Source organism: Carassius auratus, chromosome 14 (assembly GCF_003368295.1).
Source record: "Carassius auratus strain Wakin chromosome 14, ASM336829v1, whole genome shotgun sequence".
Lineage (NCBI taxonomy): Eukaryota > Metazoa > Chordata > Actinopteri > Cypriniformes > Cyprinidae > Carassius > Carassius auratus.
This window is the reverse complement of record NC_039256.1, coordinates 19,539,563-19,654,952: the sequence shown is the minus strand read 5'-3', so window position 1 is coordinate 19,654,952 and position 115,390 is coordinate 19,539,563. Positions and strand designations below refer to the sequence as shown.

At 36.5% G+C, this 115,390-nt stretch overlaps 10 protein-coding genes across 19 annotated transcripts; 5 read left to right on the top strand and 5 right to left on the bottom strand.

Annotated features, from left to right (window-relative positions):
- Positions 1-1,174: 1,174 nt before the first annotated feature.
- On the top strand, positions 1,175-4,969 carry zbtb33 (zinc finger and BTB domain containing 33). The gene is made up of 2 exons (XM_026280492.1): positions 1,175-1,329; positions 1,986-4,969. Exon 2 carries the CDS (start codon positions 1,988-1,990, stop codon positions 3,881-3,883), a length of 1,896 nt encoding a protein of 631 aa, XP_026136277.1. The 5' UTR covers positions 1,175-1,329; positions 1,986-1,987; the 3' UTR covers positions 3,884-4,969.
- On the bottom strand, positions 4,489-12,498 carry LOC113113931 (transmembrane protein 255A-like). 3 transcript variants are annotated; one of them, XM_026280495.1, is made up of 10 exons: positions 12,152-12,493; positions 11,456-11,598; positions 10,892-10,954; positions 9,129-9,218; positions 8,965-9,030; positions 8,765-8,853; positions 8,471-8,542; positions 7,915-8,077; positions 7,686-7,829; positions 4,489-6,773 (listed from the first exon to the last, which is right to left on the bottom strand). In XM_026280495.1, the coding sequence occupies exons 1-10, from the start codon at positions 12,204-12,206 to the stop codon at positions 6,630-6,632; spliced, it is 1,029 nt and encodes a 342-aa protein (XP_026136280.1). In that variant the 5' UTR covers positions 12,207-12,493; the 3' UTR covers positions 4,489-6,629. The 3 variants fall into 3 exon arrangements, with proteins under 3 accessions (XP_026136280.1, XP_026136281.1, XP_026136282.1); XM_026280496.1 differs by lacking the exon at positions 10,892-10,954 and having other exon boundaries at positions 12,152-12,498; XM_026280497.1 differs by lacking the exon at positions 8,471-8,542 and having other exon boundaries at positions 12,152-12,491.
- A 1,776-nt stretch (positions 12,499-14,274) lies between these two features.
- LOC113113928 (protein ATP1B4-like) lies at positions 14,275-20,395 on the top strand. Of its 4 annotated transcripts, none has more exons than XM_026280490.1 (9): positions 14,275-14,550; positions 14,687-14,763; positions 15,711-15,933; positions 17,411-17,539; positions 17,807-17,920; positions 18,260-18,459; positions 18,839-18,895; positions 18,999-19,091; positions 19,167-20,393. In XM_026280490.1, exons 2-9 carry the CDS (start codon positions 14,698-14,700, stop codon positions 19,326-19,328), a joined length of 1,044 nt encoding a protein of 347 aa, XP_026136275.1. In that variant the 5' UTR covers positions 14,275-14,550; positions 14,687-14,697; the 3' UTR covers positions 19,329-20,393. The 4 variants fall into 4 exon arrangements, with proteins under 4 accessions (XP_026136275.1, XP_026136274.1, XP_026136273.1 ...); XM_026280489.1 differs by having other exon boundaries at positions 14,275-14,553; positions 14,689-14,763; XM_026280488.1 differs by having other exon boundaries at positions 14,275-14,763; positions 19,167-20,395.
- Positions 20,396-20,716: 321 nt separating this feature from the next.
- Positions 20,717-29,129, bottom strand: LOC113113927 (lysosome-associated membrane glycoprotein 1-like). Of its 2 annotated transcripts, none has more exons than XM_026280486.1 (6): positions 28,922-29,129; positions 26,551-27,281; positions 26,287-26,424; positions 25,631-25,685; positions 25,063-25,233; positions 20,717-22,030 (listed from the first exon to the last, which is right to left on the bottom strand). In XM_026280486.1, exons 1-6 carry the CDS (start codon positions 29,112-29,114, stop codon positions 21,888-21,890), a joined length of 1,431 nt encoding a protein of 476 aa, XP_026136271.1. In that variant the 5' UTR covers positions 29,115-29,129; the 3' UTR covers positions 20,717-21,887. The 2 variants fall into 2 exon arrangements, with proteins under 2 accessions (XP_026136271.1, XP_026136272.1); XM_026280487.1 differs by lacking the exon at positions 20,717-22,030 and adding an exon at positions 22,593-24,285.
- Positions 29,130-31,372: 2,243 nt separating this feature from the next.
- On the top strand, positions 31,373-44,372 carry LOC113113926 (cullin-4B-like). Its single transcript, XM_026280484.1, has 20 exons — positions 31,373-32,442; positions 33,354-33,469; positions 33,555-33,658; positions 34,286-34,355; positions 34,489-34,562; positions 34,698-34,860; positions 35,602-35,691; positions 36,187-36,269; positions 36,362-36,429; positions 36,544-36,662; positions 39,509-39,701; positions 39,812-39,916; positions 40,011-40,121; positions 40,231-40,316; positions 40,412-40,519; positions 40,632-40,745; positions 40,851-40,956; positions 41,578-41,750; positions 41,839-41,991; positions 43,202-44,372. The coding sequence occupies exons 1-20, from the start codon at positions 31,989-31,991 to the stop codon at positions 43,295-43,297; spliced, it is 2,586 nt and encodes an 861-aa protein (XP_026136269.1). The 5' UTR covers positions 31,373-31,988; the 3' UTR covers positions 43,298-44,372.
- An 822-nt stretch (positions 44,373-45,194) lies between these two features.
- LOC113113925 (malignant T-cell-amplified sequence 1) lies at positions 45,195-47,803 on the top strand. The gene is made up of 6 exons (XM_026280483.1): positions 45,195-45,382; positions 45,971-46,123; positions 46,226-46,323; positions 46,455-46,588; positions 47,244-47,311; positions 47,570-47,803. Exons 1-6 carry the CDS (start codon positions 45,372-45,374, stop codon positions 47,649-47,651), a joined length of 546 nt encoding a protein of 181 aa, XP_026136268.1. The 5' UTR covers positions 45,195-45,371; the 3' UTR covers positions 47,652-47,803.
- An 878-nt stretch (positions 47,804-48,681) lies between these two features.
- On the bottom strand, positions 48,682-51,624 carry LOC113113924 (C1GALT1-specific chaperone 1-like). Of its 3 annotated transcripts, none has more exons than XM_026280482.1 (2): positions 51,497-51,624; positions 48,682-51,100 (listed from the first exon to the last, which is right to left on the bottom strand). In XM_026280482.1, exon 2 carries the CDS (start codon positions 51,084-51,086, stop codon positions 50,133-50,135), a length of 954 nt encoding a protein of 317 aa, XP_026136267.1. In that variant the 5' UTR covers positions 51,087-51,100; positions 51,497-51,624; the 3' UTR covers positions 48,682-50,132. The 3 variants fall into 3 exon arrangements, with proteins under 3 accessions (XP_026136267.1, XP_026136266.1, XP_026136265.1); XM_026280481.1 differs by having other exon boundaries at positions 51,408-51,606; XM_026280480.1 differs by having other exon boundaries at positions 48,684-51,100; positions 51,381-51,604.
- Positions 51,625-55,482: 3,858 nt separating this feature from the next.
- LOC113113922 (palmitoyltransferase ZDHHC9-like) lies at positions 55,483-79,972 on the top strand. The gene is made up of 9 exons (XM_026280477.1): positions 55,483-55,649; positions 63,411-63,571; positions 66,210-66,368; positions 68,294-68,431; positions 70,266-70,314; positions 70,575-70,677; positions 73,962-74,065; positions 74,283-74,391; positions 77,755-79,972. The coding sequence occupies exons 1-9, from the start codon at positions 55,483-55,485 to the stop codon at positions 77,920-77,922; spliced, it is 1,158 nt and encodes a 385-aa protein (XP_026136262.1). The 3' UTR covers positions 77,923-79,972.
- On the bottom strand, positions 79,748-87,339 carry LOC113113923 (SAM and SH3 domain-containing protein 3-like). Of its 2 annotated transcripts, none has more exons than XM_026280479.1 (8): positions 87,094-87,339; positions 85,286-85,378; positions 83,126-83,257; positions 82,357-82,504; positions 82,126-82,277; positions 81,279-81,491; positions 81,044-81,188; positions 79,748-80,933 (listed from the first exon to the last, which is right to left on the bottom strand). In XM_026280479.1, the coding sequence occupies exons 1-8, from the start codon at positions 87,154-87,156 to the stop codon at positions 80,728-80,730; spliced, it is 1,152 nt and encodes a 383-aa protein (XP_026136264.1). In that variant the 5' UTR covers positions 87,157-87,339; the 3' UTR covers positions 79,748-80,727. The 2 variants fall into 2 exon arrangements, with proteins under 2 accessions (XP_026136264.1, XP_026136263.1); XM_026280478.1 differs by having other exon boundaries at positions 83,126-83,260; positions 87,094-87,337.
- Positions 87,340-91,236: 3,897 nt separating this feature from the next.
- Positions 91,237-104,872, bottom strand: xpnpep2 (X-prolyl aminopeptidase (aminopeptidase P) 2, membrane-bound). The gene is made up of 21 exons (XM_026280475.1): positions 104,454-104,872; positions 103,837-103,904; positions 103,332-103,442; positions 102,782-102,845; positions 102,543-102,647; positions 102,305-102,391; positions 101,679-101,822; positions 100,818-100,919; positions 100,626-100,707; positions 100,345-100,546; positions 98,942-99,031; positions 98,350-98,459; positions 97,956-98,033; positions 97,769-97,840; positions 97,610-97,670; positions 97,441-97,510; positions 97,180-97,284; positions 96,664-96,723; positions 96,509-96,585; positions 96,279-96,368; positions 91,237-91,810 (listed from the first exon to the last, which is right to left on the bottom strand). The coding sequence occupies exons 1-21, from the start codon at positions 104,500-104,502 to the stop codon at positions 91,610-91,612; spliced, it is 2,028 nt and encodes a 675-aa protein (XP_026136260.1). The 5' UTR covers positions 104,503-104,872; the 3' UTR covers positions 91,237-91,609.
- Between the last annotated feature and the right edge of the window lie 10,518 nt (positions 104,873-115,390).

The window sequence follows — 115,390 nt, the reverse complement described above, 5'->3', positions numbered from 1 at the left end:
ACATTGCATCAACTACTGATGAACACATTTATTTTTATTTGCATTAACAATCAGTGGGTTATTTAAACGTATTTCTGTGTCTTTGGAAGGCTTATGTCTTTCAAACACATTCAAATGCACAAATTCATGTTAATTTCTTATTTACATAATGCAATATATATATATGTTTAATACATTTATTTTGATTGTTGTTATTTTAATTTGACATTTTAAGAATTTAATAATTAGCTTTTCATTAAACTCTCGAACCCTTTGCAGTTCCTTCAAGAGCCTGAGCTTAGGAAACCTTGACATACGGTAATGTAGTACTTAGTTAATTTAAGTGCACTTTATTATGTTACTAACACAAAATGTAATATATTTTCTTTTTCTTCAGTTTTTTTTAAAATCAATACGATACAATATTATCCTAGTTAAATCAATATGATAAACAAGTTAGGTCAAAAGTAATCTAAAACTATTCAAAAAGTAGTATTTTTTATATAAAGTATATTACCTAAAATGTATAATGTAATGGATTACATTGCAAACCACATTTTTGTCATGTAATTTGGAATCAGTAACAGATTACAGTTTTCAAGTAATCTACCCAGCTCTGTGTATATTTAATGTATAATTGTGATTGAATACAGGATTCACAAAAATGTTTGAAACTCTGGTAGAGAGAATACACATTTTGGTAATTTGGACTTGTGAAAACATATTATAGTTACTGAGATGTATATATGAGACTAATAACACTGTAATAAAAATGTTATACAGTCATGTATATGACAAGTCTTGTCATTCCAATAAATCACTTTGTAATTTTCAGTCTTCCTTTTCTACATATTAATAATATTAATTTAACTGAAACTATATATATCTTTAGTTATTTTATTAGTAAAATTAGACTACCATTAAAAGCTACTTATATTTTAGCCTACTGATTAACAAAAAAAACCTTTATGAGGAAAAAATACACCTGAATCAACAATGTAAAACTTCTAATGCTTTTCAAATGTATGTAATTTGACCCAATTTGTTGGCTACTTAAAATAATTATCTGTATTATTGCATTATGGATTTGTTAACTACTATACACCTATTCATATGTGTACAAATACAAGTAAAATTCTTCCAGTCTCATTGACATTCATCACACGTCTGTAGAGGCAGACTGTTGTGCGTGACTCCGGTCGGCTGGCGGAGGCGCGAGCGCCAGACTCGTTCATCTCAGACAAGGAACTCGAGCTCCGTTGTGTTGTCCACGGCAACCGACCCACGTTATCGCTGTCATTATTGTTCCTCAGCAAAGGGAAGCGTGGATTTTAACGGGTCGCTCTGCAGGTATATCATTTTGGCAATTCATTTCCGAGAATGTGGGAGATTAAAACTTAAATTCATCTTCTTTGACCCCATACACGTTGCTGTGCATCATAGAGTCAGATAGGCCGCGCGCTGCCGCCAAACCAGGAAGGAGAGTTGAATTTAGCCGTTTGTTTTTGTTTTCACTCTGACCGCAGCGGGGTCCTACCGGTCATGAGTGCTAACATTAAAAAGCTGTGGGCTCACCGGAATAGCACGTCAAACTAGTCAAAGGCATTCGTTTTTCTGTGTCACTTTTAAAGACGCATATGTCTAACGTTATATGGTTGGCTTTTGTTGCTGTACAATTAGCTAGCTAACGTTAGCGTTCCTGCGATGTCCACATTTGGTTGCTTTGAATTTATAAATTACTTTGTGTTCAACTTTTAAGTAATGTTTAGACCGACTTGAGAGAAAAATATGACGTAAAAATGTGATTTGTTATTCATAGAAATCTTAAATGTGTATGTGAGAGTACATTTCATTCATAACTGAAAGTAAAATGTACAAAGCATTCTATATGATTTTTTGTTTTGTTTTAAATAACATTTTAACCCGTTTTCTAATAGATTTCTTATTAATTCTTATGTTCAAACTGTTAAAGAACATTAAACCATATTTTACCCTTTTATCCACAGGCATGTCGAAACTAAAGCTAATATCTGCAGCAGACACTCAGTACCCAGCATCACTGTTGAAGTCCATCAATGATGAGCGACACAGCGGTTTATTCTGTGATGTCACCATAATCGTGCAAGACCGCAAGTTTAAGGCGCACAAATGTGTGCTGTCTGCCTCGAGTACCTATTTCCGTCAACTTTTCGCAGTTGCTGGACAAGTTATAGAGCTGAACTTCATCAAGGCAGACATATTCGATGTGATCTTGAATTACATATACACATCTAAAATCTACAGAGTTCGCTCAGACAGACTCGAGGACCTCATCAGCGCCGGTCAGGCTTTGGGAGTGACATTCATAGCCAGTTTAGGAACGCCGCTTGCCCAAGTCAAAGGATTACCGGGCCTTTCCAAAGAAAGTGAGAACAACAGCATCCATTCCTCTGAGAAGAATGACACCGGAGGTGAGAATATGCCGATCATTACTGAGACATTCTCACTGTCTGCTGAAGAGTTCAACATGGCGTACCCTAACACGGAAAAGGAAGTGGACTCAGACAGCGATGATGTTCTTTTCGTCTCAAAAACAGAGGCCCCTCAAGCTCAAAAGACCAAGATATCAAACATTATTGATAAAGAAGGAGGGCCAGAAGCTAAAAAACAAAAAATGACAAACGAGGAAGAAATCGCCTCTAATGATTCAACAGCCCAAAAGAGAAAAGAGCTATCTTCTGATAGAAATACATCACTCCAAAATAACTTTGAGCCCCTGCCCGATGTTGTGATCCTCTCAAATCCAGAATCCAGTAGCAGTGATCTCACTTCACCTGTAAGAACGAGCTCAAACAGCGAGCCCACCACCCCAGCTGGTGTGAACAGCCTTCCTTCTGATGCTCACAGCACCTCGCTGCCTCTAGACAACAACGAAGTGCTCGGAGTCCAAAAGAAAAAGGTTCTTCTAGAGCACTCCCCTGATCATCCTGGAAAAATTAGACTGTCGGATGTAAGGCTGACATATAGCACCAATAATGGACCAGTACCAGCAATGAACATAGTCCCGGTGGTGTTGGAGAAAAAGACGATAACTTTAGACAAAGCTTCGGAAATAGATTCGCTGTCGCCGGGTTGTAAAGTGTACGCTAACATCGGCGAAAACACCTACGACATTGTTCCAGAAAAAGAGGATCCTGTAGAGGGATCGGCTCCTGGTAGGAAATCTCAAACCCCACACGGTGTTCCCAGTGTGAGTGATCACTCGCCTCGAGGAAAGAAAAAATCAAAGCTGGATCAGGAGGATCACTACGAACTTATCATGGATGGAAAGACCTTTTACGTGTGCATCGTGTGCAAGCGTCCCTATGTGTGCCTGACGAGCCTCAGGCGGCACTTTAACACTCACTCATGGGAACGGAAGTATCCGTGCCATTACTGCAGCAAGGTTTTTGCCCTGGCCGAGTACAGAACCAAACATGAAATCACTCACACGGGCGAAAGACGCTACCAGTGTTTACTCTGCAATGAAACCTTTCTCAATTATCAGATTTTGTCCACCCACTGCAAGCAAATGCACAACCAAGACCCGTCGGGAAGGAAAGAGAAAGACGACTCGTGCAACAACTTGTATCGGCTGCTGCCTTGTAAAACGTTGCAGTTCAAACCATATTCTTTCGTGTCTGAAGAGCCGGGAGGGATTCCGGTGATCGGTGAAGATGGGACTATCCAACATGTAAACCCCGACAAAGAGCACTTTACCAACCAGCCACTTCCAGCTAGCCAAAACAAAGCACTGACCTGGGACGACATCTTTGTAGAATCCGAAGCACAAAACAGGCCGGTGGCTCCACCTCCACGGTCTATCGACCAAATAAATGCAGAAACCAGGAATGAATTTGAGTTTGTTATACCAGAGACGTACTGAGCATGCTTTTGCACAGCTCTGGCTCAGGTGCCTTGTTCCTCTGTATGTGCTTTTAATTTGAGAGGCGAGTGGTCGTGGTTCTTTGGACCATTTGAATGAAAACTCAACTTCAGTATCCATCAACTCATGAAAGTTGTTTTAAGGTGCTTTAATGTATATTTAGACAATGTATTACTTAGTGTTGGTCTACAGTTCAGTTTCACAATCCATTATTGAATCGTAATCATGCTGCGTCAGATAATATGACTAAGTAGACAAAACATATTTTATGTACAGCTACATTAGATCTGTGTCGAGTTGACTTTTAATATTTTCTTTTCCCATTTGTATTCCCGGACATTCCATGTCGTATGTAATTAGTAGGGATCAAGAACAGTTTGTTACATTTATTTTTACAATTATGTAATTTTGATGTGTAATTGCTTTTCCAAAAGTCCAAAATCATGCCTTTCGTTTTCAAAGTTTCATTTGTCAGTCAGCTTCTTATGGTAGTTATTAATGATCGTTTGGCACTAGATAGTTCAGTGTTAAGGGCAGGTTTCGGTCCTGCAGTAAGAAACAGTTTGAATGTTTGTATTTATCGTTTTTGATTGTCAGCAGTTTTCAAGAAGGATGGAGTAAATATGTGAAATTTGTAATGTCCTCTGTCCAGTAATTATTGTTTTGTTTATTTATATGCTGGCCATATATCCTGATATATTTCCCCAGACAGTACTCAAGACCTGAAGAGAGATATTCATGCCTCCTCCACTCATGTCTAGAGAAACAAGATACTGAATTGTTCAGGGTAATCAAAGGGTCATGTTGGTAATACAGAGGACCTCTACTTTACGGTTGAATATTTTGTACATGTCGTTTTTAAAAATTATTTTTTCAGCATAGTTTTAGCAGTTATTTTAGCTTTGTGGACTGAGAGAAGAATCTGTGAATACAACGAGATTCCTTCAGTCAGAACTAGTGCTTTAACACCATAACAATGTACATGATAGTACTGAAGACCTTCATTTTAACACTTTCTTCCCTTTTGGAACCTATTTATTATCAGGTCTTAGTGTGATATAGAATTAAATAAAACTTTGAAGAAAGTGCACATGTATTTCTTTTATTTCCAGCAGCATGATGAAAGTGATTAGTATTTTTCAGTTTGATAACCACGAGTCAATATAAACATTCCTGCCTCTGTTATAGAGTGGATCTTGTCGATGTACATATTATAATGCACTGATTCATAAATATAAGTGGATGAGGGTTAAAATGGATTCAATGGTCAAGTGCCAATGGACATGTTTGGAAATGCAGTGTGATAAATGAAGCAAAATGTTTATTCCTGCTATACAACTTATATTCAATACTAAGCTGAACTATCAGTCTTTTTATTTTAATTTTTTAACATCAAATGTAAACATGCTACATGAATGTGGTCAAAAATGAACAAACAAGACAAAGATCCACTTTACGAGTTTTCTTTATAGAATGTGACTGCCTCCAAATGTCAAATAGGAAGTAATAAAATAATTGAATTTGAAGTAATATCTCTACTCACAGCAGTAAAGGACAGTGTTCTTTATATAAATCAAGCACATGAAGTACAGTGTATAGACATGACATTCACAGTGAACACACAAACGGACAAAAAGGAGAACACTTAGTCTTAAGACTCGATTCTGTTGTGTTACTAGAAGGCAGTTTGATTGTTCGGTATATGTACAACATATACAACATTGCACACACTGATATATTTGCACTGTGGAGGGAAATTCTAATTATTACATAGTGAACAATGTAGGTTAATATGATGGTTATTTATAAAGCTAAGCCTCCTTTTTTTTTAGATAGGTAAGTCCTGTCGGCAACACAGAACAGCGGACAAATGTGAAAAAATATACAAGTTTTGAAAGCCCTCTCATTCTTCATATCACTATGTAAGAGCTTATTACTTTGCATGAATCAAGCAAAGGATATTTTTTCCACAAAAGGTTAATCGAATTTGTGACATGACTGTGTGCTTGATGTAAAGCAGAAGAAACACCACATATTACAGGTTGGATCTTAGATACTAATGAAGCACTGAGGACAAAAATAAGATTCAGCCTAAATATATGTACAATTCTTTGCAATCTAGCTGCCTGAAACAGTTAAAAATAACTTGAGTAATTATCTAGAACTGTGTGAATACAGTCAATACTGAAGACAGTAAAGTGCAAATTAATTACTAGATAAGATAAGAGACTCATCCTCATGCCGAGAGAGCAGAGGCGATGCGAAACACTTTGTGCCACTCTGGAAGGGAAATGTTCATATTATGGAGTTATGCAAAGGAAACTCAAGTAGGCGACCCATAGACGTTACCTATAACGGGAAGAAGAGGCGAGCCAGGTGGAGCCTACTGGAAGCGGACACACATTTTAAGGCTTATCTGTGAACAGTCTTGATCTCATATTCAGGCTAGTTGTTATCAGGTATAGTCCTCTTGGTTCGAGGCTACATCATCTGAATATTTGACACACTGGGTTTGACTTGAGCGAATCCTTTCAAGGTTTAATGTGGCATATTTCATATGCTGAATGGTGATGAAAGAGCGTGGTTAATGCTGTAGTCTATCTTTACTTAACCCACTGCACAGGTGAACCTCCTCCTCTGAAAGTCGTTCATCCAGAACAATTATTGTTCAATGATGATCCAATATCCAAAGATGCCCAATTCCAGTTCTCTCTTGCCAGGAAAATGTCTTCCTTAGACTGGTCCCTTAGGGGCTATATGGTGGGGGCTTCTCATCAGGTTGATGATGAGGAGGAGAATAACGAGGCGGGATCATATTTGGCCACATATGACTGGCTCCAGACTGCGAGTCATCAGACAGGACTGAAGAGTGAGGAAACATGCTGGCACCCTGTAAAATCACATTAGCACACATATCATACACCTTCAAAACATATTATACAAAGTATAAGCTCTAAAGCTCTAAATCAGGATTACTATTTTTAACTTTTAACTTATTAAACTTACAAGGCAACATTAGTCATTTTCCTTTAGTTTTAGCTACTAAAGTAAACAAAACAAAATAAACTAAAACTACAAAATAAATATTATATACATATTTTAAAAAACACAATATCAGTGCTTTAAAAATATAAAAAATAAAATATTATAATTATAAAAGGATATCAATGTTAGTGAAGTAACACCGTTCTTGATCAATTAAATATCTATGGGATGACCAGGGATGATCTTATTGTGCTTATTGTTTGAATAAATTTTTTTAAATAATGGTTTGCACAAACTTTACATAAATTGACAGGCATAATAATGATCTTTATGTGCTTATTGCTTATTATATTCTATTTTTATTATAAATAGACAAATTCAAAATATTAACAAAAACTATAAAATGATATCAGTGATGGTACCATTGCTCTCAATAAATTAAATATCGCATGTTTTATACCAGGGGATGATCTTTTTATGCTTATTGTATATTTGAATACATTTTTAAAAACAACTTGATTGCATTAAGTTCATGTTAACTGACAGGCATAATTTAAAAATAATATACAATATAAACATTAGATTACTATATTATAGTGTAGTAATAATAACAATTCTGTATGTACATTTCATATATTATTAAATAACACGTTTATGTATTATATTGTATTTTATTATATATATATATATATAGCATTTTCATCTCATCCAACAAGCATTCTAGAAAAAGTCTATAGGATTTGCTAGAGTGTCTTATAAATGCCCACTGAAGCATGCAACACAAAGTGGGCTGACAGCTCAAAGTGAATGCGATTACCTGAAGGTCATAGGCAGTGTATGGAGGTAAGCAAGGGTCAGTGTTGTAAAAAGAGTTGTTGGATGCTGTGGGTCCAGGAGTTTCTGGGGCCGGAGGAATAGGGAGAGGTTCTGGCTCACAGGAATCTGGTGCTGCTGTAGGCATCTTTATAAAGAGACAGATGAATGTTACAGGATCTCAGAAATCATAAAAAAATTCACCTATAGGCTGCACTGCATTTTAATCTCACCATGTCCTTGAATCCCCCCAGCACTGCGGCAGTGATGATGCCCAGAAACAGAGCAACAGTGTTGAGGATAGTAGCAGACCACAGCAGGTGGTAAAGATGCACAACGTCCTGGCAGCTCCGCACCTCTGTGTACTCGTGGTACCCTCCTCGCAGTTCCACTCGACTGAGATGGCGAGGACAGAAATGTATTATCGTGAGAGGCTCATTAAAAAAAATACAACACATATAGGTGACAGGCTGAGCAACAAAAGAGGTGAAGCATGACAGAACAGCAATTCATGCAAAAGAAAAGAACAAAACAATCTGCATACCAGTGCACATCACTCTTAAGAAGAGCATGAAATGGATAAATATATCCAGTATTTAAGCTCACTGTCATTAAAGACCCTTTACTTTTAATCTAAATTAACGCTGTCTTTCCTCACCTATGAAACAGGAACCAGAGAACACACTGTACATTAAGTACAGCGACTGTATGTGGCCACACTCAAGATTTTAACAACAACAAATAATGGGCTGTCAATGTCATTGAGGGGCTAAAAGTGGAAAGACCTACTTCCAAATCATGGATGATTTCCTAAATTTTTTCAAAACCTCTTTATTCTGAAGTCCCATAAGAGGATGCTCTCTGAAACATAAATAAACACAAACGTTCTCTCGAACAGAGCTGAATTTAAGGGATAGAAGCAGACACCATACAAGCAAATATAAACCAGAACCAAGGTAAAACGAAGATAGCATTGTTGTAATTGGTTTTTAATTTATTTTTATTTTTATTTTCATTGATTTTTTTCAGATTGCCGGTTAGCATTGGGATCTATCCAAATGAGACTCGCTCACACACACATACTTGCCACAGTTGTAAAGTTCACAGCAGTAGCAGGTGTTGCTCTTCACACGCAGGTTACAGGAGATGCGAGATGCGGTTTGACAGTGAACCTGAAAGACAGATGTGCTTTCTTAATGGCAATTGAATATACTAATAACAAACCCCTTAAATTCAGAGGCTTGTAATTTGGCAAGAGCGCTTCTCTCAGGCTGACGACTCACATCTATATCAAACGCGTTCCCGCTGGAGTAATATTCACATCGGCCAGCATATAGAGGTCTGAGGTCCTTTGAAACAACAACAGCAGTATGCAGTTACAGAGATTTAACTGTGACGACTTTCTGAAGTACAGCATTTTATAGAAACATGGTGTGGAAGCACTTACTATATGTCTTGCAGCAAAAACGCCATCCACTATAGCACAACAGAAGGCCGCCACCACACCAAAGCTGATGAAGACAATGGAGGCCACCAGCTGTAAGAGAACTGCAGTGTCAGCCTATTCATCTGAGGCACCTGCATTCACACCTGGGCTCTGTTACTATGTACGATTACTTACAGAATCAGATTGAAGTGGTTTGTCTAAGATCTTGTAGATGTGTCTATTATGGGATATGGAGATAATTTGGACTGAATGGATTCTGCCTTATTGCCACTTAACTTTGCCGATTTCCATGCCTTTTCACAACCAGTCATTTAGATACCAGTCACTCCATTCGGTCTTGTGGCATTGTAAAATCAAGAATATGTAAAACATTTACCTGCCCAAATCTGATTTATTAATAATACCGTTTCGTGTTATTTTTGATATGGTGTATCTAATCTAAATTAATGCATGTCTTAAAACAGTTCATTCTTTTCTAGAAAAAAGTTTAAGATCAGTGAAAATGCGTCTATTTGCCATTTTTCTAATTAAAAAAATTATAATTATATCTTATGTACGGTATATTAATATTTTTATTATAAATAATAAAATTTATTAATATCCTACTGCTCCAAAGTTTGGGGCTAAAGATATTTTTTGAAAGAAATTAATATACTGTTATTCAGCAAAGATGCAATAAATTGCAAAAAAAAAAAAAAAAGTAAAGACATTTATAATGTTACAAAAGGATTGTAATAATAGTTCACAATATTACTGTATTTTTGGTCAAAAAACACATGCTTGGTGAGCATAAAATACGTATTTCAAATACATCTTACTGACCCCAAACTTTTGAATAGTGGTGTATATAATATTTAAATACATAATAATGCTTTAAATATATTTTACATGATTTAGTATATTCAAATATATGTATATTATGAATAAAATTATCATGTATAATACTTATATTTAATGTATACAACTTATGTTATCAGTGAAAGGAGAGATTGAAAAGATTTTAAAAATTATCATACATATCAGAATGCCTCAATATTTGTTTTGTCTTCATTTAGTTTTAATGACAGCAGCGCTGAAGCTGCATGAACTGAGTGAAACCCTATGATCATGTTCTCCAGCATAATTTGAAAAGTTTCCAAAGAGCATCGTGTGCTTCATGGAAACAAGAACATCTGACCATCTGTACAAAAGGATTTGACATGCTCAATTCTACAAATCTGCTTATTTGATTAGGGACCCAGAAATAGTGCAAAAGCATCATAACACTTCGCTCCTTGTTTTACATTGTTCAAAAACTAAACATTACTTATTTCCAGAATCTCAGACTTACAGACACCAGTCTACATGCTCTAACCACTTCGACTACAAGGATGGAGTGTGTATCCTGCACTCTCCCAATAGTAAGTGTGTCCCTGTGTGTCTATGATTTGGCCAGCCATGCCGTCCTAGTGTACTCTTTATTTGGATTGTGGCACCTCCTATTCCCTCTGCACTGCAATGGCTTCTGAACATTCCTGCCTAGACATCCAACCCGCTCCCCTTACACTGAGCTATTTCTGGGTACATCTCACCACAGGGCTTGCAACACGCCCTGCTATTCAAGTTCAAACCTGTTAGCCATTTCTGCCATCATGACATGACTAAAAACAAGCAGCTGAATCTTAATTTTTTTTTTTGTTTGTGCAAGTATTTGGTTAGAAATTGGATGATGGACTGCACAAGCACAGAATTCGATATGAGCAATGTAATGAAAGACTCCTTACCATCTGCCTCTTATTCTCTATCAAATGAGCACCAATGATTCCCAGAAAGGACCCGAAGCCGAGCTGAAAATATCACAGGGTGAAACTCAGTCATGAGAGTTGCAACTCTATCTAAAATATCAACCTATTTCAAAGTAGATGACCTCACTTCATTAAGATCCCACATACAATCTCCCACAAATACTTTTGTCTTTCTACAAGCAGCATAGCTTAATTTATGGTGTTGTCAACATCCTAGTTGAGAGCTATATATGAAATCTGGCCATGTCCCCACCATATAGTATTTCAAAACAGTCAGTCCCTGCAGAATACTAGAAAAACACCTGTTACTTGTACAAACCGTTCTGGACTGTTAATAATAAAGCTTGTATGTTTTCTCCTAGAGTGGCTGTTGAATAATAAATGGATGAGTTCACTCAATTCAACCTTACAGTAATGAGGTAATGGCCACTGGTCACCATTATGGCGGAAAATAATTAAACATAAGGAATTTCCTTTCCTGCATATCTTTACATCACAAACCCATTAATAGAGCAAGACTATGAACATTAGTAGCATACTTACAATGACTCCTGGATAGTAGCCACCGACAGTGATGTTTTGTGTCCTGGTAGTAGCGGCCAGACCAAAGACCAGGATGAGTATGGAGACAATTAGGAGCATCACTGTTACTATGATGGACTTTCTTTTCCTCCTCTTAAATGATCCTGGAAAAGACAATGGAGTAGGAAGAAGCCATGGCACAACACCCCTTACCTTGCGGAGCATTTGGCTACTCCTTCCTACATTTTAGGCAGATTCGTTTTGGGGTGAAGCAAAGCAAAGCTAAATAACCAGTGTATTTGACCTTTTGTGTGTCTATATCTACAACTGCAAAGGCACAGCCACAACCCAAAAAGATGTAGGTGATGTAATATGATGGGTTTTCTATCATCAAACAAAACATATTTAAACTATTTTAACCGCATGAAAACAAAATTTCACTTACGGTTATGCATTTTTTATTAACAAAATCAAACAGTGCTACATCGACATTCATTGGGGACATCCGAAACATGGAGGAATGCAGGTTACGGGACGCTTATTTATTTATTATATTTATACGCGTCACTTATTTCTCTCTCGTGCTAATATATATTCTAATAATTAGGATGAATAAACATTGCTAATCGAGTTTAAATGTAAAAACAAGCGCAATATGTCCTTAGTTTGACCGTAATGGTCTGCGGACGCAGTGAATGCCGTTGACCTTGTACTTACCCGTCGCATCTGAGATTGGTATACCGCTGCCTTGCGCATTTAGCCCCGCTGGCATTGTAACGTCAGGATATGCAGCATTAACTGCAGTTATGACTTCAAGTCAAAAACAAAGAACCTAGTCAATGAGACAAAGATGCGTTTCCTCAGAGCCAATGGGTGGAAACTCTTTTCCTGCGGTGGCATTCTCTGACACCGTGCGTCCCCCGTGTAGCCGCGCTTCTCTCATCAGCATCTGGGTCTGTTGTTCATGAATCCACTGCCCTCATCCCTTCAGCGGAACGCCGCACGGAGCACAGCACTGCGCATGCGCAAGGCAGAACCGCTCGCTGTTCGAGTTGGTCAGGATTGGAAGAGTGAATCATTGCGATTCGGTTCTTTCGAGCAGTTCGTTTCAGAAGAAACCTGTTCAAAAACAGATTCAGAGGTTGTCCCTGAATGCATGTTAAACGCTTTAAATGTTCAAGTGAAGTTATGTGTAGGGACAAATCGCTGTTTATTACTTAAGGGTGTTTGTAATTTCATGCCTCCTTTCAATCAGTCAATCAACCTCCTTTTGCAGCCGTGATTCAGTTCACAAAAACTAAAGTCATTTAGAGCTTAGAATAGAATTCCAAAGAACGACTAAAACCATACAGGTTCTTGTATGCAGTTGCTGGACTGCACAGCTAATTTGCAAACAATTCTACATATATTCGCTACGTTTTATAAGAGAAACGTCACCTGCTACAATTCACATAGAAATTAGTCTGGGAATATCTAAACAAAGCAAACTAACAATTTGGTTGGTTAACAAGAAAAAATGAAAATTTTATGTAGGCTAATCTATAAAATAATACTTTTGTGTAATTTTTCTACAAAAATCGCTATTTAAAGAGCCTCGAACTTTAAAGTATAGCCTACAATATTAAAGTAATGAAAGTGCGCCATCATCAGGTTAGTTGGTAAATATACACAAAAGGTTTTAAAATAAAAATGAAAGTTTCTGACTTTAAAAAAGTTCCCTTTTTTTACTTGCATTTTTTATTTATTTTATTTTTCGCTCGTGCAGCTCGAGATGTAATTGACATACACCATGCTCCTCATTTTTATAGGACACCCTATAGCATTGTTTATATTGAAGTATTTCTTTCTTAGTCTCTCTCTCTCTCTCTCTCTCTCTCTCTCTCTCTCTCTCACACACACACACACACAAACACGCACGCACGCGCGCGCACACACACACATAAATAAATAAATGTATAGTGATTGAATAAATGATAAGTAATTGAATGTTGCAGAGTTCAAATGTGTGTGCAGTTAAAGGAATAGTTTGAGTTATACTTAGTTTTTTGGTAACACAAATGCTGCTCCCACAGCAACATATGCCTATTTCACACAGGCTGGTTGTGTTTAGCCTAACTGAATAGAATTTAATTGACTTTTAGATCGCCTTTCATTTTTACCAAAACGAGCATAATTAAGTTTTGCTTGTTTGTGTAAAAATTTAAAGAAATAAAACGCTACATTAAATATTGATCTCTATTCCTCCAGCCTGTTTTGTCACAAATTAAATGATTGCATCTGCTCGTTTCAGTCCTTGATTGTCTTTCTTTGAATGACCTGCTCTTCACCAAAGAAAGAAGAAAGAACCAAACAAGACCGAATTTTCCATGACGCGATTTCCTTTCAGGTTTAAAAAACTCAGCGGCTTCACGGAGCTCAACGTGATGTGTGTACAGATATATAGCTTGATGTCAACTTTGTGAATTTATTACACTTTTGACGCCAGCCCAGACCAAGGCTGGCACATATTTCACAATTCTGCGTTTGTCTCTTTAATGCGTTATGTAATGCGCGTGAATACTCTCCCCAGTTGAACAGCCCAGCGAGTCAATGGGGATTGTTTAGTGAAGGGTCCTGCATACTAAACCTCACTGTCCTAATGTATTTGCTGATGCCGTACCAAGTGATTGACAACGGCAAATGTAGATCAGAACAGAAACGGATAAAGCTGTGGGTCTTTGCATAGAGCTTGTTTCAGCAGACAATGAGACTATGTGGTGTGCGTGTGCAGAATTCCACTAAACGAAGCTGCTGCCAAGAAAAAAAAGTCCACTTTGTATCCCACCCCCACTTTCCCTCTCTAGCTCAACTTCATTCACTATGATGCTCGACTCCTAGCGAGAAGCTCCTCCGCACCCAACATCCGCTGGAAGAAGAAAACTCAATGAAATCCAAGAACAATTCTTGAACAGAATTAAAGTTTGTTGAGCCTGAAGACATCGCCTCAGTGCATTCATCAAGACTTTATTTCTGAGGGGAACTTTAAATATAAAAGTTTTTCCTAAGGCTCTCCCCTCCCCATTTTTCTTTACAGAAGACATCGAAATATTCTCTCATCCTCTCTTCACTATAAAAAAAAGGCATAAAAATTTATTTCACACAGTATTTGACTTTCCTGGACTGCTGCAGACTTTATTTGTGGACTGAAATCTCTCATTAAATCGCCTGGACCGTTCGTATATGTGATTGGTTTAACAAGTACCTTTATTCTTCAGTGAGAGATCATGGAGCGCGACTCTACCGAGGGAGGGGCGGAGGACCTGCTCCTGGAAGACAAAGTTTCAAAACTGGCAAGTGACCATAACCATAATAAACCAGAGTTATGTGGTTACTTTTGATTAGGGCACTGTAATGACCATTCCTTGCTGGATTTAGAGCTAGGTACAATATATAATAGTAAACTAATAATAGGATAGGCTATTACCCAGTTGTTTGTCTAGTATAGCCTATAAACTTTTTACTCATTACTGGTACAGTAAATCTGTGTCACCCAAGTTTTTCACCTACTCATCATAATTTACTACTTGAGCTTTTTCTACTTGAGCTGGTTGTTAAAAATTACTTTTATTGATGTAAGCAGGTTGAATCAGTCATTAAATAACAAATATGACAGTTAATATTAAGTCAATTTCCTGTCAAAAAAGTAGTTTTAAGGCAACATATTGCAATTAAGCTTGAATTAACATTATTTAATGGATTAGGCATCACGAACAATTTACATTTCATGTTCATTCACAATACAGTAGTAAATGTTTATAAAACGTGAAATGTTTCTATATAGAAATTAATTTTAATCTGGATTGAATATTCTTTTTCAGCTAATGTTAACATACCAAACCCTTATTGTTTCGAACTTTACAGTTTTTAAAAGCACAATTTTGTGTGTGTCTTGATATTGAGAATGAGTGTGTAACATCTGGCTGAAGAGTGACCCTGCAGATCTTGTGCAGCTGTGAGGGGTTAGATCTCCCAACATGGGTCAGCGAGTGTGTGGGTCCTCTTCTGCCTCTCATAGATCAATGGGACTGTGAGACGTCTTTCATTCACACCGCTTTCATGCACTTGCTTTTCACGTTTTTGAAGCTAAATATTTTTCTAACCCTTCTCCTAGCATTCCATTAATCTTTAAGAGACAATATCATCTACATTAAAGTGAGTTTTTAGGTGGTCTTTTTTTTTTTTTTTACTAATGTGATTCATAACGTACTTCTTTATTAACTTTCCATATTGTTTTTAGCGTGCAGGATCACTTCACAAACACGAACTAGCTGAGGCCATGGAAGTGGAACAAGAAGGACTGGTAGAACATCAGCCTCTGGAGCAGGACGACCTTAACTTTGAGAAATGGAAGCCCAAGCCAAAGCCCAAGAGGACGCTGCATGAGAAAATCGATGACTTAAAGACTTACTTATGGAACGCAGAGACTAAGGAGTTTATGGGCCGCTCAGGGAAGAGCTGGAGTGAGTAACAAGACAAAATTGTTTTAAATGTACACAACAAGATACCTATTTCAATGGCAAAACAAAGGGCATTTGTCTGTGGGTGAGGGAGCGCATCCAAATTATACTTGGACTGTAAACTAAGTCTTTAATTAGTGATGTTTAATCTTGCCATATAAGAAAAGGCAAGTGAGACTACTGCTTGTTGTTTTTGCTGATTATTTTCCATTTTTATTGGAGTTATGGGAATGAGTTGCAGGGATGAGGGGTGATGAACTGTGCTTCTGCTCGCTCAAGTGTGTGTGGATGTACACTCTGTCACTGTGGGTGCATGTGTGTGTGTGTGCATGTTCAAACTAAGTGTTTACATAGGTGCACAGATAGCTTAGAGACATCTTGACAAAAACAGACTGCCTGGGGAATGGTCCTCAGTGGGAGAGCGAATGTCACAGTCCCTTCACTGGCCCGGGATCACATTCCATTTACCCCTACCGTGCTTTCCTCTCCCTCTTTCCCAAAACTCCCTTGACCTCCAGATCTCCTCCAACACGCTCTCAGATCTACGGCACAACTTAAAATGTAGCCTTTTTTGTCAGCGAGCATTTCCTGAAGACGTCTGATGCAGACAGAGCAGCCATTCGCCATCCGCCGCTAAACATCCCGATGCTAAGCAACACAGCAAATTACCATCAGGACGAGCGCTCTTAATAGCAATACGAAAGTCTCCTGGGGATACAGAGGGAAATCTCATTGCAACAATGTCCCATGTTGAGCGTTTGTCATAATGCAACATCTCTATGCATTACATTGGCATGATACGATGGGGAATGTGCTGGAGGTGGATTAAATAAACAGCCGTAGTCTTCCTTAGCGCAGGGGAGGGGCTGCTGGAGTGCTGTGATGCATGTCCCATGAAAGGAGAGTGCAGAGGCCCCACAATGCCAGAATGGGGTGATCGGGCTCCTTGGAGCTGGCTGTGGCTCTGTATGGCTGCAAAAGACCGTCACTGTGATGGCAACCGGAGGTTCACTGTGTTCCTGAGTGAAAGGACAGCTGGGAGAATTTTCACCAGGCTCAAACAGAAAGGGCTTTGTGGACAGGCTTGCAGCTAGTCACTGCAAAATTGTCTGCACAGCAAAAGCCGATTAGTTTGAGGACACGTCCCATTTGATCAGCTGTTAATGAACTCTCAATTGAAAGTTGCTGCAGGAAGGTTTTTTTGGGGGGGGGTCTCATATGATAAGATTCATTGACATTAGTGTTTTGAACACTTTCACAATGGAATTTTTTTTTTTTTGTGAATGAAGGATTAACATAAGGTTTAGTATTTGAATGGACAACTAAATCAATACATACATAAGAAAGAAATTCAAAATATCATCCTGATTGCATTTCAATTGTCTAACTTATGTAAATCAGATATTCTAACTGACTTAAAGAGGTTTCATCAATGCAATCCTGCTTTACTCATCACTATTTTCTGTTTCTTTTTTTTCAGGCCTTATTTTGCTCTTCTACTCAGCATTATACATTTTCCTTGCGGCTATGTTTGCTGGTTGTATGTGCTGCCTGATGTGGTCAATTAGTCCGTATGCTCCCACATACAATGACAGAGTGATGCCACCAGGTTGGAAAAAAATTACATTTTACTTTGTGAATATTCAAAGACTATATATAAAAAATGTTGAATAATTATTATTGTAAATCTTTTTTTTATTATTATTATTATTTTTAATATAAATTAATGTAAAATCTACAATTGTAAATTATTTAAAAATAATATTTTTTTAAATAATAATAAACAAAAAAATATATAAAAATAAAAATAATATAAAACAGTCTTATACCTGTTTTTTTTTCACTACACTTCAAAATCGTCTCTTTCTCCCGGCAGGTATGACTATGTTTCCTCATGTAGATGTAGCTCATGGGTTTGACATTGCTTTCAACGCCTCTAACCGAAGCTCGTGGAGGAAGTATGCGAAAGCACTGGAAGCCCATCTGAAACGTGAGTCCTGGATGAGTGAACATCTAAGCTTATTGAGTTTGGTCTTACACTCTTTAATAGAGAAGATACATTTTCTGTTCAGCGGGCACAGATTCAAATCGCTCCAGCACACTGTTTAACAAGTCCTGCAGTCTATAGAAATACTGACAAGGAGGGAAACCCTTTTGTGCGCTCAGTATAACTGCTCAGTGCTGCCAGGGCCCCACTTTTTGTGCTGGCCTGTAAGTTGTAGAGGCCAGGCAGGGCAACAGCCATTGTTTGGTTATTTTATGCTCCCTCTCTCTCTCTTTTTTCTCTTCCATCCCTTTTATTACGGTTTCCTGCTGTGGCTGTGCTCAGCCTATGATGACGGAGTGCAGGACAGGCGGAACATTAACTGTGAACGAAATTCGTATTTCATGCAAGATGACTTAGAGGAGAGTGCCGAGCGCAAGGCATGTCAGTTTAAGAGGTCCTGGCTGGGTGAATGCTCCGGCATGAAGGACAAAGATTTTGGCTATTCAAAGGGAAAACCCTGCATCCTCGTCAAAATGAATCGGGTGAGATTATAATGTAATATGCAAGCCACTAAGCTCTGTCTGAAAGTGTCTTCTAAAATAAGTATTTTTCTCAGGCTCCTGTATTTATGTTCATGTTTCACTTTAATGGCAAATAAATTACTGAACCTAGACAACTGAACCTAGAAAAATGATCATTTTGGAAGACGATTTCAAAAGGCACTTAGCTGCTTTGCATCTGAACTCTTCAAATATTTTTTGTTTGAAGAACAAAACCTCTCCAAAAAAGAATAAATAAATCTCTGAAGTTCTAGTGCCATCTTATGGTTAAAATAAGCAATGACTAAATGAACAAATTGAAGTATTAAGATTAAGTGATCAAGTGATATGTCAGACACTTGACTGTTTTCTGTTGTGACAGATTCTCGGGTATCTGCCTGGTCAAGGCACTCCAGTAAATGTTACATGTGGAGTTAAGGTAACAATTAATGACTAGTAACTAAATAAAATAACAACCCAGTTTCTTTGCAGTATTTGTCATTAAACTGTGACAATTTTGAATTTCTCCGATGTTTTTCCAGAAAGGGTCAACTGAAGGCCTAGGAGAAGTCCAGTTTTTTCCAGAAAATATCTTTAATTTGCGGTACTATCCCTATTATGGGAAACTGAGACATGTAAGTGATCCTACATAACATTTATCCCAGAATTCCTTATGACTTTATAGCATTTCTCATTATTTCTACCAACAGGTGAACTACTCTTCCCCTCTGGTGGCTGTGCGCTTTCCCAGTGTCAAGTATGACACCCAACTACACATTCAATGCAAACTAAACGGCAAGGGCATCATCAACGATTCAGCAACCGACCGTTTCCTGGGTAGTGTGTCTTTCACTTTAGAAGTGGGTGCGTAGGGTGGCAGTAGACCTAGAGAAATCGAAATTAAAATTCTCAAGAGTATGTTATAATAAATGAAATAGCACACTGGGTGTTGTCTTTACCCATTAGGTCTCTGATTATGCCTCCGGCAGCCACTGTGCTATTTTTGTCAGAGCTGTGTTACTACACTACTTTTTCAAACAAGGAATTTCCCAGTAAACAAAGACTGAGATTCATAGATCAGCCGCTAGAGACTGACACCTGCCTGGATTTCATTATAGGATGAAATGAAATATGAATACATGTCCAAATACTGTATGTAGGTTGCAATTATAGCTATTGAGGCATAATCACTCAAACGTATGGTCTAAAGTGAGATGCAGGCAAAAAATTCTCTAGATCTGTGTAGATTGTAGAATTAACATTTATTTAACCTTTATTGATCAGCTCTTTTGCTAAGTCAGATGTGTATATAACAAATTAAAACGGAACAATTTTATTTTTATGATTTTACTCTGTTAAGTCAGTCTCCTATAAATTACCCCTCTGGATGAAGAATAAGTCAGAGAACTGCTTAACATTATCATTTTGCTTGTTCATTTAATTGAATAACTATCACAATTAATAATTGATTGTACATGTTTAGACTAAATTTCATTTTCTTTTGGATGTGCAACTAAATTTTGAATTCAGAGGCAAATGTATTTTACTGAAATGTGGGACAGAAATCCCATTTCATCATTTTCACAAAGCTCCATAATGAAATAGTAGTTGATCTTTCTTTTGTCAATCATGCAACCGACACTTCTTTAAAAACAAAACAAACAAAAAAAAACTAAATAGTCACATAATTCATCTCTGAGTGAAAATATCTGCTCAATTGCCTGTAAGGAGGATTTCAACAGTATTATTTATTAATTGTATATGAATATATTGACATGGTACAAACAGTTACAAAGTGTAGTAGTGTTATGTTAATTGGTTAAGTGCACATCTTTGTTATTCAGTAAAGCATTGAAATATCCACTGGCTGACAAAGATTTGTCAGCTCATGTTTTTAAATGCACTCATGTTTTAGACAATAAAGATGGATGAGAATTAACGGAATCAAACCTTTCTGATCACTTTTCCATTCTCTTTAAAACCAAATCAGCTGTGACGTGCATGATATTGTCTGGAATTTAAAAACTGCTTGAGATGGCCACTTGGAATAAATTACAAAACGTTATTTTACAATCTTCTGAATTGAAACTTTAACTAAACTCAAACACGTTTGTGCATTCAGTAATAGGCAGATCTTACTGTAACATGCAGGCCCAAGTGAGATGCTTCTAGTATTAAGTCCATCAGTCCATCAACATGTTCTGCTGAAATTCTTAAACCAAGATCAGAGCAAGAAGACAAAAAGAGAGGAAGACTACTGTACAAAAACAAAAAAAGCCATTTTATTGAAATCTTTTCCACTTTGAAACTTGAACCAACATTCTTAACCTGACAGATTAAGGTCTTACAGAAAAGGAACTAAGAAATGTGACTAAAAGGCACACTATAGTACAACAATGAGATTCTTTCTTAGTGTTCGTTTTAATAGCTAAAACCTTTTTTGGGGGGGGGGGGGGCTATGAAAAACAAGACCGTATACAAATGAATTGTTTAGGACACATTAGTATTGTCACTATGCAGAGCAGACTGACAATACACAGGAACTTGTAGCTTTGGTCTTACAAATGGTGTATTTTGTACATTGTATGCATGTGTCCAGAGAAATGACAAACTAAAATCCACAAACCCCTGTACTAACAAGCCTGTTGTAACACTTTCAACACTCCCTGAGAGGGACCTAAAGAAAATCAACAAAAGCGTGATCAACAAAATCTTGATATTCAATGCTGGTAATGTCACAAAAAATAGTGTCCCTTTTTAATTCAATGTGCTAAGTGCAATAGTGTGACTTATCATTAGCTCTGCTGATTAAGATATTACACCAGGATACTTTTAACCCTTAATTTCAGCAATAACTTATCCACAAGAGTACAAATCACAGAACTAATTGAGCATTTACATTCAATGGTTAATAAACTCAAAAGACTCCCAATTCAAAAATTGCATCACTCATTCATAAGAGTTCACAGGAATAGAAGTTACAGCAACCAGAACTGATCATCCTTAGAGCAAGAAAAACCAAAACTCCCATAAAAGGAGGAATTATAATTATTTTCCCCATGCATTTAGTGTACAGTGCAATGCCAGACGACTTTAGACAGTCTGTGCTTACACTAAATAAGTGAATCATGCCAGTCGATCTTTGTCTCAAGTGTATTCAAGCAGAAATTTACCACATCATTCATTAAACGTTTAAATCGCACACAGGAAATGATTAGAGCTCAGAGATACAATTATGTAGTAATGATATAATTATGCAATTGAATGTGTTAGAAATAGGGGTGTCATCAGCAGTTAGCGCTGCCAGATGAGGAGAGTCGAGCAGATTGCAGGGCAAAAGAGGAAGCCAACAGGACCAGAAGAGAGAGGAGCAAATATAAATGGTGAAGGACAAGCCGGGGTTAGAGGTAAGACAGCAGCAGCTTGGGTTGTTATACAGACTGGTAGCCAGTGCGACTCTTCCGTCGGCCAATCAGGTAAGAGATAAGTACTAGGATGATTAGGAAGCTGAGAGCCACACCCACAGCAACGGGCACGAGAAAACTCAAATCAGAATCCAGAAAGCATTCCTCCGCTGGGAGAAAGGGAGAAAGAGAGGGAGGGAGGGTAAGTGAGTTAATGCAGAAATAACAGTTCTGTTAGGCACTCAAAAGATTGTTAACCACAACAGGACTCACAATTCAGTCAGATCGATGCAGAATAGGCACCTTATTAAAAAAAAAAAAAACCCACCACTTTAATGTATTCCTATTTGAAATATGAAACTGGTTTCAAAAGAAATTGTGTACATGAACCAAAATAACTTGAACTTGTGGATGCTTCTATATTCTCAGATTTATATTATTAATCAAACTGCTCATAGCCAGAGGTCTGACTTCTCTTTCTTCCAATCAGATAGGCCAGTAAGACAATAATAATGAGGACAGACAGAGCAATTCCCGCTGTTACAGGGACAATGAAGTTATCAGGCTAATCTGCGACTCAATCCTCCGCTGAAAATAAAATGAATGAGGGAAAACAAACAAAACCAAGAGAAACTGCAATAATGTGTCAAACTGCAGTTGAAACCGATCTGAAACAAATCTTTTGATATTTGCAAGGCAGTTAAGGAAGACTGAAAAGATGGCCCACACAGCTTTTAATGTTCTACACAATTGTCTTACTCCATTTATTGAAGCTAAAAGCCCATTAAAACAAAGCCATTCCATTGCAAAAACGAAACAACCAAATCTCATGAAACACATCAAATGTTTGGGGCAGTCAGAGAAGGAATCCCTTTTTTTTTTTTACAAGTCTGCAAGCAGAAAACTTCACACAAGTATGCTCAGAGGAATGAAAAAAAAAAAAAAATCCATCTTTATTTTACAAGTAATTCATGTAACTGATTGGATGGCTAGCACAAGTAACAGTATTAAGCAAGGCACAAAATATCCAGTTTTGTAGGTTTAGTTTGTCCTGGCTATGGTGAAACGCTTACAAAAGATTGTGTGGGTGCTGCATAGACTAAATTAGAATAGTGCATAAACAGTGAAAAAGTCACTGGAAATAAAGAGGAAAACAAAAACAGGTATAAATAAAATAAAACCTTAAACCTAGGAGAGACACGAGAAAGCAAATGACCAATTCTGAAAATGCTCAGCAACTGAAAACATGTCAAATGTAACAAAAAAAAATATCCCACTGCCGCTACTAAAGACAATTCAAACAGGTGCAAAAGTAACTTGCAGCAAATACAGTTCACAGTTAGCAAAAAGCAGAACGCATCTTTCAGGCTTGAATTCAAAATTGAGGCGTACCTGACTAGATGGTGGATTTATAATTGTCCCTTTTCAAACCCCAGTAAAGGGTAAGCAAACATTACCAAAACTATTTTGTAACAGCATTTAAATGCCAGTTAGCTTTTCTTTGTATTGTGCTTTACACGAAGTGTCACTCAAATACACCAGGCCTACATCTATTACAATGGTCTGCATTTTTAAAATGCTTGTCATGTATTTCAATCGTTCAAGCACTTGTTTTCCTGTTCTAGAAATTCAATTGTTTGAACGGGACGTCCAGCATGTTTAAATGGTTTTTACCCTCACAGCTGCTCTGAATACAGGACAACCAACATCATGCAAAAACACCGGATTTCAATAAATGTTAGAGTAACAGCCTGTTTCTGGAATTAATTTTAATATTCAACTCAAAAGCTGCAAGACAGGTGAATATAAAGCAGTTTCAGTTTATAGCTGTCGATACGGTTATGATAGATGGAAACGGGAAAAAAAAATTATGTCTAAAGCAGCAAGTGCAAGGTCCAAGATTGAGCATTGAAATTGGCCAGGACCAAGATCTATGAAACTTTTGTTCTTCGATTCAGAATATTTAAAAAAAAAAAAAAAATAGAAATGTACTGTGACTTTAGCAGTAATTTGCATTTTAAGAAATGAAATGATTGGTGCTTTAAGCCAAAACACAAACAGACCATGCACTTACTTCACAACACAATTGGGGGACTTAGTTCACAATAGGAAGCTCTGGTCCTGGAGTGCCACTGTATCTTTTCAATAAATTGCAGTTTAAGGACTGATGGATTGACTGATGGCCAATTGAGATTGCACAAAAACCCACAATATTTATAATGGTCCAGGAACAGGCTTGTGCGTCCCTTAAACCACCCAGGATTTGATGCTGTGATTTTGCTGCATTACAGTGTTTGATATCCAGCATAGGTCCTTCTTCGACCAATCACGTATGCAATCACAACAATGAAAATCAAACCGGCAAGAGCGGCACCAACAATGATTGGGATTAAGAGGCTGGTGTCATCCATTGAACATTCATGGGCTGCAGACAAAGAGAACATGAACGTAAGATGAAGCGGCGATCTTCTCATCAACACCACTGCAGATACTCTCAAAGACATAAGTCACAGACACTTGATCCGGTAAAACAGGGCCATTTCTGAGCCTTTACAGAATTATTCAGCTTTAACATTAAAGATAGATAACTAATCAGTTTATAGTAGCTCAGGTCCATTCAGTAATATTAGCATACTGCTTTGTTTAAATTAAAGTAATGCCATAAAAGTATTTTTCATTGTTGGTTTCATGTTAACATTAGATGACTATAGTTAAGTGTTGCAAAAAAAAAAAAAAAAAAAATTAAACCTTATGCTCTTGTCTCGCATTAAGACTACAATAGTAATTTGAACTCCAAAGTGTCAGGATCAGTTTGGGCAGGATTTTTTTAGACTCTTCATTCAACCGTGTTTGTCATGTAATTTGGTTTTGCATATAGGCCTACATCTTTGTACATCCTTTCATGAACTTGGTGCAGTAGGTCACATGTGATAATGAACACCAGAAACCATGGGCTTATCAGAATTAGTTATCAGATGCGAGAAGGGCCCCAAGTTTCTAAATTAATACTAAAGTGCTGGAAAGCAAAGTGGCTTTTCACACCACTCTGAATAGCAATGCTTCTTGAGCTGTGGTGAGTAGCAAAGTAGCTGGTAAATTACAGAACCAAGAAGGACAGAGTTCAGTTAGGAGCTATAAATATGCTGTAGAATTACCTTTGATGAGAATTACCTCAGCTTTATTTTTACAAACGAATACATACCGGCGTTAAACTTGTTGTTCTGGACAGCAAAGGGCTGCACTTGTAGCTCGAACGTGTTGAGGGTAAGCTTGTCAGTGATGTTGTAACTCTGCTCTTTTTTGCACATGTAGGAGCTTCCGACAGATGCCTCCCACAGAGACAGATTATTATTGGAGGCATGGAAAAAGTTTCCTGTTGAGGTTACACCAATCAGAGGACAGAATGTGATTACATGACAAGAAATGCAACACCATTAAGAATGCACAAAATATTGGTACCACACAGGTTAGGGCTGATGTCACGACTTGTTTATTTACATTTTTTAATTAGTTATTAGATCATACTTGGAATCTAACGCTCATTTTGTTAATCTAATAATTTAATACTGTTAAATGCAATTAAGCAAAACTCAATTAATCTCATTAATTGATTGCTAAATTCACCTGTGGAATTAAAAGAGGATTTTAGTTTTCAGAGATTTAGGTTTAGACAAATAGAGAAACTTATTGTGGGCTTCTTATTGTCTTTAGATGAGAACAACGAGAATAAAAAGATTATGCATTTAATTTTCACATTAAATATGCCTTACCAGTTCGAAGCTTAACAGAGAGCGTCAAAGCATGTAGACGGAACTTCAGTGAAACCTGAGGAGGAAAGGGAAACCCACAGTCAGATGCAACCCAAGATCATGAGAATGTGATTACTTTATGAACTGGCAGTTTTGCATGAATGTGTACAATTTTGTCACGACTGTCCAATTCGAACCCCATAAATTATAATCCGGTTAGATGCAATATTGAATTCAACACATTTGAAGACAAGGCTGTGAGGAATAGACTTACAGTCTTTAAAATGCCATGCACTCTACAGAAGTACAAATTATGATTTTGAACAAGTCACAACTTTTAAATTGGTTTTAATCTACTTGTTTTCAGCTGAACACTCGGTATGTTGTTCAGATACCATACAATCCACTGAACACATCATACTTCAATCTGTCACAGCCTTGTTTTCATTCCTGTCAAAGTTTAAATATGGCCCTACCCTGACTAAGGCCAACACCTAAACATAACCCTAACTTGGTCATAAGCAGATAAGCATAAAGACTCACATTATTTAAGAGTTGCCAACAGATGGCACTTAAAATAAATTAAAAAAAAAATTCCAACCAAGAACTTCTACTACCCCTTTGCCTCAGTGGACTTTAGTCACCAGTATATCAGACTCTCTTCTTTAAAGACTTACATTTGTAAAGACAAAATGAACGGTGATTTCTTCCGACTTCAGCAGAAGGGAAGAGTCACTGCCACCACTTCCACAGGTTCCACTCACTTCCGTTACGTTAGCACTTGGGTCAAAATTAAGAGTCTGAAAGCTGGAATTCTAAACAAGGAAAAAAAAATATATATATATATTTGTAGTGTAGTAATAGCTTTTCACAACAAATATCCATTAAAGGATCACAAATTTCAGTTCTTGCGTTCCTCTGCACAGACATTATGTACCTACCTCACTCACTCTGAAACTAAACTGAAGGCCCATCTTTGCCAAAAGACAGACTGTGACATTGTCTGACTTGACGCTGTAGTTTCCAACAGTTGGGTTGGGAACAGGAGGAGAGGTTGGAGGAGTTGGAGCGGTTGTAGCAGAGTGCGCTGTAGTTGGTGCTTCTGTAGTGGAATTCGTGGTTTTGTGATGAGGGGTAGTTGGAGGTTCAGTAGTAGATTTAATTGTGGTGGAATGAGGGGTAGTTGTAGGTTCTGTAGTATATTTAATTGTGGTGGAATGAGGGGTAGTTGTAGGTTCTGTAGTATATTTAATTGTGGTGGAATGAGGGGTAGTTGTAGGTTCTGTAGTATATTTAATTGTGGTGGAATGAGGGGTAGTTGTAGGTTCTGTAGTATATTTAATTGTGGTGGAATGAGGGGTAGTTGTAGGTTCTGTAGTATATTTAATTGTGGTGGAACGAGGGGTAGTTGTAGGTTCTGTAGTAGATTTAATTGTGGTGGAACGAGGGGTAGTTGGAGGTTCTGTAGTAGATTTAATTGTGGTGGAACGAGGGGTAGTTGGAGGTTCTGTAGCAGATGGAGTTGTGGTTGGACCAGTAGTCACAGCAGTAGAACCGGCAGTTGAAGAGGGTTTGGAGGTGGTTGGAGAAGTGCCAGAGAGGACTATGCTTGTACTGAACTCCTGTGTTGAGGGTAATGATGAGGTCACCAGATCTTCAGCATGCACAATACCTGCACAGGGTAGAAGCACAATGTTACTTCCTGTACTTCACATTATGGTGGGGTTTCCCCGTGTGACACTGAGAATAAACAAACCTGTTGTTTCAACCTTCCAAAATCAAGTTTAGCTAAACTGTTTTAATATGAACGCAAAGTCATTAAACGCTTAAAAACATAGAAACAGGTGCTTGGTTTAGCGTTGTCAACCACCTTTGTGTGTGTAAGGAAATAAAAACAGCAATCCAGCACATTCTGGTACCTTCCTTCCTGACGGGCGGTAAACTAACACTTCAAAATATTGCATTGTATTTGCTCTTGTCTAAGACCCAACTGATTTAAGGGCTGGATACAGCACACATTTTGTTCTAAAACAATTTAGGAGTTAATGCTAGTTGCCAGAGGTAAAAGCCAATCCACGAAATTTTGGGCATTCAGAGGAAATAGATTTTACAGAAAAAAGAAAGATTGTGTGATGGTCTTTAGTGTCATACTAGGATTCAATCCAGTTGGAGGATTTTAAACCCCTTTGATCTTTTGAACAAATTTTTAGAACCCATCTTTTTCCTTTATCATGCATCTCTTAGCAACAAGGTTCAAGTTTCTGCTTGAATTTGTGGCTTTAAGATGACAATCAGGTAGTGTGTGTGATCCTCAGCCATTTGGTGTGCAACACCCAGCTTTTCCCTCTGTAACCATTTGCAAAGTCATTGAGTGTATAATGACTAGGGTTTAGAAACCATTCAGACTCTAGGTGTGTTATGAATGCCAGGCTTTAGATAATCACACTGGGTGACTGTCCCCTGTCCTGTAGTTTGATGAAATTAACCTGGTACTTCACACACAAACCCATCACATGATTATGAAGGAGGGTAGCTGAGAAACACACACTCAACAAGCACTTCAGGATCACATACTTGAAGTTAAATCTGAAAAGTGAGAGAAATCCATGTCACAACTTCCTTTTTTTGTGCTGAAAATATCTTGAATTTAAAAAAATAAAGTTAAAGTGAGTGTTCCTAAACAATACAGCAGGTTACCCTGTCTCAACACTATATTAAATTACAATTGTGACAGACAAAATTTGGTAAACACTGGTTAATTCATCGGTAGATTATTTTAACAGCACTAAGCTAACCAGCATTTTTAGACATCAAATTTTGCACACATTGTTGTCCATGTAAGCAGCGCGCTAGGTTGAGAGCGATTTTTTACTTAACTTTAGTACTTACAATTTAAATTTTACTAAATTATAAAACATATGAAACATCTCCTAAACCTATTTTAGCCGTATGTTGTGGTTTTAAATTTTAATTCGCAAACAATCTAGCATCTAAACATCAGAAGCTGGACGGTTATACACCGATTTATTCATTAAAAACGAATTTATTAAATGCATTGAGAACTCTGAATTTTATTAAGGTGTTGCAAAAAAGGCAAGGATAGTAAATATTTATCCCTCCCTCAAATTGACAATCACTCTGATTTTCTAACGTGCTTCTACTGGCGCAGGTAAGAATTCGTGCTAGTGCTAATGCTAACAGGGTCTCGCGCTGCTGTGGGCCTGCGATAAACTCCCAAAAATAAACCCAATATCTGCTTTTGTAAAGTGACACAGTCTGAAATGAAAAACGCAACAACATTGTCGTACGTACCACTCAGTAGGATAAAGAGCAGGGTCAAACAACCGCGGACAGCCATTGCGACGGGTGGATGTTTCCTCTGAGCAGACAGACGGTAAGTGACGCCCGGACCGAGTGTGACCCGGTTCAGCAGCACTGTGAGCTCAGCCTCAAACCTGCGCTCATATAAATCATGACTGGCCCACACTCTCCTCCTCCTGCACATGGGCCTTACGTCGAGTTTACAACACTGTTCATTTGCCAAACCTGTGTGTAATTAAATCAGCTACTGAAATGTTGTATTACCGTTTAAGAGCAAGAGCGCAATAAATATAAATATATAAATAAATCATGAAACAACACATTATGCACATGTTTTCTAAAAAAGACATATTTATATAAATATTGCTATTTTATGGGTGAAAATATAGTATTAGTTAAGTCCTCTATCCAAAAGACATCCAGTTTCGGAGGCTATAATTAATCACACTTTCTTATTTCTTATTTCTTATTCATGTAATGAATTTTTATGCTTACATTTCTGATAATCAGTTGACCCTAATTGGTTTCAATACAATTCAGCTCTGATTTTGAGGAAAAATTAGAAAAATAATCTGTTAAAAAACAGCTTAATTTTAACATTGATACTTACAATGAAAATTATAAACTGTAAATATTATAAACAGTACTGCAACAATTGTTCAGTATCATAATCATTTTCAACAACAAAATATAATAACATTTGGGGAACTTGGGGAAAAAAGCTGTTCAACATTTTCACTATAGCCCATGAAAAAAATATAATGTTAACTGAACACTTGCTGATGTTTTGTGACCCAATAGAGGGAACATTTTGTCATTATGGTGCATCTCAATAAATTAGAATGTCTTGGAAAAGTTTATTTCAGTAAGTCAACTCAGATTGTGAATAATACTAAATTCAATGTACACAGACTGAAGTAGTTTAAGTCTTTGGTTCTTTTAATTGTGATTATTTTTGTTCACATTTAACAAAATCTCAACAAATTATAATAGGGTGACATGCCAATCAGCTTATCAACTCAAAATACCTGCAAAAGTTTCCTGAGCCTTCAAAATGGTCTCTTAGTTTGGTTCACTAGGCTACACAATCATGGGGAAGACTGCTGATATGACAGCTGTCCAGAAGACAATCATTGAAACCCTTCACAAGGAGAGCAAGCCACAAACATTCATTGACATAGAAACTGGCTGTTCACAGAGTGCTGTATCCGAGCATGTTAAAAATTGAGTGGAAAGAAAAAGTGTGTTAGAAAAAGATGCACAAACAACTGAGAGAACTGCAGCATTATGAGGATTGTCAAGCAAAATTGATTCAAGAATTTGAGTGAACTTCACAAGGAATGGACTGAGGCATCAAGAGCCACCACACACAGATGTGTCAAGGAATTTGCTGAACCACAGACAACATCAGAGGCATCTTACCTGGTGTTAGAAGAACTGGACTGTTACCCAGTGGTCCAAAGTCATCTTTTCAGATGAGAGCAAGTTTTGTATTTCATTTGGAAACCAAGGTCCTAGAGTCTGGAGGAAGGGTGGAGAAGCTCATTGACCAAGTTTATTTGAAGTTGCTTGTTAAGTTTCCACACTTTGTGATTTGGGGTGCAATGTCATGCTTCCTTCTGCTGACCAGCTTTTTGAATATGCTGATTTCATTTTCCAGCAGGATTTTGTACCTGCCCACACTGCCAAAAGCACCAAAAGTTGGTTAAATGTGTGCTTGACTGGCCAGTAAACTTCCCAGACCTGAACCCCAGAGTGAATCTATAGGTTATGTTCAAAAGGAAAATTAGAAATGAGATACCCCCCCCCCCCCCAAAAAAAAAATGCAAATGAGCTGAAGGCCACTGTCAAAGAAACCTGGGCTTCCATACCACCTCAGCAGTGCCACAAACTGATCACCTCCATGCCACGCCGAACTGAGGCAGTAATTAAAGCAAAAGGTGCCCCTACCAAGGATTGAGTACATGTACAGTAAATGAACACACTTTCCAGAAGGCCAACAATTCACTAAAAATGTTTTTGTTTTTTAAATGATCTTATGAAGTATTCTAATTTGTTGAGATTGTTAATTGGTGGGTTTTTTGTTAAATGTGAGGCAAAAATCATAATTAAAAGAACCAGAGACTTAAACTGCTTTATCTCTGTGTCCATTGAATTTATTTAAAAGTTTCACAATTTGAGTTGAATTACTGAAGTGAACTTTTCCACAACATTATATTGAGATGCACCTGTACAGCACATTATACATGTATTTTCTAGCTAAAATAAAACATTTTTGAATCACAAAAAGTCATAAGTCAGACAAATGCAGTTTACATACAAAACAAAAGCATACATTTTATTTGTAAATTCTATTTAATGACTTAAAACACATTGGACATCCTTCCCCATTAAAATGTGACCACTTGGCATCTATGAATAACATTTAAGATTATGTAAACATGATATAGTTGACCACAAAACTATTAAAATGTTATGATATTGACATTTAGCTTGGATGGTGTAATTCACAAACACAATTTCAGATTGTACAAGTGTTTTCAAGTTTTGAGACCGCTCTGCGAATTGTGTATTGTCGCCCCCAGATGGAGAATACCGGAAATGTCAGGCCTCGCGCTTAACCAAAGCAACGGTGGAAAGTACTTCCGGCGGGTCAGCGTCGCCTCTTAGAAAAGTTACTGTTTCCCCGATGACTTTTCCTCAAACCTAAAATATCAGTCCATCTCCTGAGCGGAAAGACGGTGTCCGGCAGAATGCTTTAACGCAAACAGCCTTCGGCGAAAAGCAGTTTGTAATCGAACGGACTGTGTGCAGCGCGCCGGAGTGCGCGCGAGCGAGAGGAAGCAGTATTCAACCATCTTTCCTCTGCTGGCAATAACAAGAACAGAGAAGGGGCCAAGTGGGGCTGCACTTCTCAATTTATCCTAATTTTTTCATTTTTCATACTCGGAGCAGCGAGGTTGCACGTCCCCCGACCGAGACCGAGGAATAGAAAACGTCCACTCACCGGGATCGTAGCATTAGTAGATTAGCTAATTGATTTGGTATTTCGTTTTTCATGTTTCCAACAGGTTTACCTTCCCCTAACCCCCCACCGCCAGCCCAAGAGCCCAGACCGGCAGCTTCTGATGTTCACAACGACAGTAGCTTAACGTCTTCTAAGAAGAGGAAAATTAACAATTCCGAGAAAGAAGACACTGATTCAATATCTTCGTCTCCTAAAGTCATTTGTAATTCCTCCTCCACAACGTCCAGCTCTTCCAGTTCACAACAGCCGCAGCACATCCAGAAGAAGTTGAGGTTCGAGGACCCGCTGGATTTGATCGGATTGGATGTGAAGATGGCCGAGGAGTCATGTAACTCTGCTGAATCGTGTTCAAAGGCGAGAAATGTGTTCCTATCTGGAGGAGTCGGGCATCATGCTAACGGACTGACCAAGTCTGCGGGCTCCGCCACCTTCTCCAACAGCAAACCCGGTGCTGCGAAGAAACTTGTTATCAAGAACTTTAAAGGTAACGTTAGGGGAAAAGACTGCGGTCCCCCTCGTCTTCTTTGAAACATGATAGGCTGTGTCTCAAAACTTAGCGAGCTGCCTGCCTAAACGGCATTTTGCATTTTTCTGCCTAAACACACACCTTCGACGTCCAGAAAAGATGCCTAGTACCTAAAGCAGTAGTAAACAACTTGAGTTACTGTCTTACAAAAGAAAATGTGCTGCTGAAAATGACTATTTGTAACTGTCTTTTGATTATGGAGGAACATCACTTGAGTCAACAAAATCAAAACAAAAACCTTGTTGATAGAGATGTGTGTGTGTGAGTGTGTGAGTATTTATATATGTGTGTGTGTGTATATATATATATATATATATATATATATATATATATATATATATATATATATATATATATATATATATATGTGTGTGTGTGTGTGTACATATGATATACAGCAAAACTGAGAATATTAAAAATGTTTTCATTTTTAAAGTAATAATAATATAAGTGTTGTTACATAAAACCAGCTTCATATTTCTGCGTTTAACCCTCAAAGTGCATTTTTAGCCTCATGGTAATGTCTTTACTGCAATTTATCTGTACTGTTTAACTTTTGTCTTAAACTCAAAAACAATTTAATTAGTGACCAGCATAATGCAACGTGTTGTCATTTGCATCTTTATGTTTAGTCTTAATAAAGAAATAAGTGCAGTAACTGTCTTATACAAGCAAATGCTGTGGTGCTGTAACAGATGAGAACAGCTTTTTATTTATAAGTGCTAATAGATTTTATGTAACTTGCAGTTGCTTATGATGGCACATCTCTTGTGTAAACAAAATTAAAACCTGACCTTTATTGAAACACTAACCAGTATTTATGTTTCTTGTTTATACACATCCTTCTTTTTGTTATAATGTTATATCAGAGAAGCCCAAATTACCGGAGAATTACACAAATGAGACCTGGCAGAAGCTGAAGGAGGCAGTAGAGGCCATACAAAACAGCACTTCAATAAAGTACAATCTAGAGGAGCTCTATCAGGTTAGTTTTATGTTTATATTTGTTTTATCATTTAGTAATATTGTACATGGAATCTAATGCTATTTTTTCCCCTTTGTCTTCTCAGGCTGTTGAAAATTTGTGCTCCCATAAGATATCGGCCAAGCTCTATAAACAGCTCAGAGTGGTCTGTGAAGACCATATCAAGGCACAGATCGATCAGTTCAGAGAATATCCTTTTCTATGCTACAAATTTCTCTTTTTTTTCTGTTTCTTTCTGTCTTAAGTTGAGAGTTAAAGTAAAGAGGATGAATCAGGGCTCAACATAAAGAATTTTTTTGTTTTCTTTTCATGGATCGAAAAAATGGCTCATCACACACGCGATACAATTATTAGAAACTTCTTTTTTCTTTTGCAGATATTTTGAGGATTTTTTGACGTATAAAGTTTAAAAGAACCATTTTGTAACATGATAAATGCCTTTACTGTCACTTGTGATCAATTTAATGTATCCTTGCTGATTAAAAGTATTAATGTCCTTTAAAAATTCGTACTGAATCTTAACATCTGCATGGTAGTTTCAGTAATATATATTCTTTTTGAATGAATCATGTATTTCTTAAAACTAAAGTAGCAAAATTACTTTTAATTTTATATAATAGCAGAACTTTTAACATAAAACTCATTAATGCTTTTGCTAGAAAACTATGGCAGACAGTGCATATGATGAGCTAAATAAACAAGGGAAACTTTTTTCAGAAATGATGAGAAGTTGAGTCTGTGGTAGTTAAATAGGACTGTCTGCTTACAGACTGCTAATCATAACTGTGATAAACAGTTTCTTAACTCTTGCCCTACGGATGCCCTAGACAGTGTTCTGTTCCTGAAGAAAATAGACAAATGTTGGCAAGATCACTGCAGGCAAATGGTCAGTCTACTCTAAATCTCTGTGTCTACATACGTTGAAAAGTTGAACTTTTTATCAAATGTTCCTATATCTAGTTATTTACCTGTTTGGAAAAAAAATGCTTTTAATACAAAAACATTGTCTTTTCTTCTAGATCATGATTAGGAGTATATTTTTGTTTTTGGATCGCACATATGTTTTACAAAATTCAATGCTGCCATCAATCTGGTATGTCTTCACACTTGACGAAAGATATTGAATTTGTAACACTGGCACTGTCAGCTCTGCTGTCTTTTATTTACTACCATTGCTTTGCTGCTCCTCCTACTGGTGATTAATGATACATTTGTGTTTTGTCTTCAGGGACATGGGCTTGGAGTTGTTTCGTTTCTATATCATCAGCGACCTGAAGGTGCAGAGTAAGACAATCGATGGGATTCTGCTTCTTATTGAGAGAGAGCGGAGTGGAGAGGCCGTAGACCGCAGTCTTCTGAGGAGTCTTCTGAGCATGCTCTCAGATCTGCAGGTTAGCTCACCTGATTTCTCATTTGTACTCAAATCAATGTATCTGGGTTTATGTTGCGTTTATGGCATAACTATTTAATAATGCTATTAATAATTTTTACTTTCTTTTTTTTCTTTTTTACTGCGATAAATAAATATACATACATGTATTTCTTATTGTTTGCTTAAGTGGCATGCCTGTATAAAGTCAGTAAACCCAGTAACTTTCACATGACACAGACAAGGATACAAAATAAGTATTTTTACCAAGTCTGGTTAGTTTGGCATGTATTTTTATATTTGCTATAAATTATTATATTTAAAAAAAAAAGTGCAAAAGCTCAACGGTTCTGCTGTAAAAAAAAGCAAAACACTGAGTAATTATGAATATTAATGCCCTTATCTTTTTTTAAGCGAGTCTTAATGTAGGTGTTCATAATTTATGTTTCTGCTTTTAAACCCTCAAAGTACATGGCCTGTTTATCTCCATGGTAAGGTCTTTACCGGAACAACTTGCTTTATTTAACTGAGGGATGAGTCAAATATTTTCATTACTCACCAACATTATGCCACATCCTGTCATTTGCATCTTTACACTTAGTCGGTGTAGTAAAAAATGTAATTCTACATTAATGCATTGAATGCACAGAAGTCTTCTACTGTGCTTGTCTAGCCTTTGATCCTTGATATTACTTTAAATTGTGTGGCCAAACCTGTTAGTTTTAGTGTTGTTGTAATCACACATTTGTTAATTTCATGACAGATTTATCAGGATTCATTTGAGGATCGCTTTCTGGAGGAGACAAATCGACTGTATGCTGCAGAGGGCCAGAGACTCATGCAGGAAAGAGAGGCGAGTTTCACATCAGGGGAACATAAAGTATTGATTTAAAAAAATATATTTATATTATTGCTTCATTACTGTGATTCTGTGAGCAATAAATTGACACGTCTCATTAAGCATACATTAGCATACAAACAGGTACTTAGAAACAGGGTAGATTTAATGATGTAATCACCCTTGGTTGTTGTTTCAAAATGATTTACACCCCTACAAAGATATGCAGCTGTTTTGTTTTTGTGGAACATTAAAATGAAAGAACCTTTTCTATACAATCACATTTCATAGTCTTTGAAGTATTCCAGGTGACTTGTGTTCTAGTGTTCTGTGGTCATATGTTTTATGATTACTATTATAAGTCATAAGGACCACTTTTATGGTGCTTTTCTGGCCTTTAGGAACTGTGATTGTTTGGAGGAAGAAAAAAAAAAGATCAAAGTGAAGACGTTTCAAAAAATAAACACATTTTTGTGAACTATGCTTTTAAATAGAATTTCTTTTTTTTAGGTGCCAGAGTATCTCCATCATGTCAACAAACGTCTGGAAGAGGAGGCAGATCGAGTCATTACATACTTAGACCAGAGCACACAGTAAGTATACAGAGAATATAAGCAACATTTACAGTTAGTAGTTATTTTGGTAAAAAAGATATGTGAACCATTGTCTTTTTTTTTATTTGTAGAAAACGCCTCATTGCCGCAGTGGAAAAGCAACTGCTTGGAGAACACCTCACTGCAATACTTCAGAAAGGTATCACCTTCATTGAATGGAGATGATTGACATTGTATTTGGTGTTCAAATGGTCAGCCATCCTCAAAAACAGAAGTGATTTACATAAGTGCTTGTTTTCTTTTGCCACTCTAGGTTTGAATAACCTGCTGGACGAGAACCGTATTCAGGATCTGTCTCTGTTGTACCAGCTCTTCAGTCGTGTGAAGGGAGGCGTGCTGGTGCTTCTGCAGCACTGGATCGAGTACATCAAGGTGTGCAGGGAACCCATCTAGGTGGCTGAGAAAACCATCATAACAATTCAATTCAATTCAATTCAAGTTTATTTGTATAGCGCTTTTTACAAAATAAATCGTTACAAAGCAACTTTACAGAAAATTATGTTTCTACAATATTTAGTAGTAGCTAGTAGTTTGTGCACATTTGACAGGATTTTAGAAAAAATAATAATAATAATACAAGACGTAGTCAGCTAGACGATGAACTATCAATATTATTAAGTTATTATATGATTCAGTCACACATTTAGCAATAATTGTTAGTTCTGTTTGTTGATTCAAGGTTAGCATCATCTGGGGTCCTCTGAGGGTCAGCATCATCTCTTCTCAGGTGTTCTGGATCCAGACTGGAGCTTGTTTAAATCCTAGTTACCACGGGATGTAAATCCCGTGGCGAAACATAGAAACAAAATACAGACATCATTAGCATAGCTGCTGATCCAACAAAGTAAAATTAGTTTAACCCAAGCTAATGAATAAAAATGCAACTTTGAACAGATGCAACTACACTCACAATTAAAAAGAAACATTATTCGAATGCTTGGCGAAAGAGATGTGTTTTTAATCTAGATTTAAACAGAGAGAGTGTGTCTGAACCCCGAACATTATCAGGAAGGCTATTCCAGAGTTTGGGAGCCAAATGTGAGAAAGCTCTACCTCCTTTAGTGGACTTTGCTATCCTAGGAACGACCAAAAGTCCAGCGTTTTGTGACCTTAGGGTGCGTGATGGATTGTAACGTGGTAGAAGGCTAGTTAGGTACGCTGGAGCTAAACCATTTAGGGCCTTATAGGTAAGTAATGATAATTTGTAACTGATACGGAACTTAATAGGTAGCCAGTGCAGAGACTGTAAAATTGGGGTAATATGATCATATTTTCTTGACCTCATAAGGACTCTAGCTGCTGCATTTTGGACGACCTGTAGCTTGTTTATTGAAGAAGCAAGACAACCACCTAGAAGTGCATTACAATAGTCCAGTCTAGAGGTCATGAATGCATGAACTAGCTTTTCTGCATCAGAAACAGATAACATGTTTCGTAGCTTGGCAATGTTTCTAAGATGGAAGAATGCAGTTTTTGTAACATTGGAAATATGATTTTCAAAAGACAAATTGCTGTCTAATATAACACCCAGATTTCTGACTGTAGAGGAAGTAACAGTACATCCGTCTAGTTGCAGATTGTAATCTACAAGATTCTGTGTAGTGTTTTTTGGTCCAATAATTAGTATCTCTGTCTTATCCGAATTTAATTGGAGAAAATTGTATGTCATCCAATCTTTTACATTTTTAACACACTCTGTTAGCTTAGATAATTGGGAAGTTTCATCTGGTCTCGTTGAGATATATAGCTGAGTATCATCAGCATAACAGTGGAAGCTAATTCCGTATTTTCTAATAATATTACCAAGGGGCAACATATATATTGAAAATAGAAGGGGACCTAGGACGGATCCTTGTGGCACTCCATATTTTACTGATGATAAATGAGATGACTCCCCATTTAAGTAAACAAAATTGTAGCGATCGGACAGGTAGGATCTAAACCATCTTAGAGCCTGCCCTTGAATACCTGTATAGTTTTGTAATCGATCTATGAGTATGTCATGATCTATGGTGTCGAACGCAGCACTAAGATCAAGTAAGACTAGAAATGAGATGCAGCCTTGGTCTGACGCAAGGAGCAGGTCATTTGTAATTTTAACAAGTGCAGTTTCTGTGCTATGGTGGGGCCTAAAACCTGACTGAAATTCTTCATACATATCATTTTTATGCAGGAAGGTGCTCAATTGAGCAGACACAACTTTCTCTAAAATTTTAGACATAAATGGAAGATTTGAAATAGGCCTATAATTTGCCAGTACACTAGGATCTAGTTTTGGTTTCTTAATAAGAGGCTTGATAACCGCCAGCTTGAATGGTTTTGGGACGTGTCCTAAAGTTAACGACGAGTTTATGATATTGAGAAGCGTTTCTTCGGCTACAGGTAACAGCTCTTTCAGTAATTTTGAGGGTACAGGATCTAATAAACATGTTGTTGGTTTAGATACAGTGATAAGTTTATTTAGCTCTTCCTGTCCTATGGTTGCAAAGCGCTGCAGTTTATCTTTGGGTGCGATGGATGAAACTGAAGTGTTAGACGCTGTAGAATCTACATTCGCTATTGTATTTCTAATGTTATCTATTTTATCAGTGAAGAAATTCATAAAGTCATTACTATTTAACGTTGGTGGAATATTTGAATCAGGTGGCATCTGGTAATTTGTTAACTTAGCCACTGTGCTAAATAAAAACCTAGGATTGTTTTGGTTATTTTCAATGAGTTTGTGTATATGCTCTGCCCTAGCAGTTTTTAGAGCCTGTCTATAGCTGGACATACTGTTTTTCCATGCAATTCTAAAAACTTCTAAGTTAGTTTTTCTCCATTTGCGTTCAAGACTACGAGTTAATTTCTTGAGAGAGTGAGTATTACTGTTATACCATGGTACAGTACGTTTTTCTCTAACTTTTTTCAATTTGATTGGGGCAACAGCTTCTAATGTATTAGAGAAAATAGTGCCCATGTTGTCAGTAATTTCGTCTAATTTGTGTGTATTTTTGGGTACAATTAGCAGTTGAGATAGATCAGGCAGGTTATTTGCGAATCTTTCTTTGGTGGCTGGAACAATAGTTCTGCCCAGACGGTAACGCTGAGACATATAGTTAATATCAGTTATACGCAGCATGCACGATACAAGGAAATGGTCTGTAATATCATCACTTTGAGGTACAATATCTATAGTGCTATAACAGTGCTGAATGTGTCTTGTTTTTGTGTCTCAGGCCTTTGGAAGCACAATTGTCATCAACCCAGAGAAAGACAAGACAATGGTTCAGGAGCTTTTGGATTTCAAGGATAAAGTAGATCAAATCATCGATGTGTGTTTCATGAGGAATGAGAAGTTTGTTAATGGCATGAAGGAGGCTTTTGAGACCTTTATCAATAAACGGCCAAACAAACCTGCAGAGCTCATAGGTCAGTTCACAATGTTTTCCCACCAATCATTGAGGGTTTTTGTTTGATTGAGAATTTAAAGCTGGTTGGATCGAGACAAACGTTCACTAAATTTGTTTTGTTTTCTATAGCAAAATATGTAGATTCAAAGCTCCGTGCTGGGAACAAAGAAGCAACTGATGAGGAACTTGAGAAAATGTTGGACAAGATAATGATCATATTCAGGTTCATTTATGGTAATACAATTTTTATCTTCATTCTCTGTTCCAAAGACCTAGAAAGTTTTCAATTGACTGTCTAAGCTTTATAGACTTTCTCATCTCTCTTAAGGCAAAGATGTTTTTGAGGCCTTCTACAAGAAAGACTTGGCGAAGAGGTTACTGGTGGGAAAGAGTGCCTCTGTAGATGCAGAGAAGTCTATGTTGTCAAAACTCAAGCACGGTAAATTACATTTCTCCTTTCATATTCCTAAAACTACCATTTTCAGTAACGCAGATGTTTTCGAAAGGCTGTGTGAAGTAACAAATGGTGAATTGTGTTTTTCTTGTAGAATGTGGAGCTGCATTTACCAGTAAGCTGGAAGGGATGTTTAAAGACATGGAGCTGTCAAAAGATATTATGGTGCAGTTCAAACAGGTATTTTTATTTTCATTATTCATTCATTCATGCCATTCACTTATTTCGTGTCTAGTTACATCTTACAAATCTCTCTTTTCGAATCTGCTCCTCAGCACATTCAATGCCAAAATATTCCTGGGAACATTGAGCTGACAGTGAACATCCTCACTATGGGCTACTGGCCAACATATGTACCCATGGAAGTACATCTGCCTCCAGAGGTCGGGTCCTTGTTCATTATTCCTTGTTTCTACATGGCAGTAATACCCAAAATTCAAATTGTTGGCATTATAATTCATTTATAATCTTTTATTAATACCTTCCACTCTTCAGATGGTGAGATTGCAGGAGATTTTCAAAACGTTTTACCTGGGCAAACACAGTGGACGGAAACTACAATGGCAGTCTACGTTAGGACATTGTGTTTTAAAGGCAGAACTCAAAGAGGTAATGCGCAACTTGGCGTGAATACCGGACTATTAGCTGATCGTAATATTTATTAACTTAATTTAAAACATTCTTTTCTGAAGGCTTCTCCACTTTTTTTCCCAGGGCAAAAAAGAGCTGCAGGTTTCCCTGTTTCAGACGTTAGTTCTGCTGATGTTTAATGAAGGCGAGGAGTTCTCTCTGGAGGATATTAAACTTGCTACAGGCATTGGTATGGACACTTGTGACAAGCAAGCACGTTGCAATTTATTCACATTGTTGAGAGATGCTATTTAATTTAATGTTAAACTTTACATTCAAAGTTAAACCAGGGTTTCTGTGGGTCTTAAAAAGGTCCTAAAAAGTGTTAAATCGGAGCAGAAAGTCTTAAATTCAAAGTCAAATATTGCATACATGGCAAAAAAAAAAAGTCTTCCCCGGTATTTTTGTTTTCCAGTATAAATATCTAAACGTCCTTAAATGAAGTTACATTTACTTGAAAATGAAAATTAAATCTTTAAGTACAGTAAAAGTGATTTCCATATTCTAGAGGTTGGAATCTTAGCTATTCAAGCCTTTTTTTTATTAATAAAAACGTTATGAGATTAGTTGAAAGTTGCATTTTCAGACTTTGAAGTGTTGCTAATACAACTAAGTGTGCTCCCTATACATTTACATTGAGAACATTGACGTATTGTCTGCTTATTTCTTTATTTCGTAAAGTTTCTTTATTTGAAAGAACTTAAAAAGTTCGTTAACACGTCCTGCAGACACCCTGTAAACCTCTGACTTTTACAAACTTCCAAAATGTTTAACAAATTTGACAATATTTAAAATACACATACACTTGCAGAGGACGGTGAGCTGAGGCGGACTCTGCAGTCACTGGCCTGTGGGAAGGCACGTGTCCTTACCAAAATCCCAAAGAGTAAAGATGTGGAGGATGGAGACAAGTTCTCTTGTAATGATGATTTCAAACACAAACTCTTCAGGATTAAAATCAACCAGATCCAGATGAAAGAAACGGTACTGTCCTAGCACATCTCTCATTTGATTGTTGTTGTCTGAAAGTTATGGGCCGCTTGGTCTCATGGTTCTTTGCTGTACCTCACAGGTGGAAGAGCAAGCCAGCACAACAGAGAGGGTATTCCAGGACCGTCAGTACCAAATCGATGCTGCCATTGTTCGAATCATGAAGATGAGGAAAACGCTCAGCCATAACCTTCTGGTGTCCGAAGTGTACAACCAACTTAAATTCCCAGTCAAGGTGAGGTCTTGGTTGCCAAATTGTTTTGTTTTCACAGTTAATGGAGTAGTTTTACTGGATTGGCTATAAATGGATGTCTTGCAGCTAGACTAAACTGTGAGGTGCAGTGAAACAAAACTAGAAAACTCCCAACAATCACAAAGTAATGTACAAAATATTAAAAAAAAAATAAAAAAAGATTGTGCAGTGACAGCTTTGTGCATTTAAAATTAAAGCATTTTCAGTTGCATGTTGCACAATCACATTATCTGTTAACAAGTTGCTCTTTTCTTTTTTTTAAAAAAGTAATATTTTTATTCAGCACGGATTCATTAAATTGCTCAAAAGTGACAGTAATGACATTTATGATGTTACAGAAAAATATTAAGCAACACAACTTTTCTCAATACTGATAAGGTTTATTGTGCACAAAGCATATTAGACTGATTTCTGAAGGATCATGAGGATCATATGACACTGAAGACTGTGGTAATGACTGTGGAAAATTCAGTTTTGCCATCACAGGAATAAATTATATTTTAAAATATATTAATTAAAATAAAAAAGTTATTTTAAATTGTAATAATATTTGCTGGTTACTATTTTACTTATTTACTATTTTACTGTACACACACACACACACAGATATATATATATATATATATATATATATATATATATATATATATATATATATATATATATATATATATATATATATATATATATATATATATATATATATATACACGTGTGTGTATATATATATATATATATATATATATATACACGTGTATATATATATATATATATACACGTATATATGTATGTGCATTTTAATAATGTACACGTTATGCTGTTATACTGTTTTTTCATCAAATTGGTGAGCAAAAATAGCCTTTTAAATATCTTAATAACTGCAAACTTTTGAAAAGTAGAGTTTAAACAGCACTTAAGTTCCTGTGTCCAGCTTGTTGTGGAATGGAGATGCCTACATAAAAAATAAAAATGACTGTTTAATGTGCATTACGTTCAGTAAAAATAATCACTTAGCTTTAACTTTAAATTCTTCACTGATAATCAATATTTTTTTCCTCTTGTCTCAAGATTGCATATAATATGAGCAATATGAATATTGTTCTCAGTGTCACCAAATTCGGAAATTAGTCAAAGACTCGCAGCGGAGAACATTTGGCACTGCCACTAAATTTGTCTTTTTTTCTATTTGCAGCCTGCTGATCTGAAGAAGAGGATAGAGTCACTTATTGACAGGGACTACATGGAAAGGGATAAGGAGAATCCCAATCAATACAACTATGTGGCTTAGAGAGAGAGAGCGAATAAGAGGGGTAGATGGGGGATGATAGAAATGACAGGAGGAGGCTGTTCTCAGTGACGTTGTTTACTTCCCTTAGCACATGGAAGCCCTTGTTCCAGGTTTTGTTCACTTTAACATCTTCACCCCAGTGACCAACAACCGAATCAGTTTTCTCTTCATGGCTTTGACAGGGTAGGGTATGTTTTATTACTATCAGAATGGCATGTCCAGTTAGAAGAAAAGACAATACAGAACTATTTTGTTAAAATGCTTCTGAGAATTGGACACTTCCAAGCTTAAAAAGAAAAGTTATTTATTTTCAGACTTGGCTCCATGGCTTTTGTTTGTCTCTGGCATGCTTTTTTTCTTTTTCATGGTTTATTCATGCAAATATCACAACATATTGACGTATTACCTGTGCAAAGAAAACCAACAGCAGATTGATTGAATTTGACTCACTTGTTCAGTCAGTGTTGTATTGGGTAGCAGTGTGTGAAAACAGGTTTTTTCTTTGCCAGTGTTTGTACAAAGAAAAGAGTATTCAGCTGGTCACAAACAATTTATGTTCTGTGAATGTGATTTATTGATAAATAGAACAATTGAGTCTGATTGGAAATTTCACAGTTTGTGCCAACAAGATTAGATAAAACCAAGCACTTGTTTTGTTTGTAGGAATGTTAACGCTGCTAAACACTAACTTTTACATCTTCCTTCTTTTTCCCTCCCTGCTTACACCTTCTCACATTTCCTCCTCTTGTTTATTTTGTATATACATTTTACACACAACTTTGATGTTTGACACTCTCGACTACATTGCAACTGCATTATTTCTCCCTGGAAACTCTGAACAAGCACAGTAGCACCATTTTATCATTCTAGTGTTTCCAAGTTTATATAACCCTTCAGTTCTGAATTCGGCCCGTTTACTGAGAAGCTCCTCTGTGTGGCGTCACTGGATCTGTCTGTGGAATTTTTGGCAATGGTGTTTTGAGAAATCGTACTAAAGTGGACTGTCGAGCAGTGTCTGGAAAAAGTATGCTTGTTTTTATTGCCTCAGAATAAACAACTGTATGTGTTTCCATGATCTTGTCCCTCTTATCAGTTTGCAGTATTTCATTGTTCTTGTGAAAAAAAAAAAAAAAAAAAAAAAACGTGTAAAATAGATATTCTAACAGTAACCATTTAAAACCTGACATTGTATTTTATTTATTCATTTATTTATAATTGTTTTTTTTTTTCTAAAGTTGTCTCAGATTCTAATTTAATTTAACCCCTTTCAGCATATTTACAGTTTCATGTAATTAATAAATGTAGAGTTTTGTGGACTACTAGTTTGATTTTAAAAACACACCTTTAGACTAGTTGGAAGAAAACATCCAAAATATATTAAGGTATTAATTTTATTATACCTTATAAGTGTCTATAAATTAAAGGCAGTTTTTGCAAAATGTTTTTTATCCCCTTATGCCCCAAACCAGAAATCTCCACATTAGTTTGTTTATACATCATACATAAAACATTTTATTTCTAAAAATATAATAATTTAATTTCCCCTTATGGCTCTTGACATTGTTTTCTGACGATGGAGTGATATAAAGAGAGAGAAAAAACACATGTTAGCAAAATTACTTTATCCGGTGTCAGGTTTCTGATCTGGAAGTGTATGCAAATTAGTGCATATGTAATTAGATAACGCATTATATGAATATTCAAACATTTCAGGGGAAAACTAATAAAAAAAAAACAATTGTCTGCTTGTGCTGCGATCAGTTACATTTTTAACTCACTTTGACCATACTGACTTTATCATTAGCGATATAAGTAAAGTTTTACAGATGTATTGCAAAGTACATAGCATTATTTTGTTTGGCATACTGTTATGTGTACTTCCACCTCTCGCCGTAAAATGTTTAGCACTGTCGTAAATGTCGTAAATAGGAATCAACTGCGGTTGATGTGAAGCGTGGAGTTAGATCGTTAAATCTTCTGAATGTTTAGTTTTTTGGTTAAAAAAAGTTAACAGTTACGAGCTGTAAGATCACACAGATAGGAGGACAAGATTGACCGATAACGACCTGCAAGGATGTTTAAAAAGTAAGCTTGAGCCGTTGTCAACCTTATAGATAGTAGCTAACACAATTTAGCATCGTCATAGTAATGCAGTGTTTCATTTAGCTAACGTTAGTAGTTTTGCCTTTTCAGTAGAGATAGAAGAAATGTTGCATGTAAGCGCTTACCAGTTATATATGGTATTGTAATTTAATATCTGCCCTTAATTTTGTAACCGATACATCAACCTGTTTAGCGAACACTGCTAACTTGCTCTGTCACAGCTGCCTTTTATGGTTCATTGAAATTTATTCATCTGTTTTCCTATGTTTTTAGAGTTTTTTTGCACTTATTTTTTGCTAAGATACTTCTAATATTTTTAACTTGAACAGATGATAAGCAAACTGCAAAAAAGACCTTGATCGCAAAAGATGTTAACATTAAAAATTGAAGGACAGACACTTGGTCAGTTATTTAATTATAAAACAATTGGTGATAATTGTTAGACCAGACCAGTTTCTTTATTTCGCCATACTTTTCCATAAAAAAGTATGGCAAGATCTGGTGTCATCTGCAGGTACTAGACATTAAATATTCTAAATACATTATTTCTCTTTCTCTTTGACTTCATAGATTTGATGAAAAAGAAAATGTTTCTAACTGTATTCAACTGAAGACGTCTGTTATTAAGGGTATAAAGAATCAGCTGTTAGATCAGTTTCCCCAAATCGATGACTGGCTCAACCAGATACTTCCCAAAAAGGACCCTGTCAAAATCGTGAGATGGTAAGAGTTATACAATATGGGAAGTTGGTAATTATTGATTGGTAGTACTAAAAGAGTATCTCATTTTACACCGGAGGTCTGATATCTTGTTTACGTTTCCAGTCATGAGCATATTGAAATTCTTACGTTAAATGGAGAGCTGCTCTTCTTCAGACAGAGAGAGGGACCCTTCTACCCCACCCTGAGACTTCTACACAAATGTAAGACTGCTTTTATTTTCATCAGTAAGATGCTTTCCTGGCAGAAGATATTGTCTCAGTTTCCAGAAGAAGTTACACTTGCTGTTTATTTGCTTAGTTTAATGCCTGGTACTCACATGTTTGTTCTCCAGATCCCTTCATTCTGCCACACCAACAGGTAGATAAAGGAGCCATCAAATTTGTTCTGAGTGGTGCCAATATCATGTGCCCAGGCCTCACATCACCGGGAGCCAAACTCTACCCTGCTGAAACAGACACAGTAGTTGTATCTTTCCAGCTGTTCGTAATATTTTCTTCTATGACAAATGAATCACAATGTTTTAATGTAAAGGATTAGTTCACATCTTTTGTCAATTCCAAAAAGGACACAAAAACCACCATATGACTATTGATATAGAAAAAAAATATATAATGATTATTATTGTTCTGTTCATCATACAAAGCAATGGTATGCCTTTTTAAAAGCTATTTCATGAAAAAAAATAACTTTCTTTAAAAGGAAAATTTGTATTCTGCATACACGTTTAAACTGCAAGTAAACAATGACCATAAATCAGTGTTTAGTAGTTTTTATTTCATTAATATTTTGAATTATTTAATTTTTAATAGTTCTGTTAAACGCTTTTTACATTTTTGTATTTTGTTTATAATTCTGTTTAGTTTTAATTTATTGTAATTTTAGTTTTAGCAATTTTAGTGCTTCAACCAAGGCACCATACTAATATTTAGATTTTCTTGTATTTCAGTTTTAATTCAGTTGCCGGAAACAACCTTTTAATAGTTTGAGTCAACAATCGCATAACTGCCATAAATATACATTTTTGAGCAAACAATTAGTTGTGTTATAGTTTTATATGTAATAGTTTTGATTGGTGTGCGTGGCATATCACAGGTTGTTGTCCTTAAGTATTTGTTTTCAGGCTATAATGGCAGAAGGGAAGCAGCATGCTCTTTGTGTGGGAGTCATGAAGATGTCTGCACATGACATGTAAGTGTTTCTATGCATCTCCAGCACTTTGAATCACCATTTGGCATTAAAATTATTTTTCAATTTTTAGTTCCTCTATCTTCTAGAATACAGAATGTTTAAAGCTTGTTTTAATAAAATAATAATTACATTAGATCCATGTAAATCAGTCACCATCTGTTTAATCTGTTATTTATATAGTTTATTGGGTTTGGAAAACTAAAATGATTCAATTGCATTTCATTTGAAAATATTTTCTTGTTTCGCTTCACTGAACAGAGAGAAAGTGAACAAGGGAATTGGAATCGAGAACGTTCACTATCTGAATGATGGACTGTGGCACATGAAGACGTATAAGTAATGACAGACGAGAGGATGTGGTGGAATCGTTTGGACCCGTTATCACCAGGCTGCCCGTTTACTGTTTACATGAATGGACTCAACTGTGTACCACGCCGAAAGCTTTGAAAGTGTCCCCATTTTAATGCACAAATAAAACCTGCATTCAAGTCATTCCAAACTGAAATGGTCTCTTGCTGCAGTGAGTGCTGAATAGTGTCATGGCAGCTTAAAGCATGTTTAAACAACAGTGTTTGTATGTGTATTTCTCAGTTTCCAAAAGACAGAATCATTTGGTATTTGTTTAGATGAAATTGCTTAATACTCCACATGCCACCATATATCCAAAATCTGGTTTATTTTAAGGTAACTGTAATATAGGGAGAACCAAAGTGAGGTACATTGCATTCAAATTTATGTGCATTTTCTAAAAAATCCAAACCAATAGTATAGGGTCTAATCTACACTTATTGGATCCTCTTGTCACTTTATTACGTTCATTCTGATGCCACAATTTTTAGGCTAGAAATTACCATGAATATATAAAGGATAAAAAGTTTCATAAACAGATTTTTCCCCCCCACTTTTAATTGTACACTGTAGTAATCAACAAGAATTTATTCATGTATTTATCAACAATGGAATATATTTAACATCTATTATAAATTTATAATATTATAAAACTAAAAATTCCTTTAATTTCCAATTATAGGAATCAGGCTTTGGAATCAAGAACAGCTGCAGTAGAATATGTGTTCTCGTACTCGAATTAATATAATTTTTTTTAGGTGAACTCATCCATGTGACACTGAGAAGTCTTGCAAACAGCAGAGACTCATGCTACATTATCATTCAACCACCAAGTTTGTAGAACTGATCGTGAACCATTTGCCTTCTGGAAATATTGCTGATCTTGGGCTGTTCGATAACAATAATAATCAATAATTAATGGGCAAATCAGTAACTGTTGTTGATAATCCAAGTCTTTTCCACACTACACTATCAAATGCAGAAATGCAGAAAGAAATGGGAAAATGCATTACACTGTTAGCTCCTGGAACCCATGCATTTATTATAGTATAGGGATTACAGTGGGAAGTTATACAGAGGAATACGTGATCAATTTATATCTGATACAGAAGATGTGTGGTCTAAAAGCTGGACAGTTCAGCATTATTCTGTTTATCAGAGGAAAGATTTTGTGAAGAGCCGTAACTGTGCAAACCTCAACTGGCTGAGCAAATTCTGAGAAAACGGATACCTGGTTTTTAACACCAGAGAAAAATGAGACCGAACTCAAGTTACTGAAATTGTAAAATGACGAACATCCAACAAAGAGCAATATTTTACAAACAGCACCAACCAAGACCTGGAAATGTCTATTAAAAAGTGGGTAGAGAAAATACTGCAAGAGAGGGAGAGGCTCAAATTAAGAATTTAAGAACCAAATATGAGACAGAATCAGCTCAAGAAAAGACTAAATAAATTAAAAGCAACAGAAATTTGACAGCGGAATCTGAGAATTGGAACATGAAAAGACATGACAGAATGAGTGAAACAGGATAGAAAACAAAAATGAAACATTGAAAAACAAGAAAATCAAGAACTGGAGAAAATACGCCATTTCTACAACAGGTCAGCTCTTTCAGAGTTGAATAAATGGCTACAAAACATCATTTTCATTATTATTTATTAAACAAACCTATCAGAATTATTGCAATCTGTTGAAGTATCCATAGAAATAAAGAGTATTTAATGCATAATGATTTGTTCACTGCACTGTATCATGTATATAGCATTCTTTTATTTGTAACCTTTATTATTACTCAAAGCAGGTGAGATCCAGCATCCTGATGTTTACTAAAAAAAAAGTAGTTAAGAACAATTAAAAAATAAAATAAAATCACAAACCAGTGTATAATGAAGTACATCTGAATTATAGAAACAATATTTCGATGCGTAAATAAATAGACAATTTTCTATCCAAAAGTAATTTTACAATCAAGTATATTAACCTTTCAAACCACATTAGTTTTATATTTTAAAGTGTGATATAGAAAGTTTACCATACAGATACCATGAAAATATTATTTCCCCTCTATACAACATACATCCAAAATGCACTTTAAAAAAATACTCAAAAGGTTCTTAATTTTCATTCCTAACCCCATATGTGTGGCATTCATAAATCTAGTGTAATTTTTATTCAAAATACGATCAAGTGCAAAAAATTATCCAATACTGGCCACTCACAAAACACTTATTCAATACTGGCCACTCACAAAACACTTAAATGAAAACAATTATCCATTTGCCAGAATGCACTTGTAGCAAAAAGCATAGCATAACCCCTATAACTTCCAAGCACCAACTTTCAGAACGGATAATCACAAATCTAGTAAATACTGCACATCACAGCGAGTCAGCCCTGCACCCAGTTAAGATCAATGTCTCAATTCTGTGAGTGACATTAACAGTTCCAATACAGAAGCCATGAGGTCAATCAGTCATTATCAGAGTTTTTAGGAGGCAGAAATGTCAAGGAATCATGAAAATCGTGTCCATATGGTCGGAGTCTGTAGACGCCGTACATCAAAACCTGCATCTGGCTTGGAGACATGCCAGCGAACGTGATGGCCATGTCAGGACAACAAGCCTCCACGACATCAGCTGGGTTTTGGCCCATGCTGTCAGAAATCAAGGAGCTGACGCTCTTCTTGTTAAAAAGCCCTTTGCCTTGTGCATCCTCTCCGTTTTCAGCAAACACCCCGCTGTATTGCAGACAGGTGGCAAGCTGCTTTTCTTCGGGTGTCTTCCACAAGGCATGTCCTCGCTCCGGGCATCTGTCCTCATCTTTGAACATCTCTATCAGTCTCCTCATAGATTCATAGCTCAGCACGATCCCGCTGTCATACTCCACGTAATCCAGCTCTCCAGATTTTTCTGTGTGGCCTATGTAAAATGGCTGGCTTGGATCTTTATCCAACACCAAATACTTGAGGTTCTCTATAATTGCGAATGTAGTAGGCCGGGCCACGAAGAACCAGCGTAGGTCTCCAGCATTCTCATAGGCGTGTTTGATGGCTTTGCGTAGCCTAGCCCACTCATCCTGCTCCTGTAGGTCAACCGCCTCTAGAGCTTTGGACGATTCGGACGTGTAGAAGACAGATTTGTCGCAGTGTTTGCTCCAAGTGTCATTGGCTGTCGCCCAGTGGACCAGTAGCTTTGGAGTGACCATGATGAGACAGTACACTCGGACCTGGAGGGGCAAGTCAGACATCTGAGACTCTGATAACTTCTGTAGTTCATCTTTGCTGAGAGGTTTCAGATGATGGTGGAGATGCTTGTGACCTTCTGAGTGGGTTCCTGAATTAAAGGTCTCAAAGAAAGAGATCACCAGGCAGAATATGCCCCCTAGGATCATGCCTTTCATAAATGAACTGCCCTCAGACATCATGATCGACTATGAGCCTGTAATAGAGAGAGAGAAAAAGAATAAAGCAATAACAACAACAACACAATACTTTACAGAATATCATGAGATACAACGTACGTTGCAATAAATCTACATTTTTGTTCCTAATGACAATACAGAAGCTATTTTAAAAAGCAGCTAGTCAGGTTTTCTGTATACTTAGAAAAAGAAACGCTAACTTTGAGAAAAAACGGCTAGATTACGTTTGACTACAAGAACCGATTAAACATTTGCCCAAAAGTACTCATTACAATAATAAGTTAATTAGAATTAGACCTTTCAATGACGCAGAATTTTGCTCACATTCAGACGCTACACACTCGCATTCAGTTCCGTACTCACAACCGGAAAAAAAAAAAAAAATGAAGTATCTGTTCTGGAGTCAGTTTTACCTGCCCTCCATCTAATTCGTTTGGACAGAGAAAGGTAAGAAAGCTGGTTGCAGTCCAGCGCTAGTACTGGCTTCTAGAACACGGATGTTTAAACGGACGTTGAATCCGCGCGAAAGGAATTGTGGGAAATGTTGTTCGTTTGTGTTGTCTCGCTGTGACGTACGCGGTGATAAAAACTAAAAAAAAAATTATCGAGTTTCCAGGAAAGGCGGAATTGATTTTTATGCTTTAAAAGTTTTACAGGGATACATACAGCTAAACCTGGAAGCTAACAATAAATGTACTTGCTGCCTATTCGATTGTGTTTTATTAACATCTACACCTGCTCTAAACTTAGCCCTTACAATAATACAAAAATAGTAACAATTGTTGTACAGTATAGAGCTGCACGATTTATCGTTAAAAGATCGCGATCTCGATTCAGACACCCTCTCGATCTCATTTCTAAAAGACAACGATTCCCCGAGTCTGTTAAACCTTTGACTAATTACCGGATCATTCAAATCCGTGCGCGCACTGCCGCTGACACAGAGAGAGCTCTTACCATGTTTGGTTAAGAAACATCTTCACAAACAGTCTTTTCAACTACACGGTATTATTTCTATCTTACAGTCATTTATATTATCACAGAAATACTGGGATAAAGTTTATAGTTCAAATATAAACATTGATGTCTCTATGGCAGCGATCAAAATATAATAAATCCCCTTTTGAAAGTACTGCGCTTTAAATAAAGTTTGTGTTGATTGCATTGTTTCACCAATAGGTGGCGACAAGTGTCTTAATTTATTTGTCAATGAATTAATTTTTCATTCAAGAGAATCGTTCAAAAACGCTGATTCATCCAGTAATGAAACAAGTGTAGTAGGTTTATGAGTGAGTCTTTGAATCCGTGATCTAAACAACTTTTTCATCATTCTAATATCTAAACTGCGGTTTTAAATATATTATATATACACTACCAGTCAAAAGTTTTTGAACCTTAAGATGTGTAATGTTTTTTTAAAGTCTCTTCTGCTCATCAAACTATATTTATTTGATGCAAATTACAGCAAAAAACAGTAAAGTTTTGAAATATTTTTACCATTTAAAATAACTGCTTTCACTTGAATGTATTTTAAAATGTAATTTATTTCTGTGATGTGCAGCTGTATTTTCAGCATCATTCCTCCAGTCTTCAGTGTCACATGATCTTCAGAAATCATTCTAATATGATGATTTGTCATAAAAAACATTATTATTATTATTATTATTATTATGTTGAAAACAGATGAGTAGATTCTTTTAAGGTTTCTTTGATAGAAAGTTCAGAAGAACAATAATTGTGTGTAATAGAAATATTTTGTTATAAATGTCTTTGTCACACTTGATCAATTTAAAGAATCCTTGCAAAATAAAATAATTAATTTATATACTTGTGATAATGATAATGATAATAGTAATAATAATAATAATCGTAGGAGAATCGTGATCTCTATATGAGATCAAAAAATCGTGATTCTCAATTTATCCAGAATCGTGCAGCCCTACAGTGTGACAACAATTACTCTGTATATGTAAACATGCCCAGTAGCCCCATATATATCCCTTCTAGCTTCAACCGTTTTACAGACGTATAACAACTTTTGTACACAAAATATATATTTATAAAAAAAACATATCTACAAAAAATGTATAAAAGAGAGACGAAGAAAAATTTTAAAAATATGGTATGAGCGAATCAAGTAGCTAAATAACTAAACGTTTCACGTGTTTTCCTGTTTTCAAGTAAATCACTGAGGAATAAATTAATTTATTAATTCAAAAAGAAAATCCGACAAATAAATAGACCTTTCATTTACTTTGTTTAGACTTTTAGTAAAATGTAAGAATAAAATAATACATTAATAAATACTTTTCAAACTGAAAAATAAACAGACTAATAAAAAAGTATTTTATGTTAAATAATATTTAAATATAACAATAAAACTGTCACTGCAGGGCCACTGTCCTGCAGAGTGTATAGCTCCAACCCCAATTAAAAACCTAAACCAGCTAATCAAGGTCTTACAAGGTATACTAGAAACTTCCAGGCAGGTGTGTTTGGGCAGGTTGGAGCTACAGGACAGTGGCCTTCCAGGATGGAGACAATTAGACACCCCTGGACTAAGTCTGTCGAGCCCCTGGAGAGTGAAGCATGAGAACACAGACATGCTTTATTAATTTAAACATTTATTTCTTCATTAATCATATTTAGCTCGTTTTAAAAGATCATCAAAGTAGAAAAAATATTTTTGGAACCAGATGGTGCAGTTACAGAATCTACCAGCAGAGGCCAGGCCAAATGGTTATGCCATATAGCAGATTAATATCTACACTATCTGGTTCAAAATAAACATCTGTCTCCACTGACAGTCTTTGAAAATGAGCCATGTGTTCTGACTAAGATTTTTCCTTGCCTTCTTTATTCAAGGTAGTGGGCTTGTGTAATTTGTGAAGGAAGCACAAGTCTGCCACTTGCTTGTAATACCTATGGCTCTGTTTTTGTATTTTCCTTGTATTGTTTCCAAACCTATCACCTCTTCTTGCTTTTTATAAAGACAGAGTCTTTCTCTTGCACATGCTAATTAAAAGCTTTCTTATTTAAATAATCTTTGCTATAGTTCATACTGTATTTCCTCCTCACTGTCTCTAATGGACTCCTACACATAAACTGGCTGAACTTCATCTCTCACGAGCTAAGCTTAAATGCTGAATATGCGCTTACAGCATTTTACATATTTACAAGATAAAACATGCAATACGAATGCTTTCTCTTTTGTGCAAGATCAGAATAGATAACATACTCATGCAGCGGGCAATGGTGCATGTACAACCAAATAAAGAAGCTTTTGTTTCTCACCTTCCATTTGATTTCCTGAATATCTTTAGTCAAAATAGGGTATTTTTTTCTTTGAAGGAAGAGAGAAAATGACATGCCGTTGCATAGAAAACCATTTAGAAGCACACTATTAAAAAACAACATTTTTAGCACAATTGTACACACAATAAACAAAACACAGAACAATAAATATACATTAGACAAAGTAACAAAACCATATATAACAACAATAGACAATGTTAAATTAAAATAGCTATGGCTGGAATAGGCCTAAAATCGAATAGACTTTAATGAAGTATCATTTAACGTGCTGAAAATATCACGCTCGCCAAAAAGGCTAAAAAATAACAATACTGGATATTATTTTTAGAAGACAAAATTCCTTTGTTCCCTGTACGGTGTGACACTGGCCCTTTAAGAAGAGACATTTCAATCTAGGCGTGTTTCCTGCTCCAGAAGAGAATCCAGCCCTGCTTGCATCCTACGACACGAAATTAGAGCAAAGATTGTCTTGCACATTACTCAAATAATTGCAGTATAATCGGCATAGATCACAAAAGGCGTTACTCAGATTTATTTAGTATCGTTTTAAGAGAAAGAGGACGGATAAAAATCTCGGGATAGGCGCTTTTAACCAACCTAACCAATGACATAAATGTCAGTCGGTCAAGGTCCACTCACACTCCAGATGTGCGTTTAGCGTTTATACACATTTATTTCAGGCAAGCCTCGCTTTCTCATTCGAATTACGTACACGGTTTATGAAGGGAAGCACTTTCAAATTGTGGCAGTATGGGGAATCTTCGTTTTTGGATGAGGACTTTGCTTTTTGGTATTTGATTGGGAATTTAACCATGGATTTAAGTACAGAAGAGCAGATATGTAGCGCGACAGACTGATGATTTTAAGAAACAGAAGATCCGCGAGGAGCCACGAGAAGAATCCTACAAACAAATCGTGCGCGTGAAGGAAGGATTGCATTTTTGCAAAAGAAGCTCCTGTATTTGTATTGCTGATAATAACACTTTAATCGGTCGTTAGTCTCAGGTTAATCACTTAGTGGACACGGCTGTGGTTTATTTGAGGTTAAGCTGACAAAAGACAATCTGCTTGTACCTTCGCTATCATGTCGGCTGTGATGATAACGCGGAAGGTCTCTCGAAAATGGGAGAAATTACCTGGGAAAAACACCTTCTGCTGCGATGGACGGGTTATGATGGCTAGGCAGAAAGGAGTATTTTACCTGACCCTGTTTCTCATCATTGGAACCTGCTCTCTGTTCTTCGCCTTTGAGTAAGTGCATATCATTGGTGATTATTAGACATAATCTGCTCTGCTATAGACGAGATAAACTATTAGTGTGCACTGTTACAGTGGGGGATTTGCATTGTAGATGGATTTTGTAAGGATGAAATAGTATCTTTAATAATCAGTCAAAACATATTACAGCCACATGGTAAATGCAACAATGTTACGATAAAAAGTGTGTGAAATATTGATGAACGAAGCGCTCTGATGTTTTGGAGTGAAAACACGCCATCTCTTGTGCAAGCTGAATTTGGTTTGGTTCCGCCATGGCTGTGTTTTCATATGACAACAAAAATGTTCGATTCGTGAATGAATCGGTGTTTGATTCAGATCTTATTAATTAATTGTTTGGAGCGGTTCACAAAACCGGTCTGAACAATTCTTTTTTTGTGTGAACTGAATCACTCCCAATAATTCTTGAGTGAACAGTCGTCGACTATTTAAACCGTGAAAACACTTACTTTAATATTCGTTTATGTGCCAAAATATTTATATTACATTTCACAAATAAAATTTATTGTGAGAGAATGCGCCTACAATTTGATTTTATGGCAGTTTTAGCACACATACAAACCACTGTTTAAATAACGTTTTTATTAACACGTGCCAAAATATGTAAATAAATTTTGTGGAAATGAGATCTAAATTAAGATTCTAAATTTATCATTAAAAACTGCACTGGGAAACATAAAAATAAAAATAAACATAATAAACAGAAGTGTATTTGTTAGGGTACATTCACTTATCTATAATATCAGTGGGTACATTACATTTTTTATTTATATCACGTATTATACCGCGCCGCAATTTCAGGAGACTATGTGAAGTAAAACTGTTTTTATTTGTTTTTTTGAACCGACTCTTTGAATCGAACTGTTCAAATGAACCAGTTTGTGAGAATGAGTCAGACTTTCTGTTACTATATGACAGTCATAATTAACTGGTGATGACATACGACAGTCTCCAGTAGAACAGGAACGATTTCCACAACAACCAAAACTATTATTATTATTTTTTATTTTGGGCTACAAAAATATGTAAGGTTATTTTTACCATCTGTATAAGACAATAGTGTTTTGTTAAGGAGAGCTATAAACTAAAGGGCTTTATAACCTGTAGATCAACCAACATGAACCTAAAACAATTTAGTAACCAGCTTAATCTATCCATCCATCCATCCATCCATCTAATCTATTTATATATATGCTAATGAAAAATGATTAAGATTTATGACAGATTTTTGAACTCTGTGAGATAATTTGCGTTGATGGATGGGAAAGAGCTGTGTCATCTTTGTTATTGAAACACGCTTTCACAATAGCAGATTACTGTCCATGATGGTAAAGCTGGATGTGCTGCAAATTGGATATGAGCTCTGCTATTTGGATATGAGCTCCCTTGTGTGGACTTTGACGTCTGTGGTTGGTGTTTCCTGAGACTTGAGTGTTGTGCCCTGCTCATATCAAGGATCTTCCATTAGGCCTGTTCATCAGCGAAAGGAAACGATTCTGTCCCTAGTCAGAAACACTGTCATGTATGGAGCTGCTGGCTCCTGTAGGGTTTCACTGCACGCCATGTTCATATCGCTGTTACTGATAATTAGTCCTCTTGAGGCAAAAATATTAGCATAGAGACTGGGCTAAGTGCAAAAGTGTGATTCCAAATTGTTTATTACATGACAAGCTAATAGATGAATTGGGATTTATTTATTTATTTGCATTTACATTGTTTGTATCCAGTCATCTTTATGGACTAAACTTGCCATTGGGTTTGAAACCATTTAAAGAGTGAATGAATATTTGGTTTATTTTACATACATATATACGATCACAATTATTAAATATCACCCAAGGTTATTCATAATATAGTCCCTGACTCCCTGCTGGATATTTAGTTTCAGTAGTGCACATATATTTTTGTGCGCACTTAATCTTTTATTTAATTCATAGCTTGACTTTCCAGAGGAGACTGACATTGTTTATGGAAACACATTGCTTCCTTTGAGTATTGCTGAATGCTCACACTGTTGTGTCCTCATATACCTCTCTGTCCATTGGGCCTGTGTCTGGGAAGTTTATTCCTCTGCAGGCACAAGATTGATCAGCAGGGCTGGTCTTTGGACAGTTCTTTCTAAAGATTTGGTGTCTTTGAAGAGCATGTATCCCACCTCCCTTCCATTCTTCTCATGTGTTTTTGTTTGCTGAAAATCTCTTAATCTTATATTTTAATTTCTGGCTGTTAGTGTGCACAAGATTATGCAAGTTGCATTGCATTCATGTTTTTACTTTCTTTGGATATCAGATTTAGAATAATGAGTTGGTTGTGTAGGCTAGAAATTAAGTAAAAAAAAAAAAAAAAAACTGCAGTGTGTGTGTGTCAAAGTAGACCATAAAAAATAGTGCTGATCCTGCACTCACTATAGCCGAGGGTTTGATCGATTGACTGGAAGGAAGAATCACTTGCTATTAGCCTGATATCTTCAACTTAAAGATGAAGTGTGGAATTCAGTGTAAATAAAATAAAGATTTATTATTATTATTTTTAAATTCTAGAATATAATATATTGAACAAGCTTTTATTGTTTATTTTTAGTATGTAATCTTATTTTGTTTCTATTTGTTGCCAATGCAAAATCTAAAATTTTTGTAGATTAAAAAAATAAATAATTTCTTTAACAATAACAGCACTGAAAAATGTCATATCCCACCATAATGTGCAGAAAATCTACACCTAAGCCATTTGTTGACTGAATTTCTGAAGAGTGTAATACTGTGACACTATCAAAACAAAGTGTTCAGGAAACCTGTTTGAAAACAGACAGTTTCTGCAGTTCTGTTTGGTATGTTAGTGATGCAGACCTACACCCTTCACCTTTATAATACTTTATGTTCTTATTAAATTGGTTCTACACCAGTGAAACTGTTACATAACTGTACTGTATGTGTTGACAGTCATCAGATTCTGGTGATTGTGTTCACCCACTCATTCATTCACTTTAGAAGTACATGGATTGGGTTTCACTCTGTCTTTGTCCTGTATGTTTGTTTAATGGAATTGTTGCTGAGCAGTTAAATGTCTATACATTTTATAGTGGATAGTTACTCATGTTGTTGCAGAGGAAGTGTGTTGTGTATGACTTAGTCAGTGTCACGATCTGTGTGAGAGGGCTCCCATCTGTTTCTGTCCCTCTGTAGGGTCATGATAAAACAGAGGAGACAGTTTATACTTACGGATTATTATTTTTTGTGTCTGTGCAATGTGAAGGCAAAACTGGAACTGTGGCAAATTTGTCTTCATAAGGGATTAGGATACCGTTTTTTTTGCCAGTGATGCATAATTCATAATTCATACATAATTGGCAAACTCTTTATGAAGAATTAACAGAGGTTGTGCAAGTAATTTTCAGGCATGACAACATCCCAGCATTACAACTTATATCAGTGTGACACAGCTGAAATATCCTTTTGTACGTAATCAGTACATATTTGTACTTTTTGTACTTTATACTTTACATAACCTACACTTGTTTGTACTTTAAGCTTTTATGAGAGTCCTTTATCAGAAGGAATGGCTGCTGATGTCACACCCGGATGCAAGATTGCAGTTTGTTTGTTCACTTATTAATCAGTCCCCGCTTTATTGTTAGTGCTATCGCATGCAAATTTAATATCATCATCATCATCATCAAGTTTTGCAATGTAAAGTCGAAATGAATGAGGTGATTATTTGCATGTTGAAAGATTTTCTTGGGAATTGCAGGACCTTTCATTCCTTAACAGTTTGACCTACTTTTTGGTTTCGATGCACATATCAACTTGTGTTTCCATCCTTAGAAGTAGAAAATCTTTCTCTCAGTATTTAGTGTATCTGTTATGGAGGTTTCTCAAAACTAAAATAGGTAATTAAGAGCCTTCAGTCTTCAGTGTCCCATGACCCTTCAGAAATCTTCAGAATACGTTGATTTAGTGCTCAAGAAAATAATTCTCATTATTATCAATGTTTGTGGAAACAGAGATAATTTTTTTTCAGGATTCTTTGAGTAGAAAGTTCAAAAGAAGAGCTGTTTTAAATAGAAATCTTTTATATCATAAATATTACTGTTGTTTTATCAATTTAATGCATCCTTGCTAAATACACTTTTAATGTCTTAAAGAAAAAATCGTATTGATTGCAAATGTTTGAATGGTAGTATTTGAATGTGAGAGCTTATTGCACATCAACACTGCATTCAGCATCACTGACTGTGTAATGTTATATAAAATTGTCTTCAGATTTGTTTCAGACTGAACCAGGTTTTCACAATAAATCTATTTGTTGTTTTTAAGCATTATCCATGGTTTTTCTCCCCTTATTGGCCTTTCCGGTGGCATACAGGATGCTTGCACCAAGCACTATCAGTAACGATAATTGGCAGGCCTCCCTGCCCCCACCAGTCTCCACCTAGAGACCAGCCAGACCAATGAAGCAGCTCTATTGATTAAACGAACAAACAGCTAAGCCTTTTCATAGCCAGCCATAAAACTCTGCTGTTGTGCTTCATGTTGTCTTAACTGTGGAAAACAGTCCTTTTCACCTTGTTCTCTGTGGAGCATTGTGCAGATAATTCACTAAGGTAAAGCTGTGAAGGCAAACACAAGGGTGGAGATGCTATAACAAAGTGACAGGAGTGGCTTTGTGTGTGTGTGTGTGTAATTTGAACTAATTATTTAATTATACTAATTCCAGAATTTGTTTTAGCAAACTCTTAAACTTGTGATCCAATATCCTGTTCCAGAGCTATGTCACAGTATGGAAGTCAAATAGAAATTGGTGTTGATTTTCAACAGTAAAGTTTTGAGTATGTATACTGAGTAGGGCTGTCCATATTGCTCAAAAATGACGTTCGAATATTCCCTCTAAAAAATGCACGAATATTCGAACTATTCAAACATCTGGTTGCGCATGTTGTGAATGAATTCAGTGATTGAAACAAATATTATTAATATTAATTGAAGTTTTACAGCATATAGAACTGACATTGAATGCTCAGAGCGAGCTGTGCTGTGCTAAACATGAAACTTTTCCTTGACATTAAACGATAAATAATCAAACCTCGCATCCATTGCTTGACAGAACACGTCGAAGCCTGCCCCATCCGCGATACTGATCGGTCTCATGTCCTTACAAATGAACTAAATTATTTTATCTGTTATGGCCTCTTGTCGTGTTGCAGACAAAGAGCTTGTGGCGGGCGATGCAAAGTAACGTTAAGTGTCAAGACGTGACTGTTTAGCTGGAGTTACACACATTATGCCATGCTCATTTGGGTGCACATTTTTGAGATGTGACCTCATGTTGCTAGTGGTCGAATGGTATGCTAACTGTATCTTAAATAGCTTGCATACAACTTTATCTCGCGGGTCAACAATTTTACCTCATTTTCTCTGCTGCGGTTGAGTTGGGCTCTGCACTTGCTGGCATCTTCCATTAAGACACGTCAACTTTCAGCAGTGATGTCAAGCGCGCCCACTCGCAAAGCAGACAACCACACCTCTACTACCGCGGGCATTTTTTTCCACATTTTTTTTTTATTCGAATATTAATTTTCACCTGCGAAATTAGTTTTTTTTTAAACTATTCGAATACATATTTGAATTCAGAATATTCTAATACTGAGGCACAATACTTTTTTGTGTGTTCTTGTTGTTCTGTTGAGGAAATTAATTGCTAATTATGGTGGTTCAATAACCTTGTGCATCAGTAGTGGCTAACAGAATTTGTACTTTTATATTGGAGCTGCTTATCTTATGTATTGATTAATATGAAAGAGGCCACATCCAGCATTGCATGATGGTAATGTCCGGGAAGCTTAGGGCTCTGATAGGAACTGATGATGGAGCAGGTCCAGAATGCTTAAGTCATTAGCAGATACATCACACAGACACACACACACACACACAAGCGGTTCTCCTCAGTTTTCCTCCGCTTTGCCCCAGCACAGCTGTCATGATAATAAATGGATTTCCCTGCAGTATTCTGTTCATGATCTGGGCAGTGGAAAGTTTTATCGACCGGCTCTGCTCTGGATTTTTTCCCCTTCTCTTTATGTCTTCCAGTCTCATAGTTTTAAATGGATCAAACTAATCTGACCCGTTCCACAGGTCGATTTCTAGTGTATTGATGTCTCTGGTTTGCTGACACACCAGTTCGTCAACCAGCTGAACTTGCACCATGTCTGTCTAGAAATGATCTTTCTGTTGCTAATACTTCTAAGAGCTGCAATCTGTTGTTCTGTGTGCTGGACCTGAAGGAGTGAATGTGACATGTGAGGAGATATACCCACAGTCTAGTATAGACTGATTCAATCAGTTTTTTTAGTATGTATTGTAGAAGGTTTGGTTTGAAACTTTATAGTTTGCATTTTGTGTGTTATTAGAAGCACTTAAGATTTAACTCCCCAAAAGAAGGCCTAGTCTAACTAGCTGCGCAAATCCACGTTCATTATCAGGGTTTATTTGCGCAGCTTGTCAGTTGACAACGGCTCTGTGTAGTAACAGCTGCTCTATGTGAAATCACGCACCTGATGGAATTTACCGCTGATTAGAGAACCGGCTTTACTGACGAGATGCGCATAAATGATCGGCCGATCTTCATCGGTGCACCCCTAGTTATTAGGACTTGTCATGTCTTCTCTCTCTCCCTCACTGTATTGTAGTTAGTGTTGTAAAGATGTCCTTTGCTTGTTCAGAACGCTAAACGTAGCAAATTCCCCTGAGAGTGGATGCACAGTGCCTGCGATGAGCTGAACCATTATCGTGATGTATTAGCCATACATTATCTTAGTATAGCAGGTCTACATTGCAGGAGAGAGTGGTGGAGGAGAGCCAGGGTGACCCTATTAATAGCTCAATGCAGTGGCCTGTGGAGCCGACCAATCTGCTGCAGGCTGAGCGAAGGGAGGCATTTTTACAGGTCCCAAGTCATCCGCAATTTATGAGAGCAACCAAATTCAGTGGTGTATGGCTGTCTGCCTGACTGGGTCTGAAAAGACAATGCCAGACAGAGAATACAAACCCACTTCATCAATGACCTCCCCTCTTTTATTTCAGGGAGACAGTAATGCTATATCAAAAAGATAACAAACAATGTTTTTGTGTTGGATTTAGTAAAATCATAGTTAAAAGCATTGGTGTGCCGACTGAAATTTTTGCGTTTGATGGGAAATGTATGTATCCATTGCCATTTTGCTTCAGCGAAATTTAATTTCACCTTTTTCGAAAGAAAAAAAAAACTCTTTAGGTTCAGAAGCATTTATGTGTAATGTGAATTGTGTACATTTTAGCTGCTTGCATCAGCAAACAATTATTTTAAAGAATATTTTTTTTTAATGAAGAATTATTTTACATTGCTTTCTACAAACCATTTCTGTTAATGCAGGGTTACAGTTCAAAACATCTGCTATCCAGCAGAAATGTTTTTTTGTTTTAATGCAAATTCTTTATCTATTCATTGTCATTTATTTTAGTTTCGCTTTTTATCCACAATAAATATGTATATGTGTGTTTTGTTTGTATTATAATTTTTGTCTATATCACATCACATTAAATTATATTATAGCTGTGTGGTTTCCTATTTTTATTGACTTGTTTTATTTTAATAATAGAGCGACTTAACTTTCAGGTTATAAACTCATGTTACCTCTGTGCTGTTAATTTCATGTTTTGCCTGCCTCATTTGTAATCCTGCTTGTTCACTTGTCCCGTACAGGTGCCCGTACCTGGCAGTGCACCTGTCTCCTGCCATCCCTGTGTTTGCAGTGTTGCTCTTCGTCTTTGTCGTGGCCATGCTGCTCCGAACCAGCTTCAGTGACCCAGGGGTGCTGCCACGGGCTCTGCCGGAGGAGGCCAACTTCATTGAGATGGAGATCGGTGAGTGTGAGGGTGACTGAGTTCAGGGAGGGGGATTTGAAGTCTAATGCCACCGTTCGCACCAGCAGTGCTACCTGCGGGTGTTTTGGCCCAGTGAGTGGGAGAACATGAATAGTCTAGTAAGCATGTGGCGTAAGTGGGATGCTGTTAGCCCAGACCTGCTGATTAATTTATTGTTTTGTTTTGTGATTTGAAATGGCTGAGTGCATTGGTCCATGAACCCTGAGGTTATCTGGCAAACATTGATGGGCTTAATGGTTATGTAATTTTTTTTTTTTTCTTTTGGAAAATCACAGCTGTATTTTGTCTTCAGATGCATTTGTAATTTTAGATATACATTTAAGCAAAAATCTCATCCGTAAAATTACAATGCAACTAGGCAAGAAACCTCAAGAAACCTTATAACTTACATCTGCTTACCATTCTTTTTTTCCCCCTTCAAATCCCTTTACATAATTTAATAAAGAAACAAATATACTTCCCAAAAATATCCCACGCCTATGTTGAATACACACAATTGAAATTTCAGAAGACATGAGCCAATCTCATTCCTGCCTCTGGCTTTTCTTCTTTACTTCACTCTATTAACCATTAAAGGTACAAATAAGTAAAATAAGAAATAGATCTTCTTCACATGACTGGTACACACCCACACAGTGCCATATGTCAACTGACTTGAACAGAAACCAGTGTCATGACTATTCAAAGTGAAAGTTGTATATTTTGCCAGGGTGTTTGGCAGAAACTGATGAGGCTCATTCAAATCCTAAGGCTCATTTGTCTCTTTTTTTTTTTCTTTGAGAAAGTATCTGCTCAGCTCAAGCATTGACCGTTAAATAGTAAAAGAAATGGCCTTAGTAGATTGCCTTAGACCTTTGTCTATCCTGATCTACAGTGAGTGAAGTGAACCAAAATGCCCGTTGCATTGGCTTCCTTTGCCAAAAAAGGAAAATTACCCTGCAGCAAAAATAACTATTTTCAGTGAACTGAAAATACCAAAGAAAACCTCAAAATAGGCTTAAAATAGGGAATTCATGCGTAGTTTTTTGCACGCTTGTCATACTTTGAATGTCAGAAAGGTTAACTTCACTTCATCTGACTAATTAAATGCAATTAAATTGGATTATCTTGCTGCTCTCATTTTGCTAATTTTGCTTCTAGTGATTCATTTGTGTGGTTTTGGCTCTGTGGGAAATATTGCCTTGTCTAGTTCAGTCACCTGTCTGTCACTGTTCCCTGCACTGATTACAAGATAAAGATGGACTCATCTCCCAACACTTCTCTCCATTCTTGTCCCTCATCTCTTCTTTTTCCCCTCCCTGGTTTCTCTTTTAAGCGAGAGCAGTGTTGTTACACATCAGCACCAGCGCTGAAGCTCAGACGTGCCTAGGGGCAGTGCAGCATTTGTTATTACTGAGGTTCACTAAACCAGGACATCATTTCTCTTGGCAATTCCCCTGATAAACCAGAGTATTCTCTGATGTCATTAAATATCCACTAACCCCTTTCACTGATGTTGATGTGGAATTTTTCTATGGTTCTCTCTAATAGGGTTGTGTTGATTGATTTATACAGATTTTCTCTGCTCTATTTCAGCATTCCATCTTTAATATGCTATTTTTAGATGAATTTCTGTGTGACTGATGCTGGATCAGATGCAAGTTTGGATTTACCGTTTTTTTTTGTGTGTGGATTAAGAGGCAGCTGTGTAGTTCTGCCTCCTGAGTGCATGCTAATGCAACCATTTCAATCGAGTATAAAAGTACAGAGCTGACAAATGCAAGGAAATTACCTTTTGAAAGAAGAGCTTTTGCCTTCAGTGTTGTCGCTATCCAGATAAAAGGGAGTCATTTTGAAAAAAATGCAAATAAAGAAAAAGGAATAGAAAAGATGCTTATTTTTTTTCTAGATCTCTGGCAATAACAGAAAAAAAGCAATAATATAAAATTATGTTCCTTAGAAAGCAGTTTATCATTTACATATGTGAACATTTTTAGTGAAAGTACATGCACACCCAATTATTATTATAATTTTTTTTGCATTGTTCAAATAAGTTATTCTCTGGTCAAATATTTTTTAAAATGATCACTACACTATTTATTTAACGGTTGTCACTGGCAGTTATCATTACTGTGCTAGCTCCATCTTCTCACATAATCATATCACGATAAGATTTAATATTTATTTATTTACTGATTTATTAAGGGGGATAATGTGCAGTCAGCATGTCATTTAATACAAAATAAACCCCTTTAGTGTGATACAAGATCTCTCCGCTTCATTTCATGGTCTTAATCGCCATCAAAGTTTATTTTGTGATAATGACTGGCTTATCCCTTTCATTTTTCTTTTGAAATCTTGTTTTATTCTCATTCCGCTGCAGCCTCAGAGCAAAAATCATTATACTTGTAACTATTTTGTAATTGAGGTTTTGAGCTCTTTTCACAGAGCTACACAATCTGCTGGGTCTGATTTATTGGTGTTTTTTCATTTCTTTTGTCACTGAGTCATGGCACACGCTGGAGTGGCCTTGAGTGAGTCCTTTATCAGAGGCTGTGTTATGTGTCATGCATATGGATCTTAATCGACCCGAGCGCTGCTGGTTGCCATGTTGACTGTCTCTACTCATCTCTTGCAGAAGCGGCCAATGGGAATGTCATGGCTGGACAGCGGCCTCCGCCCCGCATCAAGAACGTGCAAATTAACAACCAGATCGTCAAGCTGAAGTACTGCTACACCTGCAAGATCTTCAGACCCCCACGTGCTTCCCATTGCAGTATCTGCGACAACTGTGTGGGTGAGTGATTGTCCCTAACATTTTGCACAAAAAAATGTGAATGCTACCTCAGATTGTGTGGCTTGTTGAAGGAAGAAGTGCAGTAAAAAAAATGTATTAACTTTTATTCAGCAAGGATGCATTAAATTGATCTATAATGAAATAAAAAACATTAAAAAATATTTATTTTTCAAATAAATTCTGTTCTTTGGAACTTTATATTCACTAAAGACTAAAGTGCAGTTTCCACAAAACCGTTAAGCAACACAGCTGTTTTAAACATTGATAATAAGAAGAAATGCTTTTTTGAGAATCAAATCATCATAATAGAATGATTCTGAAGGATCATGTGACACTGAAGACTGGAGTAATGATGCTGAAAAAATTCCTCTTTGCATCACAGGATTAAATTACATTTTAAAATATGTTTAAATGGAAAACTATTATAAATGTATTGCAATATTACTGTTTTTACTATTTTAGGTTTGATCTAATAAAGATTATATTATAATATCATTTGAATATTATAATCCTTATTTATGACGAGACTTCTTTTAAAATCTTTAATATATTTTACTTAATATTAATACCGTATTTGTCGGACTATAAGTCGCACCTGAGTATAAGTCGCATCAGTCCAAAAATACGTCATGATGAGGAAAAAACATATACAAGTCGCACTGGACTATAAGTCGCATTTATTTAGAACCAAGAGAAAACATTACCGTCTCCAGCCGCGAGAGGGAGCTCTATGTCTTCAGTGTAGACTACAGGAGCACTGAGCAGCATAGAGCGCCCTCTCGCGGCTGGAGACGGTAATGTTTTTTCTTGGTTTATTTCTCTTGGTTCATTTCTCTTGGTTCATGTCAAATTAATTTTGATAAATAAGTCACACCTGACTATGAGTCGCAGGACCAGCCAAACTATGAAAAAAAGTTGCTGCTTGTAGTCAGGAAAATACGGTAATTAAACTATTATTAATTCAAGATTAATGAATAGTATTATTATCATTATAATAGATACTACTAATATAAGGTATCATTAATTAAAAATCATTAATTTTACTAGGTATTAGTAAGTCAACAAATGAATTGAACCTTACAAGGCCTAATTAACTTTCAAAGTTTCAATGCAACAAGGTATTTTGCAGAACTGTTAGTTTTTTTTAGTTTGCACTAGATTTATCATTTGTTTTGTATCACTAAAATAATGTGCTGCACTTATTGTGGTTTGTGGGGTTTTTACAGAGTTGTACTATGTCTACATACAAACATTCTTGCCTTTTGATATTCCAGTATAATAGTGAATTGTTAAGAGCTGAGTCAGACAGCATATGCACATATTCACACATATGCTGATATTAGACAGTTCACTGAGGGCTCAGTTTTGCTCTCTTTGCACAGTCATCCTGAACACAGGTGACAGGACCATTTGTTTGAGTGGCCTGCACCTGCCCCACACACACACACACACACACACATACACACACACACACACACACATGTTTGGTTTGTGAAAAGTGGGGACATCCCATAGGCGTAATGGTTTTTATAATGTAGAAACTGTATATTCTATGGCCCTTCACCAACCCTACACCTAACCCTAACCCTCACAGGAAACTTTGTGCATTTTTACTTTCTCAAAAAAAAACTCATTCTGTATGATTTCTAAGTGCTTTGAAGAATGGGGACATGGGTTATGTCCTCATAAGTCACCCTCTCCTTGTAATACCTGTGTCATACCCATGTCATTATACAGAGTTGTGTCCTGATATGTCACAAAAACATGCCCACACACACACACACACACTAGTTTGAATACCATCTCCCTCTAAGAAGTAAAAGAAATATATGCCGGTCTCTGACAGAATATCCACACTTACTGAGTGAGAATGTAGAAACTGACTTGACATGAGAGTCTTAAGATTCTGTGTGTCTTTCCCTCAGACCGGTTTGACCATCACTGTCCCTGGGTCGGAAACTGCGTAGGAAAGAGGAATTACAGATACTTCTACTTGTTCACACTCTCGCTGTCTCTACTTACCATCTACATCTTCGCCTTCGACATCGTCCATGTGGTTCTCCGTGAGTATCGCAGCAAGACAATGTGTGTGTGAGTGCCTGAACGTCTTCACTGTTGACATCCAAAATCGGATTGTTTAAAAGAGGAAATTACATTTTCATGTTATCAATAACAATTTAAAATCTACAGACAGTCACGCGGTTTAATGGTCATAGTTTCTAGGAAAACAAGTGTCTTGAAGTGACACTCAGTATGTATGCGAATATGGTTCTCTCAGGCGTAGTTCGGTCGGGGAGTGTTCAGGATATCAGAAGAGCCACTGTAATTAGCACAACGAGAACGAGAACAACGAGACATTTGGTCTTGTGCAATGCTCGCATTCTCCACATTAAACGCACCTTTAAGAAATGCATCTATATGGATTATGATTATAATTAAAGAGTTTTTGTTTTCGATATGTTTTTTAAGTACTAGTTTAAAGCTTTCTGTAGATATATTTATCATGTCTGTGAGGCATGTATTCACTCGGTTTCGGTTCATTTTTGTGAAGCGCTCCTATTCAGGATCAGACGGAAGAAAGCGCATTTTTGTTTTATTTATTTTATAAAAGCACGTTTAACATTTTGTTGATGATGTGAGTAAAAAAATAAAATAAAAATTAGACCCTTTACAGTTCCGAAGGATGAATTATTCTGATAAGCTGTCGGACATGGGCCGGGCTCGTGCCTGAGCGTCTCTGGCCAGGGCCGGGCTCGGGTCTAAATCTAAGGCCCGTGCAGGGCTCTACCCCACACCACATCGACACCGGATACATGTGGCACATCGCAACTTGATTATAACAAAGCTCTCTACACTGCTAGCATATTTAGCATGTTCCTGTCTTTTGACTTTCCAAAAAGTGAAGCTGATCCCTTTATTTTCCCCTTCCATTTGAAATTCACTTTTTTTTCCTCACAAATCTCATTTGTGCAAGACAAGTTTATGCGAGGATAAATCAGCTCTGACCTTTTCATCATAACCAGTTTTTGCGGTTTGAAATCTGGCCTATTAATTTAAATAATATAATCTAATTCTGACCATACATATCCACAGTCATTGGTCACCCTAAAATTAGTCCATGCAGCATATATAGCATTATACAAGTCTTCTGAAGCCTTACAATTGCTTTGACTTGATTGAGATCTAAGTTTTTATATTGAACCAAATGTCATCATTTCAAACCTTCATCACCATGTGTCATTTACTTTGAGAGCTAGGTGATATGACATCCGTTTTGTTCAGTTTCTCACACAGTTATTGTATGGGTTCAGACGTCATGTATATATATATATATATATATATATATATAGCATATACATGTAGTCACAAAGAGATAGACCGAGATGGAGACTCACTCATTCATATTTATTGAAAGGTCAAAAGAAACCAGTTTGTTAAAAGCTGAAAATTGAAAGATTCTGTATGATTTTGATCAGTACTGTTGTTTTGTTGTATGTTTCTGAATAGTGGTTGCTTCTTAAAGTTATTGTAAATGATGTAATGTAATGATACTGGCCATGAATAAAGCCATTGTTGGTGATATGGCGGTAAAACACAAGTAAATAAGTCACATAGACTACCCTAAGATCCTTTTTATTATTTTTCTTTTGCCATTTCTTGGATAAACTAGTCCTTCAACAGATTTGTATTAGTCTGAATGGAAACCTAGCTACTGTGGTTGAAAAGGTGCTTGTAAACGAACAGAGCAAACTTCTCAGCTCTGGCAGAGTGTGGGTGGATGTGTGAAAATCCTCTGAACATGGAATAATGGGAGACGCTGGGACATCTGATGCTGTGAGTTACTGCTTGCATGCATGGATACATGATGTAAATAAATATATCCTGTGTGTTTTATAGGTTCAGTGGACTCCGGGTTTCTGAGTACCATTAAAGAAACTCCCGGAACATATCCTTTCGTCTGGGCTATAGAAACACTTCCTGAAGATTTGAAAATAAACTGAGCTCCTGATAAACCTGTCACGCTGTAAATTATGTATCACGATAAAAACTGTGTTTGTGTACTAGATTTCTAACATTTATTTTATGTATTTTCTTTTCTAAAACCCGTTGTATTGCTGAGCAAAGACATATCAAAGGTTAAACACATTGTTTACTGTGTATTGTAGATCTTTTTGAGCATGTTGTTTCCTTGACTCCACATTGCACTGTGTTGGAGGTTCTGGTGTGTTTTTTCACGCTCTGGTCTGTGGTGGGATTGACTGGTTTCCACACCTACTTGATCTCCCTCAACCAGACCACCAATGAGGACGTGAGTCTGTTTCTTCCCTGTCTGTTCCAAAGTCTACTGTCGGTTCTTGATGTGGCTAGAAAGATAAACACATGCCCTAGAGCTTTTCAGCACACTAGATCCAGCAGTTACCTTGGCAACAGTGCCATCTCGGTGATAAGCAAGCACAGAGAACAGGAGTTTTATCTACAGTATATACAGTATTTATAGCACTGTTTATGAACAGGGTGCACATCGATGTCCCATTACGCTTTTAAAGTATTAGAGGCACAAATCCCATGTTTTATAGTAACTATTTGGCATGTTAGATAAGCTGTTATGTAACATAAGATTAACTTGCATGAAAAGAAGCTTTAAACGCATCAGATGTTTATAGACATTATAAAAATGAAGATTTTGACCTCCGGAGGTTTTGTATTTTGCCTGTGTCCAACAGATACACATAGTTTGACATTGGTATTAAAGTCATTGAAGTAAAAATATTTATTTAATAAAACCTCATTTATAATGTATTTAATAAAACCTCATTTTTTGTTTAAATATAAACTAAATTAATTTTAATTATAAAAAAGCAGTTGACATTTGTATCCCAATCTTTGCTATTGCCAAATATTTAAGATTTAACAGTTTAAATAAACTACATTTAGTTGCAAAAGTCACAGGAATTTAGAAAACAGGTTTTACCCTATAAAAATAATAATATAAAATGTAACTACATTTTATTTAAAAAATAAAATTAATAAACAGAAACCTTCAAACTTTTCTTTTAACAAGTTAGCAAAAATCCCAAACCCCACAGAAAAATTAATAATAAATAAACTCTGATGAAAATAATATTAAGGTTAAGCATTTATAAAAAATAAAAAAGTCTTAACACATGCATATATAGTAGTGTTTGGATTCCCTGCAGCGGTTTAAGTTAATTAATGCTTTGATTTAGTTTTGCAGAATCTTTAGTTTTGTGGCACTTTCACACATAGCCCTAATGATTAATTTAGGATGTTTTTTTTTTGTTGTTGTTTTGCCACATTTGCCCTCTGGCCTTTCTTTTCTTGTTAATGAGGAGTGAAAAATAGTGAGAGTGAGTAAGGGAGGAAGGGGAGAAGGAAGGATGCAGTTGCTGCAAAAAATATGGTGTGACATGATGGTCATTTACCTTTTGATTTAGTTTAAACTGGATTCTGTATCAATACCTGCAGACACTCTCATAGCTTCCAGTCAAATTCAGATACATCTTAACTTTTTACTGAAACCTAAAGCTGGTGTAACAATTTTGAGTGGAACACCACACATGGAACTTGGAAACTTTAGATGATTTTCCCCTCCAGATTTGCCTGTGATGCATACAGTATTGTTCAAAATAATAGCAGTACAATGTGACTAACCAGAATAATCAAGGTTTTTCGTATTTTTTTTATTGCTACGTGGCAAACAAGTTACCAGTAGGTTCAGTAGATTCTCAGAAAACAAATGAGACCCAGCATTCATGATATGCACGCTCTTAAGGCTGTGCAATTGGGCAATTAGTTGAATTAGTTGAAAGGGGTGTGTTCAAAAAAATAGCAGTGTGGCATTCAATCACTGAGGTCATCAATTTTGTGAAGAAACCGGTGTGAATCAGGTGGCCCCTATTTAAGGATGAAGCCAACACTTGTTGAACATGCATTTGAAAGCTGAGGAAAATGGGTCGTTCAAGACATTGTTCAGAAGAACAGCGTACTTTGATTAAAAAGTTGATTAGAGAGGGGAAAACCTATAAAGAGGTGCAAAAAATGATAGGCTGTTCAGCTAAAATGATCTCCAATGCCTTAAAATGGAGAGCAAAACCAGAGAGACGTGGAAGAAAACGGAAGACAACCATCAAAATGGATAGAAGAATAACCAGAATGGCAAAGGCTCAGCCAATGATCACCTCCAGGATGATCAAAGACAGTCTGGAGTTACCTGTAAGTACTGTGACAGTTAGAAGACGTCTGTGTGAAGCTAATCTATTTTCAAGAATCCCCCGCAAAGTCCCTCTGTTAAAAAAAAGGCATGTGCAGAAGAGGTTACAATTTGCCAAAGAACACATCAACTGGCCTAAAGAGAAATGGAGGAACATTTTGTGGACTGATGAGAGTAAAATTGTTCTTTTTGGGTCCAAGGGCCACAGGCAGTTTGTGAGACGACCCCCAAACTCTGAATTCAAGCCACAGTACACAGTGAAGACAGTGAAGCATGGAGGTGCAAGCATCATGATATGGGCATGTTTCTCCTACTATGGTGTTGGGCCTATTTATCGCATACCAGGGATCATGGATCAGTTTGCATATGTTAAAATACTTGAAGAGGTCATGTTGCCCTATGCTGAAGAGGACATGCCCTTGAAATGGTTGTTTCAACAAGACAATGACCCAAAACACACTAGTAAACGGGCAAAGTCTTGGTTCCAAACCAACAAAATTAATGTTATGGAGTGGCCAGCCCAATCTCCAGACCTTAATCCAATTGAGAACTTGTGGGGTGATATCAAAAATGCTGTTTCTGAAGCAAAACCAAGAAATGTGAATGAATTGTGGAATGTTGTTAAAGAATCATGGAGTGGAATAACAGCTGAGAGGTGCCACAAGTTGGTTGACTCCATGCCACACAGATGTCAAGCAGTTTTAAAAAACTGTGGTCATACAACTAAATATTAGTTTAGTGATTCACAGGATTGCTAAATCCCAGAAAAAAAAAATGTTTGTACAAAATAGTTTTGAGTTTGTACAGTCAAAGGTAGACACTGCTATTTTTTTGAACACACCCCTTTCAACTAATTGCCCAATTGCACAGCCTTAAGAGCGTGCATATCATGAATGCTGGGTCTTGTTTGTTTTCTGACAATCTACTGAACCTACTGGTAACTTGTTTGCCACGTAGCAATAAAAAATATACTAAAAACCTTGATTATTCTGGTTAGTCACATTGTACTGCTATTATTTTGAACAATACTGTACATACATTTCCATCTAGGAGCAGATGAAACCGTACAGACATGTCTTTTTAAGATGAGAAACCTTGAAGTGCTTAACTAGATCAAATGAAATCCGTAGGGATGGAATGGCTAGAATTGAAAAGGCACATTTAAATAAAAGATAAAAAATACAAGATTCTTTTTCATCAAGCTCCTATTTGCATGGATGCTTTATAACTTGAAACATCAGAGTGCAGTGAAGAGTCAGTAGAGAGTTGGAGGCTGAAGCGGATTGTAACAGTCAGTGGCTGTTCTGACATTATGCTGGTGTTATTTTCAAAGTTCTAAGACCTTCATCTCTACTGTACAGATCAAAGGCTCGTGGTCTGGAAAGAACCGTGTGCAGAACCCTTATAGCCATAAGAACATCATCAAGAACTGCTGTGAGGTTCTGTGTGGCCCTAATTACCCCAGGTAGGAACATTAATGTAGTTTTGCTTGTATACAGGGGTGCCACAAAGTGGTATAGCATTGAATAAGATGACAAACTATGAAAAGCTTCACTTTTATAAGTAATTGCTAGCATTGGTTTGCAGATGCCGTGTGGTTTGATTTTTTGATATATGTAAGTCAGGAAAATGTCACACCTGATCACAGGATTATATAACTCTGTCTTTCTCTTTTCTGCTAGTGTGTTGGACAGAAGAGGGCTGATGCTGGAAGACTCGACTAGCCCCGCCCCCCCTGCTGCGTCTGCTGCTTCCACCCATAAGAGCAGCAACCCTGTTTCACAAACCACAGTAAGACCACATTTTTTATGAGTGTTTGTGTGAACGAGTGAGTGTTCATTTGGCTGAAATGTAGCTGGCTGCCTTATTGTGCGTTGAGTAGTGAATCTGCAAGAAAGATCTTAAATCAATTACCCTAAGAGCTGAGAGGGTTAGAAGGCCTGGAAAAAGATCCACGTGGAGTAAATGAATGCATTAATCGGCAATACACAGGATCATGGATATTTATATGTAATTTGATTTTATATATATATATATATATATATATATATATATATATATATATATATATATATATATATATATATATATATATATATATATATATATATATTATATACACAGTGGGGCTCGAAAGTTTGGGCACCCCTTGCAGAATTTGTGAAAATATGAGTAATTTTCAAAAAATAAGAGAGATCATACTAAATGCATGTTATATTTTATTTAGTACTGTCCTGAGTAAGATATTGTACATAAAATATATTAACATTTATTCCACAAGACAAAAAAATGCTGAAATTATTAAAATAACCCCACTTAAAAGTTTGTGAACCCTTGGTTCTTAATACTGTGTTCTGTTACCTGATGATCCTCGACTGTCTTTCTGTTTTGTGATGGTTGTGCATGAGTCCTTTGTTTGTTCTGAACAGTTAAACTGAGCAGCGTTCTTTAGAGAAATCTTTAAAGTCCTGCAGATTCTTCAGTTTTCCAGCATCTTTGCATATTTGAACCCTTTCCAGCAGTGACTTTATGATTTTGAGATACATCTTATCACACTGAGGACATTTGAGGGACTCAAACACAACTATTTAAAAAGATTCAAACATTCACTGATGCTCCAGAAGGAAACAAGATGCATTAAGAGCTGGGGGGTGAAAACTTTTGGAATCTGAAGATCAAGGTAAATTGTACTTAATTTGTGTACTGAGAAACATACAAGTATCTTCTGTTGCTTACGAAGGGCAGAACTAAATGGAAAAAAATTATATTTTTAACTTATTAACAAAATAAGAAAAATTTGGCCATCTTCATCGTGTTCAAAAGTTTAATGCATCTTGTTTCCTTCTGGAGCATCAGTGAACGTTTGAACCTTTTTTAATAGTTGTGTTTGAGTCCCTCAAATGTCCTCAGTGTGATAAGGTGCATCTCAAAATCATAAAGTCACTGCTGGAAAGGGTTCAAATATGCAAAGATGCTGGAAAACTGAAGAATCTGCAGGACCTTAAAGATTTCTCTGAAGAATGCTGCTCAGTTTAACTGTTCAGAACAAACAAGGGACTCATGCACAACCATCACAAAACAGAAAGACAGTCGAGGATCATCAGGTAACAGAACACAGTATTAAGAAACTTTTGAGTGGGGTTATTTTAATAATTTCAGCATTTTTTTTTTTGTCTTGTGGACTAAATGTTAATATCTTTTATGCACAAGTCGGGAAGTCGTGGCCTAATGGTTAGAGGGTTGGACTCCCAATCGAAGGGTTGTGAGTTCTAGTCTCGGGCCGGACGGAATTGTGGGTGGGGGGTAGTGCATGTACAGTTCTCTCTCCACCTTCAATACCACGACTTAGGTGCCCTTGAGCAAGGCACTGAACCCCCAACTGCTCCCCGGGCGCCGCAGCATAAATGGCTGCCCACTGCTCCGGGTGTGTGTTCACAGTGTGTGTGTGTGTTCACTGCTCTGTGTGTGTGCACTTCGGATGGGTTAAATGCAGAGCACAAATTCTGAGTATGGGTCACCATACTTGGCTGAATGTCACTTCACTTTCACTTTCACTTTCAATATCTTACTCAGGACAGTACTAAATAAAAAATAACATGCATTTAGTATGATCTCTTATTTTTTTGAAAATTACTCATATTTTCACAGATTCTGCAAGGGGTGTCCAAAGTTTCGAGCCCCACTGTGTGTGTGCATATATATATATATATATATATATATTTATTTATTTATTTATTTATTATTATTATTTTTTACATTAACGTTTATGCATTTAGCAGACGCTTTATCCAAAGTGACTTAGTGCATTCAGTCTAAAATTTTTTTACCTAACGTGTTACATGGGAATCAAACCCACCACCTTGCTATATATATATATGTGTGTGTGTGTGTGTGTGTGTATGTATATTATATATATATATATATATATATATATTATATTTATCCCATGAGACACGAGATGTATAGGGAAAAATAGTATTTTATTCAACTGAAAAAAAAATGAACAAAATATATGTGCATTTTGAAATTAACTTGTACTTTATGATATTAAACTTCTATTTTAATGAATTAAATGCAGCAATAAACATGTAAACCAGAGCTGCAAAATTCTGGATAAATTGAGAATCATGTTTTTTTTATATATCGGACTATAAATTGGAGATTACGATTTTCTCATGATTCTAAAGAAGAATTTTTTTTTTTACTAGTTATGAAAAGTTAATTGCTTAAGTCTTTTTTTGTATATAAATTTGAATAAAATTAAATTGAGTCAGCTTCTCAATTCATAGAGACCTGTTTCTCAGTTGGAATCTTTTGAATGAATTACTCAATGACAAATACTTTTTTTAAACGGGCAGTTTGTCGCCACCTCGTGGCGGAAGAGGATATTGCCTTACAATACATACACTAGTTCAAATACTTTCGTTTTGATCGCTACTGTCGAGAGAATAAGTGTTATACCCACACTATAAACATTTATCCAAGTACTTCTGTTATTTAAATGTCTGTAACACAGAAATAATGATGTGTGGTTGAAAAGACAGTTTGTGTTGCTCTTTCTGGATCAGCTGCAGCATGAATGTTTAATTAACATGGGTGCAAACAAAACGTGCTTCTCAAGCTCCACTGACACTAGCGCAGTGAAAAAGTCATGATAGACATAGCTGAATCATTGTCATTCAGGAATAAGATTGCGTGGGTCATCTTTTTCGCCCAAAAGATTCATCTTGCAACTCTAATGTAAACAAAGCAAATAATTTTGCAGGATATTGTTGTTGTTGTTCGTTTATAAACTATAATTAGAGTATACTCTTTGTATATTGTAACATAATTGGTTACTTTTTATGGATTACATTGGTAATGGATTAAATTATTTCAAAATTTTTGGATTCTTATTTTGTCTCTCTTAATTTCTTTCTAAAAATCCTACTGTGTCATACAACCATTTAGCTTTGATTATATTCACAAAAGCTGTGTAAATAAATTTGCAAAGCATGCTTCTGAATTTGAGTGAAAAAAAGCACCTCAAGCAAATTAGACTGAAATTTGAACTGAAATATTTCCAAGTTCCCTCTGAACCCTGCTAAGCACCCACTGGGTACATGTACCTCGTTTAGGAATGACAGTACTGACACATTCCCATTCTTCCTGCAGAAATCCTCAGCTCCCCTGATTCTCAATGAACATACCCCCGATGAAGCCAAGCCCAGCATTGGTGCAGGCCCCCAGAAGAGCACCAGCTCCCCTAAAGAAGAGAAACCCCCCTCGCCAACATCCCCTAATGCTGTCGCCCCTGCAGTCATCAAAGAGTCGGCCCACTAGCTTTGAAAGCCTTCTTCTCCAGACTTCTCTCAACCCTCTGAACGTGCTCGCTCACAGGAACACACACAGAAAAACTCATGACTCGTTCAGAGCAGTGGTCTGTGCTTTCTGATACTCTTTCACAGAACGGGACCCCTTCTGCCTGGATCCTGCGCTAGCACACGAGACGAGATCTGGAGGTCTTGAGACTCTCCTCTCTGAATCACAGCATGATGAAACTCACAATGAGGGAAATGGGAAGCCACAGACTGAATGGAATGAGAATGGACTACCCTGAAGCGTAATGAGGACATTATTTCCCTCGTAAAATGTTTGGTTGTTTTTTCAGTGTCATTACCCGTTTCTGTATAGCCTGCCTCCATTATTCCTAACCATTTGTGTGCCCTGTAAAACCCATTACTAGCTTCTATTGTAGTTGTGCAAAATGCCCTTTGGATTAGACTTCTTTGTTTTCAAAGTGTTATCAGCAAAAGTGCTTTAGCCATAAACGTACATTTGAGGCCCAACAAATCTGCTTTATTTTGATGACGGGGCCATTTGGATCAGCTTAGTAAGTCAGTCAGTTATAAATGTGATTCAACTCCATGTCAAAACAGAAAGTTAAGCTCCGACTTGATTTTACAATCATCCTGGATGGTAGAAAGCAGAGGTGGTAAGATGTTTGTGTCAGTGGGTACAGGCCGATCTGCATCAGTAAGTGTGTGAGAGTGCCTTATCTATGCTCTACCATTACATCTACAGAGGACTCCATAATGCCCTAAATCTACTTATACCTGTAATCAATCAACTTCATTTTTAGACAAAGCTAACGATCCGTCAGAATGCAAAAAAAGCCATGGAGTAAATGTATATAATGTAAAAATGTCTAAGAAGCTGCAAATTCCTTCTAAGAACTGGAAAACATGCCTGATTTATGACTATTATTTTGAGCTCATCTTATTTAACAAGGTTTTTCCACATCCGCCCGACATATGAGCAACCTTTCCTTTTTTCCTTTTCACTAAGAGACAGATATTACTACTCCAGGCCAAAGTAAATGAAAGAAAGTTGAATTTAAATCTGAAAGTGAACTTTGCTGAGTCTAGGCATGGAAACGTCCAGTTGACCAAGTCTCCTTCAGTGTCATTTAAGCATGCTTTTGGATTGAATTAAGAAATTGTGCTCGTTTTTCTTTTTCCACTTTCTTTTCACAGTGTTTAAGGTAGCAGAGCTTGCCCCAGTGTATCAGCGAATGCGTATTGTAGTCACCTTTACTGATTTCACTGTAGTATGTTGAAGGTCAGTTGTAAGGGAACACTTTATGGACAGACCTACAGACATCAGGGACCTATGGACTGTATATTTTTACATGAATTCTCATAGCCAGCCACACATTTGTTTCAGGGGAGTATTATGTGGAAAGTTTAGAAGTGAACTAAGAAATCTGTTTGATTTATTTGGAACAGCCAGCTTTATAATGTTGCCAGTTCAGTGCCAACTCACAGCAGTATATAAGCTGGAACGGTTATGAGAGTGATTCGTTTGCTTCTTGTTTCCTTTACTGATGTTGAAGAATGTGTTGAGGGTAAAAGTCCTTTATTGCAGGAAACGTAGTTCTTCAGAAACCAACAGAATGTGCTTCTATCAGATTTTTAATTTATAGCAGATGGGGTTTTTTGTGAGTACTATGGTGGGAACGTGTGTGTGTGTGTATGCAAGATGTGAATATTCATTTGCTAGGACGAAGGTAAATGGTAATGTGCTTAAAACTGCGCTGAATGAATCCCACTTTTTTTAAGTCATGTAATGTGTCATAATATACTAATTTAGTAAATAAAGCCAAGTCTTTAATGCCAAGTCAGTGTAATGTATAAGTTTGGAATATTAGCAAAAGATGGTCCGCTCTAGATATTTGGATAGGATGCATAACATACACATTATACATCATCACGAATTGAGTTCTGTTCACTTTGCTTGGTAATAACACTGTGATCATGTATATCCTCATACTCTTCACTTTCTACTTATGAATTTGTGTGTATGTGTTCATTAAATTATATGGTATTATTACAATCTCTTTGTTTCAAAATTTTCTTTTTCTTAAAAAAACACAAACAAAACTGGCGAAATAAACGGTGAAAGTACAGACATCAGTATAAATGACAAACGGAAGGCTAAAACGGAATACAATCAAAACAACAATGGCTTTGAAAACATATCATGACAGAAATTACCATAAACAGGAACCAAAACAGAAGCAAAAGAACAAAACTGAACAATGTGCTTTTCCTCTTTCATGTCTGACAAAAAAAAAAAAAAACATTTTGGAGCGCACCAGTTGTTTTACCCTGTACATTCATTTCGGCAGAAACCGTCGAACAGAAGTAAATAAAATGCTACTTCATAGCTAAACGTATGATGATGTTGAAACTTCTCAGATATCAGAGAGTCACAGTTAGGTCACACACATCACATTTACCAGAAAAAGATGGCTTAAATATTGAACCTAAGCTGAGTAAAATCAATATTTGGGGTTTCAGCATTCTTCTTATTTTAAGCCATAGGTTTAATCCATGGAGTATCACTTCATGCACATGCTGTCTGTTTTGCAAAAAACCTTCACCTTTGTCTCAGCGAGAATAAATGATGGTACCTTCAAGTTCTCTATACCATCTTTTAAGAAGACCTACTGGCTTCCATATGGGCTGTGCATTTTAACGTTTTCTCTTTCATGAATTGAATCCAGCACGTGGATATAACATCCTTTCTGTCAGAGAGGATGAGAGAGTTTCAAAGAAGCAGGATCGAAAGAACATTCTGGTGGCTTCACTCGGTTTGGCTCTCAGGACTCTCCTCTACCTTCATCTCCTCCAGTTGTTCCTGAATTGCATTGAGCTTTGTTTCTGTGTCCGGATCAGTCTCCGGCTCCGGGGGCTCTTCGCGTCCGTTTGTCAGGTTCTCTGTGCTTTCGTAACAACCCGAGTCGCGTGGCATTTCAGTCTTTTGCTCCTCTGCATCAGATTCGTCCTCCGCTGGAGAGCAGAAAGGATGTCAGCACATCAAACAGACAGCAAGTTATAAATATGTAATGAAACAAATACGAAAAAAAAGGCTAGACTCAGTTGCTCTTTAGTGGACTTACAGTCATGAAGCAATTCTGCTGCTTTCAGTATCTTCGCACGTTGCTCAGGGTCTGTAATGTTCAGTTCGTTCAGGTGGGACTCCTTCAGACCTCTGAAATCCTCCAAACTCTGGAAGCCGTGCATGGACAGGAGAGATCCCAGCTCCTGAACAAACAATGAAATCAGTCAGAGCAGATCCTATTGTACTGTGATGTAATGGCCCAAGTGTTAAAGAGAACGTGACTTGGGACTTACAGTTAGGCCCATTCTCTCCAGAACTTCCTCCAAGGTTTGTGGTTTGGGCTTGTTCTTGCGTCCTTGACTCCGGCTTCGCTTCCTCTTTGGTGGTGTTTCCTCATCTGGTAGTATTGTGACGTAGATGAATTTAAAAGAGCCCACTTTGTTGTTGAGTTTACCAGTCCAGGTGCCCACTGGTGGCTTCTCAATGATCTGGATGATGTCTCCTTTCTGTGTGTTTTCAAAAACGTCAGTGCACTACATACAATACATATGCTGCACACACATTTATTTTAAAGGATTTGTTGCATCCAAAATTCTGGCATTCTTTACTTGCATTACTGTCTTTCGTGAAACATAGAAAAATAAATTCTGAATAATATACTGGCTGTTATTATTTCACGACTGGGGATTTAAAAATGTCCATATTTCTATATAGCACACAGATTTTATGGACCACTTTTTGATACTTTCACAGGGCCTTAGCTGCCTGAATGCTTCAGGTCAAAAGTCTTTGTAATTTGTATGGAAAAGAGCAGCAGTACAATTCCTCAAATTTTATTTCAATAGCACATTTTATACCAGGGTTATTATAGTTTACAAATGGCTACTTAATATGAAAATAAATGTTAACTGAAATAAAATACTGAAATTATTTCAGGGAGCTGCCAAGGAAAAAATTCTCATTTACATTTAGCTTAACCTTGAAGTACTGAAATAACTATATGAAAATATATAAAAATACCATAAATAACAATGAATAGAATATAAATTGGTTTAAAATTTATTTAACGAATTTAAACAAATAAAAGAGAAGAATACATAAATAGACCAATGGGAAAACAGCACTTTTTAAAAGGCGGACCTGTAGTTTGAGGGATTCCATGTCATACGGGCTGGGGGTGAAGTCAGTGTGGACGAGGGCTCTGCCGCAGAAGGGCCCTGTGTAGTTGCTGTCCTCCAGTCTCATGCTGTCTCTCTGGCTGAAGCCACTGTCCAGACTCTGCCTGTCAGCACCTGCACATCAGAAGAAAAAAATCTATCAGCCTCATGATCTGGCTTCAGCTTCATATCGTGCTGAGCTGAGCTGGCTTACATCCAGAGAGCTGGCGCGTGAGAGGGCTGTGCATTGTGTCCTCTGAGCTGTTGGAGCACACAGATATTCTGTTCCCGGTGAGATCTGGCGTCCAGTCACTTGGCATTGGAGACATTGGAGACATAGAGCCATCCTCCCCACTCTCATTCTGAAATCAACAAACGTAATATAAATAACAGTTCAGTTTAATTCAAATCCTAATGAATGTCTTTGTGACCTAACATTAAGCTACCGGAAAGAGTGCTGACTGTATAAAATGTTCTAATATCATCCACATGGGGGAGACAAATTCAATGTTATTTCTTAAACAGGCAGCTAGTATATTAGCTTACTTAGAAAAATAAAGAAAGAAATAAAATACAAATTAGAAATCAGAAAAATTAAATCTGTTACATTAAGTGATTTTTTTGATGGTACATTAGTTTATAATAAAATATACCAAACTTCTAAAATAAGATAATTAACATTTACAGAAATGTTTATGGGAGCGAGATATTTTAACAGGATTTTAAATGTAACATTTTACAATAGGGTTGAATTAATTTATATTAATCAGTGCATTAGGTATCAGTAACTCATACTTTTACAGCATTTATTAATATAGTTTAATGCTAATTTATAAATGCAATTAAATTACATATAATTTATAAAATTGGATGTGGAAATTCTCAAACATCTGAAATGATAAAAACAATATTTTATATAGCAATTAACATTAACAAAGGTTAATAAGTGTTTATTGTTATTATTATTGTACGTTTTAACTCACCCCCTCCTCCGCAAGGGCTTTCTGTACCATCTTGGAAGTTTTACGGGTCATTGTGCGAGTTATGACATTTCTCCATTTCTTTCCCAGTTTCCCGTTACTTTTCCCCGAATCCTCCGGTGGTGCACCCTCCAGCTGCTGAAAGAAATTTCACAAAAAATGATTCTGTTTTTACTGAGCACTTACTCAGTATCTACTAATTTTGTCTCCTCGACTCATCAAACTTCCTCTTGTCTAAAAAGGTTTACAGGCAATGAATAACTGTTTCTATACTGCTGGCCCTCATAGACATGTTGTTCTGTCCTGGCTCCATCATTAAAGAGACTGAGACAGACTTCTGTTAGAATGTATTGCCTTGATTTACCTCAAGTAACCTTTGTGTTTTTAATGACTGATTGCAGAACTCTTTGAAGTGTTTTTCATAACCCATCTGTTAAATGCCATGTTCTGTTCAGAGGTTTGCCCTGGCCGAGCTGAATCAGCGTGTATTTGTTTGTGACATAACCTCATTATGAGCAGTGTGTTTTAAAACTATGGGCCCCTGTTCTCGGGAGGATTTCCAGTTAAGTCTGTGACAGCGGTTTTTCTGTTTCTACCCACAGTGTGACTCCTCCTCTCTGAGCTCTGAGAGAAATGTAACAGCCTCTTCCTTTTAGGACAACATGTGCTGTTATCAAAGACACAGACAAAAGTACCTGTCTACGTCAAGGGGATTTTACATCTGACTGTTACATTACCTTTGTGTTTATACCTCAGCACTTCACTTAAACTTCTGCACAGAAATCTATCCCATACCATTAAACATTTTCGATACTGAACAGGAGACTGTTTTAACAGCCAAAAAAAATGTATTAATATTTATTAAATTATTAATTAATTAGAAATATATTTTAATCAATTTATTTGTTTGTTAAAACAATGTCTTATTTGAAAAATGTTACAAATGTTTTAAAAGAAGTCTCTTATCCTCATCAAGGCTGCAATTAGTTATTCAAAAACAGAGTAAAATTGTAGGATTGTACTATATTATTACAATTAAAATATATTAAATATAATTTTCAGGAGCCATTACTACAGTCTTCAGTCATCATTTTAATATGCTAGTTAAAAAAAAATATATGTAAAAATTATTATTAATATTGTTTTGTATTTTATTTGTATTATTATCAAAATATATTATCAATATGCTGTGCTGCATAATATTTTTGTGGGAAAAAATGTGATGCATTGTTTTCAGGATTCTATAAAGTTTCCAGAACAGCATTTATTTGACATTAATTTTGCAACATTATGTCTTTACTGTCACTTTAGATAATTTTTATGTCCTTGCTAAAAGTATTTATTAAAATATATAAAATGTATCTTGTTGATCCCAAAACTTTTGAATGCAATGCATATAAATGAAATTTAACAGATAACTCTGTTTTAAAAAAGTTCAAAAATCATATACATTTTTACTTTTTTTTTTTTTTATACTGCATTCCAATTAATATCAATCAAACTAGAGTTGGGTTGTTTTTATTAATTAATTAAACACAATAAAACACAATAAAACATAATAAAAAAAGCCTGATTTATGAAAATTAATAAAAATGAAGTTATCTGTTTTTGCAAATAAATACACACAGTTGCTCTGCATAATAAAGCACAATTGTCTGCTCTGAAAAGCAGACAGAAGGCTAAAGCAGGCTCTCTGCTTGGATGGCTCATGAAAGGATGACATCCTGTCTAGATATTTTTAAAACAGTGTGGCTTTCAAATGAAACAGTTATTAAGCATCATACTAGCAGTTTGGGTTAATGTTAACTGTGACTCTGCTGTTGTTTTTTTAACACAGCTTCCCATTATCCAGTATTTTGATAATCATGAGACAGTAGTATGTTGGCCCTTGAGGATGGAAAGCTCATCTCTATAGTCACAGGGATAGTTCACCAAAACTGAGCATTGTGTCATGACTCACCCTCAAGTTGTTCCAAACGTTCCAAAAGAAGATATCTGGAAGAATGGCCATGCACTGGCAGTCAACTGTCAACTATTTGGTAACCAACATTCTTCAAAATATCTTCTTTTGTGTTCAACAGCTAAAACAAATAACTCGTACATGTTTGGAACCTGTTGGGAGGTGCACAAATGACCATTTCTTTGACAAACTAGTGCACTTACTGTTTCATCCAGTGTAGGCTCAGAGCTCACTACGGGTGAGGACGGCTTCGGCTTCATGAAGTCTTTGAAGCTGCTGGACCTTTGCAGAGTCAGCTGTGAACACAGAACAGGTTCTCATCCCAGACTAATTAAAGTCCAGCATTCAGATGAACAGATTGATGATAACACTTGCTTTAATTCATGTGTGGTGGAAAAACCATTGAACTGTTCACAAAAAATAAGCTGTTTGGTGACCCTTTGTCAATGTAACTTCTCAATGTAACTTTGTAAACGATGTGTGAGTCAAATCTTTCTACTACAAAGGGACAAAGACTCAACTTAATTGAGGGCCATTGGACTAAACATAAATTATAATTACATTTAACAGATATATAAAAATTCACTTTTATTCTGTTATGGTATAGTGGGCCAAATCAAAGGTCATAATGAGCTAACTTTGGCCTGTTTGTGCACCGCTGATTTATTTAATAAAGCAAAATCATTTTACATGATGCTCATTTATATTATGAAAACAGATGCATTTAAATATTTTTTTATTTAATGTAATAAATTGAAATGTATTGCATTGTATTACGTGTGGCTTGTACCAGAGTAGTTTCATTCAAGGCTAAGAAACTTTTTTTTTAATTAATGATCGTCATTCAGTTTGGGTTTTGTGGGCTGCTGTACATATTTGCTCTAATTTGATGTTTTTCTTTTATCAAAACCTTTCACTGTGCCACTTTACTTCAGCACAGGAAGTGGGTAATGTCAGAGTCAACATGCAGCCAATCCCTGCAGAGCTATGCACTATCTAGACAGCACACGACAAACTGCAATCTGCTAAAACAACTAACTGCAGAGAGATTGTTCAGCCGGTAAATACTGGTAAAATGACCTCCTGTCAAACTATCAGTGCACAAACCTTCCCTATAAGTTTCCCCCAACACAGTGACAACACTCTGCATCATCATGAGATGTTGAAATATATTTTTGACAGATCTCGGCAGAAATGATTACTCATAATCTAAAGCATGGCCAAAGAGGAAGCTGCAACATTTGAGATGATGTGGAAGTATTTTCATTTACACCATGGTTAATCCATGTCAAAACTATGCTACATCCTCTGCTCTGGATATGGATATGAGAAAGGCATTGGTTAAGAAATTAATAAAAGACATCAAAATAACCCTACAAAAAAATAAAAGACACAAAAAGTAACCCTAACCCACATCAGCAAGATTTTCAGATCTCGCTTCGCTAAGGTTCCATGCATTTACAAACCACCTGCAGTTTCACAGAGGAGAAATATCGAAACTGTTGGCTGTTCCACGCAAGATGTGAATCAAATGGAAAATAAGAGTAATGCTGTAGAAGCAGTTAACCACTGATTGAGAAGTGAAGCGGGCTGTGAAGACCTACGTAAATGTCACTTTGAATTGAGGAGCTGCGTTTGGATGCTTTGCTCTGATGAAATATGAGCTGTTTCAGGATATGTGGTATGGTCTGCTGTCTCTACAGGAACTGCTTCACAGCCATGCATTTTACCCAGAGCAGTCATAGAGTTTCAGTTCTAACAGGTCTGAAGTCAAACAGGACAATTTACAATAGGACTAGATCAAAAAATCCTCTCCAAGTACTGTTGATCGAACAGTTAGCAAATAAACCACATGTGTTCTGGAACATTGAATTTGTTTAATATACCTTCTGCTTTCTAAACAGCATATTCTGTGTGTTTGTGTCCCTTGAAGGAAACTTTCATTAATTCTACTCTTGCTTTAATTGACCAAAACTGGGCCGAACATGCAGATTAATACACAAACTCCTACCTTCTTCTTTTGCACCTGGGTCTGCTCCTTTTCAGATGCGTTGGATGGTTTCCGTCGTAGCATCTTGATCAGTAGTGGGTGGTCAATTTTCTCCTGAGGACCACGACTATAGCTGTGGCAGTGTGTCTCTGGGCTGTGAACTAACTGTCGGTCTTACTGCCACGGTGCCGCTCACAGAGAGACAAAAGCCAACAGAGGAGGAAGAGGCAGAAGAAAAGTTCTTCTCTGATCGCTGGAGTGGAGAACTAAACGGAGGAAGTCACATGACTAGACAGGAACCTATTTTTTTGAGAGGTGGTTTTGGTTGAAATGGTTCATATCATAAAAGAATAAACAAACCAGATAGAAAAAGATGAAATAAGACAACAACCTAATTACCATTTATTTATATATTCAGTCATGCTGAGCATTCTCAGCCTGAAACTTTGTAACGGAGCTCAGATATGAGCATTAGGAATTATTATTATTATTATTTATTTATTTATTGAGATTAACAGTGAATTGAGTCTCTGACTATTAATATTTAGAATATTTGATTATTTAAATATTCTTACATTTGTAAATCATGTAACTTATATATATATATATATATATATACATTTTATATTAATTTATATATATATATATATATATATATATATATATATATATATATATATATATATATATATATATATATATATATATTTTTTTTAGTAAAATATTTTTTATTAAAATTAATAAAATTATATATATTTACACACACACACACACACACACACACACACACACACACACACACACACACACACACACACACATATATATATATATATATATATATATATATATATATCATATATTATTATTATAACATTAGCGATTATGATGCGTCTGGCAACTAATATGTTAAAGTAAAAAAGTGTCCTAAAAGCGAAGACTGACGTTTTTGTGTGTAAGTTTACAGCCAGCTGGGAGAGACAATAGAGGAAGTTTCTGTGTGTGTGTGTGAGTTGCCAGAGTTATTTTTGTTTGTTTTTTAAACACCACGTGGTAAGATGTCAGACAAATACGAGCCTGTCATGAGTATGAAACATCTGAGCCAAAGAGGCTGGTGTTTACAGCACATTTCAGCTGCCAGTAACATGTAGTGCATGACTTTAGATAAGAACAATATTTTCTGTTGTACAAGCACAGTGACAACTTTAATGAGGTCATTGTTTTCAAAACCTGCAGTTCCTCTTTATGTACGGTCACGCCATCCAGAGCCTCGGCTAGCAAAGAAACAAATGACAAATATACAGTATCGTACCCATCTGTCCTGTTTTTGTGAAGATAAGGAACAATACTGAAAGTTGTTTTGAGCTGGAGGAGCCAAACAAAGAAGCGCAGAGAGAGAGAATGAGCGAGTGAGCGGATGTTTGAGAAACCGCACTCACACCTTATTGCGGTTCTGACAGAACTGTTGCCAAGCAACAGCACCTCTGCAGGCATGAGTCCTTCACATGCAGCAGTGCTACTGACAGCAGCTTGCTTAAGGCCTGTGACAATAAAAGGGGAACCTAAAAGCTGCTTCTCAGAACGCTGTTAAGATGTGCGTCTGCTCTGATATCTGTGTGAGAGATAGGACTCACTTTCATGCTGTCATCATGTCAGTTACAGTGCCCTAAATCATGCCCAGCTCTAAAATCAACACACCCATGTATAACAAACAAACGGCATGTTATGACACATTGTGCCAATATGTTAGAAAAGAGTGCTCACGAGTCATTTTTACAAGGAACAAAAAACGGGATCCGTGGATGGCTTGATTAAAGTTTATAAATGACTGCTGACGGTATTTAAATAAAATGATTATAATTTTCATATTAATGGAGATAAATTTGAATTTGTGGCACTGATAAAAGATGAAGCAATGACAATGATATATGGCTTTGGCTTAACAGAAGTACCAACACGAGAATAAAAGGTTATAGTAATGTTAGAAACATTATAAATCTTCTAGCTGAATATAAGTTTAGCATCGCTAAAGCCCTTTTACTGGGACACGAGCACCAGTGAAATATTACTGTGCCCCAGAAAATATTACTAATAAATGTGGAGGATTAAAGTATATTGTCCTAATAATCATTTTCTCTGGTAATATTTCAGCAATAAAGTCATATGCTTTTTCCATCCGCTGTTTACAATCAGAACTAGTGATACTAGATTCTGTATGCAAATGAATCGCTCTTACGATCTAATTGATCAAACAAATGAGTAAAAAGGGATAAAATGAATCGTGATTTGTTTGATTTATTCAGACAGTTCACTCAAGCACTGGGTCATTTGCAGAGGTTTGGCACACTGTAATAGTGATGGGTTTAAAGTCAGTTATTTCTATCTTTTGCTGTAGCATGTCAGTAGGAAATATCAGTTTATATTTCCAAACACTCATTTTGCTCGTATTTGTGGTAATCCAGTGATTTTTGTTTGCACAAGGAGTCTGACAGCAGCCAGTACTGTACACAGAGATCTGATCTCACCATCATCCAGTCTGTCTAGAATAACATGAAGAAACAGAACAAACCGAGACTAAATCTAAAAGAATTGTGGCAACGTCTCCAAGATGCTTCAAGAAACCTACCTGCAGAGCTTCCTGAAAAACTATGCAACTAGTGCAAAAGCTGCTTTAAACGCAGAGGATGCTCACACCTTCATTTAATTTAGTTAATAGAAGTTAACTGATAAAGAAAATATATTAAAGACATAATTTTTGGCAGAATCCCCATTTTACATGATTTTTACACAAGTGCCTAAAACTTTTAAGAGTACTGAAGCTTTTGCAGGTACAGTACCGTATTTTCCGGACTACAAATCACAATTTTTTTCATAGTTTGGCTGGTCCTGCGACTTATTTATCAAAATTAATTTGACATGAACCAAGAGAAATGAACTAAGACCTGAACCAATAGAAAACATTACTGTCTCCAGCCGCAAGAGGGCGCTCTATGCTGCTCTGTGCTCTTGTAGTCTACACTGAAGACATAGAGCGCCCTCTCGCGGCTGGAGACGGTAATGTTTTCTCTTGTTTCTAAATAAATGCGACTTATGGTCCAGTGCGACTTATATATGTTTTTTTCCTCATCATGACGTATTTTTGGACTGATGCGACTTATACTCAGGTGTGACTTATAGTCGGACAAATACGGTAGGTTTCTTGAAGCATCTTGGAGACGTTACGACAATTCTTTTTGATTGAGTCAGTCTCAGTTTGTTGGCTCCTTGTGCAAACAAAAATTGCTGGATTATTACAATTAATGGCAAAATGAGAGCTTGGAAATATAAACTGATATTTCCTACTGACACACTATACAGCAAAATATAGAAATAACTGACTTTTAAAACCATTTTTAGTTGTTGGAAATTCTAGTGGTCTAAGTACATTGTACAGTACTGTGCATATACTATTATTTATATGTTTTTTTCAGGATGAAGGCTGAACTGTTGGGGAGCAGTTAAATCTCAGTGTTGAACTGAAATTAATATAAACCTTTTGAAACATGCAGATCCATATAAGACATATGCTTTTTTTCATGTTACTGTATCATAAAATGTTATGTTGAGTTGCCATTGATGGTGTCTGGTTAATATTTTCACTCAGTGGAATGCTCTGTTTGACATCTGGAATTGAGACAGTTAAGTATGAAATCTCAGAACACAACACACAGGCTGCATCCGAAAGCTGTAAAATGCTGCCTACACACATGCAGGATAAAGAGGTTTGAGGACATCAAGGCATGTCTGAATCCAATGATCGTGTCACATCCTGTTTACTGAGATACTTTCATATGAGTGATTTCTGAAATCAGCATAGATATATCCTTCGCTGCCTATGATACCTACAAACCTGTGCTTTCCATTCTGGGACAGTTAAGCCAAAAAATAAAAAAATAAAATGAAAGTCGCAGTTGATGGTCAGTGTATGTGTAAATGAACGACTTTGACCAACTTTTCCAAGTGCTCTGTATTTTCATGTAGTTCACCAGACTGTTATTCCTTCTATGTCAGTTTAAAATCTGTTTTGCGAGGTAAATTTACATGCAAACACCGCCTGCAAGTCATTACCTCACTGCCTGCCTAAGCTTTCGGACACAGTTATAGATATACCAAAAGTAGTGGAGATACTGTAGTAATCTTACTTTAATAAACTATAGATAAACAATGATTTTCTTAAAATAATATATTCGTACATTCACATGCAGTGTATCATTTTTAAATCTTAATATTGTCTTTCTTAATTAAACATACAACTTATGTCATAAAATACATTATAAAATACTAACAGTTCAAACACAGGACAAATCCTAATGAGGCATTCAATCCATTTAAACTGGCTTAAAAATGGACATAACAGAAGAATTAAGAGAGCGAAAGAACACTGTATAATAGAAAACTTCATTTAAGTGTGCTACACTGGAGCTTTTCTGTTTGTACCTGAAAGTAAGTTTGTCACTTCAGCCCACAATAGGAGCGGTTACACCCTTTAGTGCTTGTTTTACAACAGGTTATGCAGTAAAACAGAGGGCAGCACTGTTACTAGCAGTGTGACTGAGGAGATGACAGCTGAAGCTTCAGCCATGAGGAAGGGTGCCGTATGCTTCATCATCCAGTCATACTCCTCCTTCAGCGCCTGCCTCTCCAGCTCAGGACCCACCACGCTCCGGATGGTCTCATAGTATTTGTTAAGCCAGTGCAGCTACAAGACAACAACAAATAAAATGCTGTCAGTGAGTGTTTTCTGATAGGGCCATTTTCAGCTAACCCACAACCCCCTCCCAAAACTTATTTCTAGTGAAGAACGTCAGTGGGCAGAATTTCAAAAGAAACCAACACTAGAAAACAACTTGTACTTAAACACACAAAGTCGTGGTTCTTAACCCACATTTTTTACACTGAACACCAAATGGCATACAAGACATTCAAGCAGTACCAAAATTATAATATGAAAATAAACATAGATGCATTTATATTATATATATTATATCAAACAACACACAATATGAGAATAAGCACATGAAACTAATATATGAATTTCACTAATTCCATTCAAAAAGTGAAACTTGTATATTATATTCATTCATTACACACAGACTGATATATTTCAAATGTTTAGTTATTTTAATTTTGATGATTATAACTGACAACTAAGGAAAATCATGATTTGAGTCACTGTCTGCCGCTGGTTGCGTGGTTGTTAAAAAAACCCATAAAAATATATATATTTATTTAACAGGAAATGCTCAGAGCATTTTTGAAATCAACTTAATAAAATTAACAAAACTAAATATAATCACTTTGCCATTATATAGAAACCTTAATTATTTTAATAGCTGGAACAGTAGTATAAGCTTTTTTTTTTTTCATTTTTTTTTTAGGGGGCTTATCATTCTGATAAGCTGTCAGACACAGGCTGGGTTAGGGCCAACAGTGGTCCAACAGAGTTCATCAATGTCAAAATGATCGATATGGCCAGTCAAATTAAAGAATTCGGGTCTTACTGTCACTGTCACAATGCAACTAGAGTCTGTGGAAAGATGTATGTAATACTGTATTAGAAAACTGTTTTACGATAGAAATGTTTAGCAACTGACATTAATAGACTATCTACTGATACAAACTCAACTTTTAAGCAATTTTGGTGTTTTGAATTAAAAATATGTGATCATGATAATGTAAATCATTAACTAATATGACAAGAGTAAATCAAGATGTAAATGATTAATTAATATGACAAGAGACATTTGTGTTTTCGACTATTAGACATACAAATAAGAGTGAGTTTGCATATTTTAAAATAAACTATTATTTTCAAATAGTGTAAACTTACTATTTCATATAGTTCAGTTCAGATGCAAAAACCTTGATGCAGTTAAAAATTAGTATTTTTATCAGGCTCCCATGTGTAGGTTCAGTTATTTCCCTTTAATGGCAATGAATAGTTTATTTTCTTTACAATTGAAATAAAATAACTGAATATTAACATGGGAGCATGAGAAAATTTTTTGGATGGCACTTAGAGCCTTTTGCATCTGAACTCTTCATATATAGGTCTACAGACCTAAAACATGTTTTTTTTAAATCCGTATTTACTTATTTAATTGCTTTATTATTATTATTATGCAGTAGATCCTTACAAGCATGTGTGTGACCATGATTCACGTAAGCACGGCATCACAATCGATCAGATGCGTTTTAAAGTTGCATTTGTTACTATAGCAATATGGTGTCGCTTTGAAAAATAGCTTAAAAGAGCTGTGGACATTTTAGCGTCAATTTAGTGTCAATTGCTTGAATGCAACAACAAAATACAAGGTCAAAGTCACTTAAGCATATATATAACACATATAACTTTTATTAAAGGGTTAGTTCATCGAGAAATCATAATTATGTTATTAATAACTCACCCTCATGTCGTTCCAAACCCGTGAGACCTCAGTTTATCTTCGGAACACTGTTTAAAGATATTTTAGATTTAGTCTGAGAGCTCTCAGTCCCTCCATTGAAGCTGTGTGAGCTGATGATACTGCGCAGGTGTGATTCAGCGTGACGCAGACCGACACACAGACCGCCTGAACCGAACTGATTCTTTTGGTGATTGATTCTGAACTGATTCTGTGCTAGTGTCAAGAGCGCGGGTAAACCGAAGGCTTGAATCAAGGGCAATCATCGCAAATGACGCCATTACGTCGAGCGCAAAAGAACCGGTGAACCGTTTTCTTCAACCGGTTTATTGAATCGAACTGTCCGAGAGAGATATCTTAAACAGTGTTCCAAAGATAAATGGAGGTCTCATGGGTTTGGAACGACATGGGGGTGAGTTATTAATAACATAATTATGATTTTTCGATGAACTAACCCTTTAACAAAACAAATAAAAATACACAATGCTGTAAGGCAGGCTATGCCTAAAATATAATAACAAATAACCTAAAGTTTAAATAGGTATGCAAAACTTGAAATAAGTAAACATGTATAATATATTACCAAATAAATTTTGTTTATTAGCAAAACAAAAAAAAAAGTTTGGAGGCACGGCATACACCTTGATGTCAAATAAAATAAATAAATTGCACACAGATTAAATAAAGTAAAAATCAGCAAACAATGTGAAACTAAATAAATAAGAAACAAATTTAAAAAAAAAAAAAAAAACTTCCAAAATCACATTAGATAAATGGCAAAAGTCAACAGGCTTTTCAAAATCCAAAATACTGCCAAACAGATGCATTTTTGCATTTCGTTTCGAAAATCATCCGCCATCGTCTTGTCTGTCTCACCCACTGATCTATATACAGTTCTCTATTATAGATCAGTGGTCTCACCCTGGTTTTAGACAGTCTATGGGCTCACCTACATGTCAGTCAGCTTGACTCTCCTCACTTAAATCTCATCTGTGACGAGACTTTTGTCTTTTGGCACGCTGCAATGAGCCGCGTTCTGTTTTTATTTGTAGTGTTTGTTGTTTTACCGAACCAAATAATTTTCATTACTATAAAAAAAATCTAAACAACGGTGGGGGTCGGTGTCGCAGTTGGCAAGTGACGTAACCGGTGTTGCAGCTCAACAACTGTATCAGCGTCAACCACACACACACACACACACAAAAATTGCAAATGGCCTCGCATGTCAACTTTGCACAGGGCCTCGCACCCACTGTGGACGGCCCTGCGGTCTATATCATGATATGATAAAAAAAATCATACGAGCAGTGAGAACAATATCACACTATAATACTGTTTGTCCTGAATGTCACGATTGCAAATGTGATTTTAAACAGCAGTTCATTAAATAAGAAGTTGATATTGTATTTGATTTTAAACACAATATTATAACTCTTATAAACAAAACTAACTCTGAAAATATCATTTAAAATCATTGTTGTGCAAAGCATCAAACAGACATTACAAAAAGTAGGTTCAGCAAGAAATATTTTGTTTGATAAAATGTATTACATATACTCTTTTGGACCACATAAATAAATGATGACAGAATTGTCCTTTTTGGTTGGGTGGACTATAAAACTTTAATAATTTATTTTCTCAATTTTATAATCATTACTATGAAAATACTAAACCATTTCTTTAATGAAATTATATTCTAAATAATAAACTAAAACCGTTAGTAGGTGGTGGTAAATGTCTTAATATTTAAGTCATTTATTCATTTGTTTGATTCGTTCAAATGGCTGATTCATTCAGGAGTGAAGTAAATGGTTCTTTATGAATGGTTCATTGAATCATTAGGCTTGTTCGAATTGAAGTGGGTCATCACCATAAGACCGATCGGTGTTTGACATCAATAAACTGCAAGAGCTTAGAGAGCATATGATGACTTGTGCTTTTGAATCGCTCTCGCTGTACTTTGATGTCATACACTGAATGATTCAACGCGCCAAATGGTTCCCCCAATTCATTCAAAACTTTATATTTTGGTTGACAAATTATTAACACAGTATTAACTTCTGAATGAACTGTTGTATAAGATGAGTCTCACATGATATTGCACTTAAATATGTACATATACATATACATATATATACACACACACAAACACACACACTCTTGAGCACAAACCCAGTCCTAAGTCACTGGGGTACATTTGTAACAATAGCCAAAAATACACTGTATGGTTCAAAATGATTGATTTATCTTTTATGCCAAAAATCATTAGGGTACTATAAAGTTAAGATCTTTTTCCATGAATATAATTTGTAAATTTCCTACCGTAAATATATTAAAACTTAATTTTTGATTAGTAATATGCATTGCTAAGAACTTCATTTGGATAACTTTAAAAGCCATTTTCTCAATATTCTGTATATATCAGATTCAAGATTTTCAAATATTTGTATCTCAGACAAATATTGTCCTATTCCTAAAACCACTATTCCAAACCATAAATTATTATTAATGATATATTATTAAATATTATTAATATTAATTCAGATTTCAGATTATGTATCAATCTAATTAAAAAAAATTAACCCACAAGACCCTAAACGTTTTGTGGTCCAGGGTCTCACACACACACACACACACACACACACACACACACACACTCACACACACACACACACACACACACACACACATATATATATAATTGTGTTACATATATAATTGTATAACATATGTTATAAATACTTTATGGCACTATTACAATACCTGCTCAGGACTGAGAAGAGATGTGTTTATCAGTTTTCTGTCATAAGGCACCAGTGAGACAGTTTCAAATGTCAAGTAATTGTGGCCATACTTGAAAGTAAAACAAGAAAAGAGGAATTTTATTTTAAGCAAGAAAAACATGCACATATTATTAATATTTCTTCAGGCACTGCCCTTGGCTAACGGCAGTGGATTTACAGAGCTATGGACCCTCAGTTAGTTGGATGTACCTTTGTAGTAGCTGGAACAGTGACAGCAATGTCCTCTATCCTTATACCAAACTCATCCTCCTTGTAATAACCAGGTTCTAGAGGAGAGTTTGTCAGTTTATAACTGTAACTATCAAACTAAGATAATCGTAATGAGCTGCTTAATGATTCCTCACCAATTGATGTGAACATCCCCTCTTGAAATGGAATATTATTGGACTGAAAACCCACAGGCCCTATCAGAGAGAAAACAAAGACCTTAGATGAAGAGATACAGCATATGATCTATATATACACTTCCCTGTATATGTGTGTGTTTTTGAAAGTTATTCTCACCAAGGCTGCATTTATTTGTAATAAATAAATAAAATAGGGTAAAACACTAATATTGTTAAATAGTGTTACAAGGTATATTTTAAAATTTAATTTAATATAATTTTCTAATTATTGTCAATGCTAAACATTTTTTTTCCAGGATTCTTTGAATAGAACGCTTTAAAGAACAAGATTTATTAAACGGAAATCTTTTGTAACATTATAAATGTTTAATATCACACATAGTTAAACAAACTTATCCTACACTTTAAAATGTTAGTGTATTTTAATTTTAAATGATTCTTATAAACACAAATGCATTTAAATGACAAGTTTAATTAAATAAATATATAAACACATTACAGAGTCAGACTTACATTCATGGACTCCAAAGTAGTTGCCCACACCATGACCTGTGCCATGACCATAATTTAAACCAACTTCCCACAATGCTCTTCGTCCCAGCATCTCCATGTTCACGCCTGTTGTGGGAATAAAAACACTTGAAAGGTCGGCACATGACAGGTTTTGTAGTGGTCACTGTGAGAAGTCTGCAGTGTATATAGCGCCCTCTTGTGGAAGTATCATGGCATGGTCGCTTGAATGGAGATTGTGATTGAAGATGAGGAACTGCTCACCTCTAGTTCCAGCCGGAAAAATGGTTCTAGAAATCTCAATATTTCCCATGAGCACTCTTGTGTAGGCCTCCTATCGGAGTAGGAAATGGAGAAAACAGTTTTCTTTTCAGTATAAGCATCCTAATATGCTTTGCATCATTAGTAACTCTCTATGCCTGCTATTCAGTACCTTTTGAAAGTCACTGGGTTCACCCCAGTGCACAGTACGCGTTATATCAGTAGTGCCATCACTGTTAACATAAATCAGACAGAATGCATGCGTGAGCTTGGCTGTGTATTGTTTTTGCACACAAACATAACTATGTACTAATAATACTATGAAACTCACAGGTACTGTCCTCCAGAGTCAACCAGATACATCTCATTCACTAACAGCTTCCTTGCAGTTTCATTAGATGGACTGTAAAAATAAGAACAATGCAGGTAATTATAAGTAAACATAATGAATATAATTCAAGCGTGAACAAAGAAAAATGACATTATAATTTGGTGAGAAGAGGAACAGTCTTCAATACCTGTAGTGAGCAAGAGCAGCATTAGGTCCACTTGCAGAAATAGTCTCAAAACTCGGCCCTCTGCTGTTCTTCTGTTTGCTGTCAAAACACAGTGAAGGGTTTTTGATTCTCAAGAAAAAGGTTTACAGTACATAAGGAAAACATCTTCTAAATTAACATCCTTGATGAAGGAACAATTTCTACTTGTGCAAATAATGTCATTCCTGTAATGCAAGCTTATAAAATAAATAAATGTACAATTAAAATAAATAAGCAATGCACAATTTAAATAAATTAATGGTAAATATACTTTTGGAACCGACAGCCTTGAAAAATGAACAATACAGGTAAAAGCATCTGTTTTACTGTATGTGAGTGGTATCAGTGAAGGGGGTTTAACTCCACTGTTCTGTACCTGCGACACTGATCGACAAAATGTGCTGCTGTGAGTTCGTTCTCTGTGCCTTCTGGAACTTTCTTCTCAAGCCACATCAGAAGCTGCATGACTGCGACTGCGTCCCTAACCTGCGGGGAAAAGGATGGATGTTCACCCATCGTGGCTGAGAAGTACAAAATCACCTGCTTTAGACCAGACGGATGCCAGACGGAGGGGATTAATTGAAGCAGTCGACAGAGGTCTGACTTTAGGCCATAAACCACCAGAACCACATCCATGCATGTGAACCATCATCAAATGCAGTTGTTTTCGATTGAAAAACCTTATTCTGCAAAATATGTCAATAGATCACTGAATACAAGCAAACACCATGAGGAATAAAGGTCCCAATATGTTTGATGGATGTTGTGCGATAAGGAGCGATAAGACATTGATGCTGCAATGAATGGAGACTGTCTGGCCTGCTAATGTGGCTTTATGATGTGATAAAGTGCCCCTCAATCTAGAAATTATGATAATACAACAGGTATCAGTCAACAGTGTCCATCAGGGTTATCACCGCTTTACAAAAGTCATTTGGGGAGAAGGCTGTGTGTGTGTGTTCTCTTACATGAGCCTCTTTGAGAATACGCTGCTCAGTCGCATCTTTCACTGCTTTTGTGGTCAGTACTGGAGAGTAGGTGCTGGTCAGAAGTTTGTCCTTAAAGACATAAGATATGTGCATCAGCAGTAAAATCTTCACCTGTACTGTGGGACTCAAGCAGGTTTTTGATATTATAAGTTCAGACAGGATCCATCCATCCATCTACTTATCCATCCAGGCATCAATCATCCATCTATCAACCAATCTACATCTATCCATCTATCTATCTAACATTTATCCATACGTCCATTCATCCTCCTACCTAGCTACTCATCCAACCATTCATTCATTAATTTATCCATCTACTGCCCATGTATTCACCTATATACCTATCCATCTAGCTATCTACCATCCATCCATCCACCTATCTACCAGCCATCCTATCTAACATCCATCATCCGTTCACGAATCCTCCCATCCATCTAGCTATCCACCATCCATACATCTGTCCACCCATCAACTCATCCACTCATTCACCTATCTACCCATCTACTTATCCATCCATCCATCCACCCATCTACCTATCCGTCTAGCTATCTACCATCCACCAATCCTTCCATCCATGCATCCATCCATCAATGAATCTACCCATCCATCTAGCTACCCACCATCCATACATCTGTCCACCAATCTACTCATCCACCCATTCACCTATCTACCCATCTACTTATCCATCCATCCATCCATCCATCCACCCATCTACTTATCCATCCATCCATCCACTCATCTACTTATCCATCCATTTATCCATCTATCTACCCATGCATCCACCGATATACTCACCCATAAACCTAACTACCCCATCCATCCATCCATCCATCCTCACCTCCATTTATATAGATTTGTTTTGCACATCACAGCACATCTAGTCACAATAAGTAAAACATACACACAAATCTGTCAATAAAATAATTTCATTTCAGACAGACCATGAAGGGCAAAATAAAGTGGCTGAAATAGCTGTGCAGTGTGTCAAAAATAGAAATGGCTCCACTGATTATAGCAATCTAATTTTGTCACACAGTGACATGTGCCTGATGTAGATGTGCGTAACTTAACTTTTTTGACAGATGCAAGCATAGAGGCTTATTTCTTCTTTCCTTAGATTACAGTTTTTACATATTTACATTTATGTTTCAGCCTTTAAAAAACCATATGGGAAAAAATCAATTAGGCTACTATTTAACACTTCTTGAACAGAAGCACGAGATACCATTAAAGGCTTAATACAAAAAGTGAAAATCACTTATTTGAGAGGCTGACACTTGACTGAAACCATCTTAAGCCCACAGAACATTTGAGACTCCTTATTAGAGCATCCAAGTTATCATACACATAGTAGTAGTCTATATTTTGGATCCATGTCTTACCTCAGGAGTGATTAGCTCATACAGGGCTTGGTTGGTGTACTCTGTACCCACCCACACCCTCACGTTGAGTCTCTGTAGATAGGACTTCAGGTATGTGCGCACAGAGCTGTACTCAAGCAGCTGCACACAATAGGAATTGTAGCATGAAGAGTTCAGGTACACCTTCAACTCTTCTGTAATTCGTTCAATGTGCACAAAGAGCCTGATGAAAGAGGCTAGTTAGAAACTGTACAGCACACCAACTAAGTATAGTGCTATTAATATGAAACGGAGGAACTTGCCATATCTCATCCATTGACAGCAGAGTGTAAGAATAGAAGAATGGATTAAAAGGAATGTCGTTGCCTCGTAGATTAAACAGCCCTGAAAATAGAGACGCAAGCTGAAATTTTGGCCTGACAAGAGATTTACAGAACAATTCAGAGAAACTCTCGTGCTTGAGATGGCTTTGTGTTGTGCTGTTTTGTGCTTACATGCGGTCTCGTCCAGAGCTGAAAGCAGCACAGCGGTGGGCTTGTATGGATTGTCACTTATTTGGGCTCGTATCTGATCCACTTTCATTGGCCAGGTCCTTTCTGAATTTCCACAATGTAAATTTGAGTTACAACAAAACCTTCAAGAATCAATTCACCCAAAAATGAGAATTCTGTCACCTTTTACTGACCCTTACAATTACTTTTCCTATGCAATCACAATAAAAGGTAACATAGAGGCATAGATAAAAGACTGTTTTGCTAAAGATTCACTATTTTGAATCAAATCTGTTAAGTGAATCAGCTTTTTCACTTGGTTTAAAATGATGTATTCATGAATCAGACTGATTTTTGTTCTCAAGTTCACCACATTGACTCAACGCTTCAGTCTCGGCAGGAAGATTTTTAGTAAACAGCACTGAAAATGTTCATATGTTTCTCACACAAAGCTATAATATGAATTCAGAAGACTTAGAAATGATAATAGTAATAAAATGCACAACTCATTCTAAGATTCTTTTTGTGCATCTTATTTGAAGTTTGAAAAAGAGGAAAAGAGCAACAAGCACAGAATTCCCCCTTTTTATGTCCCACAGAAAAACAGCCATATACTGTAGTTTTACACCAACATGAAGTTATTTTTAGGCTGACTATGCCTTTATTCATGCCTCATTGACTTTATCTTAGCACCAGAATGAACTAGAATATTTCCTCTGTGAGCTGTCATTACTATAAGTTATATCACTAGTCATTAAAGATTAAATCAGAGCTTTATTGCTCTGTTTGTCATGATCTTATGGTCCTTTGCCCTATTCGCTTGGTACTTATCAGTCAAGTGATGCTGATAAGACATGCACACACCGATGACACTGTCAGGTAAGCGTGTGGGGTTGTCAGGAGGCAGAGGAGGTCGATCTGTCCATATTTTATCCACCAGGTTATCAGGAATAGACTTCAGGATCCGGCCCGCTGGAGCCAGGTTGGTGTTGTAGACGCCAAAAGTGTCTAAAGCAGCAATGAATAATGACCAGATTATTCATGAGTGATTTAATCTTTGTTACTAGATTTGTTGCTTATGTGATCATCTTAATATGGCTTATATACACACTTCAATTAAAAAGCTTGCTTTAGTAAGATTTTTTTTTATTTTTTATGTTTTTGAAAAGTCTCACCAAGACTGCATTTATTTGATAAAAATAGTAAATATATAATCATTATTGTGAAATATTATACAATTTCATATATATGTTTTCCATTTGAATACATTTTAAAATGTATTATCATCATCATCATCAATGTTGAAAACAGTTTTGCTGCTTCATAATTTTTGGGGAAACTTTGAGTCATTTTCTGACATTTGTTTTTGTTTTGGTGAATAAAAACAGTTCAAAAGAACAGCATTTAAAAAAAAAAAAACAACAACACAACAACACATACTTTTAACTTAATGTACATAAGAAAGTATTTTAGTAGCTTTGTTTGCTTACCTACAGAGAAGAGGAACGGGTCAAAGCCCACCTGATCTCCCTCAGGGATCTCTAAGATCAGCCAGTTGGTAATGCTGCGAATGGAGGCTGTGATCCAGTAGAGTTAGACCAGGAATCAATAGAACAACATATTTCAATATCCTTTAAATGTGTGTTTTAATACATTCATAAACCTACATGTTCAACTTCATTTAGACAAGTTTAAATATTAATTTTACTCTCATAATTTGCTCCTCACCATCTCGCTGTAGCTCCCAGTTACAGTCCATTTGTCTCTCTGCCTGAATCCAGTAGCGGCTATCGGTCCACAAAACAGCCTTGTTTTGAGTAATTACTGCTGTTCCTAGAAATTAGAAACACACTCTTGTTAGTTATTACAGAAGACAGGAGCGGGCCGTTTGTCAGGGACCAAAGAAGTGACAAACATTATGTGTGTGAGAATGATGCATGGTGATACAGCAATATTTTGAAACACACCTGCAGAGCCAGAGAAGCCAGACATCCAGGCCAACCTCGCATCTCTGGGGGCGATGTACTCACTCTGCCAAAAAACCATACACTGTTACTATCACAAAGGTAATGTCTGAGGATGAAGAAGACTGAAAGAGAAGACAAGGTTTAGGGGGTCAGAAATGAAAAGCCTACAAAATGGACAAAAATACAAAATACAGTATATTTAAAATTTGGGGATGAATAATGTTTAATCTTGTATATCATTTGATATATTTCATATTATTAATTGTAGACCAACTAGTTTTGGATTTAGTATGTGGTGTCTCTGCAGAGAGAATGTGCATTTAAAAAAAATAGTTTTTGTCTAAAAATAACAATATAAATATTATTATTTTTGTTGATTTGATCAAATTATATTAGAAATTATTAAGACTTATTTGACATCAGTGTACAGTTATGATTTGTGATTTTATATGGTTAGGGGGGAAAAAAGTAAAAAAAGAAATATAAATTCCAGGAGACCAGTATTGGCTCTAAATATGAAAGTTCATTTCTGACAATCTTTAGAAGTTACCAGATGAGCATCTGTGGCTGGGATGATGTAGGCTGAGATGTTCAAGGGGATCATGGATGCTCTCAGATCACGAAGCCTCAGAGTCGTGTTTACAGCTGTTGGTGGCAAATACTGGAGCAACGAGAATGAATCATTTAAATATATTGCATCAAAATTATCCGGAATTCAGGATGTTATCACAAATTCGGTTTTCAACCCGTAATTCCAAACTAAACCCATATAAAAACACTTAAACTGATACAAAACAGAGAACGTTTACAGATAACACACATACAGCTCATTGAGATCAGATCTGGGGTGTGCATGACCTAAAAACTGAGTTCTTATCAGAAGAGAAGATCTTTTCACTGAGAGGCCAGATTAGACCTGTATGCTGGAGACAGGGTTATTATTTTCTCTTTCCACTGCTCTCTGAGCTAAAGACGAGTCCTAGCAGAGGGCTGAACCAGTTGTGTGGATATACAGAGGAAAACATGGACAGAGTATAGATAGAAGAATAGAGTACCGGAGGAATTGCCGAACAGTTCCTCTCACTGCCTGATCCTTCTTTGGCCCACACAGCATATCTGCCTCCTGTGATGACACACGAGAAGAGACACATGCAGAACAACAGAGTAACTGTTTTAAACTCACTGTCAGCACATGTGGTGAACAAAGGTCAGCAATTGTGGTTAAACTTATGCCTTTTATAATTCGAGATGACAATGTTTTCACATTACATTATGACTGAAACAGTAAAAGCAAGCCTACAGCTGCACTGCAACTCAAAAACATGCATAAAATCTCACAAACCACAATGTAAACAAGCCAAATATAGTAAACAAACCATACATATAATCATCTTATGAATTAAAAAAACATTAATCATACAGTCTCTTACAGATTCGTTTTATGGTTCGAGTGAGCAAACAAATGACATTTTATGGCAGAATTCATTTTTAGGCTAATGGCATGCAAATTCAATTTACACATAAACCAAACAAACATGACACAACAACAGATGGTGACCAGAAATGTTGCCTTAATGAAAGTCTTACTCATACAGTGCATGATTGTCGCATAGTTACACCACACCAGCAAGACTAAATCACCATCGCATACACTATTTATTTTTTTTGTTACCTTCAAGAACCACAAGACACAGAGCCAGTATCCAGCCTGAGGAGCTCATTTTAGACCATCTGCTCCAAGCAAGTCCACACACAGAGTGTGACAGCAGGGCACGAGAGTTTCTGTCTTGTGAGTCTGTGTGTGTGTGTGTGTGTGTGTGTGTGTGTATGCAAGGGTGTGTATGTCCTATCTGAAACTACATGCATTACCAGAGGCGTCCTAACCAGATCCATGTGCAGTAGTTGAGGGGGAGGAACTTTGGCTGTGACTCTAATCTTTACTACTGTAATAAAAGCACAGTGTCTCTCTCCCTATGCCCTTCTTTAATGTGCAGTGCATTTACCCAGGCATAGCGAACAAATTGCTGGTCGCATAATAAATAATAGCTAATGTCTCCTGTTACATATGTACTGTTGGCTAGTATGTTCCTGAACGCCCTCTTCTAACAACTAACACCATCACTCTGCCTTTCGAAGTCAGGAAGTTTCGCAAGAAAGTTTTATTGTGCAAACACTTAAAGGGATAGTACATCCAAAAATGAAAACGGTCATCAATTTCTCATCTTCATGCAGTTCCATTTATTTCTCTCTTCATTGGAACATACAATGAAAGTGGATGTGGATGATTTCGAGCTCTGAAATGACCGAAAAACTCTAGTAGTAGTAGAAGTAAAGTAGTTCAAGCACTATATTTCAAGACATATGAAGGCAAACAGCAACTTTGCGTGATGAAAATATCCCCATTTAAGTTAGTATTCACTTAAAATTTTCCATTCTGCAGTAGTTCACACTTCCACATATTCAAACTTCACATCACATGAACTTCTATGTTTTTTTTTTATTCCAGAGGATTTATTTTATAGGGAAGAGTGCAGTGAATTAAACCCGCGGGTAAATTGAGCCACCCCTTGTTTTTAGGCAAAAATTGGTGATATATGACCATAAATATGTGGAGAGTTATGTATTTTACTCACCATGTGATGAAGAGACCCATGGAATAATTGGTAACTACATTTCTGTAAAATAATAATAATAATAATAATAAACCAAGGCCCATGCTTCTTGTGTTTGAACAATAAGACAAATCTGTAATATCACTTGTGTGTTTGTGCTTTAGGAAGTTATAATATAAGGCTATACTGCCAGCATTATGTTAGCTCTAAACTGCTGAATGATACAAATGTGTTAAAATGGAGGGAGCGGGGTAAATTGAGCCAGTGGCTCACCCCCCTCCTTATGATTATATATTATTATTTTACTGTAATTCTAGAACTTAAACTCTAAGAACTATAGAACTCTAAAACTTTTTTATTTCTTTACTTTGAATTTTATTTCGTTCTGAAATTATAAATTATATAAACTCCCTTTAAAGTTGTGAACTGTATCTTTTAATTACCCCAGCATCTTGAGCCACAGGTGGAGAAAAACCCTGGATGAATGGTCAGTCCATCACAAGGCTCACACATAGATTCATAAGAATCTTTTCTTTTTAAATTCTCTACCTTTGATACAGCTTGACTTTAGACTTAGATATCATCCATCCCTCCTTTACTTAGTGTACAGAAAAAAGCAGCTTGAGATTTCTTGAGCAAGTCACCTAAAACCACTTCAAACGTACCATGAAAGAAGTCCATGCAATTCGAGTACTATATTTCAAGACATGTGAGAGCATTGACTAAAGTGACTAAGTGATGACATAATTTGACATCACTTTAAACGACCTCTCTGAGTTTACAGTGTAGATTTTGGCCCATTTTGACCAAAATCATCACTTTGATTTCAAACAATCCAACAGAAAAGAACTTTGAGTTCATCTCTAATAAACAATAAGAAGCTCAGATAAATTAAATAATACTGCATGTCACTTGATTGTTATATGAAGACAAATGTCTAGACAGAGATAATTACTGTGCCAGTCAGATCCTAGTGAACAGCTGAGATGCATGTCTGGCTGTTGCTCTGCCACCAGACTCATTACTGCATAGCAACAGAGTCATTTGCAGACTAGGAGGAGATTTAGCTCCTTGCTGAGATGTTGTATTCATAAGAGCACATTATTAATACAAAATCTCTACATTCAAGTGTTCAGAAAGTTTCTGAATATGAAATCAATGTCAACGTGAAATCAAAATCGGTGCTATTTACTTTGTAAACATTGCTGATCTTATCTTGAATCATTAATCTTTGCATTTTAAAACAACTGTTGGATTTCATAATCTTTTAATAAAAGATAACAACCTTTCCTCTGAAACTGATTACCTCTTTCAGTGACATCGCACATCAATAACAACATAAAAATACTTTATCAAACCATAACACCCAGCAAAAGGCCGTTACTAATTAACACAAGAACAAACAATCAGTGGAGATAAGATAAAACCACAATCCCAACATTTTCATCATTAGGGACATCATCTGAGTAAATTTACATAAGATTACAGACAGAGACCGTTTGTTGCACAATGTATATCCAATGTGAAATCCTGGTCCTTGTAAGTGTTACTAAACAACCAGCAGGGGGCAGGGATGCTCCATTAATTTTTTTCCGGCTGTAGTGGTCCTAACTTGATATGGAGGGAAATATTATACAGCATAAAGCCACTGATTATATTATTCGCAATTATATTGAGCCCTTTAACATAGCTGAATCAGAGCAGAAACATGAATGTTCAAAATCTCTTAAAAACTATTTTAGTTGTAATGCAACTTGGAATGAATGAATCACAGTGCTATGAATGCATCACTGATTCATTTAATAAAAGCAATTAAAGACAGGAAATATATAAAATCAATTAAAAGCTGGAGTCTTCTTCTTATACATTATAAATGATACATTCACATATTTACTAACATACCCCAGTACTTATTTTTGCCAAACAGTTTTAATTTGCCTAGCTGACAATTTCCTATTGCTGCTTATTTACATAAACACAAACATATGCGATTGCATATACTTTATGCAACATTTATTCAATTGCACCCTTATTTACAAGCTTGTAAACACACAGACAGACTCAATTATGTCCTGAACACAATAAGTATGTAGATTTGCGAGCTCACATGCCAGCGAACCCTCCCCTGAAACCAGTGGCTGTCTTCATTATTTGCTCAAATGAGCACAGTGCTCAAAGTTATAGATGGATATTAATAAATGGTAGCCCTGGCAACCGTTCCCTGGTAATGTGGAGCAGCACAGGGAGCCACAAGCAATACCTCCACTGACAATACCTCCAGAGCAGCTGAGCCCAGATGGCCTCACACTCACATCCATAGATCACTGATCTCAGATCAGTTCTGAGAGCAGCCCAGTGCAGTCACACACTACATTTCCAACTGTAATCTGTGACTAACGCAGGTAAAGCAGGACACAGTCATAAGATATTGTGTTAGGTACCAACAGGTGAGTCCATCCATACCAAAAGTTCTATGCTGTTATATATAATAGATTTCTGCGAAGCAAAACAACAGCAAAATAAAAAAATTAAAAAAAAAACACCCAAACAACCAACCAACCAACCAAAAAAAAAAAAAAAAACCTAGGCAACAAAACAACAAAGCAAAGGAAAGCAAAGCAACAAAAACAACAAAGCAAACAAAAAATGAAACAAAGCAACAAAAAACAACACAAAACAAAGCAAATAAAACGAAACAACAAAGCAAAGCAACAAAACAAAAAACTAAACTAAACCAAACTTAATAAAACAAAACAAAACGAACAAAGCAAAAAACACAGAGGCTTTTAGTTATTTGGTTTTATGGGGGGTTTGGACAATTTGTGGCTGGAAAGGGTTATTTTTGGCTGCAATTAATTTTTTAATTCAGGTTAGAGATTTGATGGTGAGATATGTTGACTTGGATAAGAAACCACCTACAAATGATCTAGCAACCATTAAAACACCATATTTCCTTTAGAAAGTGTAAATACAGTATCTCAGTAATATTTAGTGTTTTGCTCTTCACATTGTTTCCTATGATGTTGACTGTGTCTCTCACCTGCTCACTATAAGTCTAACGCAGTCAATCATTATCTATGTGACTACAGTAGTTACTGTCAAATGCCTTGAGGTGCTGAATCATAGATATCAACGCTAGTACAGACCAAGGACACACAGTATGTGTTTTCACCTTGAAATATGTTATGTGGTGTCAAATGAAAAGGAGAGAGAGATAGAAGAAAAGAATGTGCCTACAGAAACAATGTTAAGTGCGCAGAGGAAATCCTTTAGGAGTAGCATATACAGTAGGAAGCCTCTGAAAGTTGTGAGCTGGGTCACGTAATACAGTCTGTACCTCAACTTCAGTCCCCAGTCCCTGAGCAGAGGAAACAGAACCCATTGCACTACAGAGCCCCTTCTGTCAACACAGACAATTTTAGGTCCCAAAGTCACAGACTGTGAACATAACGATTTCCCTTAAGATTAGATCGATTACTGGGTTTTTGGCATGAACAAGCAGAAATTTCTCTCTCTAAATGGTAATTGCTGCAAACTTCGCTAAGTATGCCAGATTAAAAACAGGTGGAAGTTCTGTAAAGTTTGCAGCATGTTTGAAGTTAGCTTTTAACATCCAATGCCAAACATTGCAAGGAAATATTTCGTCACCATGACCGAAATGCTCTCTGAATGTTTTTGCAATATACAATGTATCATCCAGTATACAGTTTTTCAGAGTTACAAAGGGAAGTAATGAAAGTTGAAATCATCATGTGCTGCAACACACCAGATTGTGATGAAAGGAGACAGGAATGTAAAGATAACACATGGAATGGATCACGAAACTGGACACGCGTCAATTGAGACTTCAAGCTAATTCTATACACTATGCGTACTGACATATTAGAATCTAATTAAGCGAATCCTACGTTTCTGTCATTAGATCCACCCATTTTATCTAACTGATATTCCTGGGACTTCATCGGTTGAAAAAAAGAGATAACCTCAGACAGACCATGGGACTTTGAAGTAGAAGTGAAGTGGGGCGGGTCTGGAGAAGGTTCTAGCAGACCATGGGAGCTGTCAGATGCCAGTCGGAGTGACTGATGATTGGGGTTGGTGTTCGATCCCGATGCTGGTCCCTGATCTGTGTAATCAGAACCTGAGAAACAGTGGGATTAGACGGGTCAGACAGGGTCAGGAGAGATAGATGTTGAACTTCCCTCTCGGCTGTGCTTAGACACTCAAAGGCAGAGGAGTTTTACATAATCAGCGGGTGGTCTCCGGGGTGCAGGACTAATACACGCACACACACACCGTCTCACACTCCACACTCAAACGCACCCCATGCTGCTCGCACCAGAGGAAGAGACCCCACTGTGCATCTACTCCTCAGAATTAATGAAGGTATGTGGAAATGCTCTAGTTTTGAATAACAGAGAGATCCTCTAAAGAAAGTGAATATGGCGCCTGAATTCTGTTTAAACAAATGCAGGCACTGTCTGTGAATAGGGTAAAAAGTAGGGCTTAAAACAAGGAAAAGAAAAATAAAAACAGTGAAAGAAGGTACAAAAAATGCCAATCTTAGCAGCGAGTCAAATTAAATTAAGTAAAATTTTATATCATTGCTTTTAATTAATTTTCTAGGTTTGCAATTTTCACAACCAAAAAAATAAAATAAAAAATAAATAAAATAAACAATTTTAAAAGCACAGGGTTGCCTAAACAGATCAAATAAAGCTGTTACTTAGTATGGGCCAACTAGTTTGAGAACAAATAATATAAAAATGAATGGCCAAAATTAAAGGAAAATATTTATTGTACCTTTTTTCTTATCAATAATTTGGGTAACAAGGTTGAAGATTAAGGTCACTCTACTACACACGCACACGCGTGCACGCACACACGCACACATATAAAAATTACAAATATTTAAAGCACATAATGTCATTTCTAAATGGTGTAAATGTTAAAACAATGTTAATATTTTTGCAATAGGGAGAAAATCATGCATAACTGTTTTTTTGTTGTCATTAAAATCAGTCAATAATTAAAACCCTGTTTACAAAATATATTTAATAGATCAATGTCAAAATTCTGACAAATCCTCATTTCAAAATTTGATATCTACATATCTACATTTCATGCTAGGTTAATTTTCTATGCTTACCAAACATATCCCACAAAAAAATAATTTTCTTGCCTATTATAATTTACCAAAATATCAGGACCCCACAGTATTTGTGGAATGTGCTAACAGTCTTTGATGATTTCATGTTTGCTGGGTATTTTTATATACTTTGTAGTGGAAGTGCAGTTTATCTTCCCGTGATTGGTCCATCACATTAAATCAAAGATGCCCTAATAAAACTTCTCTCCCTTCATTCACTTATAAATATTTATGTGTGAGAGAGAGGGTGAGGGGTGCTGAAAACAAAGTCCAGCCGAGGGTCTATTGCGGAGGAAGAGGTGAAAGTGAAGTTTCTATTAAAGTCTGCTCTGTTAAATATTTATGGGTCAAGAGTCACTTTTGGTGATACCAGAAAACACAATGGCAAAGAATAACCTTCCAGATTTGCAAGACAACCCCACGAGCCCTCTGTTCCTCTCTCTCACACACACAGACTAAAACAAGTGTGTCAAGAACACAAAGATCCAAACAACCTTTGTTATGTTGAACCTCAGAAGGCCCTGAACATGAAGCAACTGGACTATCAAGCCATTACAGTGTGTTATTCGAAAAATGCACACTCATCTGTCCATTAATGAACAGAAATAGCTGGTTGACCACAGAATGAGAAAATTCTGCTCCCTTTATTGCAGTCATATATTCAGAATGAGAGTCATCCCACATCTCTTTCCCACAGTCCTAAATAGGCATAGTTCAAATCAACAAATGTGCATCTGAATGGCTGTGTTTCAAAACCTAGTGAACTACCTAGACTATCTGAAAGTAGCCCATCTCTCCCGTTTTGCCCTGCAGTGGACGCTTGGGCCACATGGAAAGTGAGTCTCTTTATGTCTCCGGCACATTCCGATGCTCTGAGAGAAGAGTAGGCGGTGACCTGTCACAGGGTCTGAGTGTTTACCAGGAGGAGGAAACAGAGCTCATTATGTTTATGAATGCGGTCAGTGTGGTTAGCTGGACATGAGGTGCATCACTGAATATTAACCTACACCGAGGCTAAACGAAACGTTTAAGACATGCATAGATAAACACATTCAAGAACATTTATTAAGACCTTTAACCACAAGAGGAACAAGGTCAAGCAGAAGCTATATTTACAAGACTGTTAATGGCTGGAACCTGCTGTGCATTAAGCCAGGACAGTGCTTCTCGTTAGGTTTTCCCTAGTGTTATATATAGTTAAACTTATACTGATATACAGTACACATAGAGTACATCGGTGTTATTATGGTTAAACTAAAGCTTAAACTATTGCAAATTATTTTCAGTAATTAAAATAAAACTGAAATAAATGTATTAGGTACATTAGGAATTTTTGCCCTGATAACTGAAACAAATTTCCTGACCTACATTATGATTAGATCTTCATCTTAAAGTCCTCTAAGAGAATCCAATTAAATGAGTAATTCACATATCATTGCATTCTTTCCTCACTTAATTATCAGCCAGAATGAGTTAATCTCTCTGTGGCAGACAGTTTGTGAATGTCTGAGATTATCAGTTCATTTAAAGAGGTCGTTTGAGGAACCTTGGAAATGTCTGGTCGATTGGATCAAAAGTGGCATTTGACCTGGAGAGTTTGAGAACCAGTGAGGTAGTGAGCTAAACCACATCCCTGACTGTACGAAAAGAAATCTCACAGTCTCCATAACCAAAACCAAAAAGCCTGGGCTGATAGGAAGGCACTCGTCACATTTAACAGATGCCATTACTGGCCAGAGACCTGTGTGACCTTGTTCAAACCACACTACATCTTAAATCTCCTCCAGACACGAGGGTCACAAGGTCACCGGTGATAAGATGGGAGGAAAAACTAATCGAAATGATACTCAGACTGTATGCAGCAGACAAAGAACGGACATGCCATGAATTCAAAAAGTACAACAACAAGTCATTTTGGCATCCAATGCTCCAGATTCATTCTAGCTTTTCCACTGCTATTCCACACTTAATTCTGACAGGTAAATTAAACATTCATACGAAGGCATTGTATTTCAAGGTTCAGGTCAGGTGCAAAAAGAAATAAATCGATGCCTTCAGCACTTTCAAGTGGCATTTATTCCTCAGAACAGCACTGGTGGAAAGTCGCAGCCTCTTGCACGAAGTCAAAAGGGAAGGGAAGATGGGATGAATGGAGCAAGATGCGAGTCTAAAATCTGATAAAGGCAAAATCTGAGGCATTTTCCAAACAATGCACCGCACACCAGACTCCATTAGACTTCCTGGAGTCGATATTCTGAGCCTTTTAATGATGTCCAGCAGCCAGACCGGAGCGATTAAGTCAGGTGAGTGCCCGTGCGCTACAGGAAGATATCGACTCAGGGGAATTGAAGGAAAACATCCAAACAACCGAACGAGCAGGTCGGTAAACAGGACAATACAAGGAGGAAGGGAGGTCTGGATTGCATGCACTCCAGCCGCTGCTGTCCTCGCTTCCCTTCTCTCTGGCATCCTGTCTCTTGGCTCATTTGTGTATGTTTGCATCTTTGTTTGTTAAATGATTCTGTAATTAATTGCCTCTTAATTTGCCATTGGACATTTTTCAGTTGAATCACAGAGGATGTTGCTGTACTCTCAGCTGAGGAATTCTGCAATGCTTCATGGTGACCCTAATCAGACCAACAGCTCAAACATACACACACACACACACACACACACACACACACACGTCTGGACCGTATGGAGGTTCTCAGCTGGCCAAATGGACCCTACAGCTTGATTAAGGGCGGATATTTTTAAATTCCTCCTTTTCCTAAAGCCTAATCTTGGATAAGAGATTGCATATCCAAGGGGTTAAGCATGTTAGCATGACTAACAATAAGATAAAGCTGTCCCTTTGATTCACAATTAACTGGGTTTTATTGGGACACCATGTGAAGTAGTTTTCACAGTGAAATATGTGTTGTATAGAAATAACTCTGGATTGAACCTGGCACAGAGTCTGATCCACGTATTCAGAGAGCAATAATTAGCTTGAAGAGGGATTTGCTTGCAGCCTAACCCGACCTTTGTAAGCTTTGTGAATAATGGCCTGAGACTTCTACTAACAAACGGCACATGCAGAAAAAAGACCACTGCTGAAAGACAAAGTGTTTTTTTTCCTCTCTAAATTCCATTGGGGGACTTTTGAGGCTGTCCCAGCGGGCCACAGACTGGACATAATAGAGGAACAAGACCCCAGGACAGTCAGTCAAGATGTGACTGTGAGACTGGCTGACTATTATTTTGAGACTGTGTGTGTGAAACTCACAATACCAGATGTAAAATACTTATTAAAGTTTCACAACATTGCATTATTGTGGCATTTACTGTAGTTACACTCATTTCTTCAGAATTCATTATCTGGATTTTACTCATACTGTTGGGAAAAGGCAGAAATATTTCTTTACTGAGAATTAAAACAAGATTTTAATGAGCTCTGAGGGTTATTCTGAAATATTTCAGAAACACTTCACAATAAGGTTCATGTTAACACTTGTTAATGCAATAGCTAACATGAACATGCAACAATAATGAATATGCCAAATTGTACAGCATTTGTTATTCTATGGTAATGTTACGTAATGTTAAAATATTTGCTTTGTATTGTATTACATTTTACAATGTAATTTATTCCTGTGATGGGAAATCTGCCATCAGCTATTATTACTCTTACAGTCTTCAGTGTCACACAATCCTACATCGATTATATCATGATTATATCATTATTTGATACTTAATTAATATTTATTATTATCAATGCTTAAAATGATTCTGATGAAAAGAACAGCATTTATTTTAAAAACAGAAGTCTTTACTGTGACTTTTGATCAATTTAATGCCTCTTTAGTGAATAAAACCAATTATTTCCTTGAAAAAAAAAAACAAATTCTAAAGCCAAACTTAAATATTAGTGTATACTAATACATTTTACATTAGTGTATTACTTATAAATTAGAATGAACCTTAAATAAGTTTAATAAAGACAGTACATATTTATATTGTGTGTGTGTGTGTGACACATACATATACATATATATATACATATACATACATATATATATATATATATATATATATATATATATATATATATATATATATATATATATATCCACACATATACACACTCTTGGCATTCTCTTGATGAGCTTCAAGAGGTAGTCACCTGAAATGGTCTTCCAACAGTCTTGAAGGAGTTCCCCGAAGAGATGCTTAGCACTTTTTGGCCCTTTTGCCTTCTGTCTGCGGTCCGGCTCACCCCTAAACCATCTCGATTGGGTTCAGGTCCGGTGACTGTGGAGGCCAGGTCATCTGGCGCAGCACCCCATCACTCTCCTTCTTGCTCAAATAGCCTTTGATGCCTTCAGTGTGACTCTACAATTTTCATAGTCATGAAAATAAAGAAAACTATTTGAATGAGAAGATGTGTCCAAACTTTAGGTCTGTAATGTGTGTATGTGTATATATATATATATATATATATATATATATATATATATATATATATATATATATATATATATATATATATAAATATATATATATTTTTTTTTTTTACAAGAGAAATTGTGTTGCAGCTTTTATATTATATATCAAAACATCCACTGCACTCATTTTGTTGGAAAATTGAAGCCTGCAAGGCAATATCATACTGACAGACAGGGACACATTGATTTTGCTCTCCACTGGGAAAGAGCAAATGAAAGTAAGAGACGAACAGAAAGACAAAAGTGAGAGAATTGAACCGATAGATGAACATGAAAGCAGAAGGATCAGCCTGACACATCCTGTCAAACCCTGGGTGTGCGTCACTGTTGACCCGTAGAGAAAGGAACACACACACACACA

Excerpts from the sequence above, each read along its gene's own strand:
- LOC113113931 (XM_026280495.1), bottom strand. The coding sequence starts at position 12,206 with ATGCCAGCGGGGCTAAATGCGCAAGGCAGCGGTATACCAATCTCAGAT. Across the intron at positions 11,599-12,151 it reads ACCAATCTCAGATGCGACGG|GATCATTTAAGAGGAGGAAA; the intron begins GTAAGTACAAGG and ends TGTCTTTTCCAG. Across the intron at positions 7,830-7,914 it reads TGGGGGGATTCAAGGACATG|ATGCCTACAGCAGCACCAGA; the intron begins GTGAGATTAAAA and ends CTCTTTATAAAG.
- LOC113113924 (XM_026280482.1), bottom strand. The coding sequence starts at position 51,086 with ATGATGTCTGAGGGCAGTTCATTTATGAAAGGCATGATCCTAGGGGGC.
- LOC113113922 (XM_026280477.1), top strand. The coding sequence starts at position 55,483 with ATGTCGGCTGTGATGATAACGCGGAAGGTCTCTCGAAAATGGGAGAAA. Across the intron at positions 55,650-63,410 it reads TCTCTGTTCTTCGCCTTTGA|GTGCCCGTACCTGGCAGTGC; the intron begins GTAAGTGCATAT and ends TGTCCCGTACAG. Across the intron at positions 68,432-70,265 it reads CATCGTCCATGTGGTTCTCC|GTTCAGTGGACTCCGGGTTT; the intron begins GTGAGTATCGCA and ends TGTGTTTTATAG.
- LOC113113923 (XM_026280478.1), bottom strand. The coding sequence starts at position 87,156 with ATGCTACGACGGAAACCATCCAACGCATCTGAAAAGGAGCAGACCCAG. Across the intron at positions 81,492-82,125 it reads TGGAATCCCTCAAACTACAG|AAAGGAGACATCATCCAGAT; the intron begins GTCCGCCTTTTA and ends GAAAACACACAG. Across the intron at positions 81,189-81,278 it reads TGGAGAGAATGGGCCTAACT|GAGCTGGGATCTCTCCTGTC; the intron begins GTAAGTCCCAAG and ends TTGTTTGTTCAG.
- xpnpep2 (XM_026280475.1), bottom strand. The coding sequence starts at position 104,502 with ATGAGCTCCTCAGGCTGGATACTGGCTCTGTGTCTTGTGGTTCTTGAA. Across the intron at positions 102,846-103,331 it reads CAGCCACAGATGCTCATCTG|AGTGAGTACATCGCCCCCAG; the intron begins GTAACTTCTAAA and ends GTTTTTTGGCAG. Across the intron at positions 97,285-97,440 it reads TTTTCCGGCTGGAACTAGAG|GCGTGAACATGGAGATGCTG; the intron begins GTGAGCAGTTCC and ends TTCCCACAACAG.
- zbtb33 (XM_026280492.1), top strand. The coding sequence starts at position 1,988 with ATGTCGAAACTAAAGCTAATATCTGCAGCAGACACTCAGTACCCAGCA.
- LOC113113925 (XM_026280483.1), top strand. Across the intron at positions 46,124-46,225 it reads CCTGTCAAAATCGTGAGATG|TCATGAGCATATTGAAATTC; the intron begins GTAAGAGTTATA and ends TTACGTTTCCAG. Across the intron at positions 47,312-47,569 it reads AAGATGTCTGCACATGACAT|AGAGAAAGTGAACAAGGGAA; the intron begins GTAAGTGTTTCT and ends TTCACTGAACAG.
- LOC113113927 (XM_026280486.1), bottom strand. The coding sequence starts at position 29,114 with ATGTGCAGGAGGAGGAGAGTGTGGGCCAGTCATGATTTATATGAGCGC. Across the intron at positions 25,686-26,286 it reads TTCATTTTGTCTTTACAAAT|GTTTCACTGAAGTTCCGTCT; the intron begins GTAAGTCTTTAA and ends TTTCCTCCTCAG. Across the intron at positions 22,031-25,062 it reads GAACAACAAGTTTAACGCCG|CGGAGGAATGCTTTCTGGAT; the intron begins GTATGTATTCGT and ends CCTTTCTCCCAG.
- LOC113113926 (XM_026280484.1), top strand. The coding sequence starts at position 31,989 with ATGTTTCCAACAGGTTTACCTTCCCCTAACCCCCCACCGCCAGCCCAA. Across the intron at positions 33,470-33,554 it reads ATCTAGAGGAGCTCTATCAG|GCTGTTGAAAATTTGTGCTC; the intron begins GTTAGTTTTATG and ends TTGTCTTCTCAG. Across the intron at positions 41,751-41,838 it reads AGATCCAGATGAAAGAAACG|GTGGAAGAGCAAGCCAGCAC; the intron begins GTACTGTCCTAG and ends TGTACCTCACAG.
- LOC113113928 (XM_026280488.1), top strand. The coding sequence starts at position 14,698 with ATGGAGCGCGACTCTACCGAGGGAGGGGCGGAGGACCTGCTCCTGGAA. Across the intron at positions 15,934-17,410 it reads CCGCTCAGGGAAGAGCTGGA|GCCTTATTTTGCTCTTCTAC; the intron begins GTGAGTAACAAG and ends CTTTTTTTTCAG. Across the intron at positions 17,921-18,259 it reads ACTGGAAGCCCATCTGAAAC|CCTATGATGACGGAGTGCAG; the intron begins GTGAGTCCTGGA and ends GGCTGTGCTCAG.